The following is a 144179-nucleotide window of genomic DNA, read 5'->3' as shown; positions in this document are numbered from 1 at the left end:
TGCTTCAGACATTATCTCTTAATCGTCAAAAAGCTTCTGCCAAAATTTAATTAAATTCTATGAAGGTTTGATTAAGTAATTGATGAGTAACAAACTTTAACCCCAGACTGTATCTTTTTGTTAACTGTTAAAAAAAAACTAAGTCCATATATCATTTAAATACGGAAAAATAAAAATAAGTATTTTCAAAATTTGGTCTGAATACTGTTTTTTGTTCATAACTAAGCTTCTGTTAATATTTCCTAAAATTCCATGAAGGTTTGACAAAGTTATTGATGACTGAAAAACTTTAACCTAAGACTGTATCTAATTGCTAACCTTTAAAAAAAAAACTAAGTCCATTTATCAGACTGAATCTAAATGTTGACACCGCCGACGCGACGCCGAAGCCGACGACAGAATCTAGGATCGCTATGTCTTGCTTTCGCGACATAAATGTTGCAGGATAGACAAAAAGTTGACGAACCATTGTGATACATGGAACGAATCATTAAGTTAAGAACAATCTAAACTTAAAGGTTCTAACGTTCTATAAATATGAAAAAGAAATAAAGAAGGACAATTTTAAGTCTAAGGAACATGTACTAGAAAGTACTCGTGAATATAAATATCTTGGATTTGTGTTTAGACCACCAGGAAGTTTACAGCAAATGAATTAGTATATAAAAAGCCAGCGAAACATTAGTTTGCAATTACAGAACAAAATATTCGGGCAGAATGAATTATTTTACTAAATCTGAAATTATTTGATGCATGCGTTTAACCAATATTTTTTTATTGTAGCGAAATTTTCAGTTTAGATACTATGATGAAAGGCAATATAACTATCGAGTCTAGACATTTTTTTAATCCTACCTATATTGGTACAACTGAAACTTTCTTAATACATTTTATTAGTTAACAATACTGCATCGAAGTTGGAAGCTCGAAGAGATTTAGGTCAGATTCCATAGAAGCCATTCATTAGATGCTATTATACTTTGAGTTGGCTTTTGACATCATGCAGTAAATTCCAATGCAGAGAGTTTAATCAATAATATTTATGTATCGAGTGAAAATAGTACATGGTATAGAATAAGGCGAGAAAATACAAACGGGACAATAAAAAATCATAAGTCAAATAAAAACGGACCGGTAAATGTGAAGAGGAAGATGAATAACTCTTCAATATTAAAGAGACTTAACATTAGTTACGAAATAAATATTTTCAGAAAAGTTTACGATACATTTTTTCCTCTTTTGATAATCTTTCTGACCTCGAAAAATTCCAACTAAAATTTTAAAGTAATGATTATGATGCATTAAATGAATTGACCACATCAGCGGTCACTTGGTAGCGTGGTCGTCTAGAGTGCGGGAGGTCGTGGGATTTGCTGCGGCCTTTTACCTTGTGAACTAGAACGTTCAAAATCCGACTCAGCGTGTTGGTCTAGTCACATCAGGGTTCATATTCATGTCGCTTTACCTTATAAAAATAAGATATGATATGATTGCCAAAGAGACTACTATTCACTAAAATTCAAATGAAGTGGATGTAAGCAATTATAGGCAACCGTACGGCCTTCAACAATGAGAAAAACTAATACCGTATAATCGGTCTCTCCTACTGGAAATGCATTTAAATTATACAGATTTAGCTGCTCATTAGCTTAATTATACATTGTTGTATAGGGGGCAACTGAAGCCCGACTCCGGGTGCGGAATTTTCTCGCTGCATTGAAGACCCGTTGGCGGTCTTCGGTTGTTTTCTGCTCTTTGGTCGGGTTGTTGTCTCTTTGACATATTCCCGGTATCCATTCTCTTTTCTATTATTTCAATCTTTATCACTTATAATTTTTTTTTTATGTCATCATCTACTTTTACTACTATCTACTTATGTTATCATATGGACACCTCCTCATTCTGAATGGGAGAAAACCTACAATTTTTCCTTTTAAAACTTTACTTTTTGTCTTGAATAAACGTGATTATATTGATTAATTCTGTGTTTGTTTGATGATAATACAGGTTTTGGATTTTTCATCAACCAAAGTCTTGACTCTAACTCTGATTTTTGCAAATTTCCATGTAGGTCATTTAGTAAATATATCTCAAAAAAGGTAATAGACGCGTTTTTCATGTCTACTTTTAGGCCATGAGATTTTTTTTATTGAAAATGTATTAACTGTTCTTATTATCCCATTTTAAGTAAAGTGTTTTATAGCAGCACACATGGTTGATCATAATGTCCAGTTGAAATTAATGTATAATTGCATATTATTTATATGATGAATCAGTTTTCTTGATGTTTCTGACATTGATTTACATACACATTTGGAAATGAAAACAGAAATAGAGTAGATAATCAGTCAAGACACAATAAAATAAAATTTCACCTTGTTTGAAAATGGACAACCATAGGTCCAAGTCTCAGCTGAGCTTTTGTTGTGATATGCTATAATATTCTGATGAGGTGTTTAAATGACGTGTATTATGCCTTCATCCTTTATGAAAGAAGAGCATCATGTTGGTTGGCGACTGTACATGTTTACATCATTTATACAATAACAATGTGGTGCCATTTATCAATTCTTCATTTCATACATTTTCTGTAAGGTCAATATCATATTAACTAACAGCAGTTGTAGTTTAATTTAATGTAATTTCCATCCTGCAAAGGACGTTTTCGCACGATAAACATTATTGCTTATTACTGCGGTGGATGCTTGATGAGAAGAACGAATATCACCTAGGTTCAACAATACGACTAAAATTCCCGAGTCGGAGTCGTAGTCCTGTGTATCATCCGTTTCGCCAAATGTGCTGCAATATACCAAATTATTAACCAAGAGATCAAACCATGTCTGTCCTCGACTTGCCGTATATATCGTCCACGTAAAGACATATACACCTGGAATCGGAGCATTGAACGTTCCCAAGTTCTGGTTGTAACCTTTTCCAATATTAAGTTTAGCAATGTCAAAAACAAGATGGTGATGACTGCTTGGGGCTGGCTCAGTCGTTGACATGTACGCATAGAAAGCCACTATTTGAGGTTGACTAGCTGGTATTGAACGTATAATTCTCCCATCTGCAAAAAAAAAGAGTGAGTTTTTCAAAAGAATATTAACCTATAAATATATAAATCCAAAGAACATCAGTCTGACTTATATGCAAGTAATTTATTTATCATAACTGAAATTCCCTTCATCCTTCAACTCACCATTTTTTTCTTAAAATGTCCTGTACCAAGTCAGGAATATGGCAGTTGTTAGCAAATAGTTCGTTTCTATGTATGTTGGCGTTTGCTTATGTTGCACTTCAGTGTTCCTGTTGATCCTTTGTTTACCTCTTATAGTTGATGTGTTTCCCTATGTTTTAGTTTGTAACCCGGATTTGTTTTTCTCTCACTCGATTTATGACTTTTGAACACCGGTACAGTATACTACTGCTGCTTTTATTAGTCTGCACTACAACTATAAAGGTACAGTTGTATCAGATACTTATGAATCCTACAACAAAACAGATACAAAACAAAATCAAACAAAACAAACAAGAAATAAGAACTATATATACCTCAGACAGAAGTTGGTTTATTTTCATTTTTTTTGTACCTCAATCATGCCAAGTGTTTTCATAGAAGACGATGCAAAAAGTTTAAAGTATACGAACGATGGACACCAAATGATTGAAAAAATCCACACAAGCTTTCAATTAACTGAGCTCAAAAGTACATATTCAATTTCGAGTGATAGGCAAGTCAAAGACAAAACTGATAACGATTCTTCTAATTATTAGAAATGAAAAAAAAAAAAAATGCTTTTTAATTTTTGTTGAAGGAGAAAGTACGAATCGCAGGGTACTGATGAATAGTAACGAAATTTGTTGCCGACTTTTTTGTGTTTTTAAATAACATTTCAGTAAAATAATATATAAACTTGATTTGATTTAAAAAAAAAAAAAACTTTATTATTTGATATTCCCGTACAACATATATTGCAGTTAAATGCGATTTATTGAAGTCGAAGAGAGATCGTAAAACAATTGCAAAAAAAAAAGAAAAATCACGAAAAGACAAACAACTATAATCACTGCATAAAAAATTAAAGATTGAGCAACACGAACTGCGAGATGATATCAGGTGATCCGGAAGGGTAAGTATATCCTGTCCAAAAATGTGGCGCCCGTCGTGTTGCTCACATTCGGTGTTAAGTATCGTTCCGTGCAATAGTAGAATTACAAAAAAAAAAACGTTAAACAGTTAACTTTAAATGAAAATAACACTGTATTTTTTATAAATCATTTCAGAACCGAATTAAGATCAAACTACTGAACTCTGAGCTGATGATACCTTTGGGGACTTATTTGGGGAGTTAATCAGCAGAGGTGTCGGCCAAGTACTTGTAAATTAGAAAAAAAGACCTTGAAAAATTCGTGCGTTCGAAGCGATTTTCTAGATTTAACTTTAACAGGAACACTTAAAGCCTAACATTTGAAAGCTATATACATACGTAGAAACCTTATGAGCTATATAGCCAAAAGAGACATAGAATGAATTTCTATGGTCAACTTTGCCTGAGGGAGTCGGAACTAAGAGTGTCTTAGTAATTTATTAATTTATCAACGGGAAATTTTGAAAAAAAAGTATGTTTTGAATCTTGCCAGTACCGAAGTCAATTGCTGCTTCGTACATGATATTCCTATTATCTAACTTTACTATTAAAATAAATGACTATTCTGTGCAAGTAAACATGAAAACCTAGTGTTCACGGATATACCGTATTTCTTAAATGAATTTATTCCGAACATCGATTTGTCTGGAATTGCTGATTTGGTAACTAACCTATTATGTTTTATTTAGATGAATATGAGTATAACCAACATATTGTGTTAATATTACAACGAATATAGGAAACCTTATATGATATACTTACTTCTATGACTTGCAGACAACCTAGGTTCCACATTTGTCATTTGCACATTACCCCCATCCGGATTGTTATCGGCTCTATCTATCGTCTTTAACTGTTCGATTAGGTTGTCTGTCAGGCACATCGTATGGCTTTCTTTCGGCCTTACCAATCGAAATCAGTCCATGTAGTTTCCCAATGTCTTTTCTAAGTAATTTGTTTTCGTTTTTGAGAGACATGTTTTCCTCCTGAAGAAATTTAAGTAACGAACGGATTTCATGTATTTCCTTTTCGACATCTATCGCTAAAGTAAAATGAATGAAACTAAATGATGATATACACATAAAAATTATGGTCTGAAAACTTTTACATAACAACATTGTAAGACGTTTAAATATAATGATTGAACGATAAGAAAACTAATTTGGTCAAAACTTTTATTTGTGGATACGAATTAGTACAAACTTTATCTGATATTATAAAAGTAATGCGCATAATTTGTTTTTACGTTTATAATAAACATATTTCAATCAAGTCGTGCATTTACATTTTCAAAGAATTTTTTTCAAAGAGCCTGTGTCGCTTACCTAGGTGTATGTGCATATTCAACAATGGACACTCTCAAACATTGTGAACTAGAATAGAAATCATGACTCTTTTTTTTTCATCTTTTATTGCTGATCAATCTATTATCGTTTTTCAGATATTAAGCAAAAACGTAAAAAAAATGATAAAAATTGTCATGAGGGATGTATAATTACCCTGCCACGTCCTGTCGGTGTTTTTGTTTGTTGTCTTTATGTTGTGCGGTAACACCACTGTCCCAGGTGAGGGGAGGGTTGAGCGCTCACAAACATGTTTAACCCAGCCACATTCATTATGTGCCTGTCCCAAGTCAGTAGCCTGTAGTTCATATTTGTTTTTCGTGAATTGTTTTGTTATAAATTAGACCGTTAATTTTCTCAATTGAATTGTTTCATATTTTTCATGTCGGGGCCTTTAATAGCCGACTATATGGTATGGATTTTTCTCATTACTGAAGACCGTACGGTTGCCTATACTTATTTACATCCAATTCATTTGAACTTTGGTGGATATTTGTCTCATTGGCAATCATACCACATGAATGTACTGGCCTTGCAAAAGTAGAAAATGAATAAACTTGCAACACAAAATGCAGGATTCAATCGTGTACAAAAGGGGAAATAATTATTTGCGCGGCGAAGCCGGAAAAAAAGAATAAGCATGCATAGCAATGGATGAAAATGAATAGTCAATCTGAAAAAAAATCCTCCTGCCAACCCAACCCCACCCCACCGGATACCAAAGATTGTCCACTTAAACATAGTTTTGACGAGAACGTCCATACATCCCACACGATCAAACTGACTCCACTGTATCAAGGGTTTTACTGTTTGAGAGGAGGAATCCAGGTGACCATATTAATATATTCCAGTGAACCCTTGGGGTTGAAAATAGAAGATTTTGGATATTGGATATATACGAATGAGACCTCATTCCAACGACAAAAACAACCGAAGGACACCCAGTGGTCAACAAACAATCTTAAAAGATAGACACTTGTCTATAGCATGAACATTCATATATTCCAATATTACAGGGTTGAATTCGAAAAGCAACAAACTTTCTCAACTGCACAAGGAAAGGAAAGGAATTTGAAAAATTCAAAGGTTCAGAGGTTAAACTTCAGAGTGAAAACAAGGAGACAGAAACGAGATTTCGAAATCTGTTTGAAAATTAGATAAAGATAAATTAAAAAGCTAACAAAATGAAATTTATGCAAGCTTCTTTCGAATTATTAGTTACTGTTATATACAATTTTAAAAAGAACTGTTCTGACTTATCCTGTATCTTAATGTGACATAATTTATACGTGAAGGTTCATCATAACGTTTTGACAAATATTGCCATTTTTACACGACAAAATTTACCATGAGTACAGAGACCTGTGCACCTGACAGGTTTTAGGGCATGGCAGTACCTATATAATTTAAATTACATGAATTTTAAGTTTTTGAAAACATAAACTTTTCATGGATTTTGATGTGTTCTATGTAGTGTTTTGTGGCCTATTGATTGTGATTTTTTGCCATGGCGTTATCATTGTCTCTCGAGTCTCGACTTATGAGTTTTGAATGTCCTCTAGGTATCTTCCGCCTCTTATTCTCCCTCACAGAAACATATAAGGGAAACAATAATAAATGCCTTTTCAAATTTGATAGGTTAATCGGGACTCAATTTACCTAGTTTATTCAAGGATACTTGTAACTCCATACTTTGTATACTAGTATATACTGATATACTGATTTACCTATTCTTATTTCATAACAAGCCTAGCTTTAAAAATGATTCTTAGTTACGTTTCTATTTATACCTCCAACGTTGATATTGAAAACAACCCTGCTAATTCCTTAGACTAAAAATTCGAGGTTTACAATTACAAAAAAAAGATTATTAATTATTATGTTATAAAAGGGACCAAAATAGAGTCAATCTGAGGGAAAGAATATAGTTACGCCATCCGCGATTCCCATTCTTTTTACTCCAAATCATCGTTAGCTGATAAAAATTACTGTATTAAAAATCTTTTTTACAAAATCGTTCTACTGAAACAAAATCAGGACTGAAAAACAGGGTAAATACTCATCAGAAGCTTTGTTTGCACCATCAAATTAGCCAATTATTTGACGTAAGTACTATATCAAAAAACTAAAAACTTAATCAACAAATACATTCAAACTACTCTTAGTGAAGGAAAAATTGTAAGGATCATCACACTGATCCCAATGTGTGACCGTACAAATTCCGTTATATATGTGAAGCCAGGAAAGCGAATAATCTATTCCTGAGTAGAGTAGCCGAAAGTAGAATAAAAAACGGAATGATTTCATAAAAGCAGATTGAGTAAGTATGTTGAGTTTACTTTCAATAGCTATGAGCATTCTTTGATAAAGTTTCTTTTGTTTCTTCCTATGTTTTGTTACTATACTATATATAAAAATATTAATCTTCGCGAACCATTTAGGTCACGGAAATTCCAAAATATGGCATCAGTAAGGAGAGTTGTACAAATAATGTGAATACACAGAACCCCGATCCAATTTATCTTTTGCTAAAATTATTCATCATTTTCTGTTTTGTATGTACTAACAACATTCTATTTTTCTATAATTTTAATTGAAATATGCTAAAACCTGCAGTTAAAATAGGTCACATGCCCCAAATAAACATTCCCCGATTTGTTGAACTACTGTGGCCTCGATGTAAAGCAACGCAAGCCTCGATGCAAAGAACACGCTTCCCAAGAGTAAGGAGAGTTGTACAAATAATATGAATACACAGAACCCCGATCCAATTCATCTTTTGATAAAAGTGTTTATCATTTTCTGTTTTGTATCTACTAACAACATTTCATATTTCTATAATTCCGTTTTAAATATGCCAAAACCTGCAGTAAAAATAGAGGTATGTCCCAACTTAACATTCCCCGATTGGTTGAACTGCTGTGGCCTCGATGTAAAGCAACGCAAGCCTCGATGCAAAGCACACACAAAATTTTCCGTTAATATGTTGAACTTCGACCCCTGGAATCAACTGATTCACAGACAGAGATGTTCTTGCGCTCAAATGTAATTCTAAGTGAAGGATATTGGTAAAGTAAAATTCTAATCTTTTACAGAAATGTATACACATTTTATCATTAATATTTTGTCATGCTTTTGTATATTAATTTATTTCCGCTGAACTATAGTTAAATTTAATGCTATACAAATTGTGTTACGTCTAGCAACACGGCCGACACTCGGTTAACCGAGAGATTGGTCGGTTAATCTATATTGAGTATGCGGCTATATGGGCGGTTGGTCTGTTAATCGGGTCGGTTATACGTCTGTTAAGAGTAAAACGCACAATTTAAATGTTCAACTCTGTTAAATATACAGATTTTTGGCATATTGTAAGAACCAAATAAAAAAAAGAAAAGTGTCTGACAAAATGATATCTATCATAGAACATTTTCCACCTGTAGAAACATTTCATAGTCTGCGCAAACTTCAGTAAAACTAAAAGGCGTCGCGCAAGTATGTGGTATTTATGCTTATACGCATAGCAATTGTTTTAATAAAAGGCGAAACAAACAATTTTAGATATCATTTAAAGGACACAAAATAATACTTTGGTTCTAAAAAATAAATTGACATTAGTAAATATTTCATAATTGTAATATAACGTGAGTAATACCACGTTTTAGTGACTATTAGGGGAATACAGTCTGTTAATGGGTTGGACAATTAAAATTGTGTCAGTTAAGAGTTATTTAGCCACGACAATAGTTTTGCTATCTTTATAATTTCCCATTAAAAAAGTTAAGAATGAGATGTACTTGAGTAAAAAAAAAATGACAATACGGTGCAACAGTATCCTTGTAGTAAGAGCATTTTTATTTTGATTTTCTTTGCATTTTATTGAAAGGTGTGTCACTGCAATATAGTGTGATATAGATTGGCCGCTGGAATATGCATGAATTTATTATTAACGTTTTCAATCAGCCTTGATTTTTGTGTCTGTTCAAAGAAGCACGTTCAAAAATCCGACTGAAAGTGTCTGTCTTATACAACACCGGGTACATATAGCGTGTTGTCGTTCTCATATGGACATGATTTTTGCCATTGGACGTTAAACCCTTATTCGTCAGCATCATCCAATTGGTTCTTTTGTTCTATTACTTAATCATATGTTGTTTACAAAACATTCTGAAGAAGTAAATGGAAAGAAGCGAATGCAGCTACATTTGATTATCTTAAGTTTTAATTCATTTTATCCCGTTTAGTTCCTTTCTACATAAGTGCAGAGGAGAATTGCAGTTGTGCGCTTGTAAAATTCTAGCATTTGTCACCAGTTTGAGTACATCGCAATCCGTTACTGTTTCAACCATCCCCTCCCCCTGACATTTTGTTTTGTTTGCACTTTACAATATTTACTGAGCTATCAGATTCAGCGGTTGACAGGATGCCAATGTTTATCGGACTCCAGTCTCAAATAACATAAAGTGGTATACAGTAAAAAAATTGCAAAGCATCTATATAGATATCGTTGTCTTAGTATACTACTAATTTAAAAATAAGGAAATGTGGAATAAATGCCAAAATTGTTTTAACAATCATCTTGGAGGGTCTAAATAGTAAAAAGGGGTGTTTCATGTCTGTATTCTTAAACAATTGTTATTTTTCTCTCTTTTTTAGCAATGCATCGTCTCTACTGTCCTTATCTATTATTCTATATTCTGCGTCTCTATCCAGATTCTCGTGTATACCATGAGGGTCCGGATTGGGGGTGTTGTTTATTTCTGTATTCTTTAAATTGTTATGTCACTTTTCTCTACATTTTATTTATTTTTCTCATTATTCTTTCTCTATTCTTTATATTTTAGCATCCCAATATATTTTACTTACTGATGTTTAGTTACATTACGACGTTTATCTCTGATATAAAAAAGCAGATGTGGTATGATTGCCAATGAGACAACTCTCCACAAGAGACCAAAATGACACAGAAATTAACAACTATAGGTCACCGTACGGCCTTCAACAATGAGCAAAGCCCATACCGCATAGTCAGTTATAAAAGGCCCCGAAATGACAATGTAAAACAATTCAAACGAGAAAACTAACGGACTTATTTATATATAAAAAAATTAACGAAAAACAAATATGTAACACATAAACAAAGTTAACGACAACCACTGATTTACAGGCTCCCGACTTGGGACAGGCACATACATACATAATGTGGCGGGGTTAAACATGTTAGCGGGATCCCAACCCTCCCCTAACCTGGGACAGTGGTATAACAGTACATCATAAGAACGACCTATAAAAATGATGTATATATACTGGTTACCAATGTAGATGACAAATTGGTGTCATTTATAACAACGAAACAGAATTCACATGATATATGCGACCATTCTTGAATGAAATTAATATTACTTTAATATTACACTTTTTGAAACCATTTTTATCAATTTCCAATTTCCATTGTCTAAATTCATGTTTCATTGTTCATGTGTTGTTTCCGTATATTTTAGCCACTCGTCTTGAGCCTACCCATTTGATCCGATAACTCCCCATAAAGCAATCAAATTATATTTTCATTGCCATTCATAACTCTTAACAAACCAAATAACAGACCGGGTTTTATACATCCGACCCATTAACAGACCAGGTTTTTAATAAAAATTGATTAATATCACCAAAATACAGATTTTCGTGTAGATTTTTCACACAATGATATTAATATGGTTAACAAACATAATGCCTGTCTTTTTTCGATGTTCAAAATATTGCATGCAAGTAAATTCAACCAAGTTGTCATTTTGTGTACATTTTGTGTGTGTAAAATTTATTGATGAGTAACCCGCCTTTTCATTTTATTGATTGTTTATCGAAGCTAGAAAAAAAATAATTACACCACTGGATTCAGTACATTGAATTGTTTTGTCAGACATGAATAATTTTTATGATAAAAAATATATTTAAAAAGTTATACAATGAAACATACTGAACTTGCAAGTATTTTCTCGATAACACCTGATTAACAGACTTTAGCCAACCCAATTAACAGACCAACCGCCGATATAGCCGCATACTCAATATAGATTAACCGACCAATCTCTCGGTTAGCCGAGTGACGGCCGTGAGCAATAGCAGTAAGAATATTTCGCGCCAAAACAAGAAAATAACCTGCAATATTAAATTATTTTATCATGTTTTTGACATTTCCAATAGAAAAAGCCTTTGGTATCAGCAATTGTGGTAAGTATTACTTATTATTGTTAAGGTTCTTCAGATCTGGTTCTCTTGATTGATCTTCTTGACGGTCATTTAATGCCATTTATCAATTATTCCCGATGACACTTTTTTTGACAGAAATGTCAACCCAGTCGATTTGTGTCCTGGGTGAAAATCTGATCAATTTGATGAAATAATTTCTTCATTAACTGAACATGCAATATTTTTGTTAACAAACTCTTTGCATGTCTGCAAGGTAAATGGGTTATGTATGTGTTAACTGTGTAATTTCAGTCATTGTGTAGTTTGTGTCGTCAGGACAGTGCGTGATCACGTGATATTATTATTTGTAAACAAACGGGCCCGCGATGTAATTTAACACGTGTCGGAATTATCCATACTAGGTGCAATCAATCTTATATTTCACTATTTGATGATATTTCTGTGAGTTTTAGTAGGTGGTTCAGATCAGAAGTCATAGATTCATATGCTCCCGATGTAACACGTATCGGAATTATCCATACAAGGTGCAATCAATCTTATATTTCACTATTTGATGATATTTCTGTGTGTGTCAGTAGGTGTTTCAGAACAGAAGTCATAGATTTATAGTACCATACTAGTGTTAGTGTTCCAGGGTTGGATTCTATATCCAGAGGCGGATTTAGGGGGACAGGGAGTTGATTATATAGGGAATTACTGAAGCATGACCGTAGCGGGCCCCCACTTATGAAAATTTCTGGATCCGCCACTGATATCGTAGCAGCTTCATAGGGCTACGTAGGTTTTTGACTACTAAATGTGTAGCTAGCCTAGCTGCTAAATAGATAAAGTCATGATAGCAGATAGGCTAGCCAGGGTTCTCACTAAGGATTTTTGAAGGCGAGTCCAGGGACTCGTCATTTTTGGCACCGGTGAGTCCAACAGTAAGAAAAAGATATTTTTTTTGCAATATAATTTATTATTTTAGTCTTTATGACCTAAAAGAGCAATGAAATGACATTAAATTAAGATTACTATTATTAGGTTTGCTATAAAATGATGATTTGCGTGTTCAGTTTATACAAAATATTTCAATCTTGATGCATCTTTGGACTCGCCAGTTTTAAAAATGGTGAGTCGACAGATTTTTGTGAGTCCAGGACTCGTGGACTCGCCTTAGTGAGAACCCTGCTAGCTATGTAGCAGCTGCTACTAAATTGAATGCAACCCTGTTCAGTAGTTAAATACACGTAGTTGTGATTTCTTTTTATATGAAACTTCTTTGCCTTTGAAAACAGAGAATATAATCTTTTTGTTTTCAGAAATTCCGTTGAGCATTACAATTTGTATTGTATTTAGGTGCTTTACATATTGACCTTTGTCTTTGAGAACGGTTAGTAACAATCCAGGTTCTTAGAAATGTAGACAATGGACACAAATGTGAACCATGACGATATGGGTCACTGACATTTTTCTCTGATTTTAATATCTGAATTATCTGTATTTGCAATATCTTTGTATTTCACGTGTAATCATGAACAGATCTTCAATTTGTTCAAGTTAATACACAATAATTGCTACATGTATGTAGGGAGCTACCATTTGATTTTTATGGGGGGGGGGGGGGGGGAGGGGGGGGGGGGGGGGGGGCTAGGATGAAAAATTTGGTCCTGCATTTTATTTTAGTTGTAATCTCTGTCCTGCCTTTTAATTTTTCAATCTATTCGGTCCTGCCTTTTTTTTTCATTAGTTTCCCTAGAGAAAAATACCAGTGGAATTGCACTGGAATACCACTGATATTCCATTGTAATTTCCCCTGGAATTCCAGTGATTTTCAGTGGAATAATTTGGCTGGAATTCCACTGGAACTACATTGACTTTCCACTGGAATTCCAGTGTTATTACACTGGTATTCCAGTGGAATTCCAGCCAAATTATTCTACTGAAATCACTGGAATTTCAGTGCAAATAACAGTGTTATTTCACTGGTATTCCAGTGGAATTACAACCAAATTATTCCAGTGGAATGCAAATGTAATTCCAGTGGTATTTTGCTGTAACTCCAGTGGAATAACAGTGTAATTTCAGTGGAATGACAGTTCAGTTCCAGTGGAATAACAGTGTAATTTCAGTGGAATGACAGTTCAGTTCCAGTGGAATTGCTACTCTGTGACATATAAGACCCATTGGTGGCCTTAGGCACTAGTCTCTCATTCTCAATTTTATGCTTGAAAACCAATTTTAGTTGATTGTCTTTTCATTAAAGAGCAACACTTAGAATTTACTTGAACAATATACAGCATTCTTACTCACAAACTTAGACACAATTTCTTTTCAAATAAGGCACAATCATAATTTTTATTATAAATACAGATGAATTGACCATCATTTTTGGGTAAAGATAGCATGAAATGCAATCAAAACCGCATGTTACTGATTTGATCTTCCAAGCCCAAGGTTTATCACTATACTTCTGAAACATAAAATATAGTGCTTTGATCATATGATTGATCTGATCATAATCAAATAAATAACATTCTTAACATCCTATCCACGAACAGAAAAATGACCTGCATTGTTTGTATAAGAAGAATAATAAATGTGGATAGTGTCCACATGTGGATACAGATGATGCCCCCGCTTGCATATCATATAGTTATAAAGGGACATAACTGAAGAACGGTAAAAGTGATGTTACCCAAATTTGAACTTAAACTGAGTTTTGTGGTAATAAGCATTGTGTGTAAGTCTCATAACATGAGACTAACTTGAGTAGAGAACAGAAACTAAAAATTCAGCAATTTTTCTATTTGTAAACACACATAACTCTAGAACGGTTGTGTATAAGTTTTATAACATTTGGTTGAGACAAACTAAAGTTAGAGAACGGAAACGAAAAATTCAGCAAATTTTATGTTTATAAAGGGACATAACTCAAGAATGGTAAAAGTGTCGCCACCAAATTTCGTACTTAATCTGTATTATGTAGTAATAAGCATTGTGTATAAGTTTCATAACATTTGGTTGAGAAGTTAGAAAACGGAAACAAAAAATTTGTACTTGATCTTAGTTTTGTGGTAATGAATATTGTGTATAGGTTTCATAATGTTTGGTTGAGGCAAACTTAATATACAGAATGGAAACTAAAAATTTTGCAATCTGTGAATTCGATTTATAACTCAATAATGGTTAAAGTGACATTACCCAAATTCAACTTCATCTGCGTTTTATCTGTGGAAGTCAAAATTAAACATTGCATTGTATAAAGCATTGATTGTAGTTCATTCAACTATAATCATGGACAAAGGAAGATAACTCCAATTTTTAAAATTACTTGCTATTGAGAAGAAAAGAAAATTTTTGCAATTTTTCCATTTATAAAGGGGCATAACTCTAGAACGGCTAAAGTGACCCACCAAAATTCAAACTTGATCTGTGTTTTGTGGTAATAAGCATTGTGTATAAGTTTGATAACATTTGGTTGAGGCAAACTTAAGTTAGATAACGGAAACTAAAAATTTTGCATTTTTTCCCATTTATAAAGGGGCATAACTCTAGAACGGTTAAAGTGATGGCACCAAAATTCAAACTTGATCTGTGTTTTGTGGTAATAAGCATTGTGTATAAGTTTGATAACATTTGGTTGAGGCAAACTCAAGTTAGAGAACGGAAACCAATTTTGGGACGTACGTACGTACAGACGGACAAGGGTAAAACTTAATGCCCCCTCCGCTACGGCGGGGGCATAAACACAGTGACTATGGTCAGCTTAAACCTCACCCACAAACTGATTAACTAATATAAAAATTACGTGTCAGATATAAACTTCTTTTCCTTTCTGTAATTTAAAGCTTGCTGTCTCTGTACTTCCAATTATAATTGCTGAATAAAGGTATTAAAATGGAGTCTGCATAAAATCTGTTTCATATCATTGCTGGCAGCTCGTATTAAATCCCCTAAAAATACAAAAATATTCACAAAGAATCAATTGTTCAAGAGGTTATGATTCTATGAAGCAATAAATTCAATAGAAACATTATGCATTATGCATATATATTATATCTTATATTGGAAGCCTAAACTCAAATTAAGTACCCCCTTTTTTAATCCCTTGAAGATTAAAACTGGCGACTTATAATTTTCACCAAGTTCATTCACACAATTTAATTTCTACATATCAGATTATCCTTTACCATTACTATACATGATTTATGTCTGTTAATAATGTGACAACAATATATATTCATTATATTAATTGTCTGCCAAAACTTTCTGATGTTTTGCGTAGATTAAAATCCTAAATGTTTTATAGTGCCTCAACAAATTGTATTTTATAATCATTTTATGTTAAATCAAATACTTATCTGAAAACATCTGCGTTTGGATTCTCAATTTTGATTATCCAGCATAATCATATTTTGATGACGTATGCAAGTGCATTTACGTCAAGGTGTCAATCTCGCCCCATATAATATCGGCCCGAAGTTGATTCGTCCCCGAAACGGTATTTCAGTGAATCTTCTCAAAACCGGCCGCCCGTCGGACCACGAAAAACGGCCGATTTGCGGGGGTTGCCGGTTTGTTGAAATTTGAAATCACCAAGAGTTACTTCCCTTTAATATGGGTGTTTGAGAATATTTGAAAATGTATTGTACCTTTACCAAAATATACGTTTTTCTTTGTGAATTTTAGTTTTGTATATAATATCTATCGTAAAATACAGCCTAAAACTTCTATTTCATCTTATTTTATTTTTTTTTATTGTGCAGGAATAAAAAATAAAAATACCATACATTAATGATATTTCACTAATAATTAGGTAAAATGTTCTACCCCCTATTCAGATCAATACGTATGATACTGTTTCATGATTACTTACGTAATTGTGCAGTATGAGTAAATGTTACAATCTGTGTAACATAATCAAAGAGGGCATTGAAACTAAATTGACAGATGAGCAGTAATCACAGTATTCAGGTGACCTGATTGACCGGACGATCTTTAGGTTACATAACAATTATATGTAGGATCAGTGATTTCAGATGACAAGGCCCGTTTTATGAGGTTGAATTTTAATGATTTAATTATTTAAATACAAAAATACCGGCCGGTATCCGATTTAAAGGAATGGCCAGTTTTATAAGGTTAAATGACCATTTAATTGAATGCGAATCTGCCGGGTCTTCTTGATTTGGCCGATATGGTGGGAGAACTGTATTTGGACTAGGTACAAATGAATTGTACTGATAATAGCCATTAGAATTCAATATAAGTACTTTTTTCTACAGAAAATAATGCCCATCAGTATCTTAATGATAAAAACAATCTTTTAAAGTGCACAAGTTTTTGTTCATGGTTTTTCATCACTAAATGATCAAACTACTCATGAGTTTTTTTTATGTACACTTGGTTTTCCAAGGTATTTCATGATCATGAATAGTTATATATGCTTGTTGTTTATTAAAATGATATCATATTATATTTGCAGGACTGTTCTGTACTGTAAGTTATTCTGAATACCTTTTTCTTATTCGACTGCTCTAGTTTAAAAGGAAGAGGGCTGAGTGTTAACAAAAAAATATTTCAACTCCACCACAAGCCCACGTGCCTGTCCCAAGTCATGAACCTCGTAAGTGGTCGTATTTCATCATACCTTTATGTTTGTGACCTTTAGGAAGGAAGTTTGATGTTGTGGGCCGATCTTTGATAGTCTCTGTTAACAACTATTTACAACTGTTTAGACTTTTGGACGATTCATTTTTTGATGTATTTATAGAAACTTGTCCATTGTTGAAATCTATATGTTGTCGTTTTTTTTTTTATTAATTTTGATCCACAGTAGTTTGTCTGGAAAGAAATTTTCAGCCACAAAGTTTTCAACAAAAACATCAAATTTGTATTTCATCAAAATGTTGATATCGTCGTAAGTCAATGATAGTTGACTGGACTACCGGCTAATATTTGTACCATACGAAAATTAAACATTTGTTTATGTATTGTTGTTGGTTTTGCACGACACAACCTTCCAAAAAACTTTATAGTTGTCTGGGTTTTTTTTTCTTCTTTTGTATTTGTCTATGCATGTCGGATAACAAATGTCAAAAAAATAGTTGACATTTACATTTATAAGTGTTATTAATATATTAGATTTTTTAATTTTGCATTTTATTTTCTTAAAATTGTTAAAGTACTAGCATTTTTTTACCCTGTTTATTCTTTTTTTTTATCATATATATTCTCTCTATACATATAGAAACAATTGACTGTTTACCTACTTGCTTATTTCCATGATATTGTATAATATTTTTTTTTCTATCCATTGTAACGTATTGATGTATCCGTTTTTAAAGGCAGTGCTTTAATGCCTTTCTGGTTGCCGGGTTAATCCTTCCTTCCGCGATATCCAACTTATCTACATGGGGGGTCATTAGGCTCCAAGTAGATCCGGAAATGTTGATTTCTCTCCTCTTCTTATTGTGATATAAAATGTTTTTTGTTTCATTTCATTTACATTGGGAAATAGAGAAATGATCATTGTGTTTTGTTAGTTTTAAAAACTTTTGATATATTTGTATTTTGCATTATAAGCAGTCAACCGATTGACAAACTAGAATTATTTGAATTCCGTGTGGAAAGAGGTCGGGTTAATTTCGAGTGTTATCTGCAATCTAGATGTTTATAAATCATTTCAGTCGTTGATATAATAATTAAAGGTCGACTGAACATGAATTATATTATACAATTTAAAGCGCATTTCTGTTTATGCACGTGAACCCGTCTAACGTTATTGTTATTTCGCAGTTATATAAAGTAGCAAATTATCGTACCTGAATAGGTGGCGCCGTGGTAGCCGATCCTGTTCATCAACTTCCGGTTTGTGCACTGTGCAACTATATTACAGTGACATTTTTAATTAACGATGCCAAGTACTTGTTGTTGTGTACCTGGATGTCATTTAAGAAGAGGACATGCATTTCCAAATGACTTAAAAAGAAGGAAAAGTTGGATCAACGCCATGGCCCATACGCAGATTGGACGAGATCACGATGAAATTACCTACTAGGGAAGTGCGCATGCGTCGGGCGCCTTAGACGAACTTCAATTTGCACCTGATATTTTCTGAGTTTAAAGGCTTTAAGTTACAAAGATACCATCTTTTTGACACGAAAAACATTTGATAACTATATAGTAGTGAACTAATTCTAAATGTAGAAAACAAAACTCTTTAAATACCTTTCTTGCATATCAGCTGTGAGTACTCGTGAAAACTTGTCACGTACACCACTTCCGGTTAATAAAAAGGTAAACATTCAACAAATCGCATACTAACTTGCTTTAGTTCTGCTTTACTTTTCATGTACTAATATTGCTCATTTGTCAAGTTCATTGTCCTCGTGGGTAGCAACACGAGTCCAGTATAACAAATCATTATTTACTAACGCTTATATTCAATTATTGTCTCACTATCTATGTTCGAGCACATCATATTAATAAACAGTTTACCAATAAAATGTCTTTATTTAGTACAGTACTCACACTGATGACGATCTATTGTGTGTGTCATGAAGTAGATCAACAGTTTGTGTCATTGCATAATGGCAAAACTACAGGAAGGTCACCCTTTATCAAATCTTACCCAAAAGACAGTGAAGATCATCATGCTTTGTTATTTGCTCCAAAAATTACAATTACAGAGAACAAATTTGTATCCATGTATTTTTGGTTATATCATTCATGCAAAATACATTGCTGCAATAAAGCATTACACGCAACTTTGAAAAACCACCACTCGCTGCTAAAAATTTTATTAAGCGGCCAAATTGAACTCAACCCAGGCCCTAGAATGCCACGCTGGCCATGTGGTTCATGTGGAAAAAATGTCACTTGGAAATGTAAAGCTTTAGAGTGCGACTCTTGTAAAACTTGGTATCACGTAGACTGTCAAGGAGGTATGCAAACTACAATGTATAACATAATGGACAACAGTAACCTGTCCTGGAATTGTATTAAATGTGGACTACCAAACTTTAGCAGTTCATTTTTTAACCATACTGACCTATCATCATCTGTCACAAACAATTCTTTTTCGTTGTTAAGTGACATTGGTAGTCCTGGACAGCCACATGCTTGTTCATCACCAATATCACAATAGGACACCAGAAAACAAAACAAAAAAGGTACAAATACCCAAAATAAGTTACTCAGACCTTTAAAAATAGTAAATATTAACTTCCAGTCTATTAAGAACAAAAAACCAGAAGTAGATATTCTGATCGATACCACACAGCCTGATATAATAATAGGTACTGAAACCTGGTTAGATCCTAAAACATCATCTTATGAATATTTTTCAAAAGATCAATACACGGTATTTAGAAAAGATAGACCACCAAATAAAAAAGGCCAATGTCATGGAGGCGTACTCATAGCTATATCAAATAATTTTTTATGTACAGAAATCAAAGAACTAGACACAGGATGTGAAATGATATGGGTAGAACTATTAATATCAAATGCACGTAAATGTTATATATGTGCTTATTATCGACCTCAGCCAGATGATGATACATCTTTAGATTTGCTAAATGAATCAATAAGTAGAATAAACGCCAGCTCAAAGTCAGCCATAATTATTGGTGGGGACTTTAATTTAGGGAACATCAATTGGGAAACAACAAGCGTCATCCCTGGAAAAACAAATCAAAAACAACATCAGCAATTTTTAGACATAATAAATGACTATTCTTTAGCACAAGTTGTAAACATACCAACTCGAAATGATAAAATATTAGATCTTGTGTTAACAAATTATCCAGCCATCATTGAAAAAACTTAAACCATACCACCATTAGGAGAGGCAGACCATGATATTGTATATATAGAATGTTTATTATCATTAAAAAGATGCCAAACCAAGCCACGTAAAATCTATAAATATAAAAATGCAAACTGGCAAAAAATAAAAGAGGATATAGATCAAACATATCAAAAGATCATGCATAAAAAAGATAGTGAAGATACAAATACACTTTGGTTAATATTTAAAAACTCATTACAAAACACTATCTCTGAGAACATACCACAGAAAATGATGAGAAACAGCAAAAATCTACCTTGGATAACAGACAGTCTTAGAAGACAAATGAAAAAGTACAAGAAACAATATCAAAAGTACAAATTGAAAGGCAAAGGGAAACAAGACCAACTCAAAAAATTAAAACATGAAATACAAAAACAACAAAGAACATCTTATTGGAATTATGTTGAAAATATGATATGTGGTATACCAGTTGATGACAACCCTACTACTATATCAAAGAGCTTCCCCAAAAATCTGTTCAGTTATATAAAAACACAAAAGTCTGAAAGCTCTAACATACCACCACTCCGAAAAGAGGGCTCACTTACATCTGATTCAAAAGCAAAAGCTAATATTTTAAATGAGCAGTTCAAAAAAGCATTCACACCTGTAACAGATGATCCAATACCAGATAAGGGCGTCAGTAAACATCCACAGATGCCTGATATTAAAATACAAAAACAGGGCATAGAAAAACTTCTAAATAACATCAATATCAACAAAGCAGCTGGGCCTGATCTCATCCATGGAAAAATTTTAAAAGAGTGTAAGACATCTATCACTCCCATCTTGTCAATCATATTCCAAACATCACTGAACTCTGGAAAGATCCCAGATGACTGGCGTCACGCAAGTGTATGTCCAGCATTCAAAAAAGGCGACAAACACGACCCTATAAACTATCGCCCCATATCATTGACTTGCATCTGCTGCAAACTATTAGAACATGTTGTAGCTAGTAATATAATGAAACATCTGGAAAAAAATAAAATTCTATATGACTTACAACATGGTTTTCGATCATCTCGCTCCTGTGAAACTCAGCTAATATCATTTATTCAAGATCTTGCAAATTCAAATAATAAAAACATTCAAACAGACATCATAATAATGGATTTTGCAAAAGCATTTGATAAAGTTTCACACCACCATCTCATGTATAAAATCGGTTTCTACGGTATAAATTGCAATGCATTACATTGGATTCAAGATTTTTTAACAAACAGAACACAAACAGTAGTCCTTGAAGGTGAAACATCAAATAAAATTCCTGTAACATCTGGGGTACCTCAAGGCACAGTGCTTGGTCCAATTTTATTCTTAATATTTATAAATGATTTGGCAGAATATATTGAACATAGTACATTAAGATTGTTCGCAGATGACAGTATTATTTATAGGGAAATTAAAAAACCAGATGACACATATAAATTACAGTCTGACTTGGAAGCGGCCGGCAGATGGGAGCAGGACTGGCTCATGCATTTTCACCCTGATAAGTGCAACATTCTCAGTGTAACTCAAAAACGCAAACCTTTAGACTTCACTTATAAATTACACAATCACTCTCTAGAAAAAGTTGACTCTACAAAATATTTAGGCCTAACTCTTCAATCAAATTTAAAATGGGACAAACATATCAATAACATGACATCAAAAGCAAATCAGTCTCTTGGATTTATTCGTAGAAACCTTAAAATAGCCTCACCTAAAGTTAAAGCACCTGCATTTAAAGCTCTTGTCCGACCAAAACTAGAGTACTGCTCAACTATTTGGGATCCACATCAAAAACAACAAATTTCACAAATTGAAAAAGTTCAGAGAAGAGCAGCGCGCTTCTCATGCAACCGCTTCCATAACACCAGCTCAGTTACTGAAATGATGACAGACTTAAATTGGTACCCACTTGAAATTAGGCGTTTACGATACAGACTTGTCTTCTTCTACAAAATTATACATGAAATTGTTGCAGTCCCTACATATAACCTTTTGATCCCACTAGACAATAGAACTAGACATAGCAATCCACACTCATTTAGGCAAATACAAACATCTAAAGACAGTTATAAATATTCATTTTATCCACGAACAGTTATAGATTGGAATCTTCTGCCACAACAAATAGTATCATGCAGTACAGTACAGGGATTCAAGAGTATGATCTCAGAATCTGCTCTCATCCCCATTTTCTATCCCTAACTATTTTGTTATCAAATGTATATAGTTTTATCTAAATGAAATTTTACAAATGCACATACATTATTTTGATTTTTTGATTTTGTTTCTTTTTATTTTTCTTGCTACAATGTAAATTATAAAATTTTATAGTCGACGCCCGGCGAACAATCTTCAATAATTGAAGGATCGCTAGAAACTTAAAGAAGAAGAAGAAATCGTGGAGTCCATCTCAATCAGCTGTTGTTTGCAAGGCACATTTTACTGAAAAAGACTACGTGCAGGAAACTATTCATGGTAAAACTCTATTTTCTTTTTGAAATACATAGTTATATATGTAATCGCCATGCGAATAAACCAAAGTCTGTTTACAACCGCAATTATCGTTTTAGAATAAAAGCCTAAAAACGGGGTGGTTAAATTATTCAAGACGTCATAATTTTTTGGATTACGATTCAATGTGATCTGTTTGAGATTTTTTGGTGATTGCTACAATTATAATGATTTCTTATAAGAGGTATATCATACTGAGAATTATTTTAGCAGTAATTATGCTAATGTAGTAATGACAGGAATGCATAAGCTATGCCTCATAGGCTTACTTGAAAAATATCAATGACAATGTTAACAGGAACAAAACATTCTTTTATTCTTCCCATTGTGTTTTCCTTGGTTGCCATGTTGGATGTACACACTAATATTTAGTGCGATCTTTATGAACTTACCTGCTTTCTATAAATCATTTTTAAGTTATAAAATACACTTATAATACAATATTATTTAATTATCAATGTTTAAATGTCACCAATATGTGCTAATATTAAAATTTCAAGTGTTATTCGGTGATTACAAGTGTTATTTGGATAATAACGGTGTTATTCGGTCATTCGTGTTACCCAAACAATGACATGCTCTCGTCTATATTATAGTTATTTAGGTACAAACAATGTACGCTTGTTGCATAAGTCTCTCATTGTTTGTCCTTTTGATTTACATAACATACATTGAATCAGGCAAACATAGTTTTATCCAGATTGTAATGAATAAATCTAGTTAATATTTTGCCAGGTAGTACAAAGTATACATTGCTAATGGAAGTTCATTTGATTATCAAAAAACTAATGTTTTATAACCTTTTTTCAGGGCGCAAACCCACCACACAGATGGAATTACACAAACACCATCAATGCCTATGTTTTCAGCAGAGAATTTTGAAATGAAGACACGTGACACAGCCATGCATTTTTATACCGGTTTAGAGTTGTATACTAAATTTTTATTTGTTTTGACCACGATTGGTCCATCAGCACATTGTTTGAGATACATATATTTTCAAATTGATAGGGTGTCAGTTGAAAATCAGTTTTTTTATGACTTTGATGAAATTGAGGCATACAACCAACTTTGAATGTCTAGATTCTAGATTGAATCTAGTGTTAAGAATATTGTGTATACATGGATTATTTTTATGTCTAAACAGTAGTGTGAGGCTAACACTTGGCCATCTAGTGGTTTAGTCAGGTTCGCCATCCAACTTCAAATTAAAGTTTCCTACAACTTGGATTATTATTGACAGCACAGAACATCCCGTGATAAAACCTAAAGCTCCTAGAGCTCAGGCAACCTTTTCATCATATAAAAACAGAAACACTGAAAATACTTGTACATTTTGTATGTTCGACACCTGGTGGTTTAGTCAACTATGTCTCGAATGCATATGTTGGTTGTACCTGTGACTGTGAAATAGTTGAAAGATGTAGAATAGTTCAATTATGTGATCCAGGTGACAGTGTGATGGCAGACAAAGGTTTAAATGTGCAAGATTTGTTTGCTAACTTTTTTCAAAAAAAGAAACAGAATTAGTTCCAAAACTCTTATACAGGATTGAAAAGTCTCCAATTAACACATGCACATAGAGCGAATTATTGGACTCGGCAAAACATACAAGAACAAAATTCTAATAAATCCTATGAATGGAACTGAAACAAAACTTTCATCTGAAATAACATTTAGTTGTATTATGTTGTTTAATTTTAGAACTTGTATTGTGCCAAATGATGCATAAATAAAAGTGACGCAATGAATTTTGTTCTGATATATATATATTTACAATTACATGCACATGTAAATTGTAATGCATATAAAAATAAGGAGATGTGGTATGATATTCAGTGAGTTTAACGAACCAAAGTGCATAAGAAATGAGTTTAAGCAGTTACAGGTTAAACTGTCACCGTACAATCTCCAACAATGAGACAAACTCGTACCGTGTAAAAAATTTCAGAGATCTTACAACTAAGTTTTGTTGTCTCACCTTGACTTTGGTGAATTGTTTATATCTGTTGATGTACATATAAAAAAAGAAGATGTGGTATGATTGCCAATGAGACAACTCTCAACAAGAGACCAAATGACACAGAAATTAACAGCTATAGGTCACAGTACGGCCTTCAACAATGAGCAAAGCCCATACCGCACAGTCAGCTATAAAAGGCCCCAAAATGACAATGTAAAACAATTCAAACAAGAAAACTAACGGCCTAATTTATGTACAAAAAATGAACGAATAACAAATATGCACCACATAAACAAACGACAACCACTGAATTACAGGCTCCTGGCTTGGGACAGGCACATACATGTACATACAGAATGTGGCGGGGTTAAACATATTAGCGGGATCCCAACCCTCCCCCTAACCTGGGACAGTGGTGTAACAGTACAATATAAGAACGAACTATAAAAATCAGTTGAAAGAGGCTTAACTCATCAGATGGATAAATACAAATGCAAAAGGCCATGGCCGGGTAGTTGTACATCCAAAGAACAAAAAGACACTAAGTACAGATCTGAGAGTACTCGCAGTTACTGACAGCTGATTAAATTATCAATCCGTAAGCTCAGTTTAGAATTTTATAAATTTTAGATTTTACATTTCTGAGTTGTTTGGTTTTATTCATTAAAAAAGGGGGAATTTTTCAGTTTTTGGACAACAACTCAAAAATGCTTTAAGCAGTTCGCATGAAACTTTGGTGAATTATATATAGCTATTGATGTAATCTCCCTATTGATTTTCATAAAACTTGGCGTCTGTCGTCGTAAACTATTTCAAAAATCTTCTCCTCTGAAACTACTGGGCCAAATACCTTCAAACTTTAACTAAATCTTCCTTATGGTATCTTGTTTATAAATTATATTCGAAAGTTTGATCCATCGACAAACATGGCCACCATGGCTAAAAATAGAACATAGGGATCAAATGCAGTTTTTGGCTTATACTAAGTATCTTAAAAACTAAAGCTTTTAGAGCAAATGGGGTAAAATTGTTCAATTGGTCAAGATCTATCAGCCCTGAAATTTTCAGACGAATCGAACAACCCATTGTTGGGTTGCTGCCACTAAATTGGTAGTTTTAAGGAAATTTTGCAGTTTTTTGTTATCTTGAATATTATTATAGATAGATATAAACTGTAAACAGCAATAATGTTCAGCAAAGTAAGATCTACAAAAAAGTTAATACGACCATAATTGTCAAGTGACCCCTTAAGGAGTTATTGCCCTTTAAAGACAATTTTACACAATTTGTTCATCAAGTTTGCTAACATTTAAAAATCTTCTCCTCTGAAATACAGGTGAGCGATTCAGGCTCTTGAGAGCCTCTTGTTTCATTCATAAATTACTTTATACTTGGAAACATAATTTTGCTTGGAGTTATAGTTTCTAAAAAAAGTATTGTCATTGAAAGAGTTGACATGTTGCAATGTACATATATTCTACATAGTACTATGGTAACAAATCAAAAGTTTATATAAAAGAAAGAAGTCAAAGATTTCCCATCATAGTTTAGTTACATACATTTTTTTTGTACCTGAGGTCGTTGAATATAGATCATTATATAAATAAGGAGATGTGTTATGATTGCCAATGAAACAACTATCATCCATACTTACCAGTAACAAACCACATTTGCAAAGTTGAATAAAATACAGTTGATAACATTTACTTATTACTAAAAAGAAAATGTCTAACTATTTTAAACGGTATTTGACATAAACATAGATAAAAAAGGTACAAACTGGACATAATGCACTAGTTCATAAACAAGTGAGAACAATCGCCTTCATAAAGTGCTCAGAATATGACATTCATAAAACTTGTTCAATATCATTAGAGAACTCTAAATCTTAAATACTGAAAGCCACCTCTAATAAGTACACTGTACTATGCAAGATAATGATATAACTGGACTAAAAATACACACAACCTGTAATTAACTGCCTTTACAGCGCTTTCGCGCTTTGATTCTATTCAAACTAACGCCATGAACGCATGTGTTTTCTTTGGTCTATACATGCTTATGTCTCAATTTCTTCTTTACATATCTATTCGTTAGTATGGATCTTACTTTCACCTATTCGTATTATCATGTGGAATTTACATTTAATCTGTTCATGCAAACATATTGTTTTCTTCTATAATTTATCGATGCAAACTGGAGATTTTACTTTTAATCTTATTTATGCTAACATCTATCCATATTTCCTGTAATCTATCCATTGATTTCTCCCTAAATACATCAATGTCTATGCAGTTAAAAATTGTATGTTGTTAACAATTTATATCTGAGTTTTTGTCCATTTTCTTAAACAGATTTTTTTTATATAAGGAAATCACTTTTGTTCAATTTTAAGCAGCTACTGTCCACAGTTTTTCAATATATCTACTATTGTGAATTTATTTAGTTAGATTAAATTTTGTTCGCTCCCTGTTGTGAAAGGGACATGACTCAAACTCTTTTTATTTGATTGATAACATACTAAACTAGAGAAAATTGATATGTCAACAAGGGCTCCGCTTGCACATTTTGTTTGTAAGGCAAAGAGACTGATGCATACAAATCAAATGTTCAAAGGTTTCCAATTTTCATAAATGTTGACACCAGCAATATGTTTTCGACCAATATATGTTTTGTTAAAATCCAAGCATTATGACATGTATTTTGGTGGGGATTTTCGTCAAGGGTAGGCAACCAATAATCATTTGTAATAGCAATTGAGTCCGTGTATATTTGCGTCGATTCGTTTTTCATTTTGAAATATCAAAAACAAAAAACAAAAAACGAGAGTGTTTTCATTTTTCGTTTTTGATTTCTCAAAAACCAAAACGAAAAACAAAAGTGTTTTGACCCAATTGATACCCTTTCACTTACATCCTAGCACAAAATATAATTCTCAAAATTTATCAATTTTTATTAAACAAGAATTTTGACTTGAGGAAACAATTTGGAATGCTTATTATGCCTATTTTGTATATATAAATTTTTGATGACATCCTACCACAAGAAAATGCTTCTCAAAATTTGTTAATTTTTAACAGAAAATAATGTTTTACCATTTTTTTTAAATTGCCAATCACTTTGAAATAACTTATTACACCAATAAATCAATTTTTGTTTAAATCCTATTATAGCCTATGGGAGGAAATTTGCGATTTTTTTTTTAACAAAAACGAAGTTTTATCCCAAATTAATGAGCCAAAATTCACAAAAATATAATATGCACATCTACATATTATAAACAACAACTATGCACAATTTCACTGGCCTCCTTTTTATAACCTTTGAAGTTTTTTCGTTGACAGTTAGACATTTCTCAAAATTTGTGATTTTATTTAAACAAAAACTTAAGTTTTCTTCCAACATTAATGAGCCGAAATTCCACCAAAATATATTATGCACATTCACATATTATGAACAACAACTGTGCGCAATTTCATTGGCGTCCTACCTAAACTTTTGGCGGTTTTGCGCTTACAAAAATTGTTGACGGACGGACAAATATTATCGAAAATGATCGGACGTTTTGGCGCCAATGTATAACCCATTTAAGAGCAAGATATTTAACTCTCATTTTAGCGCAAGACTTTTAACCCATTTTAGCGAAAAGTGAAATTATCAATGCTCATTTTTTTAAGCAGTTAAGCTGCTTTATGCGAGCACCCTAGATTTGTGTTCTACCCAATAAATGCTGAAATACGTGCCATTGTTATTATCTAGCTGGCTATTATGTTATTTATAACTAATTAAACACTTTTTTCATACTTTTAATTCTGGATTACAAAAAATATGAGCAGAAAAACCTTAAATGATCGTCGAACCACCCAAAAGTTTTGAAGTTGCACATAGGAAGAAGTGCTCAATAGAAATCCTTATGAAGTTTATTATCCCCTGTGCTTTTGGCTAAGATGTCAATGAACAATTGTATGAATTATTTCATCGCCGAAAATATCTAATTACAAGTCGTTTACATTTGACAAATGGCAAAAAGCGCAGGAATATTGTATAACGGCTGGGACTAATATGACACGGAGTTGAAGTCTCAGTTTGCGGTAATTTTAACTTCGTCGACAATACGTAAATCAAGGACGTTTTAAATTTGGTGGATTCTGATAATACAAAGGTAATTATTGTAAATAATTTTATTTGAGATGAGTGTGATTATTAAAATCATCATAATTAAATGTATGCTCATTTGTGTAGTTCTTGTTAATATTATTCCGTTTATCTCGTAACTGATCTTCATGCTTGTCAAAACAAGTTGTTGTTATTTATGAATGAAATCAAACTAGAGATCTGATTGGTCGATGTCAAGGTCATTTCAAGATGGTTTCCTTTGTGTTTTTAATTCAGGATTTGGTGTTACAGACTGCTACATGTGCTTTGATTTAGCTAAAGGTGCTTCAAACAATATTTAGACTAATACTTTATCAATAATTTGCTATAGGACGGACTTATTCAACTTCTAAAATCGCACATTTTTGTAAAATATTAAGTACTAATTTATGACGCGTCTCACACCGTAATTGTTTTTGATTTACAATGATTTTTTATATTTCCGGTATTTCTTCTTGTGATTTTTTCATATTTAAACACTCGTAAAGTGTTCTAGAATCATTTCGATGCATCTTTCAGCAAAAAGTTATCAAAGGTACCATTGTAATTTAATACGCCAGACGCGCGTATCGTACAACTTGATGCTGGTTAACGACTTTTCCATGAAAATACTGCCAAAAAAATCGCATGATACGAAAAGAGGTAACGTTGTAAATAAATAATAAATAAGTTTTATTTAGAGTCGGCAAGGTATACTGTGTGTGTTACATTTTAGTGTTGTGTTTTTGTTGTTTCGTTGTTCTCCTCTTATATTTGATGCGTTTCCCTCAGTTTCAGTTTGTAACCCGGATTTGTTTTTATCTCTATCGATTTATGAGTTTCGAACAACGGTATACTACTGTTGCCTTTATTTATACAAACGTTGTACTTTAGACTTAGTCTTAATTTTTTCAACAAGTTTAAACATTATTTATTTATTTGTATTTGTTTTTATTTCAGCTTTATTCCAATCTTTGGGAATGGCTAATACTAGAAGAGGCAAGGCATACATGTACAATACATGATTCTCTGTAGCAACTGGATTGTCTATTCACCACAATAATTCCATAATAGAAATGAAACTCTAGACTACTATGATGTTATGAAGATATTTACATGTATATCTACATACCGGTATATGATCAATTTTGAAGATTGTTATGCCAGGTCTCATGTGTTGACTAGTCCGACAAGTTTTGGTTCAGCTTTCTGACAGGAATTATTATAAACTTACCAGAAGTTACAAAAAATCACTTACAACCGGTTTTTTTTTTTTTTTTTTTTTTTTTTTAACATTTCCAACCGGTTTTATTTTACTGTGTTTGGGGACACAAAAAGAATGATTAGTATTGTATTCACATTTAATAAAATTGAACCGTTCTTCTGCTATCACTGCTAGCCGCTCGTTTTACAAATTAGTTTTCGCATCTCGGATAGCAGATATGGCTTTTGCAGGACTCCCCTTCTCCTGCATATGCATTGCTTATCGATCCAAGTTTCTGTCCTGTGTCGCTTTAGTGTTGTATTTATGGCACACAGAACAGAAATATCCTCCTTCTGTGCCGGTTAGCCATTTAAAGTCCTATTCATATTTATCAGCTTGGGAACAACCCCTCAAATGAGGGGTAACCTCTCAATGTAATGACTATCCCTTTTATGAGGGGTAAATTTCACGAGATACAAATGAGCACACATTTATTTTATTTACAGAAACTTTTCCCAAAGAAGTATACATCTATTTTGTATTATATGGTCAAAACATGTCCAAGAATTTTGTAATATTCCTGGACTTCTATCTTCTTTATCATTAAAAATAATGGGACACTCTTTTAAAAAGTTGTTCCAAACATAACGATATTTTCCCCCTTTTAAGTTAAAAAATCTAAGTTTTTCTATTTGCTTTTCTTCAACAGTATTAACATGACCTCTTGCCAGAGAGGCAGTCCCTCATTTAAGGGATATCCCTCATTTGGGGGATTGTTCCCAACCTGTTCATCTTCGCAATCGCTTGCGTGCCTTTTCCGTTGTTTATTTTCAATTTCAACAATCTCAATACAACTATCAGTTTTAGTTGACTAATTTGGCCTAGAATTTTCCTTATCACCATCGTCATCTGCCTTTTTCTTCCCCCGATTAATAAAAGAAAACATTGAAATTTGACGATCCGCAATTTTTGTCAATGAAAACAAATCAGCGAGGCGCGATTAGTATTTAAATTTTACGGTGCGGAACCGAAAAAAAAAATTCGGAATTTGAAAAAAAGCCGACCACCTCCTAAAATGGAAAGGTGGTCGGCTTTCAATAGAAGGTGGTCGGCACACCCGGCTTAAATGCCGAATGGATAACACTGACATGAATATTATTTGTTATTATTATTAAGTGTGCCTTTCGGTCTAGCAATTTTTAGAGACTGTTTAACGATACTTTCAGAACTATGATCATGATATGTCAAAATCTGTGTAACTGTTACTACAAACGGAGATATATTATTGTGCACTAAGAAGTATGCCAAGTTATGAGAAACTTTTTGCATGAAGTTATATAAAGATAGTTGGAATTCATGATATTGATGCATTGTACACATGAAATATTTTAGTTTAATCTATATTCTAATTAACAGTCTAAGAGTAAGGTTAAATTGTACCAAGGAGAATTACTTATTACCGTAATTACACAGCAGTATTTTGATTGTAGATTCTTTTCAATTTTATTATTTACTAAATGCATATTTGTCACTTTTTTAATGCCTTGTTCACACATAAGTTTAATTTGAATTGAATGCGAACCGAGTTCACACAATCTTCTTTTTTTATTTCGAAATGAATTCAAAGTCTAATGGGAATCGAATTCACTAATCGGGTTCACACACTCTTCTTTTTTTTAATTCAAATCTAATTCAAATTGGCTAATTTGCATTATCGAATTCTCATTAGAAATACGTTTTTTTGTTAATACGAATTAATTTAATTTGATTAAATTAAATTCGATTAAACTCTGGTGTGGACACTTTTTAAATTGTAATTTGAATTAAACTATAATAAATTAATTGATAAACTGAATTAAAAGTTAACATCATTTGGACAGTAAAGCGATATTGATGCGTATTGCAATTCGAAATAGAATGTACTTTTGGACATTAAACATGTTAAATCAGTTAATGCAAATCAAAATCGAATTATGTGCGAACGCAGCATTGACATATATATCTAAGAAATGAAGAATATGAAAATATTAAAAAAAGATGGACAAAATATTTGTGTTAAATTTGTTGCAATTTTTGTCTTGCCTTGACAGAGTCAAACAGAGAGACATTGTATATATATATATACAAGTCGAAATTGAAAACAACGTTCAAACCTACGATTGCGTTGGATAAAAACCGCAATTTTTATACGTGTGCATGCAAAATAAATTTCTTAGTAGAGGGGTTTAAATACAGCACAAACAACATTTTCCAAAAGACCAAATGAGTGAAAAAGTATATTTTAACAAACTCATTTGACTAGCAGGTCGAACAACTGATGTTCTTAAACCCTGCTGACTGCCATTGGCGATTGCCAAATAAACAGATCACAAGATGTAACAACATAGATCTTATTATTAATTTATTACCAAACAGAAAACAATAAACTTGCGGAAAAGATGGTATACCGCAAACATGAGGTGCAAAAATTTGTACACCTTATCCGGATTTTGACAATTAAAGTTTCTTCAGTGATGTTAGGAATCGAAACGTTATTTGGAAGGCCATATAATTTACCTCAATTTAGGATAGACTCTTGAATTTTGAAAGAGAAAAAATAGGATGAACGGATCATATAAACACTATGGCAAATATACATATATATATATATATATATATATAGGCATGCTGTTTTGGCAGCATCAACAATGTATTAGTTTGTGATTTTGTGATAAGGTCTAGTTTATGGTAGGGCAATGATATTTGGTAAGCAGTTATGTTAGTATAGGCACATCTCATTACAGTACCATGGAGAATATTTGGCCCCACACCCTTAGTCATGGTCTATTGACTTTGAAACTTTGCATAGTTTTACTTACATGTATAAGTTTGTGATTAGGTCAGTTTAGGGGGAACCACTTGTGGTAGGTCAATGATATTTGGTGTGCAGTTGTATAACTTTGTCATTTCTAATTTCCATTGAGATTATTTGGCCCCGTCCCCTCAATCATGCTCTTTTTACTTGGAAACATACGTTATTTTGAAATTTCATTTAGTAGCTTTTGATTAGGTTAGTATTAGGGAAACCAATAATGGAAGGTTAATGATAATTGGCCTGCAGATGTAGAAGCATTAGTACGTTTCATTTCCATACAGAATGTGGCGGGTTAAACATGTTAGCTGGCACAAAACTCTCCCCTAATATGGGACAGTGTATGTGCATAATCTCAGACATTGAATCTTTAAAAAATAAATTGGAAATAACTTTCGAAAGTGGTAGGATTGGATAGCAGAAACAGTACAATACAAACATTATTTGATACTTGAGAAATAGCTGAGATAAACATTTTCACCAATTCTTCCACAATATTCATCTTAACACCTGCCAAGTTTGCCTTTGGTTTTATAATTAACTGCCTATAGCGCCCTTGGTGCTTTGATTTATAAAAAATATCATGTCCATTAAAATGCAGCACTAAAAGTCTAAAAGGTTAACTCGAATGTTACAAGTCCGATCTAGCCTGGAATTTATACTGTAGAGAACGCACGTAATGGGCTGTTGATATACCCCTGCACAATACTGTTCATGAAATTGCAATAGGAAATGTTCCTTTTCTTTATCTTGTCTAGATTGATGTGCGCATTCATCTATACTTCTTACTTTGATATATTTTGTTGTTTTAAATTTGATGATAGCTAGTATCCATGTTATTTTCTGATCTTTCAATATTCTGTCTATCCTAGTATAACGGTAGCGATCACATATTGCACTTATCTTTTCTCTGTTTGTTTCAACAGTATTTATTTCAATGATTAACCAAAGTGTAAATGCAAACAACTTAAACATTAAGCCAGCATAACTTCAATATGTTCAGTATTATTCAACCAGGTAAGTATTCGCTAAAATAGGGTATCGAAAATACAGGTGAACGGATTAATCCTGCGCTAACATGGGCTCTTATTTCTGCGTTAAAATGTCCCCTAATAGTTCAAAATTTGTCGCTAAAATGTCCTGCGCCCGATGGAAAAACAGTGTTTCATTGATAGCCTTGGGCTGTTTTCTGCTCTTTGGACGGGTTGTTGTCTCTTTGACGCATTTCCCGTTTCCATTCTCAATTTTAATGCTACATGAACCTTAAATTCGGCCAATATTTGAATTAAATATGGCAGATCATGGTTTTAATAAAGAAAGAGTATGAGGCATACCAGAAAGATTTTAATTTTATTCCGTAAAAACGGGACTTTAAAATGTTATCGTTTAGTCAGTTGCGGTGTTTAATGACTGTCACGATAAACAATACAGGAAACATTCTTGGTATCATAAATGAAGGTAACACCATTGTCCAACACATTTTTTTCGCGCAAATTTTATAGAATTAGGCCTTTAGACTACCCAGCCGCTTTTTCGTTGGCTCAGGACTATTTGGCCAACAACTGCATTTTTTATATAAATAATTTTACATTTTAATTGAAATTTTGACAATCAATTCAAACGATTTTTAAAATATTTTCTTTGTGACTTTAACGTCAAAGACAGTAGAAGTCAGTGATAGATGTAAAAGACAGTTCATGTGTGAATCTAAATAAGAACTCATCAAAGATAAAATTCCGTAAGATCAAACTTACGCTAATGAAAAATTACGATACTTGAGTCTATTCTCCTGATAATATAATGGATCAGTATAATTGATTTATTTCCTTCTATAAAGGTGAGGATTGAATTCTTGCAAAACAAGTTCATAATTTGCATAAGCCGAGTCAGAAATATTGTCTTTTTTAAAAGTGTTTTTTTCTAATTTAGGAATTTCTGTGATTGTTTCAGTTCTGTTGTTGTCTCTGTTGAATCTAATCAAAATTTCCTATATCAGCTGTTAAATGTTGGTCGACATCTAGCCTTAAATTTCATTATGTCATATTCCTATCATTCGGGACCATTTTTAAAATTAAACATTTTGTATTTAGTTGATTTTGTTATTGGTTTTATTTCCCATTGAAATTACTCAACAATTTCTTGTATTCATTGTTTAAATCAACTTTTTAGTCGTCGAGGAATCACGAGTGTCTATGCAATCACTGTAAGTTTGAACATCTGTATAACCAAATTTTATCTTCTTTTGTACTATAATACTGGCTTTATTTACGTACATTTAGGTGTACTACTCGGTTTTGGAACCTTGACCGACTTTTATAGAATGATAACCTTCTATAAAGTATGTCCGAGATAAGTAAATGTTAAAGGAAAATTGTGTTACACATCTACGTTTGAATGAGTGCCCTTTTAGTACTGTTACATTGCAGTTATGAAAATCAAAATTTTACACTTACATGGATACGCGATTGAAAAAACTGTGTGATTCAGATAAGAGACAAAGAGAAGTAAAGTGTACGTCGAACTGACATCAACCCAAACGACACAAAAACAGCAACACTTATAAAGAGGTCATGACACGGTCTTCACTAATAGGCAAATGTTTATTCCTTACGCTACAAGTGTAGACACTCAGGAGCATGTAGTTCAGTGGTTGTCGTTGGTTCATGTCTGTCATATCTACTTTTGTTGTATTAAATTAGGCCGTCATTTTTCTCAATGGAATTGATTCACATTTTTCATGTCGGCGCCTTTTATAGCCGACTATACGTTTTTTTTTAAATTCATATTGGAAGAATGCCACATCTTTAAAATTGTGCAAGAGTTGAACGAATGCTGTAAGTAAGACATATTTTTTTGCTGTTGCCGAAAGTCCAATTTCTGTGATTTTTATTTATTTAATTTTTTTCTTCTTCTTTTTCAAAAATATTGATCATTCTTTATTGATATATATATATTATAGGGATATATTGAAATTTAAAAATGTATATATTTCAGAATTTAGATAACTAATAAGTACTAACCAAATCAAATTTTGATATACTACTAATGTTTAACGAGGCTGGGGTAAGGTATCGGTATTTTTTGTTTTTGTATCATACTAACAAATGTCAAAATTATCAATAGAGTATGATGCACACAAACAAACCAAAAAAAAAAAAATCAGTGAGTATCTATGTTCTCACCCTGCAGTCATGTTAATTTTTTTTTTTTTTTTTTTAATTTTTTTTATTGAAATGCAAAAGTTTTTTGTTGGTTTCCAAAATATTTACAGTTGGTTGACTTTCAAAAACGTAATGTAGTCAAATTCTATAAAAACATTTCCTTGATTTTGGAGTATCAGTATCAAATTATATTATACTTATTTGGTAACTCATATTCCTCCATAAGATTCATAGCAGTAACACATTGACCTAGTTCCTTGGTGTAGGCAAATTTTTTTTTGCTATTAACAATTAACTTAATACTCCACAGAGCATGTGTTGCTCACTATCATTATGTACCTTCAATTATGGTCACTCTCCACCAGTATATTTTTTGCTATTTACAATTAACTTAATGCTCTACAGAGCATGTGTTGCTCACTGTCATTATTTACCTTCAATTATGGTCACTCTCCACCAGTATAGACTGGAAAAATATTCATGACTTAAATCTCTTTTTTAATATGTGTTGCTGATAATTTTTCTGAGTACAGTTTCTTCTTTAAACTATATATATATATTTTTTTTTATCAAAAAACAGATAAAAAAATCGTCATATCCGGGCAATAACCCCTATAAGGAGTCGACGCAATATTTTGGTATTATGTGTTTCACTTATACAATGTTGTTGTCTATTACACCGGTATAAGAGATATAAGTACTTTTTCTGATCTGATCTTTGTTTTACATTCATCTGAAAAGTTAGAGTCAGGACTAGTGGTAAACAAAAAAATCAATTTTATCCCTTCATATGTTTGTATGCTAATCATAAAAGCAGGAACCTCGTCGTCAGCGGTTTTCTGTTGATAGATCTTAATGTTTTCGCTTCTTAAAAAACTTGTTTAGATGGCAGATCTTTGTATTCATTTACACTCATTCAGTTTCAAAAAGAAAAAAAAAAGAAAACAAAAAGGAGTGAGTGTTTATGAAATTGGTATGAATATCTATACCAAGTTAGGAAAAATGTGATAAAATCATTGAAGGAAATTGACAATAGGTTAATAACCTATCGTAGATACAACCTTTTCATTCAATACGGAAGACAGCTTAAAAATAAAAAAAAAGTCAACTGACGAATTGAAAAATTGAATTTTAATTTAATTTCCACCCTGCAAACGTTGTCCTTGCGCCCAAAACATCGCTACTTGGGATTTGTGTAGTTGCTTGACGAGACGAACGAATATATACTGTGTCACCTTGGTTCAAAGATATTACTAAAGTCCCTGAATCGGAGTCATAATCGCAACAGACATCATCGGTGTCGCCAAACATTCTTCCGTACACCGAATTATTTACCAGAATGTCAAAATATGTGTGTCCATCGTCTCCTGTAAATATCGTCCATGTAAAAACGTACACACCTGCGACTGGTGTCACAAACGCGCCCGTAAATTTGCTGTATGCATTTCCAATATTAGTTTGTACGACATCAAAGACTAGTTGGTGGTGGCTGCTTGGATTGTGTTCACTTGTTGACATGTAAGCAGAGAAAGCCACAATCACTGGTTCACTGGCCGGCATAGCACTATTATCCTCCGATGATGCATCTGAAACAAAGACAGTACATATAAAATATTAAGTTTACAACAATATGAAGATTTTCAGTGTTTATGTATGATTGCAACGGAGCAAGAAAACGTTTATAGATCCAATTAATCACATTTAACATGACATTGAACGGTTGTGAGAAAATAAGTCTAGGGAATTTGCTTGAAGATATAGCATTTGGTTTCCCCTGTTCAAGTACATTAGACATAAAGTGGCATATCAAAAAATTCTGAATTGGTAATACCATTGTAAACTTGATTTATCAGAAAAGATATATAGATATAAGAATGTGCGTACCTCTTCCTTGTGTGTGTGTGTTAGTTTTAGGGTTTGTAGAAACTACAAATTTACTGTAGATTCCATCTTCATCACGCCCGCGAAAATCATATTTTCAAAAGAACAACAAACACTCCGGAAAAAAAACCCAAACACAGCAAGGAATAAAAAAAGGTTTGCTGAGACATGGATCAGAATTTACAAATTATCAAAACATTTGTTCATTAAAAACACATCTATTTAGAAAACAATAACAGGACATCTTGAATTTTTGAATATTTTCATTTAACTTTTTGAATATTTAGACAAATGAAAATGGAAATAACTAATTATATATACAAATATGTACCTTTAACATTGTTGGATTGCTTTGGATCCTCCACTCTCTTCTGTAAAACTGCCTTGCCTTCCGATGTATGGTCTAATCTGGAAATGATTTCATTTAATTTATCAACGTTCTTTATAAGCAACGCATTTTCTGCTTTGAATGATTTGTTCTCATTTTGTAGTTTAAGGATTTGTGATTGCTGCTGTTTAAGTATCTCATGTATTTTGCGTATTTCTTCACCAGTGTCACATGCTAATACAGAGTAAGAAAACAGGAAGAACATAAATAAAATTAACATTCTCGATTCCATTTGACTTAATATGCAAACACTAGAAGTTCTGAAGTTCGGAGATGAGATATAAAGTGCCCAGTTGTTTGACCTTAGAAAACCCTGGACAGATAACCAAATCAGAAATTGCAATTATTCTTCCATTCTGTATTATGAATGCAAAAGATATATCTCGGAATAATCGAAAGTACAAAAAAATAAGATATTTTTTGTATCTGAAAAACTTAATTGCTTACCTGATTATATAGTAATATATCAATGTAAAGGTTCTAATAAACAAACTGATATCACACAAAATCAAAAGCGTAAAATATAAGGGATTTTTTATCAACCCGTATTGTGTGTCATGCTTATAAGTCCAATTCAGGTATTATATCATGTTCGACTTACTTTCTCCAGTTGTGCTGCCTTTTCTCTTTAATGTCTCGTCCTGCTTAAATTCATTATGTTCGGTGAACTAAATACTTCCAATTGTTAAAGTTTATTAAAGTTTCCAAGTGCTGCTAAATCAAAGCAAGCATCGGTCTTTATAAAATTTCTACGGCAGGATGCATTTTATTTATGTTATATTTAAAAAAAAATTAAAATCATCTCATAATGTTTTTTATCTTAAAAAATGTGAACTTTTACAAAGAAATGATACGAAATAGTAAACATGTATTGTGTTCAAGAGGTACGAAATGGTAGATGCATTTAGCCCATAAGGTACGAAATGGTTTTTATCGTGGATACGAAATGGTAAATATTGGGTACGAAATGGCAATTTTGGGTACGAAATAGCAGAGGTACGAAATGGTCAAGGTACGAAATGACTTGCTACCAAATCAACAACATTAATGCATCAGACACATGTGCATTTTGCGACAGGTAATGTCTTTTCAGAGATGCTGAATACAAAAGTATTTTCGAATCCAAAATAAAAAAAACAAACAGATTAACTGACTTAAAGCTTCACACATTTTGTAGATACCTGTCCATTATTAAACACCGGTTTTTTTTACCTCTAAATGTCTTTTGGTTTTGATGTATTGTTGGGTTGTTGACGTACATACGACATGCGGAAAACACTTTTTGTTGTATAAGTTAATCTCTGCCATGTCGATGTGATAGCAAGTTCTCGTTTCTCGTTTTTATATAGATTAGACCGTTGGTTTTTCCAGTTTGAATGGTTTTACACTAGTAATTTTTGGGGCCCTTTATAGCTTGCTGTTCGGTGTGAGCCAATGCTCCGTGTTGAAGGTCGTACCTTGACCTATAAAGGTTTACTTTTATAAATTGTTACATGGATGGAGAGTTGTCTCATTGGCACTCATACCACATCTTCCTATATCTATATATCATCAACGATATTTATAAATTACTTAAGTTAATTATAAAAAAATCCTCTTTTATTTGTTTTCATAGCTTACTATGCGGTATGGACTTTGTTCATTGTGGAAGAAGCCGCACAGCCATCTATACTGCTTACTTCTACGTTATTTGGTCTCTGGTGGAGAGTTGTTTTATTAGCAATCATTCCACATCTTATTGCTATATCTTATTGCAATATTTGGTCTTTGAGAAACCATATACTAGTACTATCAAACCGCATCAATTTGAATTATTTGATATGAACTTTACATACCAATCATACATTGAAGTTGTCTCGTATGTCTGTCCAGTAAGAGGAACATATGTACTTCATCCACACCTTGTTTACAATCTAAATACAACACTGGCACTGATAACTGTTCATTGAGGTGTAAGATCCGTTTCCGTGTCTTTCTCTGACATTATCTGTTGTTTCGGTAATATAATCAGGCTAGAAAATAATTCCAGTTCACGACATTTTTATTTTTGAGTGTCAATAAACATGATATGCCACCCAGATAGTAAAGCAACAAAATCAAAATTATTAACAATCAATTTACTCAGCAGCGATGTCAATGAAATGTTAATTCTTAAAAAGTGTAAAGATTTACCCAAAAACTTCAATCACAATCATAACAATTTTCAATAATACAAAAAGTAGATTTTTGTACGCTCTATACTTCTATTCCACATGCTCAATTTGAAGATCTATGTCTACACCTTTTCATTTACCAATGCTTTTTCTATAAAAATGGGACTGTGACCATACATAACAATTTTTTTATTTAAGGTCATGAAAAATATCAATTTGCGGAGAACCATACTGATTCTGATAATACACCGAAGAAGATATCATCAAAATAATGGACTTGTTGATCAATACACATTTGTTTAGTTTGGTGGATTGATATTTCAGCAAACAGTCAGTATTCAAATTGATACTAATAGTGCAAATCTACTGGTCGACCTGTTTTATACTCATATTAATCAGAAATTATGATTCATACTAAACCTTCTCAAAGAAATGAAGTAAAAGCATTTCGCCATGTTCACTTTTAGATGATAATGTCCTGTCACTCAATAACCCACACTTCAGTCAGTGCAAGCATCTCGTATATAAAAGTGAACTTGGGATAAAAGATACTACAGAATCTAACAGGTCTGTTTCCGATTTGGATCTTTTCCTGGATATTGACACAGCTGCACGACTTCAACAAGGATCTATCACACACGTGACGGTTTCAGCTTTCCCATTTCTCAGCAGTTGTATTCCCGCTTTCCCATAGCCGTTTGTCATTTACCTATACCAACTAATATGTTACGACAGTGTATGTTTAAATTGCACGGGGTGTGCTCTTGGCACAAAACCTAATCCAGGATGGTTTTGAGAACAACCGACTTAAATTGATACTCTAAAGGTTACCAATGTCGCAATAACAAATTGCTTGACAAATATACTAGGATTTGTTTGTATTTCAACCCATTCCTGATGGTCTTAAAATTCTTTAGTTACTAGAAATCTCGTTTGATCTGTAGAATTATCAATAGTATCCTTTGCCCTATTAGGACATTTTGACTGAGTGTGATTCTAATGGCGGGTGATGCATACATAGCAGGAGATTTTACCATTAGTAACCCACTGTGATTTCTAATTTACAAATACTGAACTGAATCATGCCGAAAGTGTTTTAGAGGGTTACCAAGACATAATCATATAATTTTCGAAAATCCTATAGTTATTTTAGAGACAATGTGTAAATGGAGGATTTGATAAAGCAGGAGACAAACACCTGACTATATTTCAGTTCATAGAAAAAAGAAAGTAAAGAGAGACACGAAAACATTATAAAACACAAATACGAACGCGGTTTGGTATCCAGAATGCATGGTGTATATACAATGTATATTTTTTTTTACATATGAAGGCTGGCCATAATCGGTTTATGGCAAAGATTAAAATGAAATGGCGTATGTAACAGGTGCGTTGACTCCAACCTAAATTGACAGGGAGTGTCAGTTTTCCTGCCGAACGTTGGTGAATCTCTCTGGACACACCTGCTTACTCTACCAATAAAATAAGGCCGCGACAAAATAGCCATCAGTGCTGAAAGTGGCGCTTAAAACCGAATAATCAATCAGTCAATCGTCTGTTACAAGTTGTAATTTGATTACGAAGTGAAGATGCTTAGTCTGACAAGTAAAGTGAAAAAGGGAACTATACCCTTCCTGTCATTACTTGTTCATTGTATATTGATTGTTTCTTCTTATCAAATGATATCATACTATTAAACTTTTATGACAAAATTCAAATATTTACCTCATTTTGGTCGTGAAGTTAGAAGAACGATAACGGTGAATGTTTTTGAAGTGTTTAAAGATTTATCTCATCTCTTAAATCTATTTTAGATATCAATCATGCAGTTATCTTTTATGTTTACATGATTGTGTTTTGCGTCATATTTAATTATTACGGATGCTATAAGAATTTGCATAACATGTAGATAAAACCAAGATCAATGAGGCATACATGTATTTTTATTAGATTATTAGTTTTATCAACTACTTCACCTTGGAATATTTGTTTTGAATTAAACGACAACGTAACATAAAAATATGTTCAACTATTTTGTTGTCCCAAGTCTATATATACTGAAAAGGAGATTAAGGGTTCATTTCTGTATGAAAAAAAATGCTAAAGGAGCCTGCTATATTTTTTATAACATTGAGTCAGTATTGTTTTCCAAGTTTTTTTTTCGAGAACAACATTTGAAAGGCCCGGGTTTTTTTTAATGGTCCGGGTTTTTAAAAACAAAATATGAATAAAAGAAGGCATTTAATGCCATTAAAATTTACTCTATTGTTTTATAACGTCATTTTTGTAATGTAGCAAAGGACAATAACATATATCCACAAAAAGTAACAAAACAAAACGAATTACTATGTCGATCACATTTAACGCGTTTCAATAAAATGTTAATATTTTGTTCTGAATAAATATCAAAAAAAGTGTCCATCCTCACAGTATTAAGATATAGTAGAAATAAATTGATCCTTTATCAAATAGTCGTTAGAGTAAAGGGGACTCATAAATGTTTTCAATATTATTTCATGCGACCTTTGTTTTTACAGTCAATAATATTTTATGTCTGTTATATTTTACAGTGGTGAACCCGAAAGGAAAGAGTAAAAAGTCAAAACAATGGAATGTAAGTTCAAATTGTCTACCATGAGAGGTCAGGGTCCCTCCCCAAAACACACTCAATCCGCTCCTGTAATTTTAACCACACACTTAATCCGCTCATGTATTTATTACCACACATTTAGTCCGCTCCTGTATTTATTACCACACATTTAATTCGTTCCTGTATTTATTACCACATACTTAGTCTGCTATTGTACAATTTACCACATACTTAATCTTTGGTGACAATAAAGCTGGAATGGAATGGAATGTATAATAAACAAATACATTATTTGAACTAAAAAATTTAATATGACTACTTAGAAATAATCCGAAAGATTGATCACATCGCAATAATTCACGATATGAAATCCATATCGGTATGCATATTTTTGCAACGATACAACATGTTTACATAAGTGTGGACATATATGATCGATCGAAATATACGTGAGCCGGTGTGGATTGGAAACGGTGACCTTTCATGATGTGAACAGTCTATACATGTGCGCAGACATATTCAAATATCAAACATACGTATTCCGATGTACATTCACTTCATGTGAAAGCTATATTGACTAATGGGCAATACTGTTTTTATGAAATGTACAATACTCGTTTAATCAAATTGTTTTCTTTTTTGTAACGTACTTTATTTAAACATTTTCATTATTTTTCAAATGTTAATGCTGTAATAGCCAATATGTTAACCCATGGGAAATTTGTTTATTCACTCTACAAAACCTAGACTCTACTAGGATTCCATGTTTGCATTTGCTTTGACAATTTCATTTGTAGGTGGATTTATCCTAATTTTGGTATTATCGCATTGCGAGGCCGTACTCGCCGGTATGATAGACTTTTATAGCACAAAATAATGCAGGATTGATGATATCTTCTTATCTTGTATGATCTTGTATATTTAGTTCAAACATCTATTAATCAATCATCTGTTTAACGATTTACCAGAAAAGAGGTCTATTTGTTTAAATTTTACATCATATTCACTACAAACACGTGATCACACTCGAACAACCCCAATCAAATCACCCGATAAACATAATCCCAGCCGTACACTATACATGCTCAAGATTTGGCTTAATCTAGTTTTTACCTGGTCAGACTATTGACTAACTGCGAAATAGATAAAAATAAAACAAAAAACAACAACAGGATTTGGTGGTTTCTTTTCAAACTATAAAAGCTAAAACTAAAACAAATTTCTTCACAAAGATCCTAACGAGGTATTCAGTGCCCTTCGATAAATCTTAGAAGCAAGGTACAGTTAATTTATTGTCTTCATCTTTACATTTATGATTATACTTAGACAGTTATTCGGTTTTGCAAGCAAAAGATGTTTTAAAATTTCATATTAGATTGACTAATTATATATTTGAAGTATCTATTGTACCGTTTGTGTCACGCTGCACCAACGCAAAGCACTATACCCCTTGGATTATAAGACACAGCGGAAAAACTTTTGACACACACACCGTCACCCTTACCATACACACCACATCAGAAAAGAACCATACATACATACACAGGGGCGTATTCAAGAAGGGGTAGAGGGCAAACACCCTTTTTGGTTGGAAAATATATTTTTTTGCATAAAATTGTCCCAAAAATATCTTGTTTTCGGGAAATAACCCCCCCCTTTTTTTCAAAAATCCTGGATCCGCCTCTGACATGCATGTACACACACAGTCAATTATTGTTTTGTTTGTAAACTTTTTTTTTATCTTTAATTCTTAAATTTTTATAAAATTTCATTTCAGATTCATATAAAAGATGAATTCTTTCACCTTGGTAACGTATATCCTTTTACTTTCACGAAAGTGACAATATTCACATCTACAATATTTGGTAATCATGATTTAATACATACATTGACAGTATTTACATTGTGTCATAGATCAAATTTATTCGTTCAGTGTATGTTCACTTGTGTTAATATGTCTTTTGATTGAGTTAAGCCATTTCAATTGATATTTTATAGTGTGCCTTTCTGTGTTGTGATGTTACACTATTGTTTCAGGTAAGGGTGAAGGTTGGTACCTATTATAACGTTTAAACCCGCTGCATTTGTTTGTATCTGTTCTAATTCAGGAACCAGATGTTCAGTAGTTGTCGTTTTTTGATGTGGTTCATACGTGTTTTTCGTTTCTCGTTTTTTTTTATATAGGTTAGACCGTTGGTTTTCCCGTTTGAATGGTTGGTTTTACACTAGTAATTTTTAGGGCCCTTTATAGCTTGCTGTTCGGTGTGAGCCAAGGCTCCGTGTTGAAGACCATACTTTGACCTATAGTGGTTTATCTATGTCTTCAATATGTATATCAATAATGTATTCATGAAAAAATATCGAAAGTATTGTGTTCTTACAAAAGCCTATACAACGCCCTTTGATTACGGGTATTTATTAGTAGTTAGTATTAAAAAGTTCTTTGACGGCCAGATAATAAGGCTTAATAATATTTTGTATCCGTATTTTTTTATTTCTGTCACTTACTTAGAAGACATGAATAAAGCTGAACAGCCTTTGTGGCTTTGTAAGTTGTAAAATCTTGAATATCTTTAACAACATTAATTGCGACGAAGAACATCATTTATATCGCGTTTTCCTTTGGTAAACTAGTTATGAACTCGTATGATTCCGTGTAAATTCTGTCTTAAATGTTTAACCTCAATGATCTGGTAAAGCATCACAGTAATTTTTGAAAGTGGTCAGATACCTTATATCTGTTATATGTCAGTTTGGTATGATCAAGACGTTTAGTTAAGTAAGCATACTTTTAAGAGAGTTATCTCTCCTTAACCATTTATTGGGTAATGCGTATTGCGGATTGCAGTCCGTATTTGAATTATATATTAGTTTGACTGTTGATTGTTCTCTTGATTTATTGTAACGATTATATTTACATGTGTTTAAAAAATAGAAGTTGATTAATTTGAACAGTAGTTGATTATTTATGCCAAAGTAAAGCATAAAATATCTTTATACTTCACGAAATAAATTTCGGAAAATTTCAAAAAATTCCATACAAAGAACGGTACATTGCCGGCTCATCTGCATGTTCGACTAAAAAATTGTCCATTAGATTGACAAAAATTATATCCACAGTAAAAGAGGGTCTTCAGAAACACTGTTTACTCGCGTAGTGGTATTAACCATATGTGGTTTCTAAAAAAGAACTTCTGGATAATTTTAAATCTCGATCTTTTTCTGAAATTAGTTCTGTCAAAACTGTTGATTTTTCAACACTGTATACCACCATTCCCAATGAAAAATTGAAAAATCGTCTAAAAGAAATAATCCACAATGCTTTTCAACATGAAAATACGCTATAAATTTATTACTTTGGGATACCATACGGCATATTTTGTTAATAGTGAACAAAAAGGTAAAACATGCTACACAGAGGAACAAGTGATCAGTACGCTGGAGTTTTTTATTGACAACATATTTGTTGAATTTGGAGTTAGACTTTTTCAACAAATTGTCGGCATTCCTATGGGAACAAACTGTGCGCCTCTCCTTGCCGACCTCTTTTTATTTTCATATGAGTCGGAGTTCCTTCAGACACTTGTCAGAAACAAGAAGATCAAAGAAGACAGGTCATTTAATTTCAAATTCAGATATATTGATGATGTTCTTTCCATTAACAATCCAAACTTTTCTGAATGGGTTCCATTAATATATCCCCCAGAACTAGAAATTAAAGAAACAACAGACACGGCTTCCTCCGCCTCATATTTAGACTTATACCTCAAATTTGACATACACGGTCATCTCAGTACCAGAATCTATGACTCAAGAGACGATTTTAATTTTGAAATTATCATTTCCCCCACCTTAGTAGCAATATACCAACTTCACCTGCATATGGGATATACATTTCTCAACTTATTCTGTATATTCAAGAGCTTGCAGTTGATGAACCAGGGGTATGTCAAAGAACGTCTCGTCCTTTTTCTAAAAAAGATCATCGGAAGATACCAAGACCTTGTTGATAAATATGCCGTATCAACTTCACACGATGGTCTTGAAGTATTGATTCTGGGTACTGACGTTGTTTATCATCTTAATAACATGTTATAGTATTCTTTTATTTGTCTTTTTGAATACTACTTTTACTGTTTAGTGTATTTTTTGTGATATCCATTTGACGTGGCTCGGTACTTGTACATCCCGTGATAGTGTTATTGTGCTATGGTAAATTTTTGTATTTTTGTCTTTCATTTTTGCTTATGTGCTTTGTCTATATGCCATTTTGTGTTTCTTTGTTACATATTCATTTGTTTTATAGTGATTAGGATTATAACCCAATGTTGACTGTTATACCCCTATTCTGACATTTTTACCTATTATGTCTGTTTGTTTTGTTCACACATCGTTGTCAATATAATGGAATTTTATGCGACTGTCAAGTGTCATACAAGTGAGAGCTTTAGATAGCTATAAAACCAGGTTTAATCCACCTTTTTTTACATAAGAAAATACCTGTACTAAGTCAGGAATATGACAGTTGTTATCCATTCGTTTGATGTGTTTGAGCTTTTGATTTTGTGATTTTGTAAATACCTGCCAGGTCTGGTCTGTGATTTTGTTGGATGTTTTTCTGCTTTGTTTCGATCTGATAAGTTAAGCAATTTTCAACTGATTTTTAAAGTTTGTTTATTTTGTTGTACTGTTAAACCACTGTCTCGGATTAGGGAGAGGGATGGCGTTAGCAAACATGTTTAATCCCGTCACATTCTATATGTGCCTGTCCAGAGTCAGGAGCCTGTTGTTCAGTGGTTGTTGTTGGTTCGTGTCTGTCAATATTGTTTTCGTACATTTATTTGTCATAAATCAGACCGTTAGTTTTTCTCATTTGAATGGTTTCATAATTTTCATGTCGTGACCTGTTATAACCGACAATACGGTATAGGTTTTTTTTTTCATTGTTGAAGTCCATACGGTTGCCTGTATTTGCTTACATCCATTTCATTTGAATTTTGGTTGATAGTTGTCTCACGGGCAATCATACCACATCTCTTTATTTTTATATTAAGGAGTTCTTATCACACTCTTTTGCTATCGTGAACTATGCCATATGAAGACTTTATATTACTGGACGTTGCAAACTGGAGAGTTCCAGCTATGAATATTAACGATCTTTGCAGTAACTTGGTTTTTGCAGGGATGGGTTAATGTGTTTTATGCAGTAGAACCAAGTTTTATTCTGATACTACCTTAATTACATCCCTCTATTACCAAAATATTGAAAATTATATGTACTATAATATAGGATGCAGGATGTTCTCGCTATGTTAAAGACCCATTGGTGGCCTTCGGTTGTTTTCTGCTCTTTGGACGGGTTGTTTTCTCTTTGACACATTCCCTATTTCCATTCCCTATTTTTTTATAATTATCATATATACATTATCAGACCCCTGTGGAATCAAACTATCTGAATCGATTTGATTTCCTTTAGAGATTCTATCATATTGAAAACTTCCTTTTATATTGTAAATATTGCACGATTCAGACTGGATCTGATAATGGACAACTTTTTGTAGGAATTAATAGCAATTCTTGTTCTTTCGATGTCTTTATGGCATGCAACTGATGGTGGACCGGCTCCTGCTGTTACACGATTAGAAATCACAAGTCATTCATGCAATGGAAGAAATCCTGTCTTTTATTATGTCCAGATCGGATACGCAACGTCTACCATAGTAACTTGGGATGGCTCTGTAAGTAAATCAAATAAAAAAAAAATCAAATAAAAAAGGACATGTAGGCTAACGTCATTAAGACAACAACCCAACGACCCAAACATATTGTATCTGCTAGTCAGCATATGGTTTTCAACAATAGACCAGTGTCTATCAAATACACGTATGTCAAAATATGAATCGTCCCCGAGTCTAAAAAGTTGCGAATACATATTATAGAGAATATCAAATATCTGCCACCAACTTCGAAATAATTTCTCGTTTGTTTCATATTTTTCATGTTGGGGCCTTTTAAAGCACAGTGTACGGTAAGGGTTTTATTTATTGTTGTAGACCGTGCGATGACCTATACATCCTTAATATCCAGGTCTTTTGAACTCTTGTGGATAATTGGCAATCATAACACAGTTCATTATTTTTATACTAAAGGACAACACATTAAGGTATAACTTAAGACGTTAATGACTTCATGAACATCTGGTAGGATTAAGCTAGTTTAACACTCAGTACTCCCCTTTGGTACTTGTGCAGTTGCATAAGAAAAGTATGCTAAATAACGTACAATAAGAACGACCAATAAAGCGCACTTAAGTCTTAAACAGGAGGCGAAAGATACCATAGTATATTTGAAAACAAACTGCCAATGTGATGGCAAAAAAACGAAAAACGATTAAAAGACAAACAATAAAATACAAAAACACTCGATACAGGTATTAAAGGCAACAAATAACACGTGCAAGTGAAAGTGAAATATGCTTAAACTACTCCCTTAGTCTGCTAGTGTGAAACCATGCCGTCATTAGCACTAATATACTTTGAAGTTGATTTTATACATTCATTTCCTGAAATGAAACAAAATTGTACGATATTAAATAAGTTCTCAACCTGACTTGATCTGGAATTTTTATTATTTATTCGTACCCGAATTGATAAAGTTATCTGATCTGTTTGTTTCATGGTTTTTTAAAGGTAACCAAACGTTTCAAAAATTAAGGATTCAGGCATACACTTGATTCTTGATAAATTTTGTTGTGCATTTGAAGAAATATTACAAGAGTGGTCAGTTGAGTAATAGCCTGGGTGTTTTTTAATCTTGAACCGAATAAAAGATCACAAATGAAGTTTAAGCTTAATCTTAGTTACCATCCTCATAAATCACATTCAATATTGTACATTTTTCTTCAGGATGCCAGAAGTGATTGTACTGAAGTCGAAAGATACACCGATTGGAGTAGGATCATCACTGGATGGAGATATAGATGCGAACAAAAGAATATCTGTACTGCTACCCTTAAACTTCTCAATGGAAATTTAAGGGACCAACAGTTTCAAGACTGTTGCAATGTACACTAAATTCAAATAGTTTTCCTGACAATGGAAATTTTGATGAAGAAATTAACTCTGTTTAAAATAATGCATTTAATACATAAACACTAAAGTTCAATATTACTTTCAAGTACATACAAATGTTTCCTCAAGCTAGTTAGTTGAAATCTTAAGGTTGAAAAACTGTTGCAGTTGTCACATACATAATAAATGCAATACTTCGTAGCTTGAATATCTTTTTTTTTAAAGCGAAATCGGTGTTTATTTTTTTAATTTCTTTTAGGGGGCGTGGGGGTTGGGGAGGGGGGTTCTGTAAAAGTATTTTTTTATAATTTTATTACATTATCTTCATAAGCTGGATATAAGAAAATATTATTAGTTACATAGTGTACCAGTGACCTAATACGATATATATTGGGTCAGTAAATTCCATAAGGGGTGAGAGCGAAGCCAACAGTGTTCATTTCTCAAATTATACCTTTATCAATAGAAATTGGTGCACATGTTTTTCTAGCATTACACTCTTTAGTTTAATGCCAGAATGAAACATATATACTGTTCTTTGCAAATGACTATCAAGTTTGTAAGAATAAATTAAACTGGTAAACAGAATAAAACCAGACAACATTGGCAATTGCATGACCTAAATAAAACCAAAAAAAACATCATACTCTACGAAACGTGTTTCACTCAGATGTCTGATGTCACACGAAATAACATGCAACAATTCTCTGCACCTAGTAGTATGTAGGTAAATCATTCTATTACACTTGTATGTGTAACATGACCTCTGATTAATAAGTTGTTGTAAAATATAAAAGTTCAGTTAAGTGTTGGAATGGCTATGTGTCATTTTGAAACATACAGTAAAAAGGCAAGATGGGTAGTGCACAACTTCAGATCATCTACAAATGTACTACACACATCATGACACATGTACACTTGGGTGTGTGATGAGAGGAAAGTATTTAATAGAAAGTACTTTTTTATTAAAAATAATACTGTATTCAAAAATTTATGGAAATAAATAACATTTAGGTCATTTACAATACCTATATGTTATACTTTTAGTCTTATGCAAGCATATGATACAACAAGAAGATAAGCCGACCAATTCCACTCTTACTTAAAAAACAAAATGGTTCAATTGTCAAAACAATCTGTGAAATAATCATAACAATCTTGAAAACAAAATTCCCAATTTGGCCCCAAAAGCAAAGTGTTTTAACAATTTGGAAGGAAAACTGTTAGGAGCTACCAATGACACATTCTATATACCCTTTATAACATCCAGTCACAAAAATGACTAAGTTCTACAAATAGAATACATGAACAGAAATCAGATATGTTAAAAAAGGAGATGCACATCTGCACATGTGTGTGCGATCATTTTGCACTGTATGAATGTGTTACAAGAAAACTGCTTGAATTATAAATCACACAAACTACTTAGTAGATACTAATTCTATATGGGTTTTCGACGCAATGAAGGGAGGCGGATGAAATGAATGAGTCGAACAATTACTAGACCGAGGTCTAAAATAGTAACAAGAAAATAATTAGGATGAATGCATATACTATTGCCTTTTAACCGAATGCTAAGAAAGAAAAGGTTTTTAGTAGCTGCGGATGATACATGAATCAGAAATTTAATCGAATACTTCGAATTCAATGGAAAATATTTTAGAACTTCATTAGAATATGTTAATTCCACAAATTTACACGAAGAATTTCATGCTATTTTGTTGGAATGTTTTATACAAATTACTTAACTTTGAAGTTCCTTATTTTTCACATAAAACAAGAGAAAACGCACACAAAATGGGTTTTCGCATTTTTTATCATTAAGACAGAAAACCTACAGAATGAATATCTACTGTTCATTTTGCATTTATATTTATGTAATTTATCTTTAATCATACAAGTTTGAACAATCTTACCATATCTGTACATGGCATTGAATGTTAGCAAAAGTACTGATACTCGGACAGTCGCGAACGCGGAATCCATATGAGAACCTTGTGGAAATGCAATGTTTTTTTCACATTCTGTAGAATATTTTCTTTCAATAACTTAATGCATGAATGAAATTTGTTATCAACATGAAAAAACGCGTATAAGCTTCGGCATAAAAAATCTATTGCCATTTATATAAAGAAGAATAGTCGTATTTTTTTTGTCGCGGGAACATTTCTATAATATGTTAATCATATAAATTTCTATTTAAATAAAAAACAGCTCGATATTTACGATTCACTTATTAAAAAAGAGGGGGAAATTACGTCCCCGAAAGAGCTAACAGTGCTGAAAGTGGCGTTAAAAACCAAATAACCAATCAGTCAATCACTTGTTACAAGTTGTAATTTGATTACGAAGTGAAGATACTTAGTCTGACAAGTAAAGTGAAAAAGGAACTATATACTTCTTCCTTTCCTTCCCTAGTTCATTGTATATTAATTGAATGTTGTAGTTAAAGAGAACATACTATTAAATTTTGATGACAAAAATCAATTATTTGCCCCATTTTTGTCGTGTAGCTAGAAGAACATGAACGGTGACAACATTTTCCAGTTAAATGTATTTCAAGTGTTTAAAGAGCTATCTTCTCTTAAAATTGTAGATATCAATCATGCCGTCATCTCTTTGTTTACATAATTGTGTTTTCACGATTTTTACTGCCGTCCTTGACAGGACCATTCCCGATTTAAATTTGTCAAAAGTCTGATCAAGATCCTGTGAATCGTGGCTGGAAATTCAAACTTTAATTAAAATTTGTAAAAACATTTATTAAATCACAACAACAATCAGATATTGTTCAGGAAGCGTCCAAATTCAGCCGTTTCCAACCGAATTTGTCCCGAATATCCCGTTATCAATCCGATTCTAATCAGATTTGTATCTTTCGCATGGTACAAAACGACCGAATCTGTCCCGACAGCGTCCCGATTCTACCGAATGTGATCCGACAGAGATCAGACAGTGACCAGACAGTGAATCGACGCTGACGGAAGATATCCGTTAGAAAACTATTGCCATATTCGGGATGATCAGGTACTGTCGGAACGCGATCCTATCACAGTTTGCAGTACCGCATTGCACACGGCTTTGTCTGGACTCAGTCGTATTGTGACCTGTAATTGTCGGGACTCTGACGTGGGTACATGTATCATTGCCGAATTTCGTATATATAACGGGACTTTTCCTAAACGATTTCGGCAAAGACGGTTCGCATTCGGCAAGATCTGGATGCAATCTGGACTCAATCGGCAAAAAAAACAGCAATGACAAATTTCTCTAGATCATGCACGTTCCAGAGGACAACGTCAAGAACATTGTTACAATTTTAATCCGATACCTCAGAATCTGTCACGACATAGTCACGATTGTAATCCAACTAGACAAAATCGGCTGACTTTCGGGGTGCTTGTCCGACCTCTCCGGACCATTCCCGGTCCGTAGGAATCTGTTACGAATGTATACGGCTTCGTTAAGACAATGTTAGGACATTCCAGATCAATGAGGATAGTAATCCGCTTTTTTAACTTTTCGTGTCTTAGCGTTGTCTGATCTCAAACGGGAGCCATAATCGGCACTGTGTGAACGCCGCATTAAGCTAAATATAAATCATACGGATGTTTTAATTATTTATATACAAATGTAACCTGTAGTAAAAACAAGGTTATATTAACTACACCTTGGAATGTTTGTTTTGAAACGACAAAGTCACATTTATATATTTTAAACTATAATGAAGGAGCTATAATAACCACAAGGACTTTCCGTTTGGAATGTTCGGTATTTTAGTTATTTTACCTTTCACCACAAGTGCATATATACTGAAAAGGACATTAAAAGTTCATTTTTTTTAAATGACAATATTTGCTATATGAATATTCTGTATTTCTTATCAGAAACATTAAGCCAGAATTTTTATGGTTTACTTGACTGAATATTTCCTTCTCATTGCAATTTAAAATGTAAATATATATGTTTGTTTGCAACAGTGATCTGTTTAATGGTCAGATTTAGGACTATAGGTTGCACTTTGTAAATACAGCTGTTTTTCAAACCACGCCTCTTTTGGGGTGATATATAATATTCATAGATATGTTAATTTGTTAATGTACTGGTTCCCATTTATGATCTCTGTGTTTCATCTCATAGAGACATCACTTGGGAATGTAACCAGTATAGAAAAACATGGTAGCCCTAAATTTTAATTCTTAGGAGGTCCAAATATGAAGGTAAGGGTAGTATAGAATTTTAGTATAAGTTTGAACTCTTAGAAGTTAAGGGCATATAAATGTTGAAAATATGCCGCACAGCCCTATATTTTGACCTTTGAATAAAATAGTAGTGCATATAAACTTTCCGTTCTGGGATATTATTTTTCACGAAACTTCATAGTAAAAGTGTCACAGTTTTAGCCGCAAAGGGAGTTCCTATGGGAAATTGCATTGTCTATATTTACAGAATTGCAACCTATATAGGGTTAAAAAATAGAACATACAGAATTTCACAAAATCTGGTTTATCTCAGAGATTTTAAAGAATTCAACTCAAATATGAAGTTTTATAAATATTTCATGAAGATTGAGAAAATCCTGAGCCTTAACTATGATGACTCAGCATAAATTCACAGTTTACAGTATGCATGGTTTACTTAAAGCACTGAATTCAAAATAAATTCATAATATATGCCTATTTGTGATTTAAATTGTTTAGAAGTGCTTATATTTACTCTTCGCAGTCATTGCAACTCTTTGATCCTTCCTAAATAATTTTGTTAGGTTATTTTTGTCCTGTCGATAACCCAAAAGTAAGCCGTAACACCTAAATGTGTTTTTTTGTGACCGTGGCATTAAAAAGTACAAGCTAGAATTACAAAAAGACCTCAATAAAACTTACAATAGTGTGTTCTATCCTAAATATATACTAAATACTCCACATTGCTAGAAACAGGGAAAATATTTAGGAAATGTGAGGCCCCAGGGGGCAAAAAAAACAGAAAAAATGGCTACCCTGGGTCATAAAACAGATAATTTAACTTGTAAATGCTATGATTTTATTATTTTCAAGGTCTTTTGTAAACAAAACAATAACTGTGCTGGACAGTTATGCAAATATAAGATGTAAGCAGTCATTTCTATCAAACTTTTAGTAAATATATGCACCAGACTGATATCTTCTTAAATACAAGTTTGCAAATATGGCTTTGTTTAGACACTTCTAGTTCATACATTAACTAACTTATGTTAGTTATATGGTTAGAGATGATACTGTTGTGACAAGAATTCTTAACTGACCATTTGAGATATAAATTGTGAACTTTCATTGTCAAATAGGCATACAGTAAGATGTGGACTGGAGACACAGGCAGGATTGGATACTTTGTATAATCTTGAATGTTGGAATGATTAACTACTAAACAATACATTTATAGTATTCTAAAATGCTTTCAATTTGTTATCAGAATAGTTTCAAACATGTTTTAGACATTTCATGTCAGAAAACATGCACATAGGGTAAGCTGGCAGTGATTAAAGTCTTGTTTTCAAATTTAAAAAAAAAAACTGAAATAGGGGTAGGGGTATAAAATGTACTGTAAAAGGAAACTTAGAGTATATGCAGTGATTTCCTTAAGGCTATAATTCTGATAAATAAGTATTGTTGTGAGAAAAAGTGTTTTTAGAAAGTTTTCTATTTGAATAAATGTTTGTATAGGTTGCACTTTGTAAATACAGCTGTTTCTCAAACCACGCCTCTTTTGGGGAGATATATAATATTCATAGATATGTTAATTTGTTAATGTACTGGTTTCCATTTATGATCTCTGTGTTTCATCTCATAGAGACATCACTTGGGAATGTAACCAGTATAGAAAAACATGGTAGCGCCTAAATTTTAATTCTTAGGAGGTCCAAATATGAAGGTAAGGGTAGTATAGAATTTTAGTATTAGTTTAAACTCTTAGAAGTTCAGGGCATATAAATGTTGAAAATATGCCGCACAGCCCTATATTTTGACCTTTGAATAAAATAGTAGTGCATATAAACTTTCCGTTCTGGGATATTATTTTTCACGAAACTTCATAGTAAAAGTGTCACAGTTTTAGCCGCAAAGGGAGTTCCTATGGGAAATTGCATTGTCTATATTTACAGAATTGCAACCTATATAGGGTTAAAAAATAGAACATACAGAATTTCACAAAATCTGGTTTATCTCAGAGATTTTAAAGAATTCAACTCAAATATGAAGTTTTATAAATATTTCATGAAGATTGAGAAAATCCTGAGCCTTAACTATGATGACTCAGCATAAATTCACAGTTTACAGTATGCATGGTTTACTTAAAGCACTGAATTCAAAATAAATTCATAATATATGCCTATTTGTGATTTAAATTGTTTAGAAGTGCTTATATTTACTCTTTGCAGTCATTGCAACTCTTTGATCCTTCCTAAATATTTTTGTTAGGTTATTTTTGTCCTGTCGATAACCCAAAAGTAAGCCGTAACACCTAAATGTGTTTTTTTGTGACCGTGGCATTAAAAAGTACAAGCTAGAATTACAAAAAGACCTCAATAAAACTTACAATAGTGTGTTCTATCCTAAATATATAGTAAATACTCCACATTGCTAGAAACAGGGAAAATATTTAGGAAATGTGAGGCCCCAGGGGGCAAAAAGACAGAAAAAATGGCTACCCTGGGTCATAAAACAGATAATTTAACTTGTAAATGCTATGATTTTATTATTTTCAAGGTCTTTTGTAAACAAAACAATAACTGTGCTGGACAGTTATGCAAATATAAGATGTAAGCAGTCATTTCTATCAAACTTTTAGTGAATTTATGCACCAGACTGATATCTTCTTAAATACAAGTTTGCAAATATGGCTTTGTTTAGACACTTCTAGTTCATACATTAACTAACTTATGTTAGTTATATGGTTAGATATGATACTGTTGTGACAAGAATTCTTAACTGACCATTTGAGATATAAATTGTGAACTTTCATTGTCAAATAGGCATACAGTAAGATGTGGACTGGAGACACAGGCAGGATTGGATACTTTGTATAATCTTGAATGTTGGAATGATTAACTACTAAACAATACATTTATAGTATTCTAAAATGCTTTCAATTTGTTATCAGAATAGTTTCAAACATGTTTTAGACATTTCATGTCAGAAAACATGCACATAGGGTAAGCTGGCAGTGATTAAAGTCTTGTTTTCAAATTTAAAAAAAAAACTGAAATAGGGGTAGGGGTATAAAATGTACTGTAAAAGGAAACTTAGAGTATATGCAGTGATTTCCTTAAGGCTATAATTCTGATAAATAAGTATTGTTGTGAGAAAAAGTGTTTTTAGAAAGTTTTCTATTTGAATAAATGTTTGTATAGGTTGCACTTTGTAAATACAGCTGTTTCTCAAACCACGCCTCTTTTGGGGAGATATATAATATTCATAGATATGTTAATTTGTTAATGTACTGGTTTCCATTTATGATCTCTGTGTTTCATCTCATAGAGACATCACTTGGGAATGTAACCAGTATAGAAAAACATGGTAGCGCCTAAATTTTAATTCTTAGGAGGTCCAAATATGAAGGTAAGGGTAGTATAGAATTTTAGTATTAGTTTAAACTCTTAGAAGTTCAGGGCATATAAATGTTGAAAATATGCCGCACAGCCCTATATTTTGACCTTTGAATAAAATAGTAGTGCATATAAACTTTCCGTTCTGGGATATTATTTTTCACGAAACTTCATAGTAAAAGTGTCACAGTTTTAGCCGCAAAGGGAGTTCCTATGGGAAATTGCATTGTCTATATTTACAGAATTGCAACCTAAAAGAAAACGTTAGTTATTTTCTAATGGTGTAAAATATTGCTTCTACCAGAAAAGCACGAAAGGAAAAGAGTCCGGTTTTGTATCGTTTTGTTTCGAGTGAATTGGTTCAGGTTCTTGAGTGTAGACCAGGTATGTTTCGAGTGAAATTACATGCCATCAAATCGGTTTACATCTATTTCCTTTTCTCATTACTGTTCATGTCTGCTGAGTTGAATAAAAACGACCAGTCCGGGTCCCCTCCCTAAACACACGCATAATTCGCCACTGTATTATTCACCACAAACTTAATAGTTGATAACCATTAGGGTTGGATGGAATGAATCATTAACAATATTTACAATACAATAATTGAACTGTAAATTTTGATATGATATGAAATAATCAAAACGTTTGTTCACATCACGACAGTTTACTGTACGTGTTTTTGAACGATACAACACGTAGGATCGACCAACACATACGTGAGCCGTTGTGGATCGCATACAGTGAACGTTCATGATGTAAACAGTTTTTACATGGGCGCAAACATGTTGAGATTTCAAATATACATGTATGTACCTTGGTGCCCAAGCAATATTAATTAGATGTTACAGCAATATAGACAAATGAACGATGCTTTATTATAAAATGTGCAAAACGCGTTTAATTCAAATGTTTCCTTTTTGAGTTCTTTATTCGAACCTTTTTCGTTATTTTCAAACGTTTATGCTCTAAAAGACAACATTTTAACCAATATGAATCTTGTTTATTTACTATACGCTACTCGAAAAACCCGGACGCATAAAAAAGGATAATATTTTCAAAATGTCCTTATTATAACAATAACAATTTTTTTGTGTAAAGGCCTAAGCGTATCTATATCTTAGGATAATTATTATGTAGATTCTATATAGATATAAGAAGATGTGGTGTGAGTGCCAATGAGACAACTCTCCATCCAAGTCACAATTTGTAAAAGTAAACCATTATAGGTCTATGTTTGCATTTTCTTTAGTTTTATCATTCGTATGTGCATTAAAAAGGCTTTTTCTATATTTTGGTACGAAGGTTTTTTTTAGACTGAAATAAATTTTCATATTCTAAAAAAATGCAGTCGTTAAATAATCCAGTGTTCTCTAAATATACTAGCGAAATTTACCCAAAGAAAATTACTTTATTAATAAGTAAATCTAACATAGACAGCAGTAGTTGTCTTTTTCTAGATTTAAATATTAGATATTTCAATTTTTTAAGGGAAACTCCATACTAAAATTTACGACAAAAGTGACGATTTTTCATTCCCTATTATTAATTTTCCTTTTTCAGACGGCGATGTTCATTTTGGCTACATCATACGGTGTTTATATATCCCAACTCGTTCGTAATGCCCGTGTGTGTAGTTATGTCATATATTTCAACGAACGTAATCATTGCATCACTGGTAAATAACTAAGTTAGGGATTTCGTTACTACTTTAAAAAATTACTCAATTGTTTCATAGACAAAAAGATTGGTTAGTAAATTTGGCTGTTCCTGTAGAAAACTTGTTAAAAATGGTATTTCCCATCTTAAATTTTACGGCAATATTGTACAAAACGTGAGGAAATCACTATGTGATCCGTGTAAACTTATCGAAACTTTAAACACATTTATTAGTAAAGGTTATCTTATTAATGTTGTAATACGATCTTTGAATATTGTTTACATTGCCACTAACAACGATTTTGTCAACAACAAATTAAAACATAAATAAATCTGTATTCTTTTTGAATCCACGTAATTTTTCTATTTAGAGATTGCTTTATCTATATATAACATTATACATATTTATTATAAGGTTAAATCTTAACGATTCTACTGCCTGTCGATACTTTTTGGCATTGCACAAGTCATGTCTTCTTTGACTACCAATGGCGTTAAAACACCAAATCCCTGGGATCGATGAGTTTTAGTTGATTTTAGTCTCTTGTGCATGGTTTTTTTATTGTTAATTGTTTTTCGCTTTTTACTAGCTTTCAGTAACTGCGAGTACTCTCAAATCGTACTTCCGTGTTAATTTGACCTGTTGACTCAGTTCGTAATGCATTTCTGTAATTCAATAATACTTATTTTGTGTTATATCTTGTCTCACTAATTTTAATATGTACCACTTTGATAAGTATTTAGTATGACGATAAATTTTCGCTTAAAATGTTTACTTCCGTACTCCTAAAAACAAAATTATTATATTTAGATTTACCTGTATACGTTGTTTTAGTTAACGCCATTTTGTCCTAGGTAAGAGTAGTCTTTTCGACACTCTTCCTACATATTTTTTATCACTACCTGTAACGTCTGTGTCATATAGGCACCTACATTTTAATAAAGGTCTTTCCTTTCACTATAAGGAAAGACCTTACTGTATTTCTTCTTCTGATTATTATTATTATTCTTTCCGCCAAACTTTAACGACATTTCCCCCAAAAATGTTGAAATGATATTAAGTATCAAGTATCAGTTGACCAAAAGCTATCTTGTGGTAAGGGCACCACCCGTAACATTTCCTTTATAGCGGTTATCTCCCCTATCACCTAAAAACTTGTTATCAATCAAACGCTGTAACCATAATAGGTAGAAAAAAAAAACCGAAGGGTGGAATTTGTGCAGGACCAGACCCTGGTTCTTCGTTATATTTGGATTGAAAAGATTCAACGACTCCTTGGTAGGGTTATGCCCCTTTGAAATTAGCCGATGGCGGTTGGCCACTAAAATTCAGAAACCGTAAGTCGTAGCCACCTAGAATCTTCACCAATGATCATCAATTCATGTGACCATTGACCTTAGCTTGTTATCGGATTTACTCAATAACCGTAAAAGATAGCTGAAAAAATGTAAAGGAGAAAATGTCTTTCTTATCAAGATCTACATTTTTGATGTGAGTCCGAAATTATTGGACCAACTATTATGGACCTAGGGCACCGAAACTGTTTTTCGGGGTTTGCTTATAACTCAAACGAGGTTAGAGATAGAAAGAAACTTTGCACTGCAAAAATGTTCAACATAATATGATCTACAAAGTTAGGTCAAGGTCAGAGGTCAAGGTCCCTAGCAACGACATAAAAAACCTTAGCAACCATATAGTTTTGAAATTAGGATATGAATAATTTAAATATGACATTTTTAATACTGGAAATGACATTTTGTCCCTAGCAACGACATATAAATCCTTAGCAACCACTTATTTTCTAACTCAGAAGATTATCAATAGTATAGATATTTGTATTTTATTTACCACCAAACTTTAACGAGATTCCTTTGATACATTTAAGTCGAAGTTATTCGTTGACTATTAATATAGGAGTTATCTCCGCTTAAATACTTGACGTAAGTGGTATGTTGCTTAATCTAATAAGCCGTTAGTCGTTAAGGCCTAGGACCTTTTGATTTGAGGTCCTTGATACATGACTATAAAATTGATGTCAAGTTCAAAGGTCAAGGTCATGATTGGTCATATAGGGTACAATTGCTCAATTATTCACAATGCATTATCAATAGGGTACATTGTCTGTTTGAAACCTGACAATTAAAAAAAGGTATAAAATTCTGAAAAGATTTTGAGATTAAACTCATCATCTGCTGAAAGTACAATAATAAATTATTTCAATGAAGAAAAAAAATCAGCATGATTATGCACTGGAAATATCCTCGACAAGCAGTGGTTAAGGACGCTCTCAAATTCCGCACTTAATGACACTGCATAATTGACAGTCAGCCTATTCCAATAAGAAATAAAATGTAACAGAAACTGTTAAATGTATCACTCAAAATTATAGTTATTTTGGCACATAAATGATTGATCTTTCATAAAATTAATCAATTAAAAGCATATACCATCCAATCATGAACCTCACGTATTTTTATTCTTACTACTTGGAGTAGTGTTAGGAACTAAATATACTTGGCTTTATCATTATCCATTTACACTCGGAGGACTACTACGTCATACAAAGGAATTCCGGGATTCCCCATGGATTATTGGGCAGTCATAGTTTAGTTGTTATCCTGATCGGACGTCCCCTTTTGATGAGCGGCCTATAAGATAACCATTGACTCAAGCCTAGGATTGTGATATTTTAGGTTATATACTTCATACACGTATCCCTATAAAATCATTACAGTGGTGTCAGATGTCGGCACGATTCCACTGATTTCCACTGCGGTTTATCAATGACATATATTCCCGCCGAATTTCATATTTTTTCTTTGTTTTCGCGAGGGGAAAATCTTTGTTTCTTCTCTCCCGCGAGTGTATTATTTCATGGCGCGCTGATTTATCAGTACTGTTGATATTTGCGCGAGTGATATATTCTTTTCATATTCATATTGTGATTATCAGACTTTCCGTGTGATAAAATTCCCATCCCCCTTTTTGTAACACATTTACAAAATACACAGATTTGCATACACCTTGATAATAAGACAAAATAACCTTAAACAAACTACTAGTGGATAGTTTTTGATTATCTATTTGGTTTATTGCAGGTTTTATTTATTTATATTAATACAAATCAACAAATATTTTTTTCTCATTCATTGATATTCCGTTGGGCGTCAGATTTTCTGATGTCAAATATCATTTGTATGTTTTTCTTTTGTTTTTCATAAATTATTGATACAACTGTGTGCGTCAGATCTTCTAATGTCGTAGTTGTTATCAAATTTTTTTTTTTTTCATTTTGTTTAATTGCTTTTTCGGTGTTACCGTCTGAAAAGTGTTCACTCATTTACGATAAAAGAATGTGTTGATAATAAACTTGTACTACTATTTGTTGTGAATTGTGTATACATACGTCATTGTTTAGAATTTCATACCTGTGTTTAAATAGTAATTTTTTTTTCTGAATTTATGAATTTGTATATTTGATATTAAAAAGAAAGACAAATATAAATATTTGATTGTGTCACTTATATGTTTATTTACATTTATTCATATGTGGAAATTTTAAATATTTATGTCCCTTAACTTATATAATAATATAAACAGGGTTATTAAAATTAGTTAATTTCTGAAACAGCTTTGCGCGTCAGATCCTCTGATGTCATAGGTGTTTTCAGATTGTTTTTGTTTTTTTGCTATACTTGTGTTTTCAAGAAAAAGCTTATTGTTTTGTGATAGTGCTTGTGTCTGTATTGTAATAGCCTATGCGTACATATTACTTTTGTTATTCATCTTAACATTAGTCAATTCTTATACTTTGATAGTAACATACATAGATTTATTTATTTGTTTTTGTTTAAAAGTATATTAGATATTGGCTATTATGTCGCAACCTATCAATATAAACACAGCTTCGTCGGAACAACTAAAACAGATATCAGGAATAAGCGACAGAAGAGCACAAAAGATTATAAATAAAAGAGAAGAGAAAGGCTCCCCTCTTATTTTGGAAGACCTAAAACTTATGACGGACATTCCTAATACCATGTGGGATCCACTGATGAAGACTGGGGTTATAATATTGGAATCATACGAGGAAATCCAAGAAGAGATCTAAGAAGATGTTACGGGGCAAGCAGAAGAAAATGCCAAAGAAATAAAGAAGATGGCAGCAATGATTGAAAAATTAAAAACAAGTTTTTCAAATGTAGAGAAAGAAAAAGCACTAATGAAAACAGATTATGAACACAGGATTGCAGCTGTAAACCAGGACTTCACAGTTAAGATGAAAAACAGAGAACACGATTACGAACAACAGTATGTCAACCTTGCTACGAGACATAAGGAAGAAATGGAAGAATTGATTAACAAATTTAACGAAAGAGAGCTGAAATTAAATCAATTTATAGAAGAACGAGACGAACAGATGAAAAAATTACAGATAACTATGAAGACGGAGACAGATGATAAAACGAAGTTACAGGAGATGATTGGAAAATGGTCATTACCAAAAGAGAAGCCTAGCATGAAAATAGCTGAAACTAAAGATGAACCTAGTTGGCAAACCAAAACCAATACACACACAGTACAGGGCAATAAACAACAAGATGGTCCATTGCCACCTAAAATGAGCACATATGATGGTAGGAGTGACTGGCGACCGTACCTTGTCCAATTTAATCATATTGCCAATAGATATAACTGGACGAATCAAGACAGACTTGACAAGCTTATTGAATGTTTGAGAGACAGAGCACTAAAGTTTTTTACCACAATGCAAAAGTCAGTCCAGGAAGGATATCAAGCTGTTTGTAAGAAGATGGAAGACAGATTTGGAAGAAAGGACTTACCTCATGTTATAAGGCGACAACTGCAAGACCTTCGTCAATTGCCAGAGGAACCTCTTGATGAGTATGCAGAGAGAACACAGGATCTTGCAACTGATGGGTTTCCAGGAACACCTGATGATTTTATTCAGATAGTTGCCACTGATGTTTTTTTGAAAGGCTGTATGGACAAAAAGGCAGCTCTAACAGCAATGGATAAGGATCCTGATAGTTTGGACAAAGCGCTTAAGTATGTAAAGAGTGCTGTTACCAATCAGAAAGTTATTTAAGGAAATAAAAAGCCTGAGGTTAAAAGGGTGACATTCCATGAAACAGAAACAGACATGTATAACTCACATGGGGATCATGAATCCACCACAAGTGTAAGAGCTTTCTACAGAAAAGGAACAGGTGATACTGATGTAATTAGTAAACTCGAGTCAAGACTTAAAAAGACAGAAAAAGATGTTCAAGAAATAAAGTCGAGCATCAAACAGATACTGGACATCTTGAAAAGAGGTAATTCAACCAATAAATTCGGACAATCCCAAAGATTATCAAGTCCAGGAAGAATTCCTATTAGAGATAAAAAATGCTTTAACTGTGGTGAAGAAGGACATTTTTGCACAATGTGAAAAACCTAAAAGTAGATCGCCACAAAGATATGGAAACAGGTCAAGGTCACCCTCACCAAATGTATACAGGGAATCTTTAAACTCCAACGGGTTGAATCAGTAGGCCGACCTTCAGTCTTTCCAGGTGATACTGGAAGGCCACCAACTCTCTCTTTGGACAAACAAACTGAAGTCAATTTATATAAGACAAATATTCCAGACACAGACGCCAAGACATTATATATTCCTGTAGTGGTGAACAGCAAGAAAACTTTCGGAGTAATAGACACGGCAGCACAGGTGTCGGTTATAAGTAAGACATTCTTTAACCAGTTAACTTACAAACCCAAAGTCAAAAGTAACATCATACTTAAAGGTGCTGGAGCTTGTTCAGAAATAAAAGCAGGAATAGCAGAAAATGTAAACTTGGACATAGGCAGTTCCACAGTAAAATGGTATATGGTTGTAGCTGAATTAACAGATAATCTCATTCTAGGTATAGATTTTCTTGAGAGCCAAAAAGCAGTTATTGATTTGACAGACTATTCTATCAAACTTAAAGGTGAAAAAAATCCATCCTTCATGACTTCAAATAGACAGGACCAACAAATGAAAATATACAGAATAAAGATAAAAAAGAAGACAGTCATACCACCTTGCTCTAGTAAAGTTGCCATTGTTGAGTTAGATGAGAAACCGATGAATGATATTGTAATTCAACCAACCAATTCATGAAGGGCCTGTTGGTGCCAAACATGCTCTGTATGGGTAAAAACCAAATTCCTGTAATGCTAAGAAATCCAACAGAGCAATATTAAACACTGAAAAAGGATTTTCAGATGGGTATAGGATTAGAGATTAATGCTGTAATGGAGGAAATAGACAAAAATAGCTTAAAGTTGAATAAAATTGATTTTGATCAAAAACAGTCCTTTGACCTGAACCAGCTAAGAGAGAAGTTACCAACACATTTAAAAGAACTATTCAACCGATCACTAGCAAATTTGAACAACCAACAGTCATTGCAGCTAGTCACATTATTACTGAAGTTCCAAGATATTTTCGCTAAGGATGACCTGGATATTGGACTTTTCAACGGAGATATCCAACATACGATTGATACTGGAAGTTCTCATCCTATTAAACAGAAAATGTGCAGAACACCCCTGGGATTTGAAAAAGAAGAAGAAGAACATTTACAGCAATTGTTAGATAAAGGAATTATAGAACCATCTACTTCAGAATGGGCATCACCACCAGTCTTAGTAAGGAAGAAAGACTGGAAGCTCAGATACTGCATAGACTACCGGAAGTTAAATGACGTCCTTGTAAAAGACGCGTTCCCGATTTCGAACATAGACACCTGTTTAGACACATTGAAAGGAACCGTTTTCATGTCAACGCTTGATATGGCCTCAGGGTATTATCAGGTGAAGTTAGACGAAAAAGACAGACACAAGACAACGTTTGTTACTAAATACGGTCTATTTCAGTATACAAAACTTCCATTTGGTCTATGTAATAGTCCTGCAACATTCAGCAGAATAATTCAGCTTGTTCTTCAAGGCCTTACCTGGAAAGAATGTTTAGCATATCTTGACGATGTCATTGTTTTAGGCAAAGATTTTGATGACCATATCTGTAGTTTAAGTGAAGTGTTTTGGAGGTTCCAGAAGTACAACTTAAAATTAAAACCAAGCAAATGTCAACTGCTACAGATACAAGTGAAGTTCTTGGGGGAAAATAGTCAGCGCCGACGGAGTTGCGGTGAATCCCGACAGTATAGGATCTGTAAAGAAATGGCCAACACCAAGGAAAAGAAAAGAAGTGGAATCCTTTATTGGGTTCGTTAACTACCATCGTCATCACATAGAACAATTTGCTGAAATTGCGGAACCTTTACATCGACTTACTGGTCCAAAGGCAGAATTTGCATGGAATGAAGAACAAACACAGTCTTTTCAAAACATTAAAGAAGCATTGATAAATTCAGTGATATTAAGTTATCCAACACCTGATGACCTCTTTATTTTAGATACAGATGCTTCACAAAAATCTATTGGGGCAGAATTAAGCCAGATACAAGATGGAGTGGAAAGAACAGTAAGCTTCGCAAGTAAAGTCTTAACACCGGCTCAGCGGAATTATTGTACAACTAGAAAGGAATTATTGGCCATTATATGTTTTACTAGGCAATTTCGTCACTATCTATTAGGTCGGACTTTTGTGATAAGAACGGACCACAACAGTCTAACCTGGTTACTTAGCTTTAAAAATATTGAAGGACAACTGGCAAGATGGATAGAAGAACTGTCTCAGTATAACATGATTATACAACACAGAGCTGGAAAGAAACATATTAACGCAGATGGATTGTCAAGAATACCTGATGACATTGAAGCATGCCGTAACTACAGACCAGATGTCAATTTAAAAGAGTTACCTTGTGGAGGTTGCACGTTTTGCACAAGGGCACGACAACAGTGGCAAACATTTGAAGAAGAAGTGGATTTTGTCGTCCCCTTAACCATTAGAAGACTTGTTGACGACGATTCATATAATACAAATTGGACTCCGTCATACTCTCCAGTAGAACTTCATGAAGAACAAATGAAAGATTCTGATTTAAAAACTTTAAAGAGATGGATCGAGGATAAATATGAGCCAACTAAAGCAGAACTCAAACTGTGTAGTGAAGTAGTCCGACATTTTTGGTCATTACGACAGCAAATACAGATAAAAGACAATATTTTGCTTTACAAGTGGGAAGATCCTATTTCGCCAAGACTCCTCTTCATGACACCAAAACAGATGCAAAATGAACTTCTACATGGATGTCATGATGTCGCCTCGTCTGATCACTTGGGACAGTACAAAACATTAGAAAAACTGAAACAAATAGCTGTTTGGTTCAACATGACGCAATCCTGCAAACTTTATGTGAAATCATGCACTACATGTAATCTTAACAAGAAAACAACACGAACCGCCAGATCGAAGCTAGGGCAATACCATGCTGGTTTCCCAATGGAACGAGTACACATGGACATCTTGGGGCCTCTTCCTGTTACAAAAACAGAAAGTAAGTATTTGCTTATGGTAATTGATCAGTATACAAAGTGGTTAGAATGCTTCCCAATTGCAACACAGACAGCTGAAGTTGTGGCAAGAACCCTGGTGGATCATTTATTTTCTAGATTTGGCTGTCCAATTGAGCTCCACACAGACCAAGGAAAAACATGGATGGAAATTTAGTAAGACAGCTCTGTGAACTACTACAATAGCCAAGACTAGAACCATACCATATCATCCGTCATCTAATGGGCAAGTGGAACGGTATAACAGAACAATACTACGGACAATAAGATGTTATATCAAAAGTAAACAACACAACTGGGATTTATTTTTACAACAACTAGTTGGAGCTGTCCGAGCAACACGCAACTCGCAAACAGGATTCTCTGCTAACATGATGATGCTAGGAAGAGACGTTTTCCAACTACTTGATGTAATTTTAGGCACGTCAAACTGGAATGCTGACAGAAAAGAAGTTCCACAATATATTAAAGATCTAGTGGAGAATTTAAAAAAGGTGCATGACATTGCCAGATATAATTTGAAGGCTTCCCAGGAACGACAAAAAGGTATATATGACTTGAAATATAACCAGAATATTTATAATGTCGGAGATGTTGTTTATAAATTCAATCAAGCTACAAAGGTGGGACAGTCTGGAAAATTGAAATCTCCGTGGAAAGGACCATATTTGATAACAGCTTGGCGATCACCTGTATTATACAAGATTAAGGATAGGAAAACAGAATCTTGGATTCATCATGACAGAATTAAACTTTGCGAAGACAGAGAACTTCCAATCTGGATTAAAAGGATGAGGACTCAATTAATGGATCAAACTATGGATGAAGAAATCAACGAGATGGACGAATGCACACTTGGATTGTCAGATATATTTAAAGAAAACACTAATGTCATGAGTTCGTCAGATCCTCTGATGTCTCATTTCATTAGTGATGCTGCTATTGTGAGTGCGCCAGATCCTCTGGTGTCTCACACAGTCAGTAAATCGAATTATTTTGATCCTGCGTCGTCTTTAGAGAATAAAGGTCTGACCGACATGTGTGAGAAGAATATCAATGGGGATCTTCAACGCATCTGGTGTTGAATCCGATATGTTAAGTAGGAGGAGGCAAAGGAAAAAACCTGCTTACTTATCAGACTATGTCGAAGATTAATGATTTTGTTACAGATAATCATTATTTATGTATAATATTGTAATATAGTTTTTTGTCAATTATTGTTACATAGGAAAGAAATTTTTAGCGAAAATGTAACATACTTTTTAGCTTTACTACATGTATTAATATGTGCGCGATTTTTGCTTATAATTTTTGCTTATAAAGAAACTTAATATATTTTGATATTTATCTATATTTGTCGTGTATGTCTCATCTCAATGTTTTTACTTATTCCTGCAGTATGCATGAAGATGATGAATTTGAGCCAGACTATGAACCTTTCGAGGATGAACTACCAACAAATGATGCAATGTATATTCGTGCGAGTACAAAGAGATACAATAAGGGAAGAAAGTGTCCGACGTGTGCTGGAATTTTCACTAATGTCAGCAGACATGTGTTAAGAACGCACTTACCTTGGTATGTTGCCGCGCAAACTGCTTGCTGGCAGTGCAAAATACAATTTGCCAAGAATAGTGTTTAAGAAGCTCATATTGCAGAATGCCATCAATCTGACATTGAAAATACAAATATAAAATTTTCGGAAGACACATATGAACGTTGGGTTAACCTTATGAATGATTTGTTGGATGTTGTTTCTAAAGAACTCGGATGTGATACGTTACAAGATCTCTGTAATTTAGCTGACAAAAACTGTATTTATCCCAAGCATTCGGAGCCCATTTTTCAGGAAAAAGATTTAAAACTGTTATCCATATTTAATGCCACGAATGAATATGTATTTGAATTTGGAAGTAAAAATATTATAGTTCAATCTCTATACAGTATACCATTCTTGTTACATTGGAGAATATTAGCTTCGTTGATCCAGCAAACAGAAATGGGCGAGAACATCATCTCCGTAGAAAAAATTAAATCTTTAAGACCAGTTTTTGAGGTAAACGAGACATTACATCTTACGGACTTTCATTTTCATTTAGATATGCTATCAAAAAAAATAGGCACATTTCATTACCTCCCTATTTTTGGACTTGGAGCAACAAAGATTATAAAATATCCCATCTTATTAGCAATTACTGTTATCCCAGAAACTGGCCATCTAGTGATTAAAGATCCAAAATTAGGAAGGATAACAGGATTAGACTAACTTTCGGCATTCACCCACGAATTGTGGAACTGGAAAATTCTTCTAAATTGAATGAATGGATTTCTGATTTAGAATGGATGTTAAAAGCGAAAAGAGTGGTTGCTGTCGGTGAGTGTGGTTTAGATAATAGTGGGAGGAAATGGGATGTAGAAAAACAGATCAAGTTTTTTGAAAAACAGATTGTAATTGCAGTTAAAAGAGACTTACTGTTGGTTATTCATTGCAGAGGAGATGAACGTACTGATGAGATGTGTTTGAATACACTTGTTTGGTTGCTGCCAAAACATTTTAAATTACATAGGCACTGTTTTAATGTAGATGAAGTGATGTATCGGAAATGGAAAACGTCATTTCCAAACTGCAAATTCGGCATTTCACCTTTCATCCTAAATGACCAAAAATATTCAAAATTTAGGTCTCTGGTGTGTAATATGAAACTGAGGGATATTGTATTGGAGACAGATGCCCCGTATCTACATTCTGAGTTGGAGGAATTTGGCTCGCCGTTGATAATAAAGGATATCTGTGAAAAGTTGGCAAACATTTTCTTGTGTAGTGCGGAGGAAGTAGCCAATATTACGACCAAGAACGCTACAGATGTCTACAACATCATTTAAGTCATGGCGGATATTTTGTATATAGTAATCATTTTGTACATAGTTATTGTACATCGTTTATTGTGACCATTTTGTGACATTCCAACATTATGTCTACATGTATCTACTTCAATTTACGGACAACTGTATTTCAAATTAAGGATTCATTTACGCATTTAAACTTCAAACCGTTTGTACCATTTAGTGTTAAGATGTAAAAGGAATACCCATAACTTTATTCTACACAACGGGTTTACTTCTATGAAAGAGGGAGGAATGTTAGGAATATGGTATTATACCAGCAGTTTATTCGGAACTAAATATACTTGGCTTTATGATTATCCATTTACACTTGGAGGACTACTACGTCATACAAAGGAATTCCGGGATTCCCCATGGATTATTGGGCAGTCATAGTTTAGTTGTTATCCTGATCGGACGTCCCCATTTGAAGAGCGGCCTATAAGATAACCAGTGACTCAAGCCTAGGATTGTGATATTTTAGGTAATATACTGCATACACGTATCCCTATAAAATCATTACAGTAGTACCATCTTCAAAAAGTTCCCGGTGAAATGTAAACAAACTGGGGACCCATGGTGTAGGGGAGTGTAACATGATTTTAGCGTTAGTCATACATATACCACTAAATTCTTCCTATCAAGAGATAACACCAGTATGTTGGTTCGACAGGTGTATGACAGTATATTTTAAGAAAAAATATGGAAGGAAAGACCTTTCAATTGACCTTTAATATTGTATTTACATTGTGTCATAGATCAAACTTATTTGTTCAATTAATGTTTACTTGTTTTTGTTTAGATGTCGTTTTGATCGAATAAAGCCATTTCAATTGATATATTAAAGTGTGTCTTTTTATGTTGTAGTGTTACACTACCGTCGCAGATTAAGGTGAAGGTTAACGCCTGTTAAAACGTTTAAAGCCGCTGCATTTTTATGCACCTGCCCTAAGTCAGGAGCCTGTTGTTCAGTGGTTGTCGTTTGCTGGTGTGGTTCATCGGTGTTTCTCGTTTCTCGTTTTTTAGCTAGATTTGACCGTTGGTTTTCCTGTTTCAATTGTTTTACACTAGCCTTTTTTGGACCCTTTATAGCTGGCTGTTCGGTGTGAGCCAAGGCAGTACTTTGACCTATAATTGTGATTTGGATGGAGAGTTTTCATTGGCATTCATACCATAGCTTCTTATTTATTTAGGGTTGATAATATCGTTTTATGTTGTATGATCTTGTATAATTAGTTCAAACATCTTACCAGAAAAGAATGTGTCTGTTCAAATTTTAGATCATATACACCAAAACCACATGACAACACTTAAAAAACTCAATGAAATCACTCAATAAAACACGATCCGAGCCAAACACTATACCTACTGTGATATTAAGTCTTACCACAAGATTTGAATTAATCTAGTTTTTACCTGGTTAGACTATAAAAGTTTACTTATATAACATGCGAAATAGATGAAAACTACAAACAAACAAAAAAACATGAACAGGATTTTGTGGTTTCCTTTCATAGTATAAAAGCTTAAAATGAAACAAATTTTCTATAAAAATATTTAACCAAGGTATATTCAGTGCATTTCGGTGAATCTCAGAAGCAAGCTATAGATAATTTATTGTCTTTATGTTTACAGTTATAATTAGAAATTTAGTTTTACAAGCAAACTTTGTTTTAAATTTAGTATTTGATTGACTTATTGTATTTTAAGTAGCTACTGTATATACTTGGATTGATTGGTGTTTACTTCACTCAATGGACCACATGTATACCACAGCAATTATAATGACGTTAACTGTCTTGACAAGTTTTTGAAAAAAAGGAAAATAGCGCTATGTTTTCTATATTCACAGAGGAATTTGTTTTAGCACACACACACAGTCGCCATAATCCTTCGCCCAACTTAAAAAAAAATAGACAAAAAAACAGTGGCGGATTTATGGGCGGCGAAGAGGGCGAACGCCCCACTTTTTGATAGGAAAATATATATACATGTATTTTTTAGTATAAAATCGTCCAAAGGATATCTTCTGTTTCTGGGGATTTCGCCCCTCCCCCTTTTTTTCAAAAATCCTGGATACCCGCTCCTAACATACACGTATATACACAGTCAATATAATTACTGTTTCGTTTGATTTTTTTTTTAAATTGGATATGTTTTTAAAACAAAAAATAAAAGCATCTATTCGTGGTGATTTAACTCTGTGCGGTTTTAAATTCTTAATTCTTAAATGTTTTAAAATTTCATTTCAGGTTCATTTAAAAGATGAATTCTTTCAAATTGGTAACGTATTTCCTTTTATTTTCACGAACGTGACAATATTCACATCAACAATCTTATAGTCATCATGATTTACTGCATACATGTCTTCAATATATATCTTTATTGTAATATTGAAATTATGATGTTCTTACCAATATTCAACCCCCTGTGATTACGTTTTTTTAACAGTTGCTAGTATTATGGAGTTCTTTGTCAGTCAGAGAATAAGACTTTGTAGTAGTACTTATCATAATTTATTGAAACCTGTCGCTTACTTAGAAGACATTAATAAAGCTGAACGACCAGTCAAAGTCTTTGCTTGGTGTTTTTAATTCTGCTGTAAGTTGTCAAATCTTGAATATCTTAAGCAACATTATCAAGATGAAGAATATCGTTTAAGGCGCTTTTCCCTTTGGTAAACTAGTTATTTCCTAGTATTTTACTAGTATTGCTGTCTTGTGTAAATTTGCATATATAACTTCTTTTTTCCAAGGGTTCGTTGAGATTTTTTGTAGATCATTTATTAGTTGTCTTTAATTTTTAATCTGGTGAACCATCAAATTTATTTTTGAAAGTAGTCAAATCCCTTGTATCTGCATACGTCGGATGAAATTTACAGAAATTTGATGTTACCAAGAGAAATTTCGCGATTAAAGAATCATAATTATATACTTAATACTTTTACAAATTTACCTAACTTTAAGTAAAAAAATAGCTTTGTCGGGAAAACTCCTTGACCTAACATGTTTGTCTTCCTATCCGTGATCTTTCTTCCACAACCATATAATTTGTTACCCCTTATTGGCACCAAACTCGCGGGAAACTACACCTTGTTTCTCTATAAGTGAAATTTCATCCTGGTTACGAAAATTAGCAGTCTTTATAAACAAGTGGCAAGATGCAAGATTGAAAACGCTCAAGAGAATGTGACCTAATGAATTATTAATGGCTTGACTAAATGAAGGAATCAAAGCCTTGACGGACATGTCGAAAAATGAGTTAGAGAACATAGAGTACGAATGACTTTATGATTATCTTCAACAACGTTAAGATAAAGATGTAGCCTAATATTAGACGGTTAATTCCAGTAAAAGTCTTAAAATATTCCTATCGCTATCGTGAACTATAATCTAAGAAGACTGGACATGAAAACTAGAGAGTTCGATTACTGAACACTTTCGATCCTTGAGGTAACTTTGTTTCAGGGATAGATTGATGTTCTTCATGTAGTTTAACCAAGTTTTTTTTCTGATCCTTTCTATATTCCTGGTTTTTTTCTCAAGTGGTCTAGGGCGTTGGACACAGTGCAGGCGGTGTTGCCATGATGTCTCAGATGCAGGGGTTCGAATCCCGCTGAGGGAAGAACAAAAATTAATGCAAATTGGCAGATCTAACATTGTTGGACTAAATTTGAGACGAAGTCTATATGAAATATGGTGTTAGTACTATATAACCACACTATCCGATTAAGAACGTCTGTCGTAAGGGTTGTCACATATTTAGTCGTAATATACATAATATACTAAACAAATCTCGTCTTGTACCTGTGAATCGATTTGATTTGACTTTAAAAATTATATGATATTCATAACTTAACCATTTCAACCATTCATATTTTGTTTTTTAGTTAATATTGCACAACTCACACTGGATCTGATATTGATCAACTTTTTTGTAGGAATTAGAAGCAGTTCTTATTCTGTCGGTGTCTTTATGGCATGCAACTGAAGGAGGACCAGCTCCTTATGTTTCAAGATTAGAAATCACAAGTCATTCATGCAACGGCAGAAATCCTGTCTTTTATTATGTTCAGATCGGATATGCAACGTCTACCATAGTAACTTGGGATGGTTCTGTTATATAGATACAATGGATAAGTGTGGATTCTTGAAAAAGAAACCATGAGCCCGGAGGGCGAATGGTTTGTTTTTCATGAATCTACGCTTATCCATTGTATCTATAACTTAAATTATTGTGTTAATTTCTTTTAAAAATTGAAGCCTTTTCTTAATTAGAATGTATTGTAAGTGAGTTTAAATAATCATGTTATCGTGTCCGACGATGCATTGATAAATCTCAGATCACAATTAATTGGTTAACAAAATACAAATATAACACGTCTACCTTTAAAGATCTTTATATTACCAGGCATATGAATATTATCTGTTTATACAAAATAAGACATATTCGAAATTATTTCTAAGAAAACTGAAAATGGAAATGGGGAACGTGTCAAAGAGACAACAACCCGACCAAAAAGCATATATAAAGTATATATAATAAGTATGTTATCGAAATTTTTCTAGTACTCTAGGCACATCACGATTTTCTCGCATAGGAATTTGCGAATAAACCTTTGTAAAATTATGTAGTAAAACAGATGAAATCATACTATATTTATAAAACAAAAATTGGCAAATAGAATGTAATCATTTTTGTTTCAAATAAAAGCAACAGTAGTATACCGCTGTTCGAAACTCATAAATCGATAGAGATAAAAACAAATCCGGGTTACAAACTAAAACTGAGGGAAACGCATCAAATATAAGAGGAGAACAACGACACAACAAAAACACAACATTAAAATGTAACACACACAGAAACGAACTATAATATAACAATGGCCATTTTCCTGACTTGGTACAGGACATTTTAAGAAAAAAATGGTGGGTTGAACCTGGTTTTGTGGCATGCCAGACCTCCCGCTTTTATGGCAACGTCAAACACAACACCAAAACGACAACATCACATGACAGGACCACAATACAAATAAATGTGAGAACATATAGGACAAAGAAACACACGACTAATAGCTAGCAGAAGGTACTTGGCTTAAAATTCAATACGCCAGACGTGTCTCGTCCACACAAGACTAACCAGTGACGCTCAGATAAAAAAAGTTTGAAAGCCAAAACAAGTACAAACCTGAAGAGCACCGAGGACCAAAACTTCCACAAAGTTGCTCCTAACACGGCCAGGATTTTCTGCCTGGGACAAGAACATCCTTATTATTTAGAATAATTTATAATTTTGCAAACAGTAAATATTATAAAATGACTATATAATAGATATACATGATCAAACCAAAGTGGGGACTAACTACAGAATAAAAACGGATACATTACATAAAACAACTTAATCCAACATATAAAAATACACAGCCGAGTTAGCTAAAGCCTCAACGCACAAAGTGACGTCACATTTGAAATTCTAAAAAAACACACAAAGTGACGTCACATATGAATTTGTAAAAATATTTCCCAAAAATAAGATAGGATTAGGATTGATTCAAGATAGATTTGTAATACTGCCATTACATTTATTAATAACAATGAAAATTACAATACTTATTAATATCAAATTGTGGTAGTAATTAGATAATTAATCAAACATGTGAAATAGCCAATAATAATAAAAAAACGGTAAAACTCGTTATTATTACAAAAATATCCACTATAACATGCAAAATAAGATAAAAAACCAGGATAACTTAAGAATTGGAACAACAGAGAGAATACAGGGATTCAAACCTAAACCGACAAACCCCTATCTTTAACTCGTTGATTTTAACCATGCTAACCTCGCGGCTACCAACTCATACTATACTACTGCCTATTGTGTCTATATAAAGGTACAAGCCCTGTGTGTCCGATGAACCGATGTATATCAGATGTTCATTTAAATATATAAAATAGACATCTATAGTGTAACCCATTGGTAGCCGAGAGGTTTCGTCGATGTGTTGATGTCAGTCATACATAACAGATTTCAAGGAAGGGTTCGATTGCCAGTGAAGGCATATAAAAATTACAAAAATTAAAGGTAAGTTTTTAAATTAATTCCATTAGTGAACAGAAATTAGTAAATTAGCCAATTCAAACTTAATGAAATTAGGCACACAAAGGAAACAATTGAATATAATTTGGTGAATCAATTTCAGCGGCAGATTAAGGAAGCGTTGATTCTAGAAAAAGAATCCACGGTAAATGAATAGGCTGACGTCACCACAATGGTTTAAGTAAGTACATCAAGTGAAAATAGATATAAATAAATAAAAGGAGAGATTGGTAAACGTCAATAAGACAGCAACCCAAACGACCAAAAATCTAGAAAAAATCTGCAAGTCAGCATATGATTTGCAAACAATAGACGAGTGTCTATTAAATACACGTATGTCTAAATATGAATCGTCATCGAGTTTAAAAAGTTACGAAAAAATGTAAAAGAGAATATCAAATATCTGTCATCAACACTAATTTCTCGTTTGAATTAATGCACATTTTTCATGTTAGGGCCTTTTATAGCTCACAACACGGTAAGGTTTTTACCGTGCAAGGACATATAAATGCTCAATATCCACGTCATTGGAGCTCTGGTGGATAGTTGTCTTATTGGCAATCATACCAAAGCTCCTCATTTTATACTCTTACAGAACTGTATACATTTAGGTATGCATATATGTCTAGAGACGACCACTGACAAGGTTCATGACTTTATGAGCATATGGTAGGATTAAAATAGTTTAATACTCAGACACCCCCTTTGGAACTCGTCCAGTTGAAAAAGAAAAGTATACAAATTAACGTACAATAAAGATCGGTAAAAGAGCACTTAATGATCAAAAGACAAACAACAGTATACAAAACACAACATAGAAAACTAAAGACTGATCAACACACGATACAGGTATTTAAAAAAAAATCCAACAACAACAGGTGCAATTCAAAAGACCATATAAACGAATCCTCAAAGTTTTTGAACGTATGCGTAAAGTGTATACTTAATCTGCTATTGTGTTTTAAACCTGATTTGATCTGGAATCAGATATTTCCAGCATAGGAGGGAAATGAAGCATGTTCTGTCCTTTTTATATCATTTTTATTTATTTTTAACAATATTGATAACGTTATCTGATCTATAAAAAGAAGATGTGGTATGATTGCTAATGAGACAACTCTTCACAAGAGAACAAATGACACAGAAATTAACAACTATAGGTCACAATAAAGCCTTCAACAATAAGCAAAGCCCATACCGCATAGTCAGCTATAAAAGGCTCCGAATGACAATGTGAAACAAATCAAACGAGAAAACTAACGGTCTAACAATGAACGAAAAACAAATATGTAAAACAGCAACAAACGACAATCACTGAACTACAGGCTCCTGATTAGGGACAGGAACATACAGAATGTGGCGGGGTTAAACTAGTTTGAAGGTGTCAACCCTCCCCTAACCTTGGACAGTGGTGTAACAGTACAACATAAGAACAAACTATAATCAAAGTGCTTTATACCAGCTGTGGAAAATTTGCAACGGTAGATGTGTATTATTTCAAATAGGTTGTAGATGTGTATTATGTCAAATAAGTATTAAATCACAGTTTTGATGTTTTTTACTAAACCATTGTCTCGATCATCAGCAATTATCAAAAATCACCTTTTTTTATATGTTTGTCATGTAAAATTTTGATATTTTCTATTGCAACCTTAAACTGACTAGATTTAAAATAATCAAATATACAGAAAGCTCTGTTAATTTCTTTATGTGTCCATCGGCTCCATCCTATGTCAAGGGCCTATGATTTTAGTATTTTTTTATTGATTGAGGTCCTTCATATTTGTTTTTAGTAAATTGTATTGTTACTTATTAATCCGTTAGTTTTTTTGTTCCACATTTTTCATATCAGGGCCTTTTATAGCTTACTATATGATATGAGTTTTTCTCATTGTTGACGACCATATGGTGACCTATAATTGTTCAATCGCAAAAAATACCACATCTCTTATATTAAATAAGACAGCAAACTTAAATCAATACAACTGTACTGAAATTGAATTTATATGAAATGCTTTAGTCAACAATGGCAATATGTAGACAGGAATAAAAAGTTAATATACACTAGATTCATATATATAATATATAGAGGTACTAATAACCATGTAATACATTTTAGTTGCTGCTGTGAAATTCAGCATTGAGGCAATGACATTTTGAGATTTTTGGTTTTCAGTCATTCATATGATATATAATTATTGCCTCTGTGTTGAGTTGACACATTGTTAATTATAGGTCAATCTTAAAGAATCATACCAAATTCCGAAATTGGATGTCAAGGTCAATATGATGCTTCTGCGTACAAATTTTTGTCAATTAACGTGCTACAATTCAAAACGTATGCACCAAACACAAACCAGACACTTTTTAACTATCATAGGGGTCAAATGAGAAAGGTCAGAATGATCTGACTTTGGTACATGTATGTGATACACCCCAAGCCTAAAAATGCAACAGATAAACTGCATACCATGCAGACTGCATATAATGCAGTTACTCGCTAGGTAAGGTTAACAAAAATTTTATGGTTCAAAAGATATGACCCAGACACGAATTGTACAAGGTTTTACTATCATACATGTACGTAGGTATCAAAGGACAAAGTCAAGGTCAAAGTGATCAGACTTTGGGATATGACACGTCCAAAGATTATGATGCAACTGCCTAATGAGTTTGATAACCCAAAGTTTAATGCACACACTTTTTGAAACGGGCAAAAATTGGATAAAGTCAACTGTCATAATCATTTCAGATTCTATGATTTAACCTTTCTTTGAGTACTTAGAGAAAATTTAAGTATAGTGTTTTATTCAAGCCTCCATCTGTTTTATTAGTATGCAATGTCTTAGGCAGAGATATAAAAAATTATTTGCTATACATATTTATAACGTGATAAATAAACAAACAAACAATAACCAAAGTTATGCATTGGTTTTTAAACACTTTAAAATATATAAGTTAAAGCACTGTCTATATTATATGGACAAATGTTATTTTATCATTTCTACAGCACTTGTCTTGGTACACATGGTTATTCTAAGACGTGGAAGTTGACTTGGCTGCTTTTAATACACCTGACTGTACTAAAGAAAGGTCCTTATATCCGCATTGGAATGTGAAATAGCTAGTATTTCTTTGTTGAATTGAAAGTTTTTAGATGTTTGTTTGCATCAAAACCTTCCGATCGATGTTTTGACAAAAACAATGCACTTTTCTATCAAAGCCGGTATTTACCTTTACTCATCCTTGGCGTGTGACATAGACAGAACTAAGCCATATGATTATCGAGTATTTAATATACTGTCACTTGTTTATTGTTCAATCAAACTATTACCTTCTATGTTAATTAGCCACCGGCCAGGTCAAAATATAAACATGTTGCGTAACCAGTAAATCAATGTCATTTCCGGATACTTTTGATACACTCGGGCTTTTACGTATCTAATAATAAAATTTGTAAATCTCGTATTAAAAAATGGCGCCGGAAAATGTTCATTCATGAAATATTTTATACACGGGATTTTTTCTCTCTTTTCAACCGGAGAACGGGAGGAGACCGAGATTATTGTTCTCGGCCCAGGAGGTTTACATGTATGGATCTCATGTATGTCTGGGGAATCCCGTAGGAAAGCATACAGGTAACATAAACATACAAAATGGCTGACAGTTCAAAGTATGCATAATTTATAGAGGTCAAACCTAATACCATTTACAAACGTAAAGATTGAAAAGATAACGATATTCTTAACAATAAGAATTCTTGTATTTCATGAATAAATGTAAAAAAACAACAACAACCACCTCGAAATAAATATCAGTTCCTCTAAATTTTCTATGAATTAAACGTAGAAACTGCTGTCTCGTGTAGATTAGTATTGATTTTATCTTCCGCGCAGGGCAGATCCGCGAAGTAGTGTTTGTGATACCCATTTTCAAAATGAAGTTGAATTCATTTGAATTGTCGGTGAACATTTAGTCCATTTTTATTCAACCTGTAAGCTAATCAAAAAAGTAATAACTCAAAATTTCAAAAGCATCTTCCTAGAATTAGTATTCAAACACTAGTACTACACTATCTAGTAGAAGTCTAGCAAGATAGTCTGTCCAACTTCCGGTTTGGGGCCGATGCCATAGGAAAGTATATTGCTATAGCAAGCTAAAGCACACTTTCCAAAAATCAGTTGAAAAAGGCTTAACTCAATAGATGGATACAAATAGAAATAAATCTAACAAAAACACAGAGTGGACGTGGACAGGTACTTGAAAATCCCAACAACAAAAAGACACTAAGTACAGATCTGAGAGTACTCACAGTTACTGACAGCTAGTTCAAATCCAATAGCAAATAATAAAAAAAATCATGCATTTAAGACTAAATTATCAATCAGAACACATCCAACATCTTTTTTGTTTTAGAGTTTTTCAAAACGTTTTTAAAATTAGGGATTCAAACATACACATGATTCTCAATTAATTTTGTTGTGCATTAATAGAAGCTGGTGGTCAGTGGTTCCTTCGAGAGAAAGCTTTCGGGTATTTTTATGCTGGAATCGAAGAAAATATCAATACAGATGACGATTTAAGCTCAACCTTAGTCTACAAATTATAATCATCCAAAATCAAATTCAATATTATTCAGTTTTTTTTTCCCAGAATGCCTCAAGGGATTGTACTGAAGTTGAAAGATTCATCAATTGGGGTAAGACCATAACTGGATGGAGATATAGATGCGAAAGAAAGAATATTTGTACTGCTACCCTTAAACTTCTCAATGGAAATTTTAGGGATCAACAGTTTCAAAACTGTTGCAATTAACATTAAATTTCAATAAAACTTTCAACTAGCTTTCCTGACAATAGAAATTTAGAATGAAGAATATCAACACTGTTTATAATAATCGATATAGACTAAATTTCGATATCACTTTCAAGTAACCTACAAATATTCCCACAAGCTTGTTAGTTGAAATCTTTAAGAATGAAAAACTGTTGCAGTTGAAATATACATTAATACATTATAAATGCAATACTTCTTAGTTTGATTATTTTTTTTAAAGTAATAGCATAATTGTCTTTTGTCTTGTTTTTGTTTAAGTTGTTTATTACATAGCTTATTACAGCTGGATTCTTGTCTTTATTTATTACATAGCTTATAATAGCTGGATATAATAAAATATGTATATTAAAAGATATTACTTTCTCCCCTTTTTATATGGTAAATATGTCTATATAAAAAAAAGAAGATGTGATACAAACACGATTGATAATGAGACAACTCTCCACCAGAGACAAAACGACATATTGTTAGCAACTATATGTCACCGAACAACCTTTAACAATGAGCAAAACTCATACAGCATAGTGTTCATATGGTCATTATTTTCTCAAATACTACCTTTATTAATAGAATTTGGTTTGCGCGTTTTTAGTTTGATGCCAGAATGGAACATGAAATTTGCCTTACAAAATGACTATCAAAGATAGACAACATTGGCGATTGTATGACCTTTAAAAGAAAGAAAAAACTGTAAATTCTACAGATCCTGTTACACTCAGCTGTCGGATGGTCTGTTTGATTTCATGTTATTGGTCACAAATATTTGTAACTTATTGTTTTACCTAGATACGAACGATTTTTTGTGGGTCGGATCAGTCAACGAAATGGTTATTCCTAGTCTGTGACTCTTCCTTATTTCACTTTTTAAACTTTTCTTTTTAATGAATAAACATCCTGACCACAGCATACCACCACGTGCTGAATACATGCGCATAAATCTAAAACTAAAGGTTGCATGAAAAAGGATTTAAATGGGGTTTTTTTTTTTTAAACTTAATTTGACGAATTTTAAACAAACTGACTACTAACGTCGAAATATTATCTCTTTATTCCGATTTTATAAATGTTTGCAAAACAAATCGTAATCAACTTTTTTTTTGTCAAATTGGTAGCTAGTGCCCCTTTAACAGTTGTAAGAGTTCTCAGTCAGTTTTGTCGTCATTGAAATGTGGTTTTCTATAACATTTTAAATATCTGCATTACAAGTAGTAGATTTGAAAGTACCAAAATATGACTGTGCCTTAGCTTTGGGTATTTCAATATAGTGCTGAAAGATTTACAATAAAAAAGAAAAAGATTTGCAGATGATTTATGACATTTCATTTCTTGCGAATTTTAGAAGGTGGGCGATAATTCCGTACCTTTAAAAACAGATTGTCGACGTTGTTGATTAATTAACTAAGGCCAGGTAAACAAAACTCTATGTACTTTTTAGAGAATAAAAAACAATGAAGTATAACCAAAAATGATGTTTACATTGAATATTTCACCTTTCCAGTCTCAGATTTGCATTTGTTTCTATTCAAAGTACTTTATTGAAAATAAATATAAGAACTTGTTTTTAACAATATAATTTCTAACGAAGCATCGATTTTTCAACGTGTTATTGAAAATCTGATCCAAGTACGAAATATGATCCCTTTCTACTTCGAACATCTGCAAATAAAATATTGAACCATTTATAGCAACAGCTTACTGATTGTTTCAAGTGGAGTCGGAAAAGTGGTAAGTTTTTCTACAAGAATAGAATAATTTATTCATTGTGCTGGGTTTACGTCCAGTGACAAAAATTTCATGCATAGTTAGGACGAGAACAAATTAAGAATTAAAACATGCAACATTTTGCTTTTGTAAATTTGTTAGGCCGGAAGGAAGTGAGGGAAGGTTAAGGTGGCTGGGGTGTCTTCCTCCATGTTGGATTTTGAAGTAGCAGATAACAATTGGTCTAGATCTTTAATGAAATATGCAAATTTTGAGAGTAGTATGTAATTCATGTGTAAGACTTTTCTTGTTAATATAAAAAAATATGTGCTTTATCATATTTACGGCTGTATTTTCTACAAAACACAATATTTTGTTTGATTCATTTTGTTTCAATTTTGCAACATAAGGGGAGATAACTCAGATAGCAGGGGAGATAACTCAGATCAAGTAATTTTTATAATAGAAAGTGTTTTGAATTTACCTTTTTTAATATGTAGCAAGAAAACAAGTCCGGTGACCCCATTTTTTCCTTTTCTTATCTAAAAGCATGTTATTAGAGCTATTTCATCACATTCTATCTTTAAATTCTAAGGTGTAGTTTTAAGGAAAACTCATATAATAATGTTACTTGTGTAAATCATAATACTTAAGACAGTTACAATGTATTTGGTTTTACAAGCAAACGATGTTTTAAATATTATATTTGATTGGCTAATTTCATTTTAAATAGCTATTAATAATATTGTATATACGTGGGTTGATTGGTTTTTGCTTTACACTACATCAACGCAAAGGACTTTAACGTAGCGAGAACACAAAAATGGCTGTATGCAGTTGGATCGTTTAATTACAGGTGGAAATATACTTTAACTATCTTGCCAAGTTTTTAAAACAAATAGCACCAGGGTTTCTGTTTAAACAAACAAACAAACACACATAGTCATCCCTCTGGACACAAACTTACAATCTTTTCAAAAACCTGTCAGTGACCATGCAACCAACATTGAAAAACACACACACACAATAAATTACTGTTTTACATGAAGTTTTTTAATATTCAAAAACAAAAGCAATAATTCGTGGTGATTTCACTCTGTACGGTTTAAAAATCAAGTGGTACTTATCTTTAATTCTTTAGTGTTTTTAAATTTCATTTCAGGAAATTTAAAAGATGAATTCTTTCAACTTGGTAACGTATTTCCCTTTATTTTCACGAACGTGATAATATTCATTTACAATCATATGGTCATCATGATTTAATGCATACATGTCTTCAATATATATCATTAATGTTTTATTGAAAAAATATTGAGATTATGGTGTTCTTACCAAAGTCTATACAACGGTCTGTGATTACGTTTTTTTTAACAGTTGCTAGTATCATGCAGTGTTTCTTACAATTTGAGGTCACTAGGCTCGCGGGAACCTTCAATATGTTTTTCCGTGATTGTATGAAATTTCCCCTGGTAATGAAAGTTATCTGAGTAATCAAGGATTTGTTTGGTATATAAATCCTTGGAGTAATTGAACAATTGGCAGATTTAAGATAAAAAAAAAACCCCTCTTTCATGTGTAAGAGATCATGTCTTGACTAAATCAAGGAAGAAAATATTGATGGACATGTCGGAAAAACAACGTTACGATAAAGGGCTAACCCAAGGTAAGACGATTTCGAGTAAAATTCGTAAAAGATTCTTATCGCATTTTCCCCTATAGTGAACTATGACATACGAAGACGTTATTGGACGTAACAAATTGGAGAGTTCGAGCTATGAATACTGATCATTGCAGCAAATTTGTTTAAGGGGTCGGTTGATATGCCTTATGCAGTAGAACCAAGTTCTTTTCTAATCCTATATAACATCTCTATTTTCAAAAACATCGAAAATTATATGCACTATGATATTTAATTATAATGTATTTATACCATATCCCTGTCGAAACAAACTGTTTGAATCGATCCAATTTCCTTTAGAGATGGTATGATATTTATAGGTTTCATAACGAGTGAGAATTGGATATCGCTTTATATTAATTTTGACTAGTTATTTGATCTCAATATAATAATATTGTTACAATTTAAATCAAATATTAAGAGTGGATGTCGAGCGATATCAAATTTTACGAGTTGTTCAACCCATTTCTCTTATGGTAAACCTTCTCGTTGTGGCAAATAAAAAATCCGCGAATCGTTGATCTAATCTTTTGAACATACCATCAGGCATTTTAAAACTTTTGTATGCTTCAGAATGTAATAAAATTTGACAAAAAGAAGATTTTCAGTGAAATATGTGAATGTTTTGTATGTTTTTGAAGAAATCTCCGTTGCTATGGATGAAATGTATATCGTCGTAACCTTTGAAATTCATCAATGACCTAACGAATAGCCAATGGAAATGTCGCAATGTCGTCCCCATGATGCTTGATAAGACAAATGAACGCATTTTTCGTAACACTTTTTGGTATCATACTCCGTGCAATGAGATACGAGAAATCATGTCTCTTCATGCGAGAAATAGATAACAGGTCACAACCAATAGATATTGATAAATTAACCAGTTCAACCATTCATATACTTTTTGTTAATATTGCAGACTCAGACTGGATCTGATATTAGTCAATATTTTTGTAGGAATTGGTAGCAATTCTTGTTCTTTCAATATCTTTATTGCATGCAACTGAAGGACAGCCAGCTCCTCGTGTTACAAGATTAGAAATCATAAGTCATTCATGCAATGGAAGAAATCCTGTCTTTTATTATGTCCAGAAGGGATATGCAACGCATACATCAAAAGCTTGGGATGGTTCTGTAAGTACATTAAGTACTAATATATAGATGAAAACAAAAGAAGATATTAGTGAACGTAAATGAGACCGCAATCATACGACGACTCAAAATATAATGACATCTGCAAGTCAGCATATGGTCTAAAACAATACACACGTATTTCAAAATATAAATCGTCCATGCACGAATCTAAACATTTGCGAATAAATATGATAGAGAATATCAAATATCTGTCATCAACATTAATATAATTTCTCGTTTGAATTGTTTCACAATTTTCATGTCAGGGCCTTTTATTGCTGACTATACGGGATGTGGTTTCTCATTGTTAAAGGCCGTATGATGACTTATAAATGCTAACCATCCCCGTCATTTGAACTTTAGTTGTCTCATTGGCAATCATACAACAGCTTCGTATTCTTATACTCTCACATGATGACATATAAAGGATCAGACTAAAGCTGACCACTAACAAGGTTCATGACTTCATGAATAGTTGGTGGATATAAACATGTTTTGACATTTTCCCCTTTTGGATCTCGTGCAGCGGCATGAGAAAAATATACAGAATAACGTACAATAAAGATCGGCTCAGAAAAAAATACTTCATATTGATAATACAGGTATTAAAGACAACGACAAAAAATAGGTGAAAGAGAAAGTTCCATATCCAAGAATGCTCACAGTTGCTGAAAGTATGATAAAAGTACTTACTTAATCTGCTATTATGAAATCATGCCGTCATTAGATCTAATATCAGCGACTTTACTTTGAACTAGATTTCATATATTCATTTTTAAAATGATATGGAACATAATTTGTACGGAGACTGCCAGCATAGAATTGAAATGTAGCATGTTTTGTCTTTTTTATATCGTTTTTATTTATTCTTAAGTTATCTGATCTGTTTGTTTCATAGTTTTTTTTTAAGTTATCTAATTGTTTTTAAAACATACATGCGATTCTTGATTAATTTCGTTGTGCATTTACAAAACAAATTTTGCAGGAGCCGATTGTCAGTGGTTCGTTGAGTAAAAGCTTGGGGTATTTTTTATGCTGGAACTGAATAAAAGATCAAACAGTGTAATAAAAATCTTAATCTACAAATCATAATCATCCTAAATCACATTCAATATTATACATTGTTTTTTCAGAGTGCCTCACGGGATTGTAATTGGGTTCATATATACACTAATTGGAGAAGGATAGTTACTGGATGGATATCTAAATGCGAAAACAGGAATATCTGTTCTACTACTCTCAAACTCAGCAATGGAAGGTTATGGGATCGACAGTTTCAAGACTGTTGCAATGTACGCTAAAATCAAATAGCTTTCCTTCCAATTGAAATTTCGGATGAAGAATGTAAACTCTGTTTAAAATAATACATACATATACACTAAAGTTCAATGTCACTTTCAAATACCTACAAATGTTTTCTTAAATTTGTTAGTTGAAATTTAAAGGATGAAAAACTGTTGCAACTGTCATATGCATAATAAATGCAATACTTCTTAGCTTGAATATCTTTTTTAAGTTTAAACAAAATCCTACTTTGTTTTGTTTTCTGTTAAAGTATGTCTTACACGGACACGGTTTCCTCTGCCTCTTTTTTTAGACTTATAACTCGAATTTGACATAAGAGGTCATCTCAGTACCAGAGTCTATGACAAACGAGACGATTTTGATTTTGAAATTATCAATCCCCCCCCCCCTCCACTTTAGTAGCAATATACTAACCTCGCCTGCATATGGGATATACATTTCCCAATTCATTCGGTATTCAAGAGCTTGCATCTGCTACTCAGAATTTGTAAAACATCACCAGTGTCTGATCAGAAAGTTGATGAACCAGGGTTATATCAAAGAACGTCTCGTCCTTTTTCTGAAAAAGCTCATTTGAGGATACCAAGACCTTGTTGATAAATATTCCGTATCAACTTCACAAATAATACAGGATGGTCTTAAAGTTTAGATTCTAGGTACTGACGTTGTTTATCATCTTAATTACGTGTTATAGTGTTCTTTTATTTGTCATTGTAAAGTATTACTTTTACTGTTTAGTCTATTTGACGTGGCTCGGTACTTATACATCCCGTTATTGTATTATTATGCTATGGTAAAAAAGTTTTGTATTTTTGCCTTTCGTTTTTGCTAATATGCTGTGTCTAAATGCCTTTTTGTTTTACTTTTTTGGCATATTTGTTTGTTTTAATATAGATTAAGATTATAACACAATGTTGACTGCTGTACCCCTAATTTTGACATTAATATCTATTATGTCTGTTTGTCTTGTTCACACATTGTTGACAATATAATGAAGTTTTTATGCGACTGTCATACAAGTGAGAGGTTAAGCTAGCTATAAAACCAGGTTTAATCCACCATTTTCTACATAGAAAATGCCTGTACCAAGTCAGGAATATGACAGTTGTTATCCATTCGTTTGATGTGTTTGAGCTTTTGATTTTGCCATTTGATTAGGGACTTTCCGTTTTGAATTTTCGGAGTTCGGTATTTTTGTTATTTTACTTTTTATTTGTTTTATTACAGAGCAAAAATTATCTTTATAAGCTGGATATAATAATAATGATAATAAAAAATCGGGGTTACAGAAGAAAAGACATTGATAAAGCCTCTGACCTGTGTTAGTCTTGTATGTTTTTTTTTAATTTTAGTTTCATTAATATCATGAATATGTTTCGGAGTTTAGTGTGACGTCCATTTTCACAGAACCATTACACATTTGTGTTTTGGGGCCAGCTGAATCCCGCCTCCGGGTGCATGATTTTCTCACTGTGTTGAAGACCCATTGGTGGCCTTGGGCTGTTTGGTCGGGTAGTTGTCTCTTTGACACATTCCCCATTTCCATTCTCAATTGTATTCTCTTGTGTTAACAACAAAAGCCGAGATGAACTTTTACGATATAAAGACAAGAAGGTCAACAAAAGAGTGCCATTTGTGCTGACTAAACATCCCAAATTTGACAGTTATCGCACCTTATCCGCGAAAACTGGAAAGAATCGAAAAACATCCTAAACTATCCAATATTATTCACCTGTACTGGCTTTCCTTTGGCCCAAAAGCCTCAAAGACTTTCTGGTAAGAGCTGACTTATCCTGTAAATCACACTCGTCGTCTGTGTGTTCTTGCAAGGGATGCAGAAATGCAGAAACCAACGATGTCTGACTTCAAGCAAACACTGAATACCCAGACTTTTAACAGTCATTCCACTAGTACGGAATACACAATTTTTTGCAATGTTTATTGCAAGACTACAAATGCTGTGTATCTTCTACAGTGTAAATGTGGTAAACAGTATGTGGGCGAGTCAGAACAGCCATTTCACAATCGCATGAACGGCCATCGTAGCGACTTTGAATGCAACCCAGACCTTCCTCTCAGTCGACATTTGAGATCCCCTAGCCACACTAGGGCAGAACTCAATCGACTAACCATTACAATCATAGACCACAACAATGCTTGGTCTAGGGAGGATAGACTCACTCGGGACAGGTTTGGATAAGAAAATTAAAAACTTTGGCACCAAATGGGATCAATGAAAAGATGTTGTTCTAATTCGTGCAGTGCTTTTCATTTTGGGTTATATTAGATATTACTACGCAGTCTCTGATGCAATTCCTTTACCTTTGTCAACTCTGAAATTCTAGAAATATACCAATTTAAATCGCAGGCTGCTATTCATTTGTTATAGTTAAATACGCAGCCACGGTAAATTAATTAACCTTCGTCAATTTATTTTTAAATTATCAAACTGCTATTTATTTTGGGATGTATAAATACGCAGCCTCTGTTGTAATTACTTTACCTTCGTCATATTTGAAATTGGTGTATTATACCAGCTCAAATCGGTCAGTGCTATTCATTGGGATTGTATTTCTATGCAGTCTTTGTTGTAATAACTCAACTTTCTTCGCCTTTGAAATTTTATAAATATACCAGTTTATATCGCACATTACTATTTTTGTTAGAAGCATAGCTATGCAGTCTCTGTTGTAAATACCCAATCTACTATGGATGGGAATATCCACCATAATTATTCATTTCTTAATTTGTAAAATGCAATTTCTTAGTTTGTAACATGCAATTTCTTAATTTGTAAAATGTAATTTCTTAATTTGTAACATGTATTTTCTACATCCGTTACATGAATTTCTACATTTCTTGATTTGTGAAATTTTACTTCTGAATGTGAAAATGCAATTTCTTAAATTTCAAGTCAAAAATAAACAAGTTACAAATCAAGAAGTTTTACAAATCAAGAATGAAATAGTGCCACAATATTCCACACGATGTCGCTGTGGATCTATGTCAAATCGTACCTTAGCCAACTCGTACCAAATGTTTACCAACTCGTACTTCTACCAATTCGTACCAAATATTTACAAACTCGTACTTCTACCAACTCTTACCCACTATTTTATTATTTATACGCAATAACATTTGCGTGTTCTCTTGTATAGTATACAAAATACAATAAAGTAATAAAGTACAACTTTATTTATTGGTATTCTGATGCAATTTGTTTTCAAATCAGAAATATTTAAAGTAAAGTCATTCGTCTTTAAAAGTAAACAATTTTATGAAATTGTTTGAACGATAACAATATTATTTTGAAACTCCCTATTTGTTTTACAGCAAATGATTTTGTATGGGGACATATGGTTGGAACCGCCCCCTTTTTATATGACTTGTATGTGTTGGTCCTCTTTTAAAAATGGCTGGATCCGGGCCTGATTGGGGGATAATAGGCTCGGACCTACAAAAATAGAATCGGTTGTTCAGATGAAAAAGAAACATAGAAGGGTTTATGAAAACACAGATTTCGGAATAAATGCTGCACCAAAGTCCGTTGAGTTTTACTTGTTAACTTTGTAAAGGCCAAGCTTGGCGTATCTGTTATAGTATCTAAATAACTGAATATGTAAAAACATTTGGACTATGTTTAATTCCTCTGCAGGCTTTATTGCTTCAAAAAGATTAGAAAGGACTTCATACATAAACTAACTAGCAGATCTTCTTGAACACATGTTCAACGTAAAAATCAGTAAAACATATCCTTCTCCCTTATTCTATGGAGCTTTTTTTTACTGATTTTTGCGTTGAACATGACTGTTCAAGAAGATCTGCTAGTTAGTTTATGTATGAAGGAATTTTGAATCATTTTGAAGCGATAAAGGCAGCACAGAAATTAAGAATAGTCCAAAAATATAGATATAATCGTCTGGTAGGTTTAAATTATCTAAGGCAGTAAACATCAACAAAAAATACAGATATATGTCCAAGCAAAATGTCAATGAAATCCGGAGACAGCAGTCTTTTCTTCAGCCCACAAAAATTTAAGAAACAAAATTTTAAGCAATCGTTGTTCAATTTATATTCACTATTTACAGTTCCATTGCTGGTCGATTTCTTTTTAGATATAGGCCTCTTTCACCAACCCCCTATCTGCCAGAAGTCGTGGAACATTTGCGTTCGGTGGACGAGGGGACAGACCCTGCCGCTGTCTTTTGCTAGTGGGGTCGCACTAGAGTAAGACCCTTTTGTGGTCGGGTCATGATTTCTTGACGAAGAGCTGGTACGCTCTGTTCTAAATTCGTCTAATATAGTGCCATGAATATAGAGCTGAAAGTCTAAGACGAATGATTAACTTTAAATATTTCTGATTTGAAAACAAATTGCATCAGATTACCAATCAATAAAGTTGTACTTTATTGTATTTATATGTTTCTATATTATATAAAAGAACATAGCAACTTGAATGCATATAAATAATAAAATATTAGGTACGAGTTGGTAGAAATATTTGTTGAGTACGAGTTGGCGAAGGTACGAGTTGACATGGATCAACAGCGACCTCGTGTGGAATATTGTGGAACTATTTAATTCTTGATTTGTAAAACTTCTTGATATATAAAACTTCTTGATATGTAACTTGTTGATTTTTAACTTATAGTTTTTCTTGAGAAACGGAACTGGCAGCGGTAAAAATTACACTGACAAATTCTCCCAAAACGTGACTCAAACCAGGAACATATACTCCCAGCTCAAACAAAAATTACATTTCACAAATTACGAAATGTAGAGTTTCATGTAACGAACGAAGAAAATACGTTAACAATTTATGAAATTGAATTTACACATTAAGAAGTTACATTTCACAAATCAAGAAATGTAGAAATTCATATACCGGATGTAGAAAATATATGTTACAAATTAAGAAATTACATTTTACAAATTAAGAAATTGCATTTTACAAATTAGGAAATTGCATTTAACAAATTAAAAAATGAATAATTATGGCGGATATTCCCTTCCATAATCTACGTCATTTCTGAAATTTCAGAATTGTACAAGCGTTGTTCGGTTTTAATTGTATAAATTAAAAGATTGTTATACTTAAATCAGAACAGATTGATATGATTCATTTTACATCATAATCATATACTGATGAAGGATATCTGTTATCCGAAATATTTATAGATACTTACATTCAATGTTTTGTTTTTTAGATATTGGTGTTGTTTGGTACATTTTTTAGGCGTTTATATATTTTTTATGTGGTAGTCAAACTGAAATAATAATCTTGATCATTATACAAATTATCACGAATCAATACGCTGGTAAATTTGTCAATTTGATGTTTGGGGAGGAATGAATTCTATAAAACTGTGAGAGTCCTGTACTGAATAGATATAAGAAGATGTGGTATGAGTGCCAACTCTCCATCCAAGTCAAAATTTATAAAAGTAAACCATCATAGGTCAACGTACGGTCTTCAACACGGAGCCTTTGCTCACACCGCACAGCAAGCTATCAAGGGCCCAACAAATTACTAATGTAAAACCATCCAAACGGGAAAACCAACGGTCTAATCTATATAAAAAAACGAGAAACAAGAAACACTTATGAACCACATCAACAAACGACAACTACTGAACATCAGATTCCTAAATTAAGACAGGTGCAAACAATTGCAGCAGGTTTAAACGTTTTAATGGTACCAAACCTTCACACTTATCTGAAACATTAGTGTAACATCACAACATAGAAAGACACACTGTAAAATATCAATTGAAATGGCTTAACTATATCAAAAGACATATTAACACCAGTGAACATACACTGAACAAATAAATTTGATCTATAATACAAAGAAATACAAAATAAATAAGCTAAGGGAAAGATTATTAAAGTAACATATTATACCGCTGTGAAATGTTAAACAATTTAAGAAAAACAATATGCTTGAACAAAAATATCAGCCATTTGCAATTATTTTAAACACAGGTAAATGAAAATATTTTGTTGTTAGGTATACGTGTACAGTTCAAATGGAGAAAGGAAATATTTTTACAAAATAAACAATTTTGATGTTCAAAGTACGAAGAAGTGAAAATTTATAGTAATACCAAACACTTATCAAAGCTGGTATATAGACCAGGTATAACCCTGAATAAGTAAACATTAAATAAAAAAAAGCATTACAATTATTATCAACAGGTCAAATAAACAAGAAAGTACGATTTGAGAGTACTCGCAGTTACTGACAGCTAGTTAAAAGCCAAAAACAATTAATAATAAAAAAATATGCATCAGAAACTTAAATCAACTAAAACACATCCCAGAGATTTAGTATTTTAACGTGAGGACAGTAAAAGAAGACATGACTTGTGCAATGCCAAAAATAAATGTATCGACAGGCAGTAGGATAGTTAGAAGTTAACCTCTTTTTAGATCAAAATGAACGTGGCGTGTCTTTATACATCCCGTTTAAAAAGAATACAAATTTAATTATGTTTTAATTTGCTGATGACAAAATCGATATTAGTGCCAATGTAAACTATATTCAAAGATCTAATTACAACTTTGGTAAGATAACCTTTACTAATAAGTTTGTTTAAAGGTTCGATGAGTTTACACGGATCACATAGTGATTTCCGCGCTTTAAGTACAATATTACCGTAAAATTTAGGATGTGAAATACCGTGTTTAATCAGTTTTCTACAGGTACAGCCACATTTACTAATCAAATCTTTGTATCTATGAAAGAATTTAGTAAAAGTTTTACGTAATTTATGGTAACGAAATCCCTGACTTAATAATTTACCAGTGATGCATTGATTACGGTCGTTAAAATCTATGACATCACTACACACATGGGCATAACGAACGAGTGAAGCATGAGTTACAGGAAACAAGTGATGGTAGGGACTCATTCTATGTTTTTTCATTAATGCCCTCTGGGGAAACTGTCCTCAACTTTCTTATCCAAAAACTTTCCCGAGCAAGTCTGTCGGCCCTTGACCAACACTTGTTGTGGTATATAGTAGTGTTGGTAAGGTTTTTGAGATCAGCTTGGGCGTGCCCAGGTGATCTCAAATGACGACTTACGGGGAGGTCGAGCTTGCAGGTGTAGTCACTTCGATGACCATTCATGCGTAGGTTGAATGGCTGTTCTGTCTCGCCAACATACTGCATGCCATATCGACACTGAAGAAGGTATACAACATTCTGGGTTTTGCAAGTTACATTGCAATATATAGTGTATACGGACCCAGCGAAGACAGGAGGTTTGAGAAAGAACTTGGATAATTTTGGGTGTTTGGCACGGATGAAATGGGAAAGGTTAGTAAAGGTGGAATTGTATGTTAAAACAAACGGAACTATGTCGCTACGCCTCTTCTGTTTGTACTGAAATAGGTCATTGCGGCTATTATTGTTAGCACGCGCAAACCCCTTAACTATGTCCCATTTCTTATAACCTCGTTTGATGAAATATCCGCGAAGTTCCTGTAACCGTTTAGTGACAGCTTCCTCAGAGGAGCAAATCCGCTTTACTCTTGAGAGCTTGACTGTACGGGATAGTTTTTGTACAGTGTTTTGGGTGACAGCTTTGGGGAGAAGGTACTGATGTTTATCTGTAGGTTTACAGTAGAGGTCTGTTGATATGACACCGTCCTTTGTAGATGTAGTTGTGTCCAAGAAAGATGTTTTAGAGTTGGAAATTTCATGTGTGAATTTTATTGACTGGGGGCGTTGTTAGCATGTTTGATAAAATCATCCAGTTTTTGTTGGGATTCAATCCATTTCATGTCAACATCATCGATGAAACGGAACCAAGACAGAGGTTTAGATGAAGATGTTGAAATGATTTGTTTCTCTAATTTCTCCATAAAAATATTGGCGTAAGACGATGCCATTTTCGTCCCCTTCGCTGTCTCTTTTATCTGAAGGTAATGTTCACCATTGAAGGTGAAATTGTTGCATTTCAGAACCAGAGTAAGCAGCTGGACTAAACATTCGGTGGGTGGTTCTAAATATATACATACGTGACACGATATAACTTTCTCCCCTTTAAGGAAGGTAAATATGTCTATGTAAAAAAAAAGATGTGATATGATTGCCAATGAGACGATTCTCCGCCAGAAACCAAAAGAACGTAGAAACAAGCATATCTATAATACTAAAATAACGAGGTCTAATTTGTTAGCCGGCATGACGTAAAATCGACGGATCAAAGAATTCAACTTGATAAATAACTAATATAGGACAATGGTGTTGATTAAAACCGCATAATGAATATTACCAATAATTAACAAGTTCCGGGTCGAATCCGACACCGATACCGATACAAATAGTATATGTATGTCACCTGTTACTGATACCTAATATGTACGTTCCGCCCCTGTCAGGCGCACCACAAAACAGTGTATTTGGGATACATACGGGTCATAATCACACATGCAATTCGTTATTATACAGGGATTAATACTACTAAATTCAATCATTGTCACATGAAATTTCCAGTCGTAGTACGAAAACCAGGACGGGTTCAAAAAGATCTTGAAAGCAGAGAAAACTATGCACCTTATAACCAGCACGACTTTATCAGATGACAATACGAATACTAAAAATCCAGGCTTAAAATAAGGCGTAGTTACATTTATTCAGTCACGGATCCGCGATGTCGCGGGTGTGATCTAGTTTGGTTTGAATATGAAGAATGAATTAAGCTGGGAAACAAAATAAAACTAGACAACATTGGCAATAGTATGACAGGGGCGGATCCAGCCATTTTTAAAAGTGGGTTCAAACCCAGGAGAAAGAGGTGCTCCTACCATATGTTCCGATTCAAAAGCATTGGTCGTAAAAAAAGGGGTTCCAACCACCGGAACCCCCCCCCCCCCCCTTTTGGATCTGCCACTGTATGACCTCAAAAATAACTAAAAAAACATTTTTCTCCACGAAACGTGTTTCACTTAACTGTATGATGTCTGACGAACTATCATGCAATAAATCTCAAAAATTTCATAAGTATTTATGTAAATCATTCTATTACACTTTAGCTTGATATAACTTCTGTTTATCAAGTTATTGGAACATAACAAAACATCATTTTTTGGGTACATCAATCTCATAATTCATGCAAAAATTTAATTTAATCATATAATGTAAGAGTTCGACACATTAGAGGTATATAGTGTTTATCCTACATGGGTAAATTTTAATGGTATCAGCATTATTAAGTTAAATACCACAACGCGGAGAGGCGTAGAACATAGTTTTCATGCCAAAATCATTGAGGTGACCATGAAATGAAACTTTCTTTATTTTTTTGATTTTATGAAATTTCTATGTCTTACATTAAAAAATTCTCCCCTTAAAGCTGTAATTTAAATATATAAAAAAAATATGAAAATCAGGATATGTGGTATGATTGCCTATCGATCAAAGTTTAAATGAAGTGGATGTAAGCTATTATAGGCAACCGATAGGCCTTCAACAATGAGAAAACCCATATGGTATAGTCGGCTATTAAAGGCACTGACGTGAATTTAGTAAAGTAATTTGTGGTAACGAAATCCCTGACTTAATAATTTACCAGTAATACATAGGTTACTCTCCTTGAAATCCAAACCGTTACTTCAGACACGAGAATAGCGAACGAGTTGGGATATACAAACACCGTAAGACGGTGCCAAAGGAACATCACCTTCCCTTTTTACGTAAATTTTTATGTAAAGTTTTTCTTGTAAGACAGAAATATCTAGATCTAAGAAAGGACAGTTATTGCTGTCAATATTCAGTAAAGTTCAGTATAGCGTTGGAATGGCTATCAGGATAGTGCCATTTGGAAACCTTTGATAAGTATTTAGTATGACGATAAATTTTCACTTCTGTTCTCGTACTATGAACAACAAATTTATCAATTTTGAAAAAATAATTCCATACTCCTAACAACAAAATTATTATATTTTAATCTACCTGTGTACATAAGTTTATTTAACGCCATTTTGTTCCAGGTAATAGTTGTCTTTTGGACATTGATTTACATCCCCTTTTCTTATTGTATGTTTACTTGTTTTTGTTAATATGTCTTTTTGGTCGAGTTAAGCCATTTCAATAAATATTTTATAATGTGTCTTTCTATGTTGTAATGTTACACTGTTGTGTCATGTGAGGGTGAAAGTTGGCGCCTGTTAAAACGTTTAAGCCCGCTGCATTTGTTTGCACCTGTTCTAAGTCAGGAACCTGTTGTTCAGTGGTTATCGTTTGTTGGTGTGGTTCATAAGTGTTTCTCGTTTTATATAGATATGACCGTTGGTTTTCCTGTTTGAATTGTTTTACATTTTTCCAGGCCCTTTATAGGTTGCTGTTTGGTGTGAGCCAAGGCTCCGTGTGACTTGGATGAAAAGTTGTCTCATTGGCATTCAAGTCACATCTTCTTATTTCTAGCAGTTAATTATAACGAATACTAAGGGTAGATGGGTAGTGCACAACTTCAAGACATCTACAAATTTACACTACCCAAGTACACGGTGGCGTGTAATGAGAAGAAAGTATCAACTAGCAAATACCCCGGCACATGGAATTCCCTTAATGACAAATACACCGGTAGAGAAAAAAAAATCTCAATATATAAAAAAAATGTGAAAAATACCATTTCTCTCATGCAATCAAAATACAGCATAATTAAATGAGATAGAATTACATATGAAATTATACCTTTAAAAAAATATATTGTATTCAATGATTTAACGAAATAAATAACATTTAGGTCATTTACATATATGTTATACATTGGTCTTATGCAAGCAGGAAATTCAATATGAAGATAAGCTGACCAATTTAGTTTTCACTTTATAAAAAAACGGTTGATTACAATTGATAAGAACTTCTATGAAATAATCATGACAATCTTGAAAACAAAAATTCCCAATTTGTCCCCAAAAGTAAAGTGTTAACAATGTTGGTGGAAAACTGTTGGAGGTTCCAATGACACAGTCTATGTACCCTCTATTACTTCAAGTCACATATATGACTAAGTTCTACAAAAAGAAAACATGAGAGCGGAATCAAATATGCTGAAAAATCATTGTGCACAGTATGAATATGTTAAAGGAAAACTTCTTGAATTATAGATGGCACAAACTTCTTTGTAGATGCTAATTATATATGGGTTTTCGACACAATGAAGGGAGGCGAGTAAAAGAAGGAGTAAGATCGAGGTCCAAATCAATAACAAGACAATAATTAGGATGAATGCATATACTATTTCCTTTTCACCGAATGTTAAGGAAGAAAAGATTTTCAGTAGATGCAGATGATACACGAATCTGCAATTTAATCAGATATTTTGAATTCAAGTGGAAACTATTTTAGAACTTCAATAGAATGTGCTGATTCAACAAATTTACATGAGAAATTTCAGGCGATTTTGCTAGGAATATTTCATAAAAATGAACTCAATTCCCTCCATTCTTCACATAAAACAAGAAAGCACGCACACATTATCTACTGTTCATTTGACATTTTTTGTATTTATGTGTGTTATCTTTAATCATACAAGTTTGAACAACCTTACCATATCTGTACACGACATTGAATGTTAGTCAAAGGGCGTGTTTTATTGGTCTCTTCCGTACATCTCCAGAATTTCATCTGGTAAAGGGTCCAAAAAAAATGAATCTGGACTTCTTCTGGTGATATTCTGTAGAAGAAGCAATGAAACAAGAATTCAATTTGCCGTAGAATATATCAGAATTTTTTAATGTTGGATGACATAAATGAAGTTTATGATGATTTATTAGAAAATTTAGTTTTGTCGGTTCATTCAGTAGACATAACTGTAAATCCTGTAATAGTGTACTCTGTTTTGACATTGATGTAATTATGTAATAAGTGTAAAAATAAAGAAAATTCGTTGGAAGAAATCGCTGTGTTCCTGAAAGGCCAAGTGAGCTTTTATCATCACTAAGCGTCCTTCGTCGTCGTCCGTCGTCGTCGTCGTTAACTTTTACAAAAATCTTCTCCTCTGAAACTACTGGCCCAAATTTTACTAAATTTAGCCACAATCATCATTGGGGTATTCACTTTAAAAAATGTGTCCGATGACCCCGCCTGCCAACCAAGATGGCTGACATGGCTAAAAATAGAACATAGAGGTAAAATACAAGTTTTGTCTATTATTTTGAAAACCGTTATAAATAGAGAAAATATGACAGAGGCAAAAATGTTCAGGATGATGAGCTCTACCAGTTGTTCTGACATTATACGTCAAAACCATCAGACGACTTCTTATAGGAGTTATTTCCCTTAAATGGCATATTTTACCATTTTTGTTCATTTTTGCCTATTATCTTGAAAACTATAATAGATAGAGAGAAACTTTAAAATGCAAAAATTATCAGCATGACAAGTTCTACAAGTAAGTCTGATGGTCGAAATCGTCAGTCAATTTTTTATTAGAGTTATAGCCCTTTGATGACGATTTTTACCATTTTTTTGCCCTTTTTTGCCTAATATTTAAAAAAAATTATAATAGATCATATATAGACACTTAAATCACAAAAATGATCAACAAGGCAAGTTCTACTAACAAGTCAAATTTTGCGGATATAGTTAGTAGACTGTCACTCTTTGTAGGAGTGCTTGTCCTTAAGTTAGGATTTTTTTTTACTCTCTTTTGTGTTTTGAGCAAAAATTAAAAAAAGAAAGGGACACTTAACAGACTGAATGATCAGCAACACAAGATCAACACAACAGATTTTTGTCATGAATTCTGTTCTCGTCCACAATGTTGGAGAGTGTCCTTTGTTGAATATGCCAATAGACCAAGGTGAGCGACATAGGCTCTTTAGAGCCTCTAGTTTTTATATTATAAACCTGACTTTTAAAGTCGTGTTTTCCTGAATATGCATGCAACATTTGTAACTGGACGTTAAAAATATGCAACCAACAATCAACAATCAATCAATTAAAACTCGTGTTAAATAAGGGTAAAATCATTTGATATTTTTTTTTTGGGGGGGGGGGGGGGGGGGGGGGGTAATTTGGTGGCCTGGTAAGAGCTGAAAAAATAGGCATGCTTAGCTACAGATTAAAATGAATAACAAATCCACAAAAAATCCTCTTGCCCCCTCCCCCTTTCCAGAATATCAAATAGTCGTCCCCTTACTGTTATTGTCCGTGTAGTTCTTATATCTATCCAGCTTATCGTTCATACAGGGATGTTCTACTAAGTCTTCCATATCATAAAAACGTTTATTAATAACAAATCCACAAAAAATTCTCTTGCCCCCTCCCCCTTTCCAGAATATCAAATAGTCGTCCCCTTACTGTTATTGTCCGTGTAGTTCTTATATCTATCCAGCTTATCGTTCATACAGGGATGTTCTACTAAGTCTTCCATATCATAAAAACGTTTATTACTCAGCTTACATTTTATTATATCTGCATTCATAAATTTATTAGTGTCATTTAGACTAAACGACGACATGTTTGTTATGTGCCTCTGCCGTCTAAACTACCCATTTAAAAGGAAGAGGTAGAAGAGAGACAGAAGATCTTCCCAATGCAAAAAAAAAAAAAAAAAAAACAGAAATGGACCTCTTCTGGTTCACCACCATAGAACAAAAAACTCGCCCAAAGTATTGATAATCTGAGAGTCGCCAACACGGAATAAACATTAGGACATTGTGGAAAATGTGAAGGTTACATTTATTAGAATGTTCTTAATGCATATATACAATTTATTTCCATGTTATATCAACTTTAAAAAACGCGTTTAAGCTACGGCATAAAATTTTATTGCAAGATATATAAAGAAGAAGAAGAAGAGTAGTATTTTTTTTTTTACGCGGGAACATTTTATATTATGTCAATAATAAAAAAAATCCATTTAAAATAGAAAACAAAAAAAATCATCCATTCTGCCGTTTCAGCTTGTTATTAACGAGGCACCAATTAAAAGAAAGGTGAAATTACCACCAAGGAAAATCAAAAAACTATAAGTTGACGAAAACAGACGACACTATTGCAAACAAAAACCAGACAAACATAAGGTCATAAAAATAAACATTTAGCAAACCGTATTCTATCAATAACAGGCTATTAAATACCCCGAAGGATGAACAATTCCTGTTCCAAGTGTGACACACACGTTGGTGAATTATAACCGATTATAAGGCATCACACAATGGTTTGCTTACTAAAATAAGTCTATGTCTATGTCTACTCCATATCAATTTCTGCTGTGATGTTGCTATATTGGAATACAACGTTCAAAAAATAAAAGACTCGCCTTTTAACTTTCATTGGATAAATTTTATGTTAGGTGTAAACAAGACTTTCAATTTTCAAAACTACACAAGTAGTATACAACAATGACACAGCATAATACCATGACTGGTATTCGGACGGTTTCAGATACAACAAATACATAATAGACTTTGCCATTTGTATTGATAGATTTGACGAAGGTAGTCGACACATGCTAAACCTATGCGTTTCTAATTCAGTGAGTTATGGTATGGGATATTCAGTCCATGCAGCCAATTTCAATTATTAAAAAATGGTTATATTATTTCTGAAAATATTTCATTTGATGATCTTATTACCGTCTAGATGAACTCCGACTGAAGCCGTATTTCGACTGTTCCTGTTGACTATAGAATGTACGGATGTATTTCGAAAACAGTCGCGATTCCGAAAGCCTTCAAACGTCACCAATACGCATGAGTAAACAGAAATGTAAAGACAAAACTAAGTAATGTTTATAAGAAAATAAATTAAAGACACCCCTTGAATCTTTTAAAAATAATAAAATAGGAAACAGTTTAAATATGAATCGAAATAATTGAAAAAATAAGAAAAGGATATATTTGTAGTGTTTCAATTTAATTTCCATCCTGCAAATGACGTTTTCGCACGATATGCATTATTGCTAATAATTGAGGCGGAGGCCTGGTGAGACGAACGGATGTACACGCTATCACCTTGGTTCAAAAAAACGACTATAGTTCCCGAATCGGAGTCATAGTCCAGTACATCATCCGTTTCGCCTAATGTGCTGCAGAATACTGAATTATTAACCAGGACGTCAAGCCATGTCTGTCCTCGACTTGCCGTATATATCGTCCATACAAAGACATACACACCTTGAATCGGAGCATTGAAGGTTCCCGTGTAATGGTTGTACCCTCTTCCAATATTAGTTTTAGCAATGTCAAAAACCAGTTGGTAATGGATGCTTGGGGCTGGGATACTTGATGACATGTAGGCATAGAAAGCTACCATTTGAGGTTCACTAGCTGGCATTGAACGTATAGTTTGCCAATCTGCAAAATCAAAAGAGTGAGTTTTTCAAAAGTTTTTCGAAAGAACATTAACATATCAATAAATAAAAAACCGGGGTCTTACTTATATGCAAGTAATTCTTTTATCATAGCTGTACGAAATACCTTTCATACTTCAAACACAGATGAGTAGTTCTACAACTATAAAGATACATGAGTGAAGATATAACACATATTTATGAACCTAGCTTACAACAAAACAGATACAAAACAAAAACAAAAAATCAAATAAACATATAACTCAGACAGATGTTGGTTTATTTTCTTTCTTGTTTTATACCTCAGTCATGCAAAGTGTTTTCAAAGAGGACGATACCAATTTGAAAAGTATACGAACGGCGGACACCAATTGATTAAAAAAGTCCGCGTAAATGAATAAGCTTAAATGTACATATTCAATTTCGAGTGATATGCAATTCAAAGCCAATGCTGATAACGATTCTTCTTAATATTAGAAATGCAAAGAAAAATGTTATTTAAGTTTTGTTGACCGAGAAAATACGAATTCCAGAGTACAGATGGATAGTTACGAAATTTGTTGCCGATTTTGTTCCATTATATTTCAGTGAATAATATATAAACTTGATTTGATTAAAAGAAACTTGGGTATAACAGTTAAAAATAATTAATACGAAGTCGAAAAGAGACCATAAAATAATTGCTAAAAACGAAAAACCACGAAATTTAAAGACAAACAACTGTAATCACTACTTCATGAATTTAAAGATTGAGTAACACAAAATACACCGAATACCTCGGGTTGATATCAGATGATATGTGTCGCCCGTCGTGTTGCTCATATTAGGTTGTCAAGTTTCATAATGATTGTGCAATAGTAAAATTTGAAAAAAAAACGTAAATGAAGATAACACTGTATTTTTTATAAATCATGTCAGAGCTAAAGTACCGACCTCAGAGCAAATGATAGCCCTGGGGACTTCCAGCCAACCAGCAGTGGTGTCGGCCAAGTGCTTGTAAATGGAAATACCACTATATAAAAAGTTTTATATTGTCGGTGGCTTGTCTCATTGAAGAATAACCAACATACTGTGGTAATATTACAATGAATAAGGAAACCAAATATGATATACTTACTTGTATGACTTGCTGGCAACATAGGTTCCACGTTTGTCATTTGCCCATTGCCCCCATCCGGATTATTATCCACAATACTGACTTTGACTGTTTTGTTTGTTTGATTAGATTTTCTGTCAGGCAATTCGTATGGTTTTCTTTTGGCCTTTCCAATCGAAATCAGTCTATACAGTTTCTGAATGTCTTGTCTAAGTAATTTGTTTTCGTTTTTGAGAGACATGTTTTCCTCCTGAATAGATTTAAGAAGCGTACGGATTTCATGTAGTTCTTTTTCTACATCTATCCCACAAGAAAAATGAACGAAATTAATTGATATTATACAGATAAAAATTATGGTCTGAAAACATTTACATAACAACATTATAAGACGTTCACATACAATGGTTGAAAGATAAGAAAACTAATTTGGTCAAAACTTTTATTTGTCGATACGAATTAGTTCAGACTTTATCTTGTATTATACAAGCAATGTGCGTAATTTGTTCTTACTATAAATAAGAAGATGTGGTATGGGTGCCAATGAGACAACTCTCCATCCAAGTCACAATGTATGAAAAGTTAACAATTATAGGTCAAAGTACGGCCTTCAACACAGAGCCTTAGCCCACACCGAACAGCAAGCTATAAAGAGCCTCAGAATGACTAGTATGAAACAATTCGAACAAGAAAACCAACGGTCTAATCAATATGAAAAACGAAAAAAAAAAAAAAAACACTTATGAACCACACCAACGAAAGACAACCACTGAACAGCATATATAGTTCAAATGTGTAAGAATAAATCTGGTGAATAAAATAAAACCAGACAACACTGGCAATTGTAAGACCTAAAAGAAAGAAAAAAAAACAAAAAAAAACCTTTAACGCTACAAAAAATGAATAAAACTCACCAATTGTTTGGATACATACATTTCATGATCCATACAAAATTTAAATTAAATCAGATAATGTAAGAGTTCGATATATTAGAGGTTTATTGCGATATTATATGATGTTTATCTGACATGGGGTAAATTTGAATGGTATCAGCATGGTTCAAGCACCACAACAAGAAGCTTAGAACATTATGTTCATGCCAAAGTCACTACAGTTATCAGGAAATGATGTTTTCTGCATAGTTTTATTATTTTTTCTTTAATTTTATAAAATTTCTATGTTCTAATATTAATAGTTTCTCACCTGAAAGCTGTAATTTGAAACCAATTATCAAATTTTGTGTAAAATATAAAAATATGAAAATGAGGATATGTGGTATTATTGCCAATGAGACAACTATCTATCAAAGACCAAATGAAGTGGACCTCAGCAATTATAAACATTCAGAAAAAGCCATACCGTATTGTCGGCTATAAAAGGCCCCGACATCAATTAAGTAAAGTTTTAGGTAATTTCTGACCGGACGTTGCTGCGTATTTGTACATCCCGCTTAACCAAACTGACGCCCCACTTTGGCAAGTGTTTTACTGTTGGTGGGGAGAAGACCTAAGTGGCTATCCATTCCCCAGTCACCCTTAAAATTAGATACCCTAATAATGATTGAGGCCAAGTTTGGTTTAATTTGGCCCAGTAGTTAAATTGAAAGCAGGTGATCCCATTGTAGTCTTACAATAGTTACTGCATGAAGACCCCTTATCATTATTTAAATTAGTTTTCAAGTTGTGACCATTTGATTTTTTTTTTTACAATTTTCCCTTAGGCTTCTATAGTTAACCCCTATGTTCTATTTTTAGCCATGGTGGCCATTTCGATTGGATGACAGGATCATCGGATACATTTTTCAAACAAGATACCCTATTGAAAATTTTGGCTAAGATTAATTCTATTTGTCCCAGTAGATTAAGTAGAGAAGATTTTTATAAAAGATTACAAAAATTTACGAAACATTGACTATAAAGGGCAATAACTCCTTATGGGATCAATTGACAATTTTGGTCATTTGACCTATTTGTAGATTGTACTTTGCTGAACATTATTGCTGTTTACAGTTTATCTCTATCTATAATAATATTAAAGATAATAACCAAAAACTGCAAAATCTCTCAAAATTACCAATTCAGGGACAGCAACCCAACAACGGGTTGTCTGATGCGTCTGAAGATTTCAGGGCAGATAGATTTTGACCTGATGAACATTTTAATCCAGTTAGATTTGATCTAAATGCTTTAGTTTCGGAGATATAAGCCAAAAAAATGCATTTTACCCCAATGTTCTATTTTTAGCCATGGCGGCCATCTTGGTTGATGGCCGGGGTCATCGGATATATTTTTTCAACAAGATACCCTAAGAATGATTTAGGCAAAGTTTGGTTTAATTTGGCTTAGTAGTTTCAGAGGATTAGATTTTTGTAAAAGTTAACGGACGACGACGACGGACGACGGACGACGGACGCCAAGTGATGAGAAAAGCTCACTTGGCCCTGTTGGGCCAGGTGAGCTAAAAAGTATTGTCATTTGAAAAAAATAGATATTTGTATATTTGTATATAAACAAACTATCCGCAATCGATTGTCTCGATTGATAAAAGTTAGTCACGATATATCCTTTTTTCAAGTCAATTTAAATATTATTCTAAAAAACTGATTTTGAAATTCAAATGAAGAAAAGATGCTTCTGAAACTTTCCTTGCCAACAAAGGTCTCGATGTCATCAACTCGGGCAATATCTTTCATCCTAAATCAATTCAGTCGAAAAAAACCTCCCTTTTTTAAATATCATTTCATCTCCTATACCTGTATACCTGTAACAAACCAATTGCAACTAAAATTTTCAATTACAAACACGTGTTGTAGAATCTCAATATTGACGACTTCAAGTATAAACCTCCAGATTACCTATGTGCTAGTTCCCCATTCATATATAATCCAGCTGGTCACACTTATACTGGTTACCTAAACATTACCAATAACACTAGTCTTCTCTGCTAAATGTGTTATCCAAAAAGCCCGAAATATCGTGAGCCTTAATCTATCAATTGGAAACCCAACTTCAAAATACAAATGGAGTCAGTCGAGGATTATGCCTGGCAATGGGCTAAACGCAAAATAAAAAAGAGGAAGAAGACGCAGATACTCTTTCTGAATGGGTTAATGCTGTGAGGTCGTTGGTACAAAATAGAATAAAAAAAACTGAATGAGTCTATGAATAGACATGCTACTTTGAACTTTAAAGACCAAAATGTTTCTAAGCAGCTGGCTGTCCGAACTCCATGACAAATAAGTGCTCTACGAAACCTCTGTTTAAACTATTAACATCAATTTATCAACAATCAAAGTCGGGCTTTAATGTTATTGTGAAACTACCTATTCTAACGGCGGTGTGGATACTAAAAAATTCCAAAGATTTGTTAGAGTATATACAATATAAGTCTCTTTCCTCTTTCAATATAAAAAAAAACATTTGAATTTTCTATCCTTTTCTATTCTCTCCATTCCAAACTAAAAGACAAATTGACAGAATTGGTCCGGCTTTGTTTCATAAAAACAATGGACAACGGAGATACAAGTATCTTGCAATAGGGAGGGATTCATCGTACTTTGAAAAAAATCACTCTTATTTGCGGGGTGAAAAAATAAGCATGCGTAGCCACAGATGAAAATGAATTGTCAATCCGAAAAATACGAATGAGACCTCATACCAACGACACAAACAGCCGAAGGACACCCAGAGGTCAACAAAAATCCTAAACGATAGACACTTGTCTATAGCATGAATATTGGGTTGAATTTGAAAAGCAGCAAACTTTCACGATATATTAACTGCACACATATCGATATCAAACCGTTTTGTTTTTGACAGATGAAACCACGGGATAATTTTGAACTACAAATGAAAGGAATTCAAAGGTTCCGAGTTTAAACTTCAGAGTGAAAACAAGCAGACAGAAACGAGATTTCGAAATCTGTTTGACAATAAGATAAAGATAAATAAAAAAGCTAGTAAAATTAAATTTTAGCAAGCTTCTTTCAGATATATTCATCATTTACATATCCCATCCCGAATTATTAGTTACTGTTATATACAATTTTAAAAAGAACTGTTCTTACTTATCCTGTATCTTAGTGTGACATAATTTATACGTGAAGGTTCATCATAAAATATTGACAAATATTGCCATTTTTACACGACAAAATTTACCATGAGTACAGAGACCTGTGCACCTGACAGGTTTTAGGGCATGGCAGTACCTATATAATTAAAATTACATGCATTTTATGTTTTTGAAACATAAGCTGTCCTGGATTTTGATGTGTTTTATGTAATGTTTTGTGGCCTATTGATTGTGATTTTGTGCCATGTGCCATTGTCTCTCGACTTATGAGTTTTGAATGTCCTCTAGGTATCTTCCGCCTCTTATTCTCCCTCACAGAAATATATAAGGGAAACAATAATAAATGCCTTTTCAAATTTGATAGGTTAATCGGGACTCAATTTACCTAGTATATTCAATGATACTTGTAACGCCATACTTTGTATACTAGTATATACTGATATACTGATTTACCTATTCTTATTTCTTAACAAGCCTAGCTTTAAAAATTATTGTTAGTTACGTTTCTATTTATACCTCCAACGTTGATATTGAAAACAACCCTGCTAATTCCTTAGACTCAAAATTCGAGGTTTACAATTACAAAAAAGAGATTATTAATTATTATGCTATAAAAGGGACCAAAATAGAGTCAATCTGAGGGAAAGAATATAGTTACGCCATCAGCAATTCCCTTTCTTTTTACTCCAAATCATCGTTAGCTGATAAAAATTACTGGATTAAAAATCTTTTTTACAAGATCGTTCTACTGAAACAAAATCAGGACTGAAAAACAGGGTAAATACTCATCAGAAGCTTTGTTTGCACCATCAAATTAGCCAATTATTTGACGTAAGTACTCTATCGAATCAAAGCGCGAAAGCGCTGTAAAGGCAGTTAATTACAGGTTGTGTGTATTTTTAGTCCAGTTATATCATTATCTTGCATAGTACAGTGTACTTATCAGAGGTGGCTTTCAGTATTTAAGATTTAAAGTTCTCTAATGATATTGAACAAGTTTTACGAATGTCATATTCTGAGCACTATATGAAGGCGTTTTTTTTCTCACTTGTTTATGAACTTGTGCATTATGTCCAGTTTGTACCTTTTTTATCTATGTTTATAGTCAAATTAGTTATCAAAGGTACCAGGATTATAATTTAATACGCCAGACGCGCGTTTCGTCTACATAAGACTCATCAGTGACGCTCAGATCAAAATAGTTATAAAGCCAAACAAGTACAAAGTTGAAGAGCATTGAGGACCCGAAATTCCAAAAAATTGTGCCAAATACGGCTAAGGTAATCTATTCCTTGGATAAGAAAATCCTTAGTTTTTCGAAAAATTCAAAGTTTTGTAACAGGAAGTTTATAAAAATGACCATATAATTGATATTCAAATACTGTTTAATATAGTTAGGCATTTTCTTTTTAGTAATAAGTAAATGTTATCAACTGTATTTTATTCAACTCTGCAAATGTGGTTTGTTACTGGTAAGTATGGATGATAGTTGTTTCATTGGCAATCATAACACATCTCCTTATTTATATAATGATCTATATTCAACGACCTCAGGTACAAAAAAAATGTATGTAACTAAACTGTGATGGGAAACCTTTGACTTCTTTCTTTTATATAAACTTTTGATTTGGTACCATAGAACTATGTAGAATAAATGTACATTGCAACATGTCAACTCTTTCAATGACAATACTTCTTTAGAAACTATAACTCCAAGCAAAATTATATTTCCAAGTTTAAAGTAATTTATGAATGAAAAAAGGAGTTCTTAATTAAGAAATAAACTGATTCGCTGAGCGCAGCTGGATACACCCGCAGAGGTCCAACCCTGAACAGTTGGGGCAAAATTGGACACAATATTCAAGCTTGATACAGGTCTGAATTTGGATTGTAATTAAATATTTGACATATTATAGTTTCTGAATAAATGTAGTCAAAGAACTTGAAATCGGTTATATGAATTGAATTTATATTCAATTAAAGATTTCTTGCTGTTGTGCAATAAACTGTGCTGTTGCGCAGTACTTAACAAATCTGTTGCCAGACTATAAACAAATAAAGTTCAATTTCTTCTCAATGTCATATTTAAAATTTATGAAAATCTATAGGGAGATTACATCAATAGCTATAAATAATTCACCAAAGTTTCATGCGAACTGCTTAAAGCATTTTTGAGTTGTTGTCCAACAACAGTGCACACGCTGAAATGTCTCGCCTTCTTTACTAATCACTGATATTATGTTGATAGTCCTTAATATAAAGCTTTATTACAACTGTCCCATAAACTTAACATTAACCAAGAAAACTAAACATTGACCAATGAACCATGAAAATGAGGTCAAGGTCAGATGAACCATGCCAGGCAGGCATGAACAGCTAACAATTCTTCCATACAACAAATATAGTTGACCTATTACTTATAGTTTGAGAAAAACAGACCAAAACACAACTAGATACGCCCGCAGAGGTCCAACCCTGAACAGTTGGGGCAAAAATGGACACAATATTCAAGCTTGATTCAGGTCTGAATTTGGATTGTAATTAAATATTTGACATATTATAGGTTTCTGAATAAATGTAGTCAAAGATCTTGAAATTGGTTATATGAATTGAATATGCAATTAAAGATTTCTTGCTGTTGTGCAATACTTAGTAAACCTGTGGTCAAGAATATAAACAAATAAAGTTCAATTAATTCTCAATGTCATATTAGAAATTTATGAAAATAAAAAGGGAGCTTACAACAATAGATATAAACAATTCACCAAAGTTTCATGAGAATTGGTGACAGCATTTTTGAGTTATTGTTCGAAAACTGGAAAATCACCCCTTTTTTTAATGAATAAAACCCCACAACTCAGAAATGTAAAATGTAAAATTTATAAAATTCTAAAGGGAGCTTACATCAATACATACAAACAATTCACCAAAGTTTCATAAGAATTGCTGAAAGCATTTTAGAGTTTTTGTCAGAAAACTGGAAAATCCTCCCTTTTTTTATGAATAAAACCTTGTAACTCGGAAACGTAAAATCTAAAATTTATAAAAATCAAAAGGGAGCTCATGTCAATAGATATAAACAATTCACCACAATTTCTTACAAGTTGGTGAAAGCATTCTTGACTTATTGTCCGAAAACTGGAAAATCCCCCTTTATTTAATGAATAAAACCCCATAACTCGGAAACGTAAAATCTAAATTTAAAAAAAAATGAAAGGGAGCTCCTGTCAATAGATATAAACAATTCACCAAAGTTTTATGCAAATTAGTAAAAGCATTTTTGAGTTAATGTCCGACATCTTGACGACGGACGGACATACGGACAACGGTATACCATAATACGTCCTGTAAACGGGCGTATAAAAACTTAACAGAGCAATGAACTGTGAAAATGAGGTCAAGGTCAAATAAAACCTGCACGACTGACATAAAGATCATAAAATATTTCCATACACCAAATATAGTTGACCTATTGCATATAGTATTAGAAAAAAAGACCAAAACTCAAAATCTTAACTTTGACCACTGAACCATGAAAATGAGGTCAAGGACAAATGACACCTGCAAGCTAGACATGTACATCTTACAATCATTCCATACACCAAATATAGTAGACCTATTGCATACAGTATGAGAAAAACAGACCAAAACACAAAAACTTAACTTTAACCACTGAACCATGAAAATGAGGTCAAGGTCAGATGACACCTGCCAGTTGGACATGTACACCTTACAGTCCTTCCATACACCGAATATACTTGACCTATTGCTTATAGTATCTGAGATATGGACTTGACCACCAAAACTTAACCTTGTTCACTGATCCATGAAATGAGGTCGAGGTCAAGTAAAAACTGTCTGACGGGCATGAGGACCTTGCAAGGTACGCACATACCAAACATAGTTATCCTACTACTTATAATAAGAGAGAATTTAACATTACAAAAAATGTTAACTTTTTTTTCAAGTAGTCACTGAACCATGAAAATGAGGTCAAGGACATTGGACATGTGGCTGACGGAAACTTCGTAACATGAGGCATCCATATACAAAGTATGAAGCATCCAGGTCTTCCACCTTCTTAAATATAAAGCTTTTAAGAAGTTAGCTAACGCCGCCGCCGCCACATCACTATCCCTATGTCGAGCTTTCTGCGACAAAAGTCGCAGGCTCGACAAAAACTGGAAAATCCCAATAAAACCCCATAACTCAGAAATGTAAAATCTAAAATTTATAAAATTCTAAAGGGAGCTTACGGATTGATAATTTAGTCTTAGATGCAAGATTTTTTTATCAGTTGTTAGTGGCTTTGAACTAGCTGTCAGTAACTGCGAGTACTCTCAGATCTGTACTTAGTGTCTTTTTGTTGTTTGGATGTACAACTATCCGACCACGTCCACTTGTATTTGTATTTATCCATCTGATGAGTTAAGCCTCTTTCAACTGATTTTTATAGTTCGTTCTTATATTGTACTGTTACACAACTGTCCCAGGTTAGGGGGAAGGTTGGGATCCCGCTAACATGTTTAACCCCGACACACTCTGTATGTACATGTATGTGCCTGTCCCAAGTCAGGAGCCTGTAATTCAGTGGTTGTCGTTTGTTTATGTGTTGCATATTTGTTATATTCGTTCATTTTTTGTACATAAATTAGGCCGTTAGTTTTCTTGTTTGAATTGTTTTTCATTGTCATTTTGGGGCCTTTTCTAGCTGACTGTGCGGTATGGGCTTTGCTCATTGTTGAAGGCCATACTGTGACCTATAGCTGTTAATTTCTGTGTCATTTGGTCTCTTGTGGAGAGTTGTCTCATTGGCAATCATACCACATCTTTTTTATATTTACATTAACAGATATAAACAATTCACCAAAGTCAAGGTAAGACAACAAAACTTAGTGGTAAGATCTCTGAAATTTTTTACACGGTACAAGTTTTTCTCATTGTTGGAGATTGTACGGTGACAGTAACACCTGTAACTGCTTAAACCCATTTCTTATGCACTTTAGTTCAATAAACTCACTGAATATCATACCACATTTCCTTTTTTTATATGCATTACAATTTACATGTGCATGTAATTATAAATATATATATATCAGAACAAAATGCATTGCGTCACTTTTATTTCTGCATCCTTTGGCACAATACAAGTTCTAAAATTACACAACATAAAACAACTAAATGTTATTTCAGATGAAAGTTTTGTTTCAGTTAAGTTAACGTTCCATTCATAGGATTTGTTAGAATTTTTTATGTTTTGCCAAGTCCAATAATTTGCTCTATGTGCACATGTTACAATGTAATTGGAGACTTTTCTATCCCGTATAAGAGTTTTGGAACTAATTCTGTTTCTTTTTTTGAAAAAGTTAGCAAACAAATCTTGCACATTTAAACCTTTGTCTGCCATCACACTGTCACCTGGATGGCTGGATCACATAATTGAACTACATTTTGTATTCTACATCTTTCAACTATTTCATAGTCACTGGTAGAACCAACATATGCATTAGAGACATAGTTGACTAAACCACCAGGCGTCGAACATACAAGTATTTTCAGTGTTTCTGTTTTTATATGATGAAAAGGTTGCCTGAGCTCTAGGAGCTTTAGGTTTTATCACAGGATATTCTGTGCTGTCAATAATAATCCAAGTCGTAGGAAACTTTAATTTGAAGTTGGATGGCGAAAAATGCCTGACTAAACCACTAGATGGCCAAGTGTTAGCCTCACACCACTGTTTAGGCATAAAAACAATCCATGTATACACAATATTCTTAACACTAGATTCAATCTAGAATCTAGAAAGTTCAAAGTTGGTTGTATAATGCCTCAATTTCATCAAAGTCATAAAAAAACTGATTTTCAACTGACACCCTATCAATTTGAAAATATATGTATCTCAAACAATGTGCTGTTGGACCAAGTGTGGTCAAAAATAAAAATTTAGTATACAACTCTAAACCGGTATAAAAATGCATGGCTGTGTCACGTGTCTTCATTTCAAAATTCTCTGCTGAAAACATAGACATTGATGGTGTTTGCGTAATTCCATCTTTGAAGCTCAACATTAGCTCGGCAGTTGGTGGTGGACAGTCATAAATCCTTTCTGCAGTATGAATGATTTCTTCAGGAAAACCAACTTTACAATCAAAACTTTCCTCTAGATTTCTACTACAATATTCATCAAGTTTAGTTCTTTTGTTTTCACAGGAAAATGCCCTGATTTTTCTTTTTGCGGACGATTCAGTCTCTTGCTTGGTCCAGGAAAATAGGCTGGGAATGGCAGTAGACTTAAGTCTCTGTATGGTGGGTTTGCGCCCTGAAAAAGGTTATAAAACATTAGTTTTTTGATAATTAAATGAACTTCCATTAGCAATGTATACTTTGTATTACCTGGCGAAATATTAACTAGATTTATTCATTACAATCTGGATAAAACTATGTTTGCCTTATTCAATCTATGTTATGTAAATCCAAAGGACAAACAATGAGAGACCTATGCAACAAACGTACATTGTTTGTACCTAAATAACTATAATATAGATGAGAGCATGTCATTGTTTTGTTCCTGTTAACATTGTCATTGATATTTTTCAAGAAAGTCTATGAGGCATAGCTTATGCATTCCTGTCATTACTACATTAGCATAATTACTGCTAAAATAATTCTCAGTATGATATACCTCTTGTAAGAAATCATTATAATTGTAGCAATCACCAAAAAATCTCAAACAGATCACATTGAATCGTAATCCAAAAAATTATGACGTCTTGAATTAACCACCCCCTTTTATTCTAAAACGATAATTGCGGTTGTAAACAGACTTTGGTTTATTCGCATGGCGATTACATATATAACTATATATTTCAAAAAGAAAATAAGAGTTTTACCATGAATAGTTTCCTGCACGTAGTCTTTGTCAGTAAAATGTGCCTTGCAAACAACAGCTGATTGAGATGGACTCCACGATTTCATCGTGTTCTCGTCCAATCTGCGTATGGGCCATGGCGTTGATCCAACTTTTCTTTCTTTTTAAGTCATTTGGAAATGCATGTCCTCCTCTTAAATGACATCCAGGTACACAACAACAAGTACTTGGCATCGTTAATTAAAAATGTAACTGAAATAGTTGCACAGTGCAGAAACCGGAAGTTGAGGAACAGGATCGGCTACCACGGCGCCACCTATTCAGGAACGATAATTTGCTATTAATATAACTGCGAAATAACAATAACGTTAGACGGGTTCACGTGCATAAACAGAAATGCGCTTTAAATTGTATAATATAATTAATGTTCAGTCGACTCTTAATTATTATATCAACGACTGAAATGATTTATAAACATCTATATTGCAGATAACACTCGAAATTAACCCGAGCTCTTTCCACACGGAATTCAAATAATTCTAGTTTGTCAATCGGTTGACTGCTTATAATGCAAAATTCAAATATATCAAAAGTTTTTAAAACTAACAAAACACAATGATCGTTTCTCTATTTCCCAATGTAAATGAAATGAAATAAAACACATTTTATATCACAATAAGAAGAGGAGAGAATTCAACATTTCCGGATCTACTTGGAGCCTAATGACCCCCCACGTAGATAAGTTGGATATCGCGGAAGGAAGGATTAACCCGGCAACCAGAAAGGCATTAAAGCACTGCCTTTAAAAACTAAAAACTTAATTAACAAATTCATTCAAACTACTCTTAGTGAAGGAAAGATTGTAAGGATCATCACACTGATCCCAATGTGTGACCGTACAAATTCCGTTACATATTTGAAGCCAGGAAAACGAATTATGAAATCTATTCCTGAGTAGAGTAGCCGAAATTAGAATCAAAACAGAATGATTTCATAAAAGCAGATTGGGTAAGTATCTTGAGTTTACTTTCAATAGCTATGAGCATTATTTGATATAGGTCTTTTGCGTGTTCCTATGTTTTGTTGTCTATTAAAATGATATTATATTATATTTGCAGGACTGTTCTGTACTGTAAGTTATTCTGAATACCTTTTTCTTATTCGACTGCTCTAGTTTAAAAGGAAATGGGTTGAGTGTTAACAAAAAATATTTCAACTCCACCACAAGCCCATGCGCCTGTCATGAACCTCGTAAGTGGTCGTATTTCATCATACCTTTATGTTTGTGACCTTTAGGAAGGAAGTTTGATGTTGTGGGCCGATCTTTGATAGTCCCTGTTAAATCTATTTACAACTGTTTAGACTTTGGGACGATTCATTTTTTGATATATTTATAGAAACTTGTCCATTGTTGAAAACCATATGTTTTACCGTTTTTTCTAAATTTTTTAAATTTTTTATGTCATTGTTTTGATGTCTAATTCAAGTGAACCGTCTTCTCATTTTGTTCTTTTTCGATTTGATTTTACTTTAATTATTTACAGAGCCATCACATCAGCCGTTACTGTAGTAGGCGTGGCATATCCAATATGGTCATAATAAAAGACCTTCCATAACATGTATGACTTGTGAATTCTTACCCTGTTAACAACAGGAGCTGTCTTACCTTCAGCTGAATGCCACATAGACATCGAAAGTATGAGACTTGCCCCTAATCCCTACAAACATGTCGACCCACATTATATATCTAGTATATTACATAATTTATATGTATGATTGAACTGGCTAAGTTATCAATGTCATGGCATTTCTAAAATTAAATCGAATCGATTCAGATAGTTTAACATTATACATATAATTTTCAATGGTTCGGAAAATAGAAGGATGATTAGAAAAAAAAACTTAGTTTTACTGTAATGTATCAGGCGGAAACCCAGTTGAAATAGAACAAAAGAATCGAAGCTCTTTGTTAGAGAAGGCGATACATGCTTACTGTAATGTTTACTATAGTAACAAAAATTTTAAAAGTTAATAGAAACAAATAAAATGACAGTTTTCGGCTAAATTACGAAGTATTTTATCATAAAAACACCATTTGCATAAGTTTTCAATTTATCTATTACATAATTAAGTAGAACAATTATATATCAAGTCGACGACATGGGTGTCTATTCAGTTGGATCTAAAAAATGCATAACCTCCGATTTAGAGTGCACCTTTTTATGTTAGGGCGTGTTTGAGTTGAATATTTCGTCTTGAAAACGTAAAAAGCAAAAGTATTTGATACATCATCTCGCTTCAGATTCTATCATTTTTATATATCAAGGCTACAGGTTGACTTTATAACATCAAAAATTCACAGTACTAAAAAAATGAAATATATGGGTCTATGGGTCGAGTGAAATACCTTTCTAATGAATCACAGAAACAGAATAGGTGTGTTCGAATAGCAAATTTTTACTAAAAATACTTGACGACAGACTTTTAAGTTGGATCTTAAAAATGCATATCTTCGAAAAAACTTCATTTTTTGAGTGTCATATCTAGGGTTTATAGTCTTCAACCACTGAAAATTTTTAGTCTGCCCTTCCACGAAATATTGAATTAGAATTTTTTTAAATGTCTATGAATTTTCGAAAATTCCACCTGACAACCGATCAGACAATAGTTTTAAGTTGACTGAATGTAGACAAGTACATCAACTGATGTTCATTAGCTAGTAGATATATTTGTCTTTTAAAATACAGCTGGCATATAAGGATCGTAATGGTGCTATGTGGATAAATTTATCGGTTTTCAAGAGCTAAATTGGCAGCGCGTCATCCCTACAATGGCTTCCATTTTTACGATTGTAAAAATGAACTGGCGTAATGGGGAGATAATTTTCACAAAGTAGAATCCTGACTGGTATCAACTCCTGAGAGTTACTACAAGGATCGTTATTATAAATAGCTCCAACTCTTTAGTTTTTTTGCGTCCAGGCATTGCGGTAATATAAACTTTTGAGTAGGACTCAGAAATCCACCAAATAAAAATATTGAATTCGGTGTTTCCAGCACAAATTGTGTACTCCGAGTACTGAGCTAAGTTTTATGAACAAAAGATACAATCTTTTCCGAACACTGAAGAATGAATTGACATAAATTAACAATCTCCTTAGATTCCATTGTCTTAAAGTACACACTGCCTTTTCTCGGAATGGATTTATTAAGAGAATACTACCCAAATTGGAATGGGAAAAAATCAAGAATCTACAGTATGGGAACATTATTCTACAATTAAAAGTTATTATTAATTTCATGCTTTCGATTTTGTGCAAATGAATAATAAAGATTTATTAAGGCGAAAATAAAATATGACATGCTTGAGCGACAAACAAGGACGTTGAATCATTTCAAATATTCCTTTTTTTTTTAAAGTCAAATAAAGTTCAGTACATGAATACTTTGATTACGTAAACCATGATCATTCAAAGTGAAGCACTTCATCGGATCGCTTTGTACATTAACTTATAATTTTGTATTTATATGCCGTCAAATCTGCAAGATATAAAAAAGACAATACATAACGACAGTGGGGGTCGATTGAACGCATGGAAAAGTTGAGATATGTGTAATAAAGATGCTGACAGATAACCATATACCATGTGACTAAAAAATCGTCTTATACTTACCATAAATTATAAGGACTTAAGGATGTACTTAGGTGAGGTTTTAGAATTTGTGTCAGATGTTCGGACTCCTCGGTTTTTTTCCTACGATACAGGGTAAAATATTTTGCCCCATAACACCCATTTTTCTTTTACTTCAATAGCCCATAAAAGGTCATTTACTAAAATTGAAGCAGATTCTAGATTTCTTTTCTTTCGATTTGAGACCCAAATAATACCAATGCAATTATAAGGTAAAAATCCGAGGCAGCTTTTTCCCGCCATTTTTAAAAAATCAAATATCTCGAAAAGGAGCTCCATAACCTATCAGTATTTGAAGCTTATTTTGTTCCTTAACTAATGCTCTTCTGAAATATTTTATCAATTTTGAATTCTAGATTTTTTTAATTTCACCTAAGTACATCCTTAAGACAACATTAAATTAGCAACATTTAAATTTGATAATATATAATTAAGAGATATTCACAGATACCACTAACTCGAATAATTCAGCGCCCTCTATCCACTACTTTTCCCGAGGAGTGATCGTAGTGATCGTAATATAACGACTGGATTATTCGGGTTAAGATACCACATGAAGTATAGTGCGCAAGACTGGTGATTACAAACACAACCAGACAAGATGAGTTATGTTGAATAACCGGTCACCATTTTTGTTTTGGGAGGAATTTTAGGATGTTAAAGTTATTTTATCATTTTAAAATGTTTACGAATTGACTTTTTATATTCCCACTTTAAGGAGAACGTTGAGTGCCCATCAACATGTTTAATCCCGTAACATTTTTTTAATAGTCACTTTACCAATTTATTTCTTGATATTTTATGCATGAAATATTAAGTAAGGGGATGAAATTACATGTTAAAAAAATTTGGGTGCTGAATCTTTATGTTAAGTAGTGATTTGGTCCAGTTAAAAAAGGTCAAAAATTAGAATGTCTGAAGCTGTCAAACTGAATTTTAGCCCCCCTTAACACAGAATAGTCAATATTTTGAGTTAGAGCTGGTAGAAGTTTCTATAATTTTGATATTATTTGTATCAATAGTAGTACACTACACTGTAAAAATCTTTTTGAGATAGAGCAGGTGCGATTTTTTTAATTTGAATTTATTGTCTAAAAGAAACGCACTACGAAATAATTGTGTTCTCGGGCCTAAGAGATGAATTCTGTAAATGTAGATTTTGTACTTTGGCAACTTTCCTGAATGGTTTGCTGGTTTCAATTTGTCAAACTCAATAAAAGTAAAGGATTTACATCTTTGTTTGACAGAAATTCTGTTAAAATGTCCCATTTTGTCATAAGGGGATGACCATTTGATATTCTGGGGGGGGGGGGGGGGGGGGGAGGGGGAGGGCTGGAGGATTTGTTTTGGATCGCCGGTTATTTATTTTTGTAAACTTAGAGGACAGATTATCTATTTTCTGCACTATTGAAGCAAGATTTTTCATTTTCATTAAAGCAAGGGACTGATTATTTATTTTCACAACTATATTTATAATATTCGAAAACATACAATTTTAAAATTATTTGTTTATTATAAAAATTCATGTATAGTCAAGTTATTATGTACCATTTAATCAGAATTAATTATTATCCTCTGCAGAAATGAATCTTCTATATTCCCCAATGCATATACATGTATTGCATACATACACAGTATTAAAGTTTGGTTGTAACTAAGGCTCTTTTAAAAGTATTGGGAAACTTGTTTTGCCGAGTGGAGCGAGGCAAATTTTTTTTGAAGGGTTTTTGAACCGCTAAAGGGCCAAGAAGCATTAGAACAAATGATGCAAAATCATGCCTTCTGGGTGTTCCCCAGACCCTTTCTTAAACTGAAAATGCAAGTTCTGTTTTAATAATTTTATGACAATATTTTGGTCTCAAGGCAAAATCACGTTATAGATTCAGTGTAAGACTTAAGTTTCTAGGAACAACATCAAAAGACAAATATGCATGATAAAGCAAAAATGTAATTCACATAGTTAAGTCTGTGGCTGCTGTGTTTTTTTAAACTTATGATCAAGTTAATAATAAAATTACTAAATTACAAAATGAATGCAACACTAACAGAATACAGAAGGGCAATCAATGAACAAAAGACAAATAAATAAGAAACATTGATCCCGAAAAATCAGGGGCTACGTCTGAGGGAGAACAGAACTTGCTTCTTGCAAGGCACTCACGGTGAACACAATTTGATATTGAGACAAGCGTTTGGTTTTGAAATTTCCTACATGAGGCATTTGTCTCAATGTAGTTACGGCCCTGATTTAATAAAAGTGAGGTAGGTGTTCCTGAGACAATTAACCTCAAGTTAAATGAAACCAATTTTCTGACATTTCAAGTATATTTAAATAATATTTATACTTTTATTATTAAAAGATATGGGAAGTGTTTCCCGATTTTTTTTTGGAAAAAAGATGAATTTATGAAGAATCTGGTGCCATCTCATACTTTCGATTAGACCTGCTGAGTTATTTATTTTCAATACATTGCAAGTCAGGTAATTTATTTTCAAACTACCACAGAACAAACCATTTATTTTTGTGATTATCAAGGCTGAGTTATTTATTTTCAAAATCCTCCTTTTATGTTCCTGATATTTGTGTTTCTATGCTTAAATCAAATTTAATTAACCATTTGTGAACTCTGAATCTAGAGAAAAGTAGATTATCACAGAAAAAATGTGCAGAATATTTGTATTTATGTCCCTGGTTAAACGGCCTGTTTGATGTATGTGAAATGTGAAGTGCTTTGTACATAAAATCTGTAGTCCATCACAAATATTTCACTAAATCTGTAAAAAAACCACTTTACAATGATCAGTACACCCTATTCATTTCATATGCTACCATAATTTTCTTCTTTAGGATAATAAGTGGTTCAAATATATGCCAATTGAGACTAAAACTACATGCAAGTTTTCCATTGAAAAGTGAAAAACTGGTCATCAGACCATACTGTCTGCAAAAAAAAGTTGAATTCAAGAGTCCTTTTGCAATTAGACTTCTTGTATCATGACATCTTAGCATAGAAATGAGCAAAAAGTAACAAATTTTCATTTCTTAAAGCCTCTGTGTGCATTTTTATATGTAAATATTGGCTACGGCCTAAATAGACTCTAAATAATTCTCAGTCTTACATGGCCTAAGACCATTTTATACTCATGTGGTATGTTTTTTGTAACTTTTCTTTACATTTAAAGTACATTTAATATATATGGAAGAATAATGTATGGTTAAAAAACTTCAAAAACTTCAAATTGGTTGAAAAAAATGCATGTTTATGTAAGGCTTCCCTTAATTCGAAAATCTCTATTTTCAGGCACAGGCTCATATAAATTTGACTTTTGAATAGCTGTAATAAATCTGATAAATCAAATGAGTGTTCCGTTGCTTTTAATACTTATTATATTATATTCAAGAGTATTTAAAAAGCAAATTTTTGCAATATTTAAATTTTTTAGGCCAAAATCTTGACAGTTGAAAATATTTGATTTAAACGTCAAAAATAAACATCCAAATTTCAATATTAAAATGGCCCTAGTTTCTATAATATATATCCTATGGCCATGAAACTTGGCCAACTATCTTATAATGTCCTCGGCTTAGGTCATGCAAAGTTTTATTAAAATTGATCAAGTCTTTCTATCCTAAGAGATGAATTCTGTAAATGTAGATTTTGTACTTTGGCAACTTTCCTGAATGGTTTGCTGGTTTCAATTTGTCAAACTCAATAAAAGTAAAGGATTTACATCTTTGTTTGACAGAAATTCTGTTAAAATGTCCCATTTTGTCATTATACGGCTTAAATAAGCATTTTAAAGCAGTTTCCATTTTATGCCTAAGAGCCATGCTGACTTTCTATCTGACAGCTTTTTATGTTCCTGATATTTGTGTTTCTATGCTTAAATCAAATTTAATTAACCATTTGTGAACTCTGAATCTAGAGAAAAGTAGATTATCACAGAAAAAATGTGCAGAATATTTGTATTTATGTCCCTGGTTAAACGGCCTGTTTGATGTATGTGAAATGTGAAGTGCTTTGTACATAAAATCTGTAGTCCATCACAAATATTTCACTAAATCTGTAAGAAAAACACTTTACAATGATCAGTACACCCTATTCATTTCATATGCTACCATAATTTTCTTCTTTAGGATAATAAGTGGTTCAAATATATGCCAATTGCGACTAAAACTACATGCAAGTTTTCCATTGAAAAGTGAAAAACTGGTCATCAGACCATACTGTCTGCAAAAAAAAGTTGAATTCAAGAGTCCTTTTGCAATTAGACTTCTTGTATCATGACATCTTAGCATAGAAATGAGCAAAAAGTAACAAATTTTCATTTCTTAAAGCCTCTGTGTGCATTTTTATATGTAAATATTGGCTACGGCCTAAATCGACTCTAAATAATTCTCAGTCTTACATGGCCTAAGACCATTTTATACTCATGTGGTATGTTTTTTGTAACTTTTCTTTACATTTAATATATATGGAAGAATAATGTATGGTTAAAAAACTTCAAAAACTTCAAATTGGTTGAAAAAAATGCATGTTTATGTAAGGCTTACCTTAATTCGAAAATCTCTATTTTCAGGCACAGGCTCATATAAATTTGACTTTTGAATAGCTGTAATAAATCTGATAAATCAAATGAGTGTTCCATTGCTTTTAATACTTATTATATTATATTCAAGAGTATTTAAAAAGCAAATTTTTGCAATATTTAAATTTTTTAGGCCAAAATCTTGACAGTTGAAAATATTTGATTTAAACGTCAAAAATAAACATCCAAATTTCAATATTAAAATGGCCCTAGTTTCTATAATATATATCCTATGGCCATGAAACCTGGCCAACTTTCTTATAATTTCCTAAGCTTAGGTCATGCAAAGTTTTATTAAAATTGATCAAGTATTTCTATCCTATTAGGTCCAAGGACACAGTTGTCGTCCTTTGGTTTTCGTTGTCTACGAATATAGTCCCTAGTGTGAACAGTGTATAACTTGCATTTTTTTTGGATACACTTTACCAATTTATTTCTTGATATTTTATGCATGAAATATAAAGTAAGGGGAGGAAATAACATGTAAAAAAAATTTGGGTGCTGAATCTTTATGTTAAGTAGTGATTTGGTCCAGTTAAAAAAGGTCAAAAATTAGAATGTCTGAAGCTGTCAAACTGAATTTTAGCCCCCCTTAACACAGAATAGTCAATATTTTGAGTTAGAGCTGGTAGAAGTTTCTATAATTTTGATATTATTTGTATCAATAGTAGTACACTACACTGTAAAAATCTTTTTGAGATAGAGCAGGTTCGATTTTTTTAATTTGAATGTATTGTCTAAAAGAAACGCACTACGAAATAACTGTGTTCTCGGGCCTATTGGTGATACAGATCCCATTTCTAATTATGCAAAACCGCGAGGTATGGCAGGTACAGCAATGTTATGGTCAAATCAAATAACAGAGAAAATTACTGTTCTGAATGAGGGGAGTCATAGAGTTAGTGCAGTGACACTTAGTGATGATATTTTAGATTTTAATCTGTATTGTGTTTATATGCCATGTCAGAATTATTCAATGGACTTATTTGAAAGTACTTTGGACGAACTAGGTGAAACTATGACAAAGTATAGTAACTCAGTAACTATAATATTAGGTGACATGAATGCCCGTGTGAATAGGTCAAAGGGTTATCGCCAAGATAAAGCTTTAAAGTCATTTTTGGACGAGAAACATCTGTCCGTGCCAAAGGACTACCCAGAAGACCATACTTATTACCACCATAGTGGGAAACAATCCTCCAAGATTGACTATATACTCATATCCTCAACTCAAATAGATAAAATATCAGATATAAAAGTCTTGATAGATGAACCGCCTAACACCTCATCTCATAGGTCAGTGCAGGCAACCTTGTCATGTTTCATTTCTACAAAAACTACTAAGTCTGGAAAATCGATTGCAACACTGAAGAAAGTGAACTGGAAAAAACTTGATTATGAAAAATATAAACAATTACTTCAACAGAGACTAAGCTATATGTTTATTGATAACAGTATTTTCTCATTTATCGAAATGAGCTGTGAAGAACTTTTTAATATTTTGACTACAACTGCCTTTGAATGTGCACCAACAATTTCTGTTGGAAAAAGGAAACGCTCATGGAATTCTGTGCTGCAACAACTCTGTAAACAAAGCAAGGATGCACATTGGAAATGGAAGGCACTTGGATGTCCGTCTAACAAAAACGACCCTTTAAACAGAAAACGTTTAGATATGAAAAGAGAACTTAGAAAACTTCAAAGACAATTGAATGTTGAAGAGCGACATTCTCTCTATCAGAACATTATGAATGCTCATTCTGGTGACAATGCCACATTTTATAAAATTATTCGCCGTCAGAGGCAGAGTGGAAAACGCTTACTCGACTGTCTGATTATTGGTGATGTTCATTTTGATGGGTGCAGGTCGTTTCGTAACCTGGTTGTTTCGTAACTAGTCGATTCGTAACTTAACTAGGTCGTTTCGTACCTGAGACGTTTTGTAACCTTATATCGATATATAATAACAATAAGAGTAGTAGGTTATGTAAAAAGTAATAAAAAGACTTAGTGATGTATGTGTGTATATATATCTATATTTGTTTATTAAATAATTGATTGCACATAAATTTACACTTTACAAGTACAGTTTTGCACACATGCAAATAGAACAGAAGAATTTGAATTGTCCATCATCATTTAGATGTACCCCGTCTTTATCAAAGTATTTAGTCTTCTGCCACGTGCTTTGATGTCTCCAATACTTGACACCACTCATCTTTATGTTGCTTATTTCTTTATTTATCTTCTTTTTTTCTATCATAAGTTGTTTCTTTAAAAAAGTATTGTCATTGAAAGAGTTGACATGTTGCGATGTACATTTATTCTACATAGTTCTATGGTACCAAATCAAAAGTTTATATAAAAGAAAGAAGTCAAAGATTTCCCATCATAGTTAAGTTACATACATTTTTTTTGTACCCGAGGTCGTTGAATATAGATCATTATATAAATAAGGAGATGTGTTATGATTGCCAATGAAACAACTATCATCCATACTTAACAGTAACAAACCACATTTATTAATTTGCAGAGTTGAATAAAATACAGTTGATAACATTTACTTATTACTAAAAAGAAAATGCCTAACTATTTTAAACAGTATTTGAATATCAATTATATGGTCATTTTTATAAACTTCCTGTTACAAAACTTTGAATTTTTCGAAAAACTAAGGATTTTCTTATCCAAGGAATAGATTACCTTAGCCGTATTTGGCACAACTTTTTGGAATTTTGGGTCCTCAATGCTCTTCAACTTTGTACTTGTTTGGCTTTATAACTATTTTGATCTGAGCGTCACTGATGAGTCTTATGTAGACGAAACGCGCGTCTGGCGTATTAAATTATAATCCTGGTACCTTTGATAACTAATTTGACTATAAACATAGATAAAAAAAGGTACAAACTGGACATAATGCACTAGTTCATAAACAAGTGAGAACAATCACCTTCATATAGTGCTCAGAATATGGCATTCATATAACTTGTTCAATATCATTAGAGAACTCTAAATCTTAAATACTGAAAGCCACCTCTGATAAGTACACTGTACTATGCAAGATAATGATATAACTGGACTAAAAATACACACAACCTGTAATTAACTGCCTTTACAGCGCTTTCACGCTTTGATTATTACATGTCATTAGTTGTCATAAAACGATTAAAGCTGTCACCGAGCGTAATTACCAATTAGCCAATTAGCCAATAATTAAAAAGATTTCAGAAAATTTTAAATTAAAAATATTACAATATTGTTATTATTAGATGAACAATTGGATCATTTTTAAATAATAACTTCAACTTTTTCATTTAAACTAACACTTTATAACCATATATAATTACAAAAGGTACGAAACGTCTCAGTTACAAAACAACGTAGTTACGAATCGACCAGGTACGAAACGACCAGGTTACGAAACGACGTACATTCATTTTGATACACCTGATCTTATTCGTGAGGCATGGACAAATTATTTCAATGAATTATCTACTCCTTCGGAAAAACCGCAGAATCAACAGTACTGTACTCAAGTTGAGCTAGAACGTATTTTGCTTCAAAACATTTTTGAACATGAAGATGAAAAAACTATTAAATTTGATATTGAAACAATTCAAAAATGTATTTCAAAAATGAAAACTGGAAAAGCTACTGACCAATTTGGAATTTCTGCTGAACATTTTAAATATGGAGGTGAAAAAACAGCCAAAATACTTACAAACTTGATAAATGAAGCATTCAAATTTAAGCGTGTACCACAGTGTTTCAAAGAAGGTATTGTTTCACCATTGTTCAAAGGTCATGGAAAACCTATCTGCCTACCAAAATCTTATCGACGTATTACAATTTCTCCTGTAATGGGAAAACTGATGGAATCGGTACATTTTTATTTAGAGGAACCTAAACTACTAAAGGTACAGAGCAGACTTCAACGTGGCTTTACTGGCGGGGTCAATCCTACTTTTGCAGCACTTCCCCTTACTGAGGCAATCATAGAAGCAAAAGAATTAGGACAAACACTATATACTACTTTTGTCGATGCGTCATCCGCTTTTGATGTTGCTCTGCTAAAAAGGATATTTGAAAGTTGAATTTCTGGACAAAGTTGGCAAATCTTAAATGATTTGGTACACAAATATGAACTCTGCAGTCAGCTGGGAAGGCAAGTTATCTACATCGTTTGCTGAACTCCAAGGCGTCCGTCAAGGTAGCGTATGGTCACCTTCCGTCTACAAACTTTTCGTTAATCCACTAATAAAGAAGTTAGAAAGTGACACTTTGGGTTTTAAAATTGGAGATGTATTTGTGGGTACTCCAATGTGCGCAGACGATCTGCTACTTGTCTCCTCCAAACCTGATGAACTCCAGTCTATGATAAACTATACTTCCCATTTTGCAGAAACAGAAGAATATAAGATAAGTAAGGAAAAAATAAAGTTATGATATTGAACTCGTCTTTAAATTGCAACCTCTGGAATCAAATGGAAAAGTTCCACATTGGCTCAGAGGCATTAGAAACTGTAGAAAATTATAAACATATAGGACTTGATAGAGACTCTCGTGAAGTAGAGGCAACAAGGACAATTGTTGGAAATCGTCTAAAAACTGCAAGACGGACGTCTTCAACGCACTTATGGGCTCAGGACTGCATGGTTTAAATGGACTTAACCCAGAGATGTCATGTTAACTCTGGTCAACGTATGTGGTTCCACGTTTGATATTTGGACTTGAAATACTAGTAGTAAATCTTACTGCTAAAGATATTTCCCGCTTGGATATCTTCTGTAATAACTTTCTGAAACAAATTCAAAATCATCCCGCTAGAGCCTCCAACGCGGGAGCTTCTATACTTCTAGATAAATTACCTATCATTGCACTTCTACATAAAAAGATCCTGATAACGTTTGGTACTATAGCTAGAAGCGACTCTGTTGAAAATGATCTTGCTAAACGTCAACCGTCTACAAAAGGGAAAAAATCAAAAAGCTGGTTTATAAGGGCTGACAAGATTTTGAAACAATATAATTTACCGTGATTGATTGGTCAAAATTTGGTAATTTAATCTCTCTCTGAATATTATCTATACTAGAGTATACATTTTGGATTTTTTTAAAGGGGAGGGGGTCCAAATAATGTCAAATTGACAAAAGGCCACAAGCAGGTTATTTTATCCAACTTGAGTTAGGGTTTCCAACCAGTGTTATTTGATTATGTTATATATTCATAATTGTGATTTTGAGGGTTAAATTGCGATTTTGTTCATAAATAAAGCTTGATTATTGTGTACATGGTGTATCAGCAAGGTTTTTATAGAAATACTGCAAGTATCTGCTGGTAACTTGTGTTCTCTAAAATAATCAATGACTGCTGATGGGTCTTTGTTAAAAATAATGTTGGGTGCTAAGTGTGTACTGAAGTGACTACTACTAAATAGAGTTTAATGGCGACTACCCTTGCGGGTATTGCGCCAGATTACCTTATATAAAAACATTTCAAATAAATGTTTTAAAATTTATTATTATTTAGGAATTAACCTGTATTATATATTCATATTATAGTAAATTGTGAGTTTTTTTTCCCCCTTAAATTTAATCTTGATATTTAAATCTGAACTTTTGTGTGTATTTTAATTATCTTTAATTATCTTAATTATCTTGTGGTTAATTTATAGTGAGAAGAAAAATTTATGTGAGCTTATTATTCTGTTATTTGTAACTTAGCCTGCTTTGTTTATAAATATTAAATGATTTGGTAAGTAGGTGTGTTTGTTGTTTATACAAGAAAACTGTAAGTATCAAATACTCTTGGATAGACATATCTGACTTTTCCAAATATGCAAATCCTAGAAGGGGTCTGACATATTCCCGTACATGGTATATACATTAATACAATTATACCGCGGCTCGTACGTCCTTAGTAAATTGTGATTCTCTGTATATTGAATTTGACTAAAGATAGCACCTTCACTTATATTATAAAAGATTCTTAAACTTACGTTCTAGAAGAAAAAAATATATATAGTATTACCGTGTATGTATAATTAGGATCTATAAGATTAATGTATTGTTTTGACATTTTTGTGTGTAATAAATTGTAAGTGTTCATGTTTTGCAGTTATGTACAGTATAGATACCAGAGAGTGCTATCTTCGTAGTATTTGATTTAGTGTACTACTTTAAAAAAAAAAAACTTTCGTAAAAGTTTTAGTGTATATTGTCAAATTCAACGGGGTTATGTTTCTAATATTTAGAAATCATAAACTGATAAATAATACCTTCCAGCTCTGTTACAACTATCACAAAGCCAATATTTAGAAATGAAAAAAACTAAAAAAGGTAAATAATATATATCTACCAAATTATTTGTTTTTGGTGTCGCCCGTTTAGACTGGAGTTGTTTCCCTTGCACTATAAAGACATAAATTGTATGTAAATACTTGCAGCCGTGAAGCTACCACGTGGTAACCATGCGCTCTAAGCAGACACGGCGAGGAGGCTGTGAACAAACATTTTCCAGTCCAAACGGATGATTTAACAGCCGTGAATAGTAATGATAGACAATAATACTAATACAAGTTTAGTATTTTCACGGTGCTTTGTTTTTGGTCGTTGTAAAATGTGCTGGTTGGTTCTTAAAATCATCATATCACAAGGACCGGGGTTCTGGCAAGCCAGTGCCCTTAAAGAAAAATATCCCACAGTAAGATAACTCATCTCGTCCGTCGACCCCATGTATAACCCTATCAATATTTTAGCTACGGTGTCAATAGTTTATCCATTGACAGCAGCTGAATCACATTCCTCATAGTGTTAGTTAGGTACATATATATACATGCAGTTAATTCTTGTTGTGAGGTTTGTGTTCCCAATTTGATTTGGGATGGACCGACGAGAGAGTGATTGGGATTGATGATTTCTGGGAGATATGTCAGACTCCTGTGGCATGATATTTTACATATGATCACATAGATATAGGAAGATGTGGTACGAGTGCCAATGTTCATGTATTTATAAGAAAATTATAATAAAATCTACTTAATGCTAATTAATATAATCAATTTTATTTTCATTTCCTTACATAGATTTTCTCTTATCAAGAGTTCAATTAATCAGTTGTTACAAATGTAATTAGTATTTTGAATATTTGATATTTCTTGTCATACTTGTTAAAATCCATGGATTGTTGTCCAGTGACTAATATTTCATGTTTTGTTTAAAGGAATTTTACTAATGATTTACAAGTCCTAAAGTGTTTTTCATTTCTGTTTACCTATAATGATAATATCTGTAGGTATTCTCACCCTGACCATAAGTATCCTATTAAAATAATTATAAGCATGTTTTTACAAAGTATAAACTAGAAACTAGAAATATATAGCTAGCTTTTTAGTATATTGATATTCTGAATAATTTTACTTTTATCGCATACCCGTGTTTATTAAATAATCCCATATTGGGATTAGTGTCTGTGACTATCCTGAAAATAATTTTTTATATGAGAGATCTTTTACACCGGTTGATTCAAACTTTTCCATCATTTTTAAAGGCAGTGCTTTAATGCCTTTCTAGTTGCCGGGTTAATCCTTCCTTCCGCGATATCCAACTTATTGGTGGGTCATTAGGCTCCAAGTAGATCCGGAAATGTTGAATTCTCTCCTCTTCTTATTGTGATATAAAATATTTTTTGTTTCATTTCATTTACATTGGGAAATAGAGAAACGATCATTGTGTTTTGTTAGTTTTAAAAACTTTTGATATATTTGTATTTTGCATTATAAGCAGTCAACCGATTGACAAACTAGAATTATTTGAATTCCGTGTGGAAAGAGCTCGGGTTAATTTCGAGTGTTATCTGCAATCTAGATGTTTATAAATCATTTCAGTCGTTGATATAATAATTAAGAGTCGACTGAACATTAATTATATTATACAATTTAAAGCGCATTTCTGTTTATTTACGTGAACCCGTCTAACGTTATTGTTGTTTCGCAGTTATATAAAGTAGCAAATTATCGTTCCTGAATAGGTGGCGCCGTGGTAGCCGATCCTGTTCCTCAACTTCCGGTTTCTGCACTGTGCAACTATTTCAGTTACATTTTAAATTAACGATGCCAAGTACTTGTTGTTGTGTACCTGGATGTCATTTAAGAGGAGGACATGCATTTCCAAATGACTTAAAAAGAAGGAAAAGTTGGATCAACGCCATGGCCCAAACGCAGATTGGACGAGAACACGATTTCATCGTGGAGTCCATCTCAATCAGCTGTTGTTTGCAAGGCACATTTTACTGAAAAAGACTACGTGCAGGAAACTATTCATGGTAAAACTCTATTTTCTTTTTGAAATATATAGTTATATATGTAATCGCCATGCGAATAAACCAAAGTCTGTTTACAACCGCAATTATCGTTTTAGAATAAAAGGGGGTGGTTAATTCAAGACGTCATAATTTTTTGGATTACGATTCAATGTGATCTGTTTGAGATTTTTTGGTGATTGCTACAGTTATAATGATTTCTTACAAGAGGTATATCATACTGAGAATTATTTAGCAGTAATTATGCTAATGTAGTAATGACAGGAATGCATAAGCTATGCCTCATAGACTTTCTTGAAAAATATCAATGACAATGTTAACAGGAACAAAACAATGACATGCTCTCATCAATACATGTATTATAGTTATTTAGGTACAAACAATGTACGTTTGTTGCATAAGTCTCTCATTGTTTTGTCCTTTGGATTTACATAACATACATTGAATCAGGCAAACATAGTTTTATCCAGATTGTAATGAACAAATCTAGTTAATATTTCGCCAGGTAATACAAAGTATACATTGCTAATGGAAGTTCATTTAATTATAAAAAAACTAATGTTTTATAACCTTTTTCAGGGCGCAAACCCACCATACAGAGACTTAAGTCTACTGCCATTCCCAGCCTATTTTCCTGGACCAAGCAAGAGACTGAATCGTCCGCAAAAAGAAAAATCAGGGCAGTTTCCTGTGAAAACAAAAGAACTAAACTTGATGAATATTGTAGTAGAAATCTAGAGGAAAGTTTTGATTGTAAAGTTGGTTTTCCTAAAGAAGTCATTCATACTGCAGAAAGGATTTATGACTGTCCACCACCAACTGCTGAGCTAATGTTGAGCTTTAAAGATGGAATTACGCAAACACCATCAATGTCTATGTTTTCAGCAGAGAATTTTGAAATGAAGACACGTGACACAGCCATGCATTTTTATACCAGTTTAGAGTTGTATACTAAATTTTTATTTGTTTTGACCACACTTGGTCCAACAGCACATTGTTTGAGATACATATATTTTCAAATTGATAGGGTGTCAGTTGAAAATCAGTTTTTTTATGACTTTGATGAAATTGAGGCATTATACAACCAACTTTGAACTTTCTAGATTCTAGATTGAATCTAGTGTTAAGAATATTGTGTATACATGGATTGTTTTTATGCCTAAACAATGGTGTGAGGCTAACACTTGGCCATCTAGTGGTTTAGTCAGGCATTTTTCGCCATCCAACTTCAAATTAAAGTTTCCTACGACTTGGATTATTATTGACAGCACAGAATATCCCGTGATAAAACTAAAGCTCCTAGAGCTCAGGCAACCTTTCATCATATAAATACAGAAACACTGAAAAAACTTGTATGTTCGACGCCTGGTGGTTTAGTCAACTATGTCTCTAATGCATATGTTGGTTCTACCAGTGACTATGAAATAGTTGAAAGATGTAGAATACAAAATGTAGTTCAATTATGTGATCCAGCCATTCAGGTGACAGTGTGATGGCAGACAAAGGTTTAAATGTGCAAGATTTGTTTGCTAACTTTTTTCAAAAAAAGAAACAGAATTAGTTCCAAAACTCTTATACGGGATAGAAAAGTCTCCAATTAACATGTGCACATACATTCGTGTAGAGCGAATTATTGGACTTGGCAAAACATACAAAATTCTAACAAATCCTATGAATGGAACTGAAACAAAACTTTCATCTGAAATAACATTTAGTTGTTTTATGTTGTGTAATTTTAGAACTTGTATTGTGCCAAAGGATGCAGAAATAAAAGTGACGCAATGAATTTTGTTCTGATATATATATATTTATAATTGCATGCACATGTAAATTGTAATGCATATAAAAATAAGGAGATGTGGTATGATATTCAGTGAGTTTATCGAACTAAAGTGCATAAGAAATGGGTTTAAGTAGTTACAGGTGTTACTGTCACCGTATAATCTCCAACAATGAGAAAAACTTGTACCGTGTAAAAAATTTCAGAGATCTTACCACTAAGTTTTGTTGTCTCACCTTGACTTTGGTGAATTGTTTATATCTGTTGATGTAAATATAAAAAAGAAGATGTGGTATGATTGCCAATGAGATAACTCTCCACAAGAGACCAAATGACACAGAAATTAACAGCTATAAGTCACAGTATGGCCTTCAACAATGAGCAAAGCCCATACCGCACAGTCAGCTATAAAAGGCCCCGAAATGACAATGTAAAACAATTCAAACAAGAAAACTAACGGCCTAATTTATGTACAAAAGATGAACGAATATAACAAATATGCAACACATAAAAAAACGACAACCACTGAATTACAGGCTCCTTACTTGGGACAGGCACATACATGTACATACAGAATGTGTCGGGGTTAAACATGTTAGCGGGATCCCAACCTTCCCCCTTACCTGGGACAGTGGTGTAACAGTACAATATAAGAACGAACTATAAAAATCAGTTGAAAGAGGCTTAACTCATCAGATGGATAAATACAAATACAAGTGGACGTGGTCGGATAGTTGTACATCCAAACAACAAAAAGACACTAAGTACAGATCTGAGAGTACTCGCAGTTACTGACAGCTAGTTCAAAGCCACTAACAACTGATAAAAAAATCTTGCATCTAAGACTAAATTATCAATCCGTAAGCTCCCTTTAGAATTTTATAAATTTTAGATTTTACATTTCTGAGTTATGGGGTTTTATTGGGATTTTCCAGTTTTTGTCGAGCCTGCGACTTTTGTCGCAGAAAGCTCGACATAGGGATAGTGATGTGGCGGCGGCGGCGTTAGCAAACTTCTTAAAAGCTTTATATTTTAGAAGGTGGAAGACCTGGATGCTTCATACTTTGTATATGGATGCCTCATGTTACGAAGTTTCCGTCAGCCACATGTCCAATGTCCTTGACCTCATTTTCATGGTTCAGTGACTACTTGAAAAAAAGCTAACATTTTTTGTAATGTTAAATTCTCTCTTATTATAAGTAGTATGATAACTATGTTTGGTATGTGCGTACCTTGCAAGGTCCTCATGCCCGTCAGACAGTTTTCACTTGACCTCAACCTCATTTCATGGATCAGTGAACAAGGTTAAGTTTTGGTGGTCAAGTCCATATCTCAGATACTATAAGCAATAGGTCAAGTATATTCGGTGTATGGAAGGACTGTAAGGTGTACATGTCCAACTGGCAGGTGTCATCTGACCTTGACCTCATTTTCATGGTTCAGTGGTTATAGTTAAGTTTTTGTGTTTTGGTCTGTTTTTCTTATACTGTATGCAATAGGTCTACTATATTTGGTGTATGGAATGATTGTAAGATGTACATGTCTAGCTGGCAGGTGTCATTTGACCTTGACCTCATTTTCATGGTTCAGTGGTCAAAGTTAAGATTTTGAGTTTTGGTCTTTTTTTCTAATACTATATGCAATAGGTCAACTATATTTGGTGTATGGAAATATTTTATGATCTTTATGTCAGTCGCGCAGGTTTTATTTGACCTTGACCTCATTTTCACAGTTCATTGCTCTGTTAAGTTTTTATACGCCCGTTTACGGGACGTATTATGGTATACCGTTGTCCATCTGTCCGTCCGTCGTCAACATGTCGGACATTAACTCAAAAATGCTTTTACCAATTTGCATAAAACTTTGGTGAATTGTTTATATTTATTGACGTGAGCTCCCTTTCATTTTTTAAAAAAATTAGATTTTACGTTTCTGAGTTATGGTGTTTTATTCATTAAAAAAAGGGGGATTTTCCAGTTTTCGGACAATAAGTCAAGAATGCTTTCACCAACTTGCAAGAAATTGTGGTGAATTGTTTATATCTATTGGCATGAGCTCCCTTTCGATTTTTATAAATTTTAGATTTTACGTTTCCGAGTTACAGGGTTTTATTCATAAAGAAAAAGGGGGGATTTTCCAGTTTTCTGACAAAAACTCTAAAATGCTTTCAGCAATTCTTATGAAACTTTGGTGAATTGTTCGTATGTATTGATGTAAGCTCCCTTTAGAATTTTATAAATTTTACATTTTACATTTCTGAGTTATGGGGTTTTATTCATTAAAAAAAGGGGTGATTTTCCAGTTTTCGAACAATAACTTAAATATGCTGTCACCAATTCTCATGAAACTTTTTTTAATTGTTTATATCTATTGTTGTAAGCTCCCTTTTTATTTTCATAAATTTCTAATATGACAGTGAGAATTAATTGAACTTTATTTGTTTATAGTCTGACAACAGGTTTACTAAGTATTGCACAACAGCAAGAAATCTTTAATTGCATATTCAATTCATATAACCAATTTCAAGATCTTTGACTACATTTATTCAGAAACCTATATGTCAAATATTTAATTACAATCCAAATTCAAACCTGAATCAAGCTTGAATATTGTGTCCATTTTTGCCCCAACTGTTCAGGGTTGGACCTCTGCGGGCGTATATAGTTGTGTTTTGGTCTGTTTTTCTTAAACTATAAGCAATAGGTCAACTATATTTGTTGTATGGAAGAATTGTTAGCTGTACATGCCTGCCTGGCATGGTTCATCTGACCTTGACCTCATTTTCATGGTTCATTGGTCAATGTTTAGTTTTCTTGGTTAATGTTAAGTTTATGTGACAGTTGTAATAAAGCTTTATATTAAGGACTATCAACATAATATCAGTGATTAGTAAAGAAGGCGAGATATTTCAGCGTGTGCACTGTTGTTGGACAACAACTCAAAAATGCTTTAAGCAGTTCGCATGAAACTTTGGTGAATTATTTATAGCTATTGATGTAATCTCCCTATAGATTTTCATAAATTTCATATATGACATTGAGAAGAAATTGAACTTTATTTGTTTATAGTCTGGCAACAGATTTATTAAGTATTGCGCAACAGCACAGTTCATTGCACAACAGCAAGAAATCTTTAATTGAATATAAATTCAATTCATATAACCGATTTCAAGTTCTTTGACTACATTTATTCAGAAACTATAAAATGACAAATATTTAATTACAATCCAAATTCAGACCTGTTTCAAGCTTTAATATTGTGTCCATTTTTGCCCCAACTGTTCAGGGTTGGACCTCTGCGGGTGTATCCAGCTGCGCTCAGTGAATCAGTTTATTTCTTAATTAAGAACTCCTTTTTTCATTCATAAATTACTTTAAACTTGGAAATATAATTTTGCTTGGAGTTATAGTTTCTAAAAAAGTATTGTCATTGAAAGAGTTGACATGTTGCAATGTACATTTATTCTACATAGTTCTATGGTACCAAATCAAAAGTTTATATAAAAGAAAGAAGTCAAAGGTTTCCCATCACAGTTTAGTTACATACATTTTTTTGTACCTGAGGTCGTTGAATATAGATCATTATATAAATAAGGAGATGTGTTATGATTGCCAATGAAACAACTATCATCCATACTTACCAGTAACAAACCACATTTGCAGAGTTGAATAAAATACAGTTGATAACATTTACTTATTACTGAAAAGAAAATGCCTAACTATTTTAAACAGTATTTGAATATCAATTATATGGTCATTTTTATAAACTTCCTGTTACAAAACTTTGAATTTTTCGAAAAACTAAGGATTTTCTTATCCAAGGAATAGATTACCTTAGCCGTATTTGGCACAATTTTTTGGAATTTTGGGTCCTCAATGCTCTTCAACTTTGTACTTGTTTGGCTTTATAACTATTTTGATCTGAGCGTCACTGATGAGTCTTGTGTAGACGAAACACGAGTCTGGCGTATTAAATTCTAATCCTGGTACCTTTGATAACTAATTTGACTATAAACATAGATAAAAAAGGTACAAACTGGACATAATGCACAAGTTCATAAACAAGTGAGAACAAACGCCTTCATATAGTGCTCAGAATATGACATTCATAAAACTTGTTCAATATCATTAGAGAACTCTAAATCTTAAATACTGAAAGCCACCTCTGATAAGTACACTGTACTATGCAAGATAATGATATAACTGGACTAAAAATACACACAACCTGTAATTAACTGCCTTTACAGCGCTTTCGCGCTTTGATTTGTCTTTGTGGTATGTACTTCCTACAGTTAAACAGGTAGTGTTGCATGTCGTCCACTACTAAACATGTGTCACACAGTTCACTATTACATTTACCCATTGTGTATTTGAATTTATTAGTGAATATATAACTTGATCTAAGTTTAGAGTTCTTTCTCTTTCTCTAGTACTCTTTGGTATAGTAATACAAAAGTTAACATTATTTTGAATAGTGTGTAGTTGTTTACTTTTTGTGTTATTTTCCCAGTATTGTTGCGACATTTTCTTTAGTAAATTTTTACATAAACATTTGATATCTTCTTTATAAAGCGGTATATTAGTTATACATGTCTCTATTGCTAGAGCCTTTTTAGCTGCTGTGTCTGCCATTTCATTACCACTTAAACCCACATGACTGGGTATCCATTCTAAAAGGATATTCAAACCTAATTTGGAAAGTTTACTATATATATATATATTGAATGTCATATATTATTTGTGTTTTAACTTTGAATATACTTCCTGTGATAGCTTTTAGTGCTGACAGTGAATCTACAAATATTACAGTATTTTCTGGTTGAAATTCTTCTAACCAATATAAAGATAAAAATATGGCTGTCAATTCACACATAAATATTGAAACATGGTTTTGCAATTTAAAACCTTTATTTACTTTAAGTTCTGGTACTACAAAAGCACATGCATTTGTGTTGTTTTCTGGATTCTTAGATCTATCTGTATATATTTTTAGAAAATTACTATAATTGTTATCAATGAGGATATTTCCTTCACTTTTAATGAGATGAGGACTATCCTTTTTAGTAATTATTTTTGTAAGTTCAGTTCTGACCTGTGGTTTTAGAACATGCCATGGTGGAGTTGGGAACTCTTTACATTTGTATACAGTATTAGTATCTACATTAAATTTATTCATAGTATCATGTGCAGTAACACAATATGGTTTTTGATTTTCCTTAATTTTTTCCTTATTAAATTCATATATAGCGTTTTTCTTGTTAACTCTTTTTAGTTGGGTTTGTGTCATTGAGACTAAATATATTCAAAAAAGACTTAGTAATAAGACTTTTTCTTCTCAACTCATATGGGGGGTCACCAATTTCAGTCTGTAATCCACTTATACTAGCAGTTTTATGAGCACCTGCACATATTCTTAATGCTTGGGCTTGTATACTATCTAGTTTTTTCTTGACAGAGTGGGAGGCTGAGTTATACACTTCACAGCCATAATCAATCTTTGACCTTATCATTGATATATATATTGTTCTCAGGGTAGAACAGTTTGCACCCCATTTGGTACCAGTTAATAATTTCATGCAGTTCAACACTCTTGAACATCTACTTTCTATATATTGTACATGTTTTAAACATGTTAGCTTTGAATCAAAAATCATACCTAGAAACTTGACTTCTTTAACAAATGACAATATGGTTTCACCAAGTTTAAGTTTAATACAAGGGGAACTACTCTTACTAAATATCATAGCTACAGTTTTTGTTTGTGATATGAGGAAACCCCATGTATCACACCAAGTACTAATTGTATCTATATCCTCTTGTATTTTTTTTTGTAGATATTAAGTGCTTTTACCAGATAACCATATGGCACTGTCATCAGCAAACTGTGACATAACACAGTACTTTAAATTATTGGATATATCATTCACCATGATGTGAAATAGTGTAGGACTTATACAACTACCCTGTGGTGTACCATTCTGAATTATAAATATTTCAGAGTAAGTATTATTAACTTTAACTTGTATTGTTCTGTCACTGAGAAAATCCTTTACCCATCCCAACATATTACCCCTTATACCTAGTGAAGCCATTTTTATTAATAACCCATTTTTCCAAAGCATATCAAATGCCTTTTGGAAGTCTATAAATACACCAACTGTGAAATGTTTTTTGAGAAATGCTTTGTGAATATCATTATCAATTCTAATTATCTGTTCCATAGTATTTCTATTTTTCCTAAATCCACTCTGATTTGGTGTGTAGAAATTATTTTTTTCTAGATACCACCGTAGTCTATTATTAACCATTTTCTCCATTTTTTTTATAAAATTAGATGTAAGGACTATTGGTCTATATGACTGTGGGTCTGTGGGGTTTTTTCCAGGTTTAAGTACTGGTGATATAATAGAATGTTTCCATTCACTTGGGAGTTTTTGTAAAAACCATATTCTATTAATAAAAAGTAATAACACAGACAGTGATTTGTCTGTAAATTGTTTAAACATAGAATATGTAATTCTATCTTTTCCAGGGGAGGTATCAGATGTATCACTGATAGCATCTTTTAATTCTTGTTTAGTATATGGTTCATTATAACTATCAGAGTTATCCTTATAATAGTGTAATAATTTACAGTACTCCTTTTGTTCTAAATCTTGTTTATGAATTTTAAATTTTTAAGAGTAATTATCATCACTACTGACTTGGGCATAATTTGTAGCAAGTATATCAGCTTTGTCTTGAGTACATTCATATTTGGTGTTGTTATATAACAGGGTTGGTAGATTTAATTTTTTAAATGTTTTACCCAACATTGATTTTACTTTTTTCCATACATCTGATAATTTAGTATCATTATTGAGCGAGTTACAGTAGCTCTCCCAATACATAGCTTGTGCAGCTTTAATAGTTTTTCTGCACGCTCTTTCTTTTTCTCTATATGTAGTGAAATCAGTACCAAGACCTGTATGTTGGGCACGATTTTTACAAATGTTCCTTTATTTTACATATTTAGTGCATTCAGGTGTCCACCATGGTACTTGTGGTTTTTTAGGTTTATTATTTTTTAATTTGACTGGGATGCACTCCCCAGCTATTTGGAGTATTTTGTTTGTTAGTCTTGAACATGTTTCTTCTATATTGTCAGAAATCATGTCAGGACTCAAATGTTCATTACATTTGCTGGAGAATGCCTCCCAGTCTGCTTTCTTATAATTATATACGGATTCAGTTTCATCAGTTTGCATTTGTTTATGACTAAAATTAATATTTACAACATGATGGTCACTGCCATAAGAACTAGTGAGGTCAACTGACCATGTTATTTTACTAGCTAGACTAGAACTACAAAAAGACAAATCAATAGGTGCCAGTTCTAATGTACTGGGATTACACCTTGTACCTGTACCATCATTAAGAAGTACTATATCTTTATACTCAAGGAAAGAGAACAACTCTCTTCCCTTAGTATCTATGTGTTTACCGCCCCACATAGTGTGGTGGGCATTAAAGTCTCCACATAATAAAAATTTTCCCTCTATTTGGTCAAATATATTGTTATATTGTGGTAATTTGGTATCTGATGCTGTGTCATAAAGATTGACCAGTGTAATATTATTATTGTCAAAATTAAATTTAATACATGATATTTCTAAATCACTATCAATATTATTTTTCAGATATGGGAGGTTTTCTCTGACATATATTGCTGTACCTCCATGTGATTTAGTATTACGTACAGAAAAATCAGCTAATTTGTAACCTATTACATGTGGATGGTCTTGTTCGTTTTTGCACCATGTTTCCTGGAAGCAAATTATATCAGGCTTTATTTGCGACATAGCTATATACTCTGCAGCATTATTGTGAATACCACGACAGTTCCAATGAACAATACTAAACATGATGTTGTATATTAGTAAACTAGTAAAATTAGCCATTATAAGCACAGATAGAACATATAACATTACTACTGTTACTATTTTATGATTTGTATAATACATTATAGCATTTCTGTTGTTACTCTATTGGCCAATTGGAGACCTTTCGAAACATCGTAATCAAATCCAAACATTTGTTTGGTTGCCATTGATACGAAACCAATAACTTTTTCTAAATTTAGTTCACTTGGTGGGGTTTGGGATGTAAGTATGTTAAGCATTGCAACACTTATAATTGGAATTACTTGGTCTATTATATTGGTGTTTTTATAACTTTTTTTAATATCAGTATGTTCAACTACTTGTTGCTGAACAACAGGTTTTGCTTTAGCATTAGCTTTAGCTTTTACTTGTTTATTTGCTTCATGCAAGGTGATGTTGTCTCTTTTAACTACCTTGAGAGCTTGTTTTTGTTGCTCCCTTGAGGGACAAAGTTTATAATTCGATGGATGGTCACCTTTACAATTAACACACTTCGGGGATTCAGTGTTACATTCGTTGGATTGGTGGTCATCACCACATTTCCTACATTTTCTTTTATTTCTGCAATTTCCTGCCATATGCCCATATCCCTGACATTTATAACATTGGATGGGATTTGGTACATACAGCTTTATTTTATAAGTATTAAATCCAATATTTATGGTTTGGGGTAGTATTGGTACATTAAAGATCAGTTTGACTGATCTTGGCGTTTTTCTTGTATTACTAGTTTTGTCATAGTATGTTAGACGTGTCGCCTTACAAACTTTTTGACTTTTCATGACTGATTTTAAGTCTTCATCCTCGATGTCGAGGTCAAGCGGCACGTTGTATATCACTCCAGCTGATGATGTAGTCGATTTGGGCAAACTTGTCCTAATCGACCATTCACCAATGGAGGTTCTTTGTTGAATCGCTTTCCATTGATGTTTATCTTGGCACTCGATTAGTAAATTGCCGTTTGCAAGTTGCTTTAGATTTTTTGCAACTCCAACCGAATCCGATAAAGCCTTTTGAATTTTAATTGGATTTTGTCTTCCAAGTTTAATAGATGGGTTTATACTAGCTATTATGAGCAAGTATTTGTTTGGGACATTTTGGAGGGAGGGTACTCTGATAACTGTGGTGTTCTGAGTGGTAGCGGGCGAACCTGTTGCTACTCTCTTACGTTTTTTTACTTGGGTTGTCCATGAGTGTTGACTTTCATTGTCAGTTGTTTCTAGGTCACTACTACTCAATGCATTATAAAAATCCTCAGTTTGGAACTGAGTATTTTCTGACTCGTCCATAATGGCGGACAAGACAAAGGTAAACAAAGAAAAACTATATAGATACTGTAAATAAGGTTATATAAATAAATTAGTATCAAATATTGTAAAGATTATATTAATCTTACTTGTATACAACAAAATAAAATCGATACTCAATCTGAAAATGTGAAAATGAACAATAAATAAGTACAGTGCGGTGCTACAAAAAACACGACCGTGATGATCCGGGACTCGCAACCCGAATCCGTACTGAAGTGATAATTTTAGGGGCTGTATTTATGAGACTTCAATCTTGTGTTTATTGAATAAGTGAAATGAAGTGGCTTCTTTAATTGAGTTAAATTTACCACTAAGTATTGAGCACAACTAAACATCAAAGGATAATGTAGATTGAAGAGATTAAATAATTGTTAACCAGATTAATTTTAATGATGAAAGGAAATTTCACAACTTTCATAAATGATATATCCAATCAAGCAAGTTCTTGAAAGCGATAATTTTGTAATTAAAAGTGATATTTTTCTGTTGCTGGACTAAGTGAGAGCTGATAGAAAATAACACTTTAATTTAGTAAGGCTATGGAGGTGTAAATTTTTTTTTTAAATTTTTAGTAACTTACATACATGTACAAATGTGTCTCATGAGAAATAGACAGACCCATTTTTTTAATTTTTCTTTTTTCAGTTTATATTAACACCTTATAAACTAAAAGTTATTTAAATGTCACATTTTTTGCATTTCAACAGTGAAAATCTTATTTTCTTTCTAGTAAAAAGTGTTGCAAATAGGGTGTATCAGTGTGGAATTCCTGTAAACTTTCAAAATTCTTCTCCATGAAAAAATCCAACCATGCTGGTCAACAGTCTCGCTTTCACCATCTTTCATTGCTTCGTCTGTTTTTCTAATTATACAATAGTAAAAAAAAAATTATAAACCTGGCAGATCGCGTAAGAAAACTATTTAATGTATAGAGTCTCCCATATACAGGTTTTATGGTCCGCTAAAGTCAAAATAAAAACTAACACATGTTATGATGATGCAGGCCACAGATGTGACAGTTTATGTTTCAAAATCAATCATATCAAAAGATACATGTATAAAATTTGCATACACTACAATTATAAGTACCAATTGTGAATTTAAATATACAATACTTTCATTACAATCTGAACCAATGAGCATATTATGTAATAAGTGAAAAGACAAATGTCATCAATTATTAAAATTGAAATTTTTGAAAAGTCAATCAATTGAGAGTTATCTCCCCTTGACTATAAATTTGTTAATAATAGTGTAACATCTCAACTTTTGGGAGCAGATACCGCCTCTTTTCGTCACCTTCAAACAATGAAAGAAACTCTTTTCAAGGTGGAACTAGGGGAAGGAGGAGGGGATTAAAATATTTTATGAAATTG

General features: G+C 32.9%; 3 protein-coding genes and 4 long non-coding RNA genes across 8 annotated transcripts; 4 read left to right on the top strand and 3 right to left on the bottom strand.

Moving 5' to 3' along the window:
* Positions 1 to 37398: 37398 nt before the first annotated feature.
* On the bottom strand, positions 37399 to 38850 carry LOC127706660 (uncharacterized). The gene is made up of 3 exons (XM_052211315.1): positions 38574 to 38850; positions 37685 to 37947; positions 37399 to 37446 (listed from the first exon to the last, which is right to left on the bottom strand). The coding sequence occupies exons 1-3, from the start codon at positions 38848 to 38850 to the stop codon at positions 37399 to 37401; spliced, it is 588 nt and encodes a 195-aa protein (XP_052067275.1).
* Positions 38851 to 44610: 5760 nt separating this feature from the next.
* LOC127704776 (uncharacterized) lies at positions 44611 to 81880 on the top strand. Of its 2 annotated transcripts, none has more exons than XR_007983492.1 (4): positions 44611 to 44651; positions 45151 to 45181; positions 48935 to 49111; positions 81847 to 81880. It is a non-coding gene; the product is annotated as an uncharacterized LOC127704776 (long non-coding RNA). The 2 variants fall into 2 exon arrangements; XR_007983491.1 differs by lacking the exon at positions 81847 to 81880 and adding an exon at positions 50279 to 50645.
* A 1811-nt stretch (positions 81881 to 83691) lies between these two features.
* Positions 83692 to 88038, top strand: LOC127704773 (uncharacterized). Its single transcript, XR_007983488.1, has 4 exons — positions 83692 to 83754; positions 84893 to 84922; positions 86366 to 86542; positions 87676 to 88038. It is a non-coding gene; the product is annotated as an uncharacterized LOC127704773 (long non-coding RNA).
* Positions 88039 to 91505: 3467 nt separating this feature from the next.
* On the bottom strand, positions 91506 to 113552 carry LOC127706659 (uncharacterized). Its single transcript, XM_052211314.1, has 6 exons — positions 113546 to 113552; positions 110735 to 110861; positions 110487 to 110574; positions 105457 to 105463; positions 102953 to 103164; positions 91506 to 91511 (listed from the first exon to the last, which is right to left on the bottom strand). The coding sequence occupies exons 1-6, from the start codon at positions 113550 to 113552 to the stop codon at positions 91506 to 91508; spliced, it is 447 nt and encodes a 148-aa protein (XP_052067274.1).
* On the bottom strand, positions 113439 to 115998 carry LOC127704769 (uncharacterized). Its single transcript, XM_052208973.1, has 2 exons — positions 115215 to 115998; positions 113439 to 114643 (listed from the first exon to the last, which is right to left on the bottom strand). The coding sequence occupies exons 1-2, from the start codon at positions 115297 to 115299 to the stop codon at positions 114132 to 114134; spliced, it is 597 nt and encodes a 198-aa protein (XP_052064933.1). The 5' UTR covers positions 115300 to 115998; the 3' UTR covers positions 113439 to 114131.
* Positions 115999 to 131472: 15474 nt separating this feature from the next.
* LOC127704775 (uncharacterized) lies at positions 131473 to 133578 on the top strand. Its single transcript, XR_007983490.1, has 2 exons — positions 131473 to 131795; positions 132372 to 133578. It is a non-coding gene; the product is annotated as an uncharacterized LOC127704775 (long non-coding RNA).
* A 5831-nt stretch (positions 133579 to 139409) lies between these two features.
* LOC127704774 (uncharacterized) lies at positions 139410 to 141585 on the top strand. Its single transcript, XR_007983489.1, has 2 exons — positions 139410 to 139570; positions 141251 to 141585. It is a non-coding gene; the product is annotated as an uncharacterized LOC127704774 (long non-coding RNA).
* The last annotated feature ends 2594 nt before the right edge of the window (positions 141586 to 144179 follow it).

This window comes from Mytilus californianus, unplaced genomic scaffold (assembly GCF_021869535.1).
Source record: "Mytilus californianus isolate M0D057914Y unplaced genomic scaffold, xbMytCali1.0.p SCAF_6, whole genome shotgun sequence".
NCBI lineage: Eukaryota > Metazoa > Mollusca > Bivalvia > Mytilida > Mytilidae > Mytilus > Mytilus californianus.
This window is presented reverse-complemented; position numbering and strand designations above follow the sequence as displayed.

Coding starts and splice junctions, on each gene's coding strand:
- LOC127706660 (XM_052211315.1), bottom strand. CDS start 38,850: ATGTTAATTTTATTTATGTTCTTCCTGTTTTCTTACTCTGTATTAGCA. Junction 37,948..38,573: donor GCAATCCAACAATGTTAAAG/GTACATATTTGT, acceptor TCTTTGTTTCAG/ATGCATCATCGGAGGATAAT. Junction 37,447..37,684: donor ACATTCTGGTAAATAATTCG/GTGTACGGAAGA, acceptor TTTATTTTTAAG/CTGTCTTCCGTATTGAATGA.
- LOC127706659 (XM_052211314.1), bottom strand. Junction 110,575..110,734: donor TCTCAAACTATAAGTAATAG/GTCAACTATATT, acceptor CTTTATATTAAG/GACTATCAACATAATATCAG.
- LOC127704769 (XM_052208973.1), bottom strand. CDS start 115,299: ATGAAATCGTGGAGTCCATCTCAATCAGCTGTTGTTTGCAAGGCACAT. Junction 114,644..115,214: donor CGTGCAGGAAACTATTCATG/GTAAAACTCTTA, acceptor AACCTTTTTCAG/GGCGCAAACCCACCATACAG.